Source organism: Amia ocellicauda, chromosome 1 (assembly GCF_036373705.1).
Source record: "Amia ocellicauda isolate fAmiCal2 chromosome 1, fAmiCal2.hap1, whole genome shotgun sequence".
NCBI lineage: Eukaryota > Metazoa > Chordata > Actinopteri > Amiiformes > Amiidae > Amia > Amia ocellicauda.
Genome location: NC_089850.1, coordinates 15,980,649 through 16,124,827, shown reverse-complemented (window position 1 = coordinate 16,124,827; position 144,179 = coordinate 15,980,649). Strand labels below are relative to the sequence as shown.

General features: G+C 38.9%; 4 protein-coding genes across 14 annotated transcripts; 2 read left to right on the top strand and 2 right to left on the bottom strand.

The window, feature by feature from the left end:
* Positions 1-58,797: 58,797 nt before the first annotated feature.
* preb (prolactin regulatory element binding) lies at positions 58,798-63,891 on the bottom strand. 5 transcript variants are annotated; one of them, XM_066695945.1, is made up of 10 exons: positions 63,813-63,891; positions 62,489-62,647; positions 62,105-62,288; positions 61,784-62,007; positions 61,431-61,511; positions 61,023-61,150; positions 60,524-60,697; positions 60,192-60,264; positions 59,764-59,923; positions 58,798-59,551 (listed from the first exon to the last, which is right to left on the bottom strand). In XM_066695945.1, exons 2-10 carry the CDS (start codon positions 62,621-62,623, stop codon positions 59,457-59,459), a joined length of 1,254 nt encoding a protein of 417 aa, XP_066552042.1. In that variant the 5' UTR covers positions 62,624-62,647; positions 63,813-63,891; the 3' UTR covers positions 58,798-59,456. The 5 variants fall into 5 exon arrangements, with proteins under 5 accessions (XP_066552042.1, XP_066552180.1, XP_066551892.1 ...); XM_066696083.1 differs by having other exon boundaries at positions 61,023-61,147; positions 63,758-63,851; XM_066695795.1 differs by having other exon boundaries at positions 63,758-63,850.
* A 1,411-nt stretch (positions 63,892-65,302) lies between these two features.
* Positions 65,303-95,740, top strand: adcy3a (adenylate cyclase 3a). Of its 3 annotated transcripts, XM_066695610.1 has the most exons (21): positions 65,303-66,250; positions 66,850-67,815; positions 70,707-70,856; positions 80,059-80,189; positions 80,608-80,719; positions 82,532-82,659; positions 84,110-84,268; positions 84,848-85,013; positions 85,320-85,439; positions 86,768-86,910; positions 87,286-87,447; positions 87,842-87,929; positions 88,806-88,922; positions 90,097-90,356; positions 90,679-90,760; positions 91,159-91,317; positions 91,627-91,773; positions 92,314-92,436; positions 92,749-92,875; positions 93,187-93,311; positions 93,455-95,740. In XM_066695610.1, exons 2-21 carry the CDS (start codon positions 67,081-67,083, stop codon positions 93,635-93,637), a joined length of 3,417 nt encoding a protein of 1,138 aa, XP_066551707.1. In that variant the 5' UTR covers positions 65,303-66,250; positions 66,850-67,080; the 3' UTR covers positions 93,638-95,740. The 3 variants fall into 3 exon arrangements, with proteins under 3 accessions (XP_066551707.1, XP_066551784.1, XP_066551631.1); XM_066695687.1 differs by having other exon boundaries at positions 65,303-67,815; positions 85,323-85,439; XM_066695534.1 differs by having other exon boundaries at positions 65,303-67,815.
* A 4,489-nt stretch (positions 95,741-100,229) lies between these two features.
* Positions 100,230-133,098, top strand: wdr26a (WD repeat domain 26a). Of its 5 annotated transcripts, none has more exons than XM_066695225.1 (15): positions 100,230-100,828; positions 102,485-102,584; positions 103,031-103,087; positions 113,829-113,965; positions 114,450-114,547; positions 116,327-116,483; positions 121,114-121,252; positions 121,811-121,951; positions 123,527-123,646; positions 124,690-124,835; positions 125,481-125,559; positions 127,472-127,601; positions 127,877-128,071; positions 129,126-129,164; positions 129,782-133,098. In XM_066695225.1, exons 1-15 carry the CDS (start codon positions 100,521-100,523, stop codon positions 129,805-129,807), a joined length of 1,872 nt encoding a protein of 623 aa, XP_066551322.1. In that variant the 5' UTR covers positions 100,230-100,520; the 3' UTR covers positions 129,808-133,098. The 5 variants fall into 5 exon arrangements, with proteins under 5 accessions (XP_066551322.1, XP_066551405.1, XP_066551240.1 ...); XM_066695143.1 differs by having other exon boundaries at positions 100,378-100,828; positions 116,327-116,408; XM_066695091.1 differs by having other exon boundaries at positions 100,378-100,828; positions 127,877-128,062.
* Positions 133,099-137,763: 4,665 nt separating this feature from the next.
* On the bottom strand, positions 137,764-142,214 carry cnih4 (cornichon family member 4). Its single transcript, XM_066695423.1, has 5 exons — positions 142,116-142,214; positions 141,527-141,595; positions 140,821-140,933; positions 140,072-140,212; positions 137,764-138,721 (listed from the first exon to the last, which is right to left on the bottom strand). Exons 1-5 carry the CDS (start codon positions 142,182-142,184, stop codon positions 138,694-138,696), a joined length of 420 nt encoding a protein of 139 aa, XP_066551520.1. The 5' UTR covers positions 142,185-142,214; the 3' UTR covers positions 137,764-138,693.
* Between the last annotated feature and the right edge of the window lie 1,965 nt (positions 142,215-144,179).

Here is a 144,179-nt window from a genome sequence, read left to right as displayed (position 1 = left end):
AGCATGCCCACAGTTCACCAGCACTTAACAGTGTGTTTGAGGTTTCACAAACTTTATACAAGTGATACTCATTAAGAAATGCATATGCAATACAAAAAACATGAATGAAAAGAAAAGTATTATGAGCTTATTTTTGAAGGCCATGTCTCAGGGGTTCGGAGTATTAGATGTTCAGGGAGCGTACCACCCTGTGGTAATGAGAGCCCTGCGTTAGGGCAATCAAAGCTAATTTTTCTGATGATTTCTCGCATTCCTTGGGAGTAGACTGCCCGAGAACTTGAATCCTTGAACTTGAAACCATCTGCTCTTTACTACCTCACTTGAAAGCATTTTACCCTGAAGTACCATTCTCACATTTCTTCCAAGACAGTGAGATTTAAAGTTTATGTATTGCAAATTCCATAATATGAAAATCATATGTCATCCTTTTTTTTCTTCCTCCGATAAGCATGTGAAATCATTTACAGGGAAAAACATTATCAGCTGAAAAGAAAAAAATAAGTATTTGCAAACGTTGGCGTTTTATTACATTTGTTCCACATTAACATTTATATCCATTATGGCAAGTAAATTCAAAGCTAAGAACAAGTGGCTCTTGTTTGAATTCTTACATGACATTAACACAATGTTAAGTTTTACCTAAAACAACGTCTGATAATGTACAATACGCAGTCATGTGTATCGGACAATATTAAAGAGTTAATAAATCACACAATATTTTGTAATATATATTAATATGTCAAATAATATACATATACAAAACTCTTAGTACTTATGTTTCAATATAAAACTGTCATTACTCTGAGACACTGGGAGCAATATGATTCCTAATTTAATGTGGAGTGGACACTGTTTTCGTTTTCCCTGTATCTGTTACAGCTACAGTTGGCAGTTGGCAGTTGTATACACAGGCATAGGATATCCTATACATTCCCTGTTTTTACAGAAGTGGTGGTTTAAGCTGAGCGAAAATACCCACAATTTCCTGAATTAAAAATAAAATTAAAAGGTTGGAAGTTTGTTAAATAAATCATCGTACAGTAAAGGGCTTACAATTAATTTAGGAATGGCACTGCACTATTGACAGCATTATACTTGCATGTTGTAAGGTGCTTATTTAACCGTGTTGTTCTTCAGTTTACTTGCACTTGCATATTGTATGTTCATGTTATGCTACAATTTTCCAAATGTAAGTTAATACACTTGATTGTAGATGTTTGACTGGCCATTTTTTTCAATGGAATGACAGTCACAGTCATTATCATCATTATCATTCGAGCTACATTGCGATTTTAGAGCCAGCCTTTGTACAGGGGTCACCCAGAAGCAATAGTGACAGGGCTGGGATGTCAATAATGCCTTGTGAAGTGATTCTGATAACGTCAGCTAGTCAGTCAGTGTCAGATTTAAAGAGGCATATTTTGCTTTTAATAATCCTTTAATAAAGAGTATTTAATTTCACTTCAAAGTATTTTTTCTGTATTCTTATCATTAATTAACTCTGGTCGTAACAACAATTGCAATGTCAAAGTATTTTGTGATTTTCATGTATTTTTAACACTTTTTAGTTTAGTGTTCCCGATTTATAGTTTGGTAATAAACGCTTAATGGTCATTGTGACATTAACTGCGGGAAGTGGAATCACTTCAGTGATGCATTGACCTTTCTTCCTTTAGTGCATTACAATGCAAGAGAGGTTACAATTGATAAGTGCAGTTCAGCCCACTTTCATTTCAACCTTTCTGTACAGAAGTGTCAGCTATTTTACCTGAAGGTTGAATTTGCCAAAGCATTTGCTATTTTGCTTTGTTTTTCACCTAGCTTATTCCAAAACAGTCAAATAAATGGAAGGGACTTCTTCTGGGCATTTACTATCTATCACTATCTTTCTGTTATTCCCACAGTCAATACATGAGTTTTTAGACTATAGTTAAGGAACAGCCTTGCTTCCTGCTTACATCTGAGAATGGCACCTGATGTCTTCCCAGTGCTGTTCCTCGATGCTTCGCGGCTAAGCAGGCAATCCTATTTTTTTTATATATCTCCACTGCAAGTCGTAGCCAGTTTGCCTGTGTAGTGCCAGCACTTAGGTGGCTGCAGTTAGGTGCACCATTCGGAAATGAACAGTAACACAAATTGTATCTATACCACATCGCCTTTAGGTACTCATTTTCATTTGCCCCCCCTTTTTCCAAAAGCAAACCATGTCTCTCAAGAGTGATAATAATCTCTCTTACAACACAGGTCTCAGATGGAAGGAATTTTTATCTGGAAGAGCAATATAAATTAGGTTTGGCTGCCAGTTTCCACTGATTACTAGTTTCCATGCGGAATTCCTCCAAATTCCTCAGGCATGACCCCTGGTGAAAAAAAAAATAGGCCCCTTTAAAAGGTGTTGAGGAATTCCAGATCACTTTCACAAGAGCTTTACATTTTAGAGCATTAACAGTCTTACACAGGAAGATAAACGCACAATTTTTAGTAGGCACCAGCCATTATTTCACAGTGAGATCACTGCTTTACTCATTTACTTATTTTGAATATCTTAATGATATCTTAAACTGATGGGAGTGAGCATTTAAGATGTACCGTGGAACCTCTTTTTTCTATTATTATAATAAATTTTAAAAATACACGGGTGAATTTGCTCTGACTCCACTTTTCTCGTAGTTTATTTACAAAGATTATATGCATTACTATTAACATTATTATTTTTAAAGCTTCACATGGATTTAGTTTTTTGGCAAAGCTGTTTCCCATCAAGTAACACCATATGCCTCTGGTTTGATTTGGCCATGGCTGTTTATATTATTCTAGGGTGGCCCAGTCATTTTTTTAATGGCTTCTGCAAAGCACCAAGAAAAATACTCAAGGCTTCTAATGGCCTTACTGATAACCTAACTTAAAAACACTGTTTTAAATTGAGATTTGTTTAATAAGAATTACCTCCAGAATTTGACATCATGGAATTTGTAGCCTTGCAGGAAAAAATTAATGGTGAATAAGCCTGGCACCCCATAAATGTTATAAATACACATGTTTACACTAGGAGGCAGACCCCACCACTGAAACTCACAAGTTAAAATCTATGCTTTCTTTCCAGTTGCTTGGATAATACTTTTACAGGAATCACTTTCTTGGCTCAGGATTTCACTGGTGAGCTTTAAACGCTAATAAAAATGTGAGCCAATTACCCTAGGAGTATAGAATTTTTTTTCTCATCGTAAGGCTATGCTTTAGTCCCCACTAAAAATATGTTGAATCTTGACTATCACCTTGTGACCTACCAATTTGCCTTTGTCCCCATGTGCCCTGAATATTATAACACGTGCCCATATTACAAAGTTACATATTCAGCCTTTTACAATATGGAGTAAAGTGGAAGCTGCTTAAATGCAATCAAGCTGTAAGTGACATCATTTACAAGTAAGAGAATGATGTCAAACTTTATTTCCAGCCCTTACATCCACTATTACAGTGTTGATGCCAATTCATTTCCTAAACAGCATTAATGTCAAAGCATTGGCTGCCTGAGTCACATCATACTTGACCAGACCAGTCTTTTTAGTTTTAATAATTCAATATTAATGAGCATGGCATTGATTTAATCAAATATAGAGCAAATAGTCACATTGAAGCTTCTGTACAACACAGGAGCAATAAACACTGGTTGATATTTTCAGAAATCAGTACAAAAATAAATAGAATAATAATACTGTAATACTTTTAATATACACTGAGTGGCCACTTTATTAGGTAAATGACCTAATAGGGAGCCTTAATATATCAGGACTCAACAAGGTGTTGAAAGCACACCACAGGGATGCTGGCCCATGTCAGCACCATTGCTTCTCATAGTTGTTGCAAATTGGCTGGTGGTGGATCTCTACTCTGAATAGCTCATTCCATCTCATCCCACAAATGCTGGATTGGATTGAGATCTAGTGACTGGGGGGGGCACTGCAGTAATCTGAATTCACGGGCATGTTCCCAGAAGCAATTTTAAATATCATATGCATGTTGTTTTTAACACAGTGTTAAATTGACTGCCCATGGCGTGGTAGTAATGCCTAAAAGTCAGGCGCTCTAGTGCTCACGGATTTTCATACACCTAATTTATATGACATAATCCCTAAGATCTGTGTAGAAAATATAACTACATTTTCCTTACAGGTATGATCATTGTATATTGTGATGTTTTTGTCAACATGAGATAAAAAGAAAGACCACAGATTTGGTTTGCATATGTGCACTGTATGTTTACAATAAATGTCTACAATTCCCAGTTCACAGTTTTTTTTATATATACAGTTAAAAAGCATTTTCAAACCATCACTATCATCCCTGCTTTGTAGATGAAGATCAGACCAAATCAGAACTTGACCCTCCTGCCAATGACAAATTACAACACATGATGCTGATTTTGATGTTGGACAGAGTATGCTACCTTCTACTTATGGCATCACACCATCATGTACTTGGTGTTTAATTCTAACCTGCAACAGGGTACATTTTCACACAATGAAATTTGAGTTCGGTCCCTTAGGTGCCTCCCTCCCTCTGTGCCAGATTATATCTGAGCAGGATGATATCATAGATTAAAATTATATGAGTTGCATAGTTATTTTGTAAAACCATGATCTACTTACCACCTGACACTGTCTGTTGATATTTATAAAAATCACAGCTGTTAGAATATATATTCATGCTCTTTTCATAGACACAGTAAGAGCAAACATAATATTTACTGCACCGTACAGAGGGGGAAATAAATCTAAACAAGTAACAACAACAATTACAAGAATACAAAGAAAGGTTAAAAAGGACAAAACATGTTTGAAGAGCTAGTTAAAGTATTACATCTTTGGTTTAACTGAGTGTATGTATGCTTAAAAATCCAAGTACAGTCAGAGGCTTTCACTGGTATTTTGTAGTACAGACTTAGAGAGTTAATCATATTTGAGTACTCCAATCGTAAATCTTTCAGACTTGTACAATATACAGTTAATGAATGGTGCAATAAATAAAAATAAAAAGACCTTGAAATGCTGTGAAAGAAAAAGAAAAAAAGAACTGGAGTACCATCTTGGGTTTTCTGATTAAACAATGAAATGGTTCATGAATTTTTACATCGGAACATCATGCCCTTGTGCTGGCAGTTTGGTGATTTAACTGGTTTGATATTTATGCATGAATGCTGTCAGGAATAAGCGGGGGGGGAGGGGGTATCTCTACATATGGCTCTAACCACACACAGTAGTCATAGCCATGCTATGACACAATAGGAGATTCTATTGTGTCACCCGATGAGTAAGCAATTAGGGAAGTTTCCAGTGGAAGCAAGTTTAGGTCATAGTTTGGCTAGTCTGTAAACTTCAGGCAGCAATTGTCTGTTTCTTGCATCAGTAAGATTCAAGACATGAAGACGGCTTGAATAGGCCCAGATATGATGTACTGATTCTGGTATGATTTATTGTAAGCCATCCATTAAATTGAATGGACTGAGTAATAAGATATCTTGCGTGAGTAATGTGATTGTAACTTTTTTTATTGCAACCTATGTTTAACACAGTTTTTTTGTTTTTTTTTTTGCTACGCATTCTGAAATGTAGTTCTATCAAACAAGTGTGCTGCATGTTAGGACTGCGTTGCCCTGGCTGAAATTGAACCAAAGTGGTACCGAGTCACGGGATAACTACGGATTTCAAAACAAAAGTAGTGTGTATCTTTTTGTATAAAGTTTGTGTTACAGTGTGGTGAAAACAACATTTTAAAAATGGTTGGTTATCAAAATAAAAATGTATTGTGATTTTATTTTAAGAATACATAATGTTTAAAAGGGTGGTTTAAAAAAACAATGTGCATAATTTAGAAAGGTAAACAGAGAAGTGGCATCTATTTTTAAAATGTACACCATGGGAAATAAAGATGGCTGAACAAATATTTTACTATAAAAACAAAATCTTTTCACTTTCCTTTATGAAACAGAGTGAACAAAGTAATTTATATTTCATTCATGTTACTTGAGTTCCATATTTAGTATTAAAATATATAGAAGAAATGTAGACATTGTGCTCCTAATTTGCTAATATTGTTTACACAGTAAATGAAACCAAGCAGACCTGGACACCTGGCATTTACAGGAAAAGTAAGGGAGGGATTGAATATTTGTACATCTTCACTTAACTGCCACTTGACTTCATTTAAATTTTAGGTCCAGAATATGTGAAAACAAATAAATGTTGTGTGATCATAATCCTGATATGGAAATCCTCATGACAAGTGAGGTCATAAATGAAGGCATCTACAAAAATCCCTTCTGTGCGCGACTTCTTATGTTTGTGTTTCTAAGAACTCATCATGGTATGAACTCTATGAACACCAAAAGCACTTACGCAGAAAAACAGCAATATATTTCTCTCTCTCTCTCTCTCTCTCTCTCTCTCTCTATATATATATATATATATATATATATATATAATCCTCTGAATTAATTTGATTTAATGAAACATCTAATTGCCAGAAAATATCACTGCTGTGATATTTTCAGGATCAAGAGTACAGCCAGTGGTGCAGTGAAGTGGAGGACACTGCTGTCGTACCCTTGAGCAAGGTACTTTACCGATGCCTCATTTCCACTGCCGAAGGGGCCATACCCAGCCGGCCATGTCTGGCTCCGGCCACGTTCCTGAGCTTTTTGTAAAACCTGGCCATTGTTGGAAGTTCACCTGTTGTGGGAGGAGCCAGAGTGATTGTGGGATGGTGCTGTGTTTCCTTTTTTAAAACAGACAAAGAAACAACTCTACAAGCGATGGAGCCTGATGTGGAAAGGACTTTTTTGTGGCTATTTTAATCTTTCTGCTTTACAGGATTGTAGACAGCGTAATAAAGACCCAGGTTTAAACATTACATAGAGCTAAACATGTATAGATAACATTTTATTTACATTTTATTTTATTACAGTGAGGGAAAAAAGTATTTGATCCCCTGCTGATTTTGTACATTTGCCCACTGACAAAGAAATGATCAGTCTATAATTTTAATGGTAGGTGTATTTTAACAGTGAGAGACAGAATAACAACATAAAAATCCAGAAAAATGCATTTCAAAAAAGTTATACATTGATTTGCATGTTAATGAGGGAAATAAGTATTTGATCCCCTATCAATCAGCAAGATTTCTGGCTCCCAGGTGTCTTTTATACAGGTAACTTAAACTCTCCCTTTAAGAGAGTGCTCCTAATCTCAGCTCGTTACCTGTATAAAAGACACCTGTCCACAGAAGCAATCAATCAATCAGATTCCAAACTCTCCACCATGGCCAAGACCAAGAGCTGTCCAAGGATGTCAGGGACAAGATTGTAGACCTACATAAGGCTGGAATGGGCTACAAGACCATCGCCAAGCATCTTGGTGAGAAGGTGACAACAGTTGGTGCGATTATTCGCAAATGGAAGAAACACAAAATAACTGTCAGTCTCCCTCGGTCTGGGGCTCCATGCAATATCTCACCTCGTGGAGTTTCAATGATCATGAGAACGGTGAGGAATCAGCCCAGAACTACACGGGAGGATCTTGTTAATGATCTCAAGGCAGCTGGGACCATAGTCACCAAGAAAACAATTGGTAACACACTACGCCGTGAAAGACTGAAATCCTGCAGCGCCCGCAAGGTCCCCCTGCTCAAGAAAGCACATGTACAGGCCCGTCTGAAGTTTGCCAATGAACATCTGAATGATTCAGAGGAGAACTAGGTGAAAGTGTTGTGGTCAGATGAGACCAAAATCGAGCTCTTTGGCATCAACTCAACTCGCCGTGTTTGGAGGAGGAGGAATGACCCCAAGAACACCATCCCCACCATCAAACATGGAGGTGGAAACATTATGCTTTGGGGGTGTTTTTCTGCTAAGGGGACAGGACAACTGCACCGCATCAAAGGGACGATGGACGGGGCCATGTACCATCAAATCTTGGGTGAGAACCTCCTTCCCTCAGCCAGGGCATTGAAAATGGGTCGTGGATGGGTATTCCAGCATGACAATGACCCAAAACACACAGCCAAGGCAACAAAGGAGTGGCTCAAGAAGAAGCACATTAAGGTCCTGGAGTGGCCTAGCCAGTCTCCAGACCTTAATCCCATAGAAAATCTGTGGAGGGAGCTGAAGGTTCGAGTTGCCAAACGTCAGCCTCGAAACCTTAATGACTTGAAGAGGATCTGCAAAGAGGAGTGGGACAAAATCCCTCCTGAGATGTGTGCAAACCTGGTGGCCAACTACAAGAAATGTCTGACCTCTGTGATTGCCAACAAGGGTTTTGCCACCAAGTACTAAGTCGAAGGGGTCAAATACTTATTTCCCTCATTAACATGCAAATCAATTCATAACTTTTTTGAAATGTGTTTTTCTGGATTTTTTTGTTTGTTATTCTGTCTCTCAGTATTAAAATACACCTACCATTAAAATTATAGACTGATAATTTCTTTGACAGTGGGAAAACGTACAAAATCAGCAGGGGATCAAATACTTTTTTCCCTCACTGTACATATTTGCTAAAGATTGCTTGTTTTCATGGCTGGCCCCTATGCCAGTGGAAACACTCATTTTAGCGGCCAGGACCGGCCACCAATGGAAACAGACACTAGATTGCTTCCGGACAACCCTAGCTATATAAATGGGTAATTGTACGTAAAAAAATTAAGATATATTGTAACCAATTGCAAGTTCAAGGGATCAGGAAAGCAATGAGGGAAATAGAAAGAAACATAGCTCTTGGAGCTAAAACTAATGCAAAGAGCTTTTTTCAATACTACAACAGCAAGAGATCAATAAGGAAGGAAGTGAAACAGATAAAGGGCAAAAATGGAAGTATCTTGGAAAATGTACAAGATGTGGCAAATGTTCTAAATGAGTATTTCACAGAGGTTTTTACAAAAGAAAAGACAGATAACATGCCACAGGTTAACAATCAGTCCAGTCAGACCCTAAGAGAGATCAGAATAAATGAGGAGGAGGTACTAAAGGGACTAGCAGAATTAAAAACAAACAAATCACCTGGGCCAGATGGTATATTTCCAACAGTACTTAAAAAAATTAGGGAAATTATTTATAGGCCGCTAAGTCAAATATTCCAAATGACACTTGACTGGAAGACAGCAAATGTCATACCAATCCACAAGAAAGGGGACAAAACTGAGCCAGGAAATTACAGACCAATCAGTCTCACCTGCATCACCTGTAAAATGTTGGAAAAAATGATTAGACAGAAAATAGAGGAGCATCTTAATGAAAACCATATTCTTGGAGATAGTCAACATGGGTTTAGACGATCATGTCTTACTAATTTGTTAGAATTTTTTGAACACGCAACTGCAGCTGTAGATCGTGTGAAAGCATATGATATGATATACTTAGATTTTCAAAAAGCTTTTGATAAGTTTCCACACCAAAGACTGATCCTCAAATTGGAAGCTGTAGGCATTCAGGGTAATGTAAGTAGATGGATTATGAACTGGTTGATGTATAGGAAACAGAGGGTGTCGATTAGAGGAGTCGCTTCTAACTGGAGTGAGGTTGTTAGTGGAGTTCCACAGGGATCAGTACTAGGGCCTTTGCTTTTTCTAATCTATATTAATGATCTGGACTCTGGGATAGTTAGCAAACTTGTCAAATTTGCAGATGATACTAAAATAGGTGGCTCAGCAGATACACTCTCGGCAGCACAGGCTATTCAATGGGATAATATTCAGTTGTGGGACAACACCTGGCAGATGAAATTCAATGTGGACAAGTGCAAGGTAATACACGCGGGTAACAAAAATGTCCACTATAATTACACTATGGGAGGAATAGAACTAGATGAAGTAACGCATGAGAAACACCTAGGAGTCTATGTGGACTCCTCACTTTCTCCATCCAAACAATGTGAGGATGCAATAAAAAAGGCAAACAGGATGTTAGGGTATATTGTCAAAAGTGTAGAATTGAGAACAAGGGCAGTAATGTTCAGACTGTACTGCACTAGTTAGAGCTCATCTGGATACTGTGTACAGTTCTGGGCTCCACACTTCAAGAAAGATATCGCTGCTCTAGAGGCAGTTCAGAGGAGAGCAACCAGACTTATTCCAGGTCTGAAGGGAATGTCCTACTCGGAGAGACTGAGGGACCTGAACCTTTTCACCCTGGAACAGAGGATACTACGTGGGGACTTGATCCAAGTCTTCAAAATCATGAAGGACATCAACCACATCAAACCAGAGGAGCTTTTCCAGATCAGCAGGGACACACGCACCTGGGGACACAAACAAAAATTGGGCTACAAGGCATTCAAGACGGAAAACAGGAGACTCTTCTTTACACAGAGAGTTGTCGGAATCTGGAACAAACTCCCCAGCAATGTGGTAGATGCTGAAAATTTGGGAACATTTAAAAATAGACTGGATAGGATCCTTGGATCACTTAGTTATTATTGGATACCAAACGAGCACGATGGGTCGAATGGCCTCCTCTCGTTTGTAAACTTTCTTATGTTCTTATGTTCTAAGTTACCCTGGATAAGGGTGTCTGCTAAAAAATATGTATATATACATGAAGTAAAACAAAGCACTGACTCCTAACTCAAAATGATGACTTTCTCTATGTTTGCCAGACAACCAGGACCTTACAAATTAGGAGCATTCAACAATGGACTACGTCATCGAGAAAACAGACTTCAGAACGATGTATCACAAAAGTATTTGGCAGGTCTGTTAATAAGATTTTACATTTTTTCCACATTATCCTTCAAGTTTTAGCTGGAGCTCTTTAGGTTAAATCACCAGGTGTTTTATAACAAGCTCATAACTGTAATAAATGTTGTATTCCACCCAGTGCCAAACTCAAGCCACAGCTCACATTTATATACTAAGTGTTTAATAAAAAGGCAATGGCTAAAATAACCATAGATACAAGGCCAGTCCACTTGAGTTCCTCCAAGGGGGGGAAGAGATTTCCGGTCTATGTGCAGTTATAGGGAAGAGCAAGGTGTATTATAGCTTCGATTTATTGTTGTGGGTTGGGTTGCACCATCGCACAAAGTGGCTGCTATCAAGCATCACAATAGATCTAAGACGTGGTTACAGACCAGGACTCTTAAATGTCATGTAGGGGCTGGGGAAAAGAGTCAGGTCAGGAACTCACACATACTACAGTGGTTACTGTTTAGAAAGGGAGAGATTGTTGGTAGACAAGCCACAGAGATGTAAGGACTTCTGCTCACTATGTGATTGTTTCTTGGGATTGGCAACTCTAGGATGTAGGCCAAAGGGATTTACAGTACATGTTCAGATTACTTCCATTCTTTGTGCTTTATTAGACTTGAACCCCAGGTGTTTTACTCAGACAAGATTGCCCCTTGCAAAATGCCAAGCCTGTCTTTGATTCAGAAAGTTTGATTGTTCGGTGCATTTATGTTGGAGGTTCAGCTGTTATGGCCATGTGGTGGGTCCTCTGTGCTCAGATTCTTTGTACATATCCATTTCAGGTCAAAATGTCTGGGAAAAGTGAAGCACTAGCACAGAGAGCTTCAAATGAAATATCCAGTGACACTTCGTCGCTTGAGTCTGAATGGAATTGTGCTGCCAAGAATGCACCTGATTAAATCACAACATGCCCTTAATGACCGTCCTCGGAAGAGAAATTAAAGAGTGGATTGAAAATTAACTCAATGACGAATTATGCTGATTTAGGGCAAGTTTTTTCACAGTTTATTTATTTATTTTATCTCATTATGCGACATTGCTGACAGGGCACACTGCTGGAAATGGAGTTGCTGCCAAACAGCTTCTGGAAATGGCCTAAATTAAGAGCAACATTTTTGAAAAGCAGCAGTAATAGGAGCTGATTGGCCACCCTGAAGTACAAAGGTTTTTCTAAAGCTCTTTTTAAACAGCATACAGCAATACTGGCTCTATTTGGATATGTTAAAGATCCATGACTGTAAGAGGATAAAAAATGTTCCTTGATAAAGCTCTGTTTATTGTGATTTGAGAAGGTGCAACCATTATTTTGGCTTTTCATAACATCTAAGTACTGTCAGGTTTTTTATTTTGGTCTTCCTGACAGGTACCATAACTGCTGTGAACCCAGTAGCCTATGGTAAAATTTCATTTTTATATAGACTTGAACAATTCATATTATAATCAAGATTATGAGATGCTCTTGAATAACTCATATCTGTAAGAAAGTGCAGGTGTACACTTCCTGTAGTATTTTGGGTCCATGACAATTCGTCCCCGTCATAAGGAGAATGTATGATGGGGGTGAATTGTCGTGGTGGTGAATTGTCATGGGGCAAATTGCCGTGGTGGTACATTTTCGGGGGGTGACTTTTTATAGGGGCAAATTGTAATGGGGGTGAATTATCGTGGGGTGAATTGTGGGGACCAATTGCTTTGTGGATGAATTGTCATGGGGAGAATTGACAGGGACAAATTGACTTGATCCCTAGCATTTTAATAAGTGCATCAGCTTCTAACGAGGGATATTTGCAATCTCTTTGCAAATCCTCTCCAGCTCTACAGATCTACATTGAGCTCTGGAGATTGCAATGTCTTGCCCTTAGCAAGTTGGTCCTAGATTAGGACGTGTGCTTCAGATTCTAATGGTGCTGAAAAGTCAATTTTGTGCATTAACTTCAGATTTGGAAGGGAAACGCGTAAGTGAAGAAAATATTTTCTGTTCCTTGCACAAGCAAAGCTTTCCAGTAAAAGGGAGTATGAGATTTTATCAAATTCCTACAAAACGGTGTCCTGCATGTACAGGTCTTAGGACAATCAAAGCATTTCCCAATTAGACAATCTTTGTTTCAACTAAAACAAACAAAAAAGATAACAAAACAATAATTATAAAAAAAAATTGGTTTTAACATGTGGTGCTCAGATGATTAGATCTACTGATGTTAGCCATTCAGACTTGAACACAATGATGTCAGTACTTGTGTATCAGACTTACACTGAAAGAAAGAATATGAGTCAGACACTGGAGGTGAGCCTTACTGTGGAAAACCCCTAGTCCTGTCGCTGAGAGTAGCTGGCATTGAGCGCTGTCTGTTCGATGCTGCTCTCCGCTCTGAGTCATCGCAGTGTCTGTCAGGGTCAGCCAAACCACAGATAGAGAAAAGGAAAGGGTGTTTGTGTCTCACTGGCTGTCTTCGTGAAATGCCAGTGTGCTGTGACCTACATTTAGGACCCACCTCCACAATTCCGCCCTTTTGGTGTGTCCTCCTGGCTCCTTCTCCTGTCCCGATAAACCACACGATGCAGTAAAGAACTTACAGATGCAAAATACATGGACCACTCATTTTTTCCACTGTGACCTTTAATTGATCATTGAAATACTGTTAAAAACATACACCAAGACTTTCACTTGCTTTGACTTGTATTATAGAATATACAGTATATATGATCAAAGTGAAAGACCAGTTTGATGGAACTGGTCTTTTTGTGAGAAACTAACAAACGTGGGCAACTGCCACTGGCATAAACTTATTCAATCTATTTGTTGGCCATTATGAAACAAAATATGAAATCCCATCTGTTAACCATATTCCACTTTGATTTGTAAGCTCCCAGTACAGAGGCTGACCTAAGCAGGTTTTGCAACAAATGGAATTCAACACCTTATTTAAATAAAGCGCTTCAATCCCAGCTTCTGTTAAGAATCTGAAAGGGAATGACTAAATGGCTTATGCATCTGGATTTCATCAGAGAGCCATATTGTACCTACTGTGGAGAGAGCCTTCATGGTTTTTGAAATTCAGGCAGCTGCCGAAAGTCACCCTTGGGTCCTGTTGTCATCATCAGCAAAGTGTCGGCAGAAGTAAGGATATTTTTGTAATATCATAACATTTACTTGTTAATTTTTAGGACACATTATGTTGTTTTTTGTTTTCACAAATATATGTATGTATGTGTGTACAACAATTCAGGTTCAGGTCTCTATCAGCCTTGTTTTAGTTTTAGTTTTTGGTCACCCATAGAAGTTTGTCCAATCATAGCGTATGGAGAAAAGAAGCAGGCACTACTTCAACCGAAAATAACCGGATGTCTGTGGAGCCAAATACAAATCATGTGTCCTCAACACACTCTGTAGAGCAAATATACTCAGCGAAAAAAATAAACATCCCTTTTTCAGGACACTGTATTTTAAAGATAATTTTGTAAAAATCCAAATAACTTTACAGATCTTTATTGTAAAGGGTTTAAACAATGTTTTCCATGCTTGTTCAATGAACCATAAACAATGAAAGAACATGCACCTGTGGAACGGTCGTTAAGACACTAACAGCTTACAGACGGTCGGCAATTAAGGCCACAGTTAGGACCCTAAAGAGACCTTTCTACTGACTCTGAAAAACACCAAAAGAAAGATGCCCAGGGTCCCTGCTCATCTGCGTGAACGTGCCTTATGCATAATGAAAGGAGGCATGAGGACTGCAGATGTGGCCAGGGCAATGAATTGCAATGTCCATACTGTGAGACGCCTAAGACAGCGCTACAGGAGACAGGAAGGACAGCTGATTGTCCTCACAGTGGCCAACCACGTGTAACAACACCTGCACAGGATCGGTACATCTGAATATCACACCTGCGGGACAGGTACAGGATGCAACAACAACTGCCCGAGTTACACCAGGAACACACAATCACTCCATCAGTGCTCAGACTGTCCGCAATAGAGGCTGGACTGAGGGCTTGTAGGCCTGTTGTAAGGCAGGTCCTTACCAGACATCACCGGCAACAACGTCGCCTGTGGGCACAAACCCACCTTCGCTGGACGTGATTTCCTGCAAGACAGGGATTTCAGTGTCTGCCGTGGCCAGGGAAGAGCCCGGATCTCAATCCCATTGAGCACGTCTGGGACCTGTTGGATCGGAGGGTGAGGGCTAGGGCCATTCCCCCAGAAATGTCCGGGAACTTGCAAGTGCCTTGGTGGAAGAGTGGGGTAACATCTCACAGCAAGAACTGGCAGATCTGGGTCAGTCCATGAGGAGGAGATGCACTGCAGGACTTAATGCAGCTGGTGGCCACAGCAGATACTGACTGTTACTTTTGATTTTGACCCCCCCTTTGTTCAGGGACACATTATTCCATTTCTGTTAGTCACATGTCTGTGAAACTTGTTCAGTTTATGTCTTAGTTGTTGAATGTTTTTATGTTCATACAAATATTTAGACATGTTAAATTTGCTGAAAATAAAAGCAGTTGAAAGTGAGAGGCTTGCAACCCCCTCAGAAAAATATGAGTTGACAACTTCAACTGAGAGTATATACTGTATATATTCTTTTGTGTGTGCTGTGTTATGTTGCATTGTTATTGAGATGATTTATGATATCATGAGAGAATTCTTATTAAAAATTTCTAAAAAAGTAGTGTCTCTATCATTTATTAAAAGGGGGTGTATGTTCCTTATGAGTTATTTTTTATGATGATGATGTCATTATGATACTGTCTGGTGAAATATCACTTCTGAATTTGTATAGTCCTTCTGCTGCTGTATGGCTCCAAACCAAAATGCTTCTAAATGAGCTTCTCTGACAGACACAAAACCCAGCAACTTAACTTATAAATGTTTTTCAAAAAGTCAGCCAGAATGACATCATCTCACATGGCTGTCTGAGGGTGTGCTGTTTCAGTCTGATTTCGGATGCTCCAGTTCAACTGGCCATATCTCGCAAGGAGTCTGCAATTTAATTAACACTTTCTCCAACTTCTTGAATGTAGGAACAGAATCTTCCCTCTGGTTCCAGTTTTGGCATCAAAGTAAAGGCCTTGTGAACAAAGGAAACCCTTTGACAAAACTCCACGGAGAAAGCCACAGCCAGTGGGATTGTACATTAGCCTCTGCCACCTGTCTTTCTATTGGCCAGAGTTGTGTGGCTCAAGGATGAAGGCTTGCCTTTGTAAATGGACTATCTCTATTTTAAAATTCAACAACTGGTACCAAAACAGCCCCCAGGCCAGCTGTGATGGCTCATCCACTGAAATCATGCGACTGACATCTGAAGCTCAGCGAACTATTGTGCTAAAGACTCCATAAACATCCCCACCAAATCCTGCATGATAAATTTCACTCTGATTAGAAAAACAGATATCAGAACCTGCCAGCGGAAGGAGGCCTTGTTGACACTGAACCTCTGGAGTCATTGGTATGTTTTCTTTTGGTATTTCAGTGTTCAGCAGCTGGAACATTGAGAATGACAGAAAATCAGTCAACATTATTCACTCTTGATGATTTTCTTTCACTGGTTTCCATCGCCATGCCAGAGAAAATGTTCATGTCATGCAAACGAAACCAAGTAGACTCCATTAAGCTGAAAGCATAAATACGCTTCACTCCAACCACAATAAGGCTCGGCCTGTGCTGTTTATTTATTTTTTATTATTCTAAAGATCAAGTTAGAATTTGTCTCTATTAACAACTCAAACCATAACAAAATCGTCAAATAAATTCTTTATGCTCGGAAAGATTATTTAATGTACTTCAATTAAAGGAAATTGGGTCAGCACTGCTTCCTCCTATAAGGAAACCTTATGTGATTATATTTTCTTTGCGTAGTATCACTTTTTATAGAATTTCAAATTATTCGCCATCGAATACAAAATACGAGAAATGAAAGCATTAAAAGTGGCTGCAATAAAATCTTGTCCTTTGCTGACTACATGTTCAAGCAAAAAGTGGGAAAACTGCTTGTATAAACATTTTGGTCACATGACCATTGTCTACTGTTAGCAAGTGAATCTAGCTAGTTTGAGTTTCAAATAATCAAATGACCAAATCTTTTGAATCAACTCACTAAACCAAACCGAATCCAATTTACCAAGTCAGTAAAACCCATCGAACTGTCCATCACTACTCACAGTCGTAAATATTCTATAGGCCTATTAGTAAAGCTAGAATATCTAGTAGATCCCAATACAATTAAGGCCTAGTTGATCACAGTACAGAGAGTAGTGGAGAAGGACCAGTGATTCAGAAGACGAAAATGGGAAATCACTCAAACTTTACAGTCGGAGACTTTTGGGATTGTTAAATGTTGCCAAAACCCTCAAAGACAACATTAGTTATGAATCGTCTCTTTGATGATGTCACATGCTGCTGCAGTAAACCTTGACAGTTGAATAAATCTTCCAAATTATAACTTTCGAAAAAGTCTGTATTGTGTGATATTTTTGACTTTTCTGTGGAGGTATTGATTCATGACTGATTCATCCTTTCTCTTTAAGGCTTAAACAATGAGCAAGAGTGTTAGTAATGGCGGCACTAAAGAAAGAACCTTGGAGAAAAAGTAGGGCCAGACTGGAACTCTGGTTCAGAATTCACAATGGAAAATGTTGGTGCTGGTGCTGGTGTTGACACACATACCTGAGGTGGCAGGAGCTGACCAGTGCAGTGCTATGGAAAGCTTTTAAACCTTTGGGTGACCTCTAAGGTCTGTATGATGAGCGCTGCACTTTTCAGGATCAGCATCATGCCTTTGCTTAACTCTGGCATTGGAACATGAACGAAGGGAAAAGGTACTCAAACAGTGCAGGTATGTGCAAAGCACTGGGGTTCACACTATAGGTAATCACAGACAAGGATATAATTAGTGTCAGTGAAAAATATAACGAGGCATTTCAAGGTTTTACTTTGAAGGTTCAATTTAGATTTAGCCGTTTCAAGTAAAATGTTCATTTTTTGGTAGTTCTAATCCTATTACTGGCCCCTTAAATACATGTCCACAATCCTGCCATTAGGCTTTGCCATTTTAAGGATTGTAAGAGCTGATTGTTAAATAAACGGCTTTAGTGCTTGGAAACACAGTGACATCTTGTGGTGGTGGCTGTGTTTTCAGACCAGTATGTCATCCAGGGTCATTCTGTTATTGGAATAATTGCATGTCCTGTGTTTAGATTACATCAATATTACATTTGCTGGCTGAAAGTTAAGGTACTTGAACTGAATTGGAAACAACAAGCCACAGGGTCCAGTTTATTCAATGTCTACTGCCAGTCAAACAGTTTGAGGCCTGGATTGAGGTGCTATATATATATTTTATATATATATATATATATATATATATATATATATATATATATATATATATATATATATAAGTTAATCAAAGCAAGTAGAACAATTAAGTAATTACATAATAATTGTGTTTGTAAGTCTGTTTCATAATTCTTATACATACTTATATAATAATAATATGATATAATTGTCCCTTCCTTATTTATACCTTATACTTTCACAACCTATTGTATTTTTATGGTATGGATGAAGACGACTGGTGTATTGGGTAAATGTTTGAGATTTAATTTTGTGGCATAATTTGTATAAGCTACTATATTATAGTCAAATAAAGGAAACTGTCCGTTAACAAAAGAAAACAATTATAAAACAAAAATGACATATTCCTCTTCATGGGATATGATAGTTGTCAAGTTATATCAAGAGGATGAGCCTGAACACGTTCTCTCTCAAGTTAAAATGTCACACTACCGAAAACAAGACACAAGCATGACCAACATCTGCAATAACCATTGTGTAAAGGTTCATAATGTTTTATAGTTATTCACCTCATAATAATTAGTTTTTTCCACATTTGACTAGGAGCTTACCTTACATCTGGTACTATATTCAACCATAACTGGAAAAATGCCCGAAGAAAAGAATAGGAACAGCTGGCAAAACCCCTAATTGTTTATTACCACTTTGATTTTTCACTCAAGAGCATGTAAGTTCAGGTTTTTAACCCACTATTAATTCCTTATAAAAAGAAAAAAGAAACATTCCCTTGTTTAAAGAACTGCAGCTGCAAAATCTGACAAGGCAAGAAAAGAATGTGAGACAAAAGATGCTTTTCATTAGAGAGATGTTTAAAAAAAGTGCAACTGAATGTTTGCATGTATTGTAAGAATCTAAAATAAAAACTTTCATTCTCTGGTGCCAACCTGGCAATAGCTCTTTCACGATTCAGTAGAAGACACAAAACCTAATGTTTTCCTGTCCAAGATCTGCACCCCTATTCAAACCTTTTTTTTTTATTATTCTTGTAAGGTCTGATCTGAAATATTTGCATAATACCTTCGGTACAAATAATATCTTGTTGTTAAACTCTTTACCGCAGTATTAAAACAATCATTTTTATAGCAATTGCAAAAGCTTTTAGAAAGACAGTTCTTCGAATTTAAAAGGTGTTTTAGACAACTGAAAGGATTGAGTGCACTTTATACGGACTGAAGATTAAAGTGCTTCCAAGGAAACTCATTCTCATTCCTTGTTTATAACAGTAGACAATAAGCGGACTGATACATGTTTTCAAACCAAACAAACTATTTGTTAATTGCCACAGAAGTTGTTTGTTTAAATACATTAAATGAGTTACAAGAGGTGTCCCTGTTGTAGCATGCAATATCCCAGCATACTTTTATCTCCAGGTGCATTGATTTGCAACACCACTTATTTACCTCTTTTCAATATCTTTGGTTGAAAGCAGGAGGTAGGAGGACATAAAAAAAAGAATGTGTTTTAGATAATGTATGGTTCAAAGAGGGAATATATAATTTACTTTTGTAATAAGCAGCTTGATACCCAAGGCAAGTCATCACAAGCCACAGGTGGTCACTGAGACATTTTGGCAAGGACTTCAGCAGTTACTTCCGATGGTTAAAGAGTAAAAGAAAAAACTATGAGAGTAATTCATACACTAACACTGCAGGCTATTAGTCACAATACTGTCTATCTGGTGACCTACAATATCATTATGGTAAAGTGTTACATTTTGAAAGTTTCTCACTATTTCCATACTAGACATATGATGGTTTTTTATTCCTTCCTCTGAAAAACAAGTTGTTATCCATACTGGCAGTACCGTCTGCGATAAACCACAACTGGTGAAACACACTCATCTCCCGAATTGTGGCTTTGTTGTAATGAGGGATATGACAATTCTTCATATATAGAAAAACACTCTGTTGTGCGTATGAACAAAACCTGAAATGAAAAAGAAGAAACATTTCTATATAATATATATGTTTTTAAATGAAAATTATAACATTGGAAAAGAACATGCTATAATGTATGGGTACTATGTCTACACATTACATTTTCAGTTAGTAGATAGGACTGTTTTAGCACGTTTTCCTTTCCAAAAGAGTATAAACATTTAGCTATAACTGTGGAGAACAGAAATATTCATTTTCTCCCTGAAAGTGAGTATTACACATTTTGTTCCTCGTCCTTGTCCTTTTTCCTTGCCTTCCTGCAAAATGTGGCAACTGTGGCCTTTTTATATCATTGACATTGACCAATAACTTAAATTGGACATTATTAAAAGGAAGAATTGGTGCAAATGAAAACACTTTTACTGTTCATGCAGCGGGCTCAAAGCAGCACCTGTATCAGGGCAAATGTGAAAATCCAAAGCTCTGGATTGTGGAGGAAAGAGTGAAATGAAGTAATTTGTTAGATTCCCTGTTATTTTTCTTGAATTTATGTTTTTAGTTTTGTGATTATTGTGCTCAAAATATACAGTTTCAGCCTTTTCATTCAATAATTCTTCTCCATAATGAGAGAACCCAAAACCATACATTATGCTCAGCAAATACAATTACAGCTCTGAAGTAAGACTTCCTTTGAATACTTGCTCATGTTTGTTGCTGAGAGTTTTATCTGGTTTACAAACCGATTGATCGGATTGATCTTGTGATGTTTAAAGGCACATCTCTTAAGCGAGACACACTTAAGCAGGTTGGTTGTTCCCACGCTTTCGACTGTATATTCAAATATTCACTGTGAGGGGATTTGACTCAAGCATTCAAAGTTCTCAAAGGTACTAACCAATTGAACCTGAAGCACTACTTCATGCTCAATTACAGAAACAAGGACCTGATGTCACAAGTGGAAACTCAGAGCTTTTACATTGAGGGCTGAAAACAGGAGGCACTTATTAGCAGAAAGAGGCAAGAGGGTCAGGAACGCACTGCCCAGCCAGGTTTTGCTGGAAACCTTCAAATAATGGAAAGATGAGATGGTGGGATACATTATCTCCTGGCAGCCAAACAGACATGATGGGCCAAATGGATTCTTTTAATTGATAACTTCTGTTCTGTTTTTGAGAGCCTGTGAACACAATTTTGGGTCCTGATGCAGTGCTCTGCTGGGGCCTAGGCCAGCGCACGTGCTGAGGGCTGTAGCACAGAAGCCACTGCGGCCCATGACGCTGCTGTAAACTTCCACAGCAGGGCTACCTGTGCTGAAACTTTCCTAGAGAGAGTCTCTGTATACAAGTAGAAGAAGAAAAGAGAGTTGTAATGTGGTCTGCATTTGACAGGGCAGAGGATCCATTCATATACAGCAGTGGTTCCCAAACCTGGAGGACCCCCTACCCTGCTGGTTTTTGTTCAAACTGAATAATTTAATGTACCCCTGGCATACAGGATGACCAATTTACTATTACATTTTATTTATTTATTTTCTAAATTAATTTGAAATGGCATTGCCTCTGCATCTAGAAGTAACTGGGGACTGCTAAGATACCATTATGTCAAATTTGTGGTATTTAACATCTGGATACTTGCCACAGAGAATGGAAATACTCAGATCATCAGTACCATTTAACTTTACCTCCTAGTTAGAATTGCTTTACAGTTCAATTACTCCTGAGTTTATGGGACTGATTTATGAGGAATGGTACAATATTTGTGTAAATTAGACTAATCTGGAAAATGCCGCAAATAGGCGTGTATATCGACAGTGGTTTAGCAACTCCAGAGAGTCCTCTATTGAACATTATTTTCATTAACTAATTATAAAAGAAAAGGAAGTGATGGAAAACATATATTGAGGGAGTGGCTAATGTGTACTATTACTATAATTTCAGCACCTATCCACTCCTTGAATTGGATGGACTAGTTTTATTAACAGATGTGTAATGTTAAACATAATTTTGAAAACACTTGTAATATTTGTGTTACTCTGAACTAAGTATTTCACTGTAAATGTTTAGAACATTTAGAACACATATAAGCTTTCAAGCAATTTCTTAAGATATGTTTATTTACACTACAGGTTGAACATTTTTGCTCCGGTTGAACACTGAGAATCTCTACATTAGTGTTTTGAACAAATTACCTGCTCAGGTAGTAGAAAAACTGATCATTTAATGGCTGAACTATACGAATATAAGAACATAGGAAAGTTTACAAATGAGAGGAGGCTATTCGACCCATGGTGCTCGTTTGGTGTCCATTAATAACTAAGTGATCCAAGGATCCTATGCAGCCTATTTTTTAATGTTCCCAAATTGTCGCTTCAACCACATCGCTGGGGAGTTTGTTCAGATTGTGACGCCTCTCTGTGTGAAGAAGTGTCTCCTGTTTTCTGTCTTGAATGCCTTGAGGCCCAATTTCCATTTGTGTCCCTGAGTGTGTGTGTCCCTGCTGATCTGGAAAAGCTCCTCTGGTCTGATGTGGTCATGATTAGGGTTTCCAGAACCAGGAGAAAATTCCAGGCCCGGGTTTTTGGAGTTTAAAATTCGTAAACCCAGGGTCCTCGGGGCACCCGGGCTTGAAGCCAAATTATTTCATAGGCATATAAATGGTGAAAATAAACAATATGGAAACAAAATTAAATAAATAAAACCCACTAAGCTCACCCACTAAACTTTTCCAATTGTGCCTCAAGTCCTCAAATCTTAGTTCCCCCCTTATTATTCTGCATTATTATTATTATTATTTATGAATTCATATAGTTACTATGTATTGATCATTTGAACTGAAGCGACCTTGTAGAGGCCCCAGCTGTTTGCATTACCTAGTTTACATACTTCTTGCATTTGTCTGATTGGCCGTATACGTAGGAAGCAGAACCAAACCGAGCTTGGATCGGAACATTTTTCTTGAGCTCCTCGTATTTTGCAGCAGTGCTCAATTATATTGTAGGTTTTGCCGACAGGTTACTTAATGAACATCAATCTTCTCACCGAATGAATGAATACATGAAAGTATACAAGAGTTTGCTGTTGCGATGTGCATGCAATTATGTTTGCTGTTGTTGTTGTTGTTGTTGTTGTTGTTTTCTCAACCCCGGTTTTATACCCAATGCCAAACCCCGACTTGCGGGGTTCAGAAATCGTCCGGGTTGCCGGGGTTTTCAGTGCCTCGGGTCCCCGGGCTGGAAACACTAGTCATGATTTTGAAGACTTGAATCAAGTCCCCACGTCAGGGGCAGACTGTAGTCGGGAGGGCAGGAGAAGCCCAGCGGGCCAGTCTGTTTGGAGCTGCGGGGGCCGCTGGTCTGTGTTTGATCGGTATATGTATGTGTGCTCTGCCCGTTACATGCCGGGAATTACACACTGTAACTGCACACTCGCACTCTCGCCTGGTAAGTCCAACATCGTAATTTGGGCCGGCCTAACTCATATGTGAACGGGGTCATAGATTTACTAGTCCCGCTTTTCGACCCGGCCTAAATATTTTGAGGCGGCCTAATGCGGCCTAAATGTGAGTGTGACGCGCCGGGCCTGGGCCGGTGAAAAGCGTCAGCGTGTGACGCAACTCAAGCCACGCCCCCAGAGACGCGTGTCTGAGAGACGCGGAATAAACAGAATAAACACAGAGTAAACACAAAGTAAACACAATAAACACAGAATAAACAGAATAAACACAGAGTAAACACAGAGTAAACACAATAAAAACAGAGTAAACACAATAAACACAGAGTAAACACAGAGTAAACACAATAAACACAGAGTAAAGACAATAAACACAGAATAAACACAGAGTAAACACAGAGTAAACACAATATACACAGAATAAACAGAATAAACACAGAGTAAACACAGAGTAAACACAATAAACACAGAGTAAACACAGAGTAAACACAATAAACACAGAATAAACAGAATAAACACAGAGTAAACACAGAGTAAACACAATAAACACAGAGTAAACACAGAGTAAACACAATAAACACAGAGTAAACACAATAAACACAGAATAAACACAGAGTAAACACAGAGTACACACAGAGTAAACACAGAGTAAACACAATAAACACAGAGTAAACACAGAGTAAACACAATAAACACAGAATAAACACAGAGTAAACACAGAGTAAACACAATAAACACAGAGTAAACACAGAGTAAACACAATAAACACAGAGTAAACACAATAAACAGAGTAAGCACAGAGTAAACACAATAAACACAGAATAAACACAGATTAAACACAGAGTAAACACAATAAACATAGAGTAAACACAGAGTAAACACAATAAACACAGAATAAACAGAATAAACAAAGAGTAAACACAGAGTAAACACAATAAACACAGAGTAAACACAATAAACACAGAGTAAACACAATAAACACAGAATAAACACAGAGTAAACAGAGTAAACACAATACACACAGAGTAAACACAATAAACACAGAATAAACAGAATAAACAAAGAGTTAACACAGAGTAAACACAATAAACACAGAGTAAACACAATAAACACAGAGTAAACACAATAAACACAGAGTAAACACAATAAACACAGAATAAACACAATAGACACAGAGTAAACACAGAGTAAACACAATAAACACAGAGTAAACAGAGTAAACACAGAGTACACACAGAGTAAACACAATAAACACAGAGTAAACACAGAGTAAACACAATAAACACAGAGTAAACACAGAGTAAACACAGAGTAAACACAATAAACACGGAGTAAACACAATAAACACAGATTAAACACAATAAACACAGAATAAACACAGAGTAAACACAGAGTAAACACAATAAACACAGAGTAAACACAATAAACACAGAGTAAACACAGAGTAAACACAATAAACACAGAGTAAACACAATAAACACAGAATAAACACAGAGTAAACACAATAGACACAGAGTAAACACAATAAACACAGAATAAACAGAATAAACACAGAGTAAACACAGAGTAAACACAATAAACAGAGTAAACACAGAGTAAACACAATAAACACAGAGTAAACACAGAGTAAACACAATAAACACAGAGTAAACACAATAAACACAGAATAAACACAGAGTACACACAGACTAAACACAGAGTAAACACAATAAACACAGAGTAAACACAATAAACAGAAAAAACAGAATAAACACAGAGTAAACACAGAGTAAACACAATAAACACAGAGTAAACACAGAGTAAACACAATAAACACAGAGTAAACACAATAAACACAGAATAAACACAATAGACACAGAGTAAACACAGAGTAAACACAATAAACACAGAGTAAACACAGAGAAAACACAGAGTACACACAGAGTAAACACAATAAACACAGAGTAAACACAGAGTAAACACAATAAACACAGAGTAAATAGAATAAACACAGAGTAAACACAGAGTAAACACAATAAACACAGAGTAAACACAGAGTAAACACAGAGTAAACACAATAAACACGGAGTAAACACAATAAACACAGATTAAACACAATAAACACAGAGTAAACACAGAGTAAACAATAAACACAGAGTAAACACATAGTACACACAGAGTAATCACAATAAACACAGAGTAAACACGAAGTACACACAGAGTAAACACGAAGTACACACAGAGTAAACACAGAGTAAACACAATAAACACAGAGTAAACACAATAAACACAGAGTAATCACAATAAACACAGAGTAAACACAGAGTACACACAGAGTAAACACAGAGTAAACACAATAAACACAGAATAAACACAGAGTAAACACAGAGTAAACACAATAAACACAGAGTAAACACAATAAACACAATAAACACAGAGTAAACACAGAGTAAACACAATAAACACAGAGTAAACACAATAAACACAGAATAAACACAGAGTAAACACAGAGTAATCACAATAAACACAGAGTAAACACAGAGTACACACAGAGTAAACACAGAGTAAACACAAAGTAAACACAATAAACACAGAATAAACACAATAAACACAGAATAAACACAATAAACACAGAGTAAACACAGAGTAAACACAATAAACACAGAGTAAACACAGAGTAAACACAGAGTACACACAGAGTAAACACAATAAACACAGAGTAAACACAGAGTAAACACAATAAACACAGAATAAATAGAATAAACACAGAGTAAACACAGAGTAAACACAGAGTAAACACAATAAACACGGAGTAAACACAATAAACACAGATTAAACACAATAAACACAGAATAAACACAGAGTAAACACAATAAACACAGAGTAAATAGAATAAACACAGAGTAAACACAGAGTAAACACAATAAACACAGAGTAAACACAGAGTAAACACAGAGTAAACACAATAAACACGGAGTAAACACAATAAACACAGATTAAACACAATAAACACAGAGTAAACACAGAGTAAACAATAAACACAGAGTAAACACATAGTACACACAGAGTAATCACAATAAACACAGAGTAAACACGAAGTACACACAGAGTAAACACAGAGTAAACACAATAAACACAGAGTAAACACAATAAACACAGAGTAATCACAATAAACACAGAGTAAACACAGAGTAAACACAGAGTAAACACAAAGTAAACACAATAAACACAGAATAAACACAGAGTAAACACAGAGTAAACACAATAAACACAGAGTAAATACAATAAACACAGAGTAAACACAGAGTACACACAGAGTAAACACAGAGTAAACACAAAGTAAACACAATAAACACAGAATAAACACAATAAACACAGAATAAACACAATAAACACAGAGTAAACACAGAGTAAACACAATAAACACAGAGTAAACACAGAGTAAACACAATAAACACAGAGTAAACACAGAGTAAACACAATAAACACGGAGTAAACACAATAAACACAGATTAAACACAATAAACACAGAATAAACACAGAGTAAACACAGAGTAAACAATAAACACAGAGTAAACACATAGTACACACAGAGTAAACACAGAGTAAACACAATAAACACAGAGTAAACACAGAGTAAACACAATAAACACAGAATAAACACAATAAACACAGAGTAAACACAGAGTACACACAGAGTAAACACAATAAACACAGAGTAAACACAGAGTAAACACAATAAACACAGAGTAAACACAGAGTAAACACAGAGTAAACACAATAAACACAGAGTAAACACAATAAACACAGAGTAAACACAGAGTAAACACAATAAACACAGAATAAACACAGAGTAAACACAGAGTAATCACAATAAACACAGAGTAAACACAGAGTAAACACAGAGTAAACACAAAGTAAACACAATAAACACAGAATAAACACAGAGTAAACACAGAGTAAACACAATAAACACAGAGTAAATACAATAAACACAGAGTAAACACAGAGTAAACACAATAAACACAGAGTAAACACAATAAACACAGAATAAACACAGAGTACACACAGAGTAAACACAGAGTAATCACAATAAACACAGAGTAAACACAGAGTACACACAGAGTAAACACAGAGTAAACACAATAAACACAGAGTAAACACAGAGTAAACACAGAGTACACACAGAGTAAACACAATAAACACAGAGTAAACACAGAGTAAACACAATAAACACAGAATAAATAGAATAAACACAGAGTAAACACAGAGTAAACACAATAAACACAGATTAAACACAATAAACACAGAATAAACACAGAGTAAACACAGAGTAAACAATAAACACAGAGTAAACACAGAGTAAACACAGAGTAAACACAATAAACACAGAGTAAACACAGAGTAAACACAGAATAAACACAATAAACACAGAATAAACACAGAGTAAACACAGAGTAAACACAATAAACACAGAGTAAACACAGAGTAAACACAGAGTAAACACAGAATAAACACAATAAACACAGAATAAACACAGAGTAAACACAGAGTAAACACAGAGTAAACACAATAAACACAGAGTAAACACAGAGTAAACACAATAAACACAATAAACACAGAGTAAACACGGGCACCGACACAGCTGACACACTGCAGGACACACAGTGTTGTCTCTGTATTGTTTGAATGTCATATCGATCTATAGCCTTAAATGTACTGTTACATTTCGCTAGCTCGCATATATATATTATGAAAGTCTAGGCTAAGTAATAAGTTATAATGTAAACAGTTCAAACTACTCGGTCGATTAAAATGAAAGTGTGTAGCTGGTAAACTTGCTGTTTCTTTCTTGTATTAAGTATGATTGAAGTCTGAAATTTAACAGCATGCATTTTACACGTGGAAATTGCATTGTGAAATTGTGAACGGGACCATAACTTTCTTAATTATCCGAATTTTGCATTAAAATGATATAAATTTAACAGAAGCAGGTTTCCATTCAAATCAGTGCATTTTAATACGAAACCGGTTATTTACTATGCAATCCGAAATGCGGTTATATTGAGCTGATCAGGAATGCCGGCGTTAGGGGTAAAAACTGGGCCGATGCAGAAATGAAAGCACGGTTTACAATGAGGATGAAGATACAGTTTCTACACAAACCGCAGGACTAGCGCTGCTGTCTGATGAAACTACAGACGCGTCACAGAGGCGGCTTTCCATGCACACTGATGCACACGATTTAAATAAGTCATTGTGTAAGGGTTATAATGGTGCCTGACACGTGATTTTCTACAAGTCATATATTCCTGTATTATTGTCATTATTTTATTAGCAGATTTGCAGCTGTAGCTCTCGTCTGGCTCAGCGAGTTTCTGATTCAGTCTCGATCACATTGCAAGCCCAGGTCTCTGGATCAATGTTTGATCATTACCTGTTGATCTAATTATTTTATATAGGGATCTGTAGTGTTGAAAATCGTGTTGTACAGCTGTAATACTAGACGCAGCCATTTCAAAGCGCTATTGCATAATACTATAGGCTATGTAATATTTCAGTTTCATGATAATTTTACAACTAGTTATTGGTTTCATAATTGTATGTCTACTAAGATATGTGCATACCGATTTATATAATGCATTGTGTAAAGTTTGTTGTATTATTATTGTTTTGTGTATGTATAAATGCACGTTGTGATACACAGTTGAATAATGGCAGCTGATGCAGCTCCTGTCTGCCTGTCCTGATCGGCTCAGTTTCTAACGATCCTGCAATTCAGTCATTAAACCCCAGAAAAACTGTTCATGCAAATCCAGAACTACTTAAAGTCCATTAAAGTGCGTTTCATAAACCCTTACTGTTAATATACTGTTATTGTTAATTTCCGGCTGCCAGTGTTTTGAGTAATTGTTCGATTTTTCTCAAATAAGATTATTAATCTGGAGACAAGTGTGTGAAGAAAAATAACTGCAATTGAAAACTGAACCGAATGGAAAATGTGTGAACTTGTTACACCCTATTAGTGAGCAAACATTGAAGAGCTTCGTGGCCAAACGTGATAATGAAGCCAATTCCACACACAATTCAGGTTCTTGCTGTGAATACACTCCTACAGGTGCCCTTTTCACGTAGTATACACAGTTTAATCTAAAATGAGTTGTTTTGTAATCCCAATGCTAAAGACTGCTTTTTTTCTGACACAATGCGACACTTGACATTCCTGATTTATATCAGAAATATATTTTCAAAATAGCACTGATCTCTGAAACGGTAAACGTTCACACAATCACAATCATTCAGCAATGTTGAGGAAATATCAGACAATATGACACATTACACACCTGTACTTAATAGCAATTTGCTTTTTGTAAAGAGATGTTTCTGTAAAATAAAGGGACAGACTAAAACGAATGATAAAACGGAATGCCCACTGACTATAATGGGGAAAACAGAAGGGCGGCCTATATCTCCAAATCCCACACAGGAATCCTAAAATCCTGAATACGCTTTCTTTAACATAACCTCATATAAAACACAATAGTGGGATTATGTTCCTGTTTTCCCCATTATAGTCAGTGGGCATTCCGTTTTGTCATTTGTTTTAGTCTGTCCCAAAGTGTTAGTGTTTGCTTGGAGATCATGTGACAAGGCTTTGTTAAAAGTAACTATGTAACTTGTACTCCAAGTACTTTTTAAATGAGCTACTTTTTACTTTTACTTGAGTAGTTTTTTATACCAGTACTTTTACTTCTACTTGAGTCAAATTTCATCAAAGTAACAGTACTTCTACTTGAGTAGGATTTTTCAGTACTCTTTCCACCTCTGCCTAAGTGAAATTACAATCCCTAAAAAGGAATTAGGGATCATTTGTGACGTGTAACTGCAGACAAAGAGAATATTTCAGAAAGGATATTACTGATGTAGACTTTTTTTTAGGGAAGGGTAGGATTATATAATTGTATTTCTATCTATCATTATGTATTCATTTCACAAATTTTCAACCTTCATCCCTGCATGATGAAGACAACATACCTGTGCCCCCAGAGCCATCCTTTTATTTTCGCTGTGGAAACAGCAGAGTTAAGTGTCAGATAGAGAACTGACGTGGCTCTCAAACACAGTATGTTATTGTAGGCTCCCAGACGGCTGGCAGGCAAGAGAAACCTTGGCCAACTATGAACCCTCCCAACCCCAGCGTCGCTTGTCTAGTTGTGTGTTAGCCCATATACCACTTGTGCTCTATACGTAAGATGCACAGTTGGTATTCAAAAAATATAATTTATACTTATTCCAAACACATGAAAACTGGGAACTTTAGTGGTTTCGCAGAAGAAAAACAGGAACATACCCTTGCAATATGTCTGTTTTTAAAGTGTAGACAATGTGGATTGCAGCTTTGGGTTACACTCACAGTATGAAAGCCAGAAAGTCCCATTTATGGTTTTCCAGAAATGCATCACCTTTCATGTGGTTCTGTAGTTTCTGTCGAATTGCATACAAATTTAAATTGTATCATGGGGGGGAAATGTAAAGGTCAATAGCAAAGGATTTTGTCTTGAACTGTAGGCATCTGGTGCTAATAAAGAATGTGAAAAAATAAAATCATTACGTACACATACATAGAGATGGTTGCAATTGTTTCAGACTTGGTGGTCACTTACATTTTGAATTCGTTTCCCTCATGTGGCTCAGAGAGTGGCAGTTACAGACTGTTTACTGATCAGGAGACATTTTTAAAGATTAAACTGCCATAGGACAGAGACGTATATGTAAGTTATCAAGTACGCAGAATTATATCAAACATAATATTAAATAAAAGCAGGGTGACACATTTATTCAAAATTTTGTATATCCAGCACAGTGCAGCTGGCATACTTATCAGTCAAACACTCGGCTAAGTGAGCAATGAAACATCAGAATTGTTTGGAAGGACTGGGCCGAGCACAACTGGCATCCATTATTTTTCATTTTGTTTTGTTCAGGATTTCAAGGCTCTTGCCCCAAAACTGCAAAAAAAAAATGTTTTACTGGAGTTCAAATCAAGGGAAAATGTACAAAAGGAATGAGAACCAATTGGAGCAAAATGAAACATGCCCCACATAAAACTGCAGAGTAAGGCTGTCACCAAGTGTGAGAATTTATAGGTCAGTTTAAAATCATTTTGCTGTGTTTGTGTTGTAAATATATTGAAGTAGTCAGTGGGGGTTTGTGGGGTTAACGTGTTTTTTTTTTTAATTTTTGCTAAATTAAATGTTATATGAGTTTAAGATACATCTGGAAAAGGAGTTCAGATTTATATATAGGTGTACATTATAACCCTGAGAAACCCAGTGTGACATGTATATCATAATATGATACAAAGGCATGTTAAATGGGATAATATATTTTTGTCAAGCCTGTTAAATGTTTGAGACATACACCGATCAGCCATAACATTATGACCACTGACAGGTGAAGTGAATAACACTGATAATCTCGTTATCATGGCACCTGTCAGTGGGTGGGATATATTAGGCAGCAAGTGAACATTTTGTCCTCAAAGTTGATGTGTTAGAAGCAGGAAAAATGGGCAGCGTAAGGATCTGAGTGACTTTGACAAGGGCCAAATTGTGATGGCTAGACGACTGGGTCAGAGCATCTCCAAAACTGCAGCTCTTGTGGGGTGTTCCCGGTCTGCAGTGGTCAGTACCTATCAAAAGTGGTCCAAGGAAGGAAAAGCGGTGAACCGGCAACAGGGTCATGGACGCCAAGGCTCATTGATGCACGTGGGGAGCAAAGGCTGGCCCGTGTGGTCCGATCCAACAGACGAGCTACTGTAGCTCAAATTGCTGAAACAGTGAATGCTGGTTCTGATAGAAAGGTGTCAGAACACACAGTGCATCGCAGTTTGTTGCGTATGGGGCTGCGTAGCCGCAGACCAGTCAGGGTGCCCTTGCTGACCCCTGTCCACTGCCGAAAGCACCTACAATGGGCACGTGAGCATCAGAACTGCACCACGGAGCAATGGAAGAAGGTGGCCTGGTCTGATGAATCACGAGTTCAAGGTGTTGACTTGGCCTCCAAATTCCCCAGATCTCAATCCAGTCGAGCATCTGTGGGATGTGCTGGACAAACAAGTCCGATCCATAGAGGCCCCACCTCGCAACTTACAGGACTTAAAGGATCTGCTGCTAATGTCTTGGTGCCAGATACCACAGCACACCTTCAGAGGTCTATTGGAGTCTAGTGGAGTCCATGCCTCTACACAATATTAGGCAGATGGTGATAATGTTATGGCTGATCGGTGTATACCTCACACTAAGATTTTAAGGGTTAAAAACTTCATTTTAATAGCAATTATATGCTTGTACTGACCATTTTTAAGTTCTAGATTGTAAGTTACAAAGATTTGCTTTGGTTTGTTTTTTTACACACAAACCATAAAGAATTCTGTTACGTCCAATTTGAAAAAGCATGACCTTCAAAATTAAAACACTTATATTTTAAAATTTTCAATTGTACAGTCTTGGTCCAAACCAAGACTGTACAAGTTGCGTCAGTAAATAAAGACAATTCAGAAGCTTGTGGTTGAGGATTCTCATCCCGATTGGCTAAGGCTTCATAAAAAAATAAAACGTCCAAACAGCTGTTTTTGGCTCATGTTATATACTTTTGTTTATTCATGGTTGAGTCATTGTGGTAGTGAGATACAACTGGTGCTTATTTTTTCTTTTGGTTTTCTTGTTGTTTTTTTTTCACAGATTTCAGTAAGTCAGACATATTTGTATATAGCAACACCACCCATTACCACAGCAGTTGTGAATAGTTTATATTATGAGTCATTTAGATTTATTTTCTCTGTCACATTCTTTTGTCCTAATATGAAAAATACTGTATATATTCTGCCTATCTAACTACCTAATTATCTACCCCCCTCTCTTTTTCTCAGCCCAATTCTCAAAATATATAAACAGTATGTTTTGTTTAGGATATTAGTATATTTCCACTTTCAGGCAACCAGTAAACACAACACACAGATGAAGATTGATTCATTCAAACACAGCAAGCAACAACTGGTTGTCTTTTTTCTTTAACTGAAGATAGAACCTGTGATTCCCTTTCCACTACTGAATCAGACAAAAAGAAAGGCTGTAACAGTGTATTAACAGGGCAACCTGAAAAGATTGTCTATTTATAAACACAAAGGCAGAAGAACCTGGTCTGTGACTTCATTGGTCTCTGAGGTTCATTTTTCAAAGCTGGATTATTTAACTCAGATGTCTTAATTTGTCCAAGCAATAAATGTCAGACCATTGGTCAAACAAGACCAAGGAGACATAACTCCAGCCAATAAACTAAGTGACGTTAATGCTAATTAAATATACAATAATCATAATTAATATATATATATACATATATATATATACATATATATATATATACATATATATATATATATATATATATATACATATACATGTATATATATATATATATACATATACATGTATATATATATATATATACATATATATATATATATTCTTTGAAACAGGTTAGTGTTTGGACAGTAACCTATAACCTATGTCTATGATAATAAGGCTCTTCTTTTACATGAAGTATTTACATTCTCCCTGGTGCCCAAAGCCTGGTATTAAAAATAGGATTCAATTTTCAAACTCAGACACAAAATATCCTCCACAGGAAAGCATTATAAAAACTGATCTGTCTTAATTTAATTTCCCTAGGTAACAGATACAGCACAAATGACTTATGATGTCATAGAGAAGTCACAACCCAAAGATTTGTATATTGTTTTCGGGAGTGACCAGAAGACACACCCTAGAGAATAAAGCCATAGTCTTTAGCATTTCCTTTAATCTTCAATGGATCTTTGCGATGGACTTTTTAACCTTTTAAGTGTAATCTGTAGTTTGAAATTAAACATGATGAATGAAAGGAATGATAAATCACAGATAGCAACAGCACATGGGGATGTTTAATGCTTTTTGTGAGAATTCAAAAATACAAATGAATACAATGACTAAATAATGAGAGGTTTGCAAATTTATCACAACCTGAATCTCATAATATAAATATGAGACCTCTGACTGCAGTATCCCTGAGATTAGCAACACCAATTCCCAGTTGTATTTATTGTGTAAAAGTCCTTGATCTTTTGACTGTTCCTAACTGTTTCGCTAGTTTTTTATCTGTTCTAACAGGAATATTAATACACAACGTCACAATGCCACAGTGCATTTCATTTGTCTGTAACAACACAGAAGAGCATATAGCGGAGCCAAGGGCACCGTATTGATGCCTTTTAGCTTACATACTGTGAATAAGTCTATTGCTGGCTGAATTAGGTAGATACATCCTCTTTATGTGCGTTCTTCTCATAGATGGTATTTTTTATAGAGTCTAGTTACTATGGGATTTGTTTAATTCAGGTTAAACATCCAATGTGCAATTCAAAATTTAACAATTCTCAGATGTATGCAGTGTAGAGACTTAACTGTTTCTTAATACTGCCCTTTTGGTTTAACAACAAAAAACATTTTTAAGATTAATCTATGAAATATTTTTTACCTTCCAAACATAACTTCCCAAATTTCTTTTAATGTTTTTTACCTGTCAATTTTTCATCATACAAGATTAATTTTATATATAAGGGGTATTGAAATTCAAACAGATTCAGTGTTTTATATAGGAGGTTAGTTAAAGCTACAAATACCTAGGGAACCTTTCATAGTAGAAATATCTGAGACCATTCCCTCACCCAAGACATTTCTATCATATAAAATTTGTTAATTTTTATATTGTTAAAATTTCCTAGGGGAATTTGCTTTTTGCACATCCACATCTTCCAAACAATGCATAACGTGACCTGTTACTACCCTACCAAAGATACACATTTTAAGGCAAACAGTCATGTTAGCTTTCCACAGCCATAAAAGTTAATCATGTCTTTTCTCGTCTGCTGGTTTTAATGTACAGCGTCTTAAATTCACCACGGTCAATTTGGTCTATGTCTTTGATAGTTTCTTTTGGTTCTTATGAAATTATCCACTTCGCAGATAACTAGTCCAAGCCTGCCACCATGGTAAGATATGGTATTTATCAAGTTTGATTGGCCTTGCCATTCCACAAGCCACAGTCTATTTGAGAAACCTCGACCCCACACTCTGCTACAATTGCTTTATCCTCTCTCTTTGAACTATATTTGGAGTAACGTATTCCACCCCATTACAAACAGTTGCCTCCATCATTTGGCTGTCTCCTTTGTTTACAGTGTTTGCCAGTGTTGTGTGTAAGTATGGCTCAGTGGTGGAACGACTGACTACCACATCTGTGGCAGAGTGTAAAATTTCCACTCTGTGGTCGTTCTCTGTACGTAGGCAAAGACTTTGCAAACAAACCACTTTGGCAGCCAACCAAGCTGGTACATTTTCACAAACTGATTAACGTACAAATTGTGACCAAATGACACTTGAAAAATTGAAAGCAGCTGGTGCACCATATGCCGGCACGTTGAAGCCACACACCTATTTCAAAACCAGTAAAGTGCTGCTAATACATGAAGCAGAGGATGTTGATGTTGTATCTTTGGGGCAGGCAGAATATAATACTTCAGTGTCAAAAGTGAAACATTAATAAGACAAAAACTGCATTTGCACATGCCATGGGTCCCATGCCTGATACCTCTGGGTCTCCAATCTGCTCTGAGATCCTTAGTGTCTCGTGTCTAGTGTTTTACGTTTCTTATACTTTATTTTCCATCTATGGTTATGCCCCATATGTCTAAATCATATCGAATCACTGAAATCAAATTAGGGAAACATATAGGGCTCCCATTCCATTAAAGTTTGATCTCTTTCTCAGTTTATGAACTGAAAACCGTTGTACAACTCAGATATATAAGCGTTTGTAGCTCGTAATCCTTAAATACATCAAACTAGTAAGCATAGAGTCTCGTTTTTCTGCATTATAGGAATGAACTATTCTCTGATACAGTTTTACTTAATTGAACTTGGTGGTTTCAATTACAAGACAAACAAACTAATCAAAATGGACACCAAGATACATCATTATAATATATACAATATCATTTATAACTGTCATTCATATGAAAAAGACAAAAAATGATAATAAGCAGCAGTATTGTTACTTGTATAGGTGTTTCAGTCAAAACTAATAATAACTGATGTGATATGAAGCCTGAAATAACCAAAAAAATTAAAATAAAATGGTTATATTAAAAAATATGTTGTATATTATACAGACTAAAGAAATGTATTCTGAATAATTTAATAACTTTTTCATTTTAGAAGCATCATATTTTATAGGCTGTTATTTTGTGTCTGTTATAAGATTCTGGAAAGGGGTTGTACCAATATTGAAAAATCTATATAAATCAACACAAATTGCTGTGCCTGAATTTGGATGCAAAACTGCTGAAGCAGGGAACGTTTTTAGAACAAAAAAATATATATATATTTTTTTCGGCTGAATCTATATATAAATATATGGTTCTCCTTATCACAGTTTCAAAAAGGTTTTCTTTCCTAACACTGGTTTGGCTAAGGTACCATGCAAAGGACAGTATGCGTACACTGACAGATTTCACTAAATTAAAATTAATGTCTGTAATTCATCATCCAAAACCCTCCTTTCCTAGCAGAGGCTGGTATGCTGTAGAAAAAAAAATCAAACACTAAAAAATATGCTGAAACAATAATAGTCTTCATCTGTTATGGCTCCAATAAAGTTTTACCTGGTGCCTGCCAGTCTGCCACCCTACCGCAAAGAGCGTTTGACTAAATAAAAAGAGCATGTGGACTCCAAAGAAGATTCAAGGGATAATCAAGCATAAACTGCAGGATCTCATTTAATGTTTTATTTTTTTTACTCTTCCTCATTCTTTCCCCAATGGTTAATAGGGTCTTCCAAACATAAATAATCTCCACAGTGGTGTTTCTGAGACGAAGTTCAGTTTGACAAAGCCGTGTTTGCTCTGCTTGATGCCTCTGAGAGGGTTCTGGAAGCTTTTTAATGTTGAAGACTTATTCCAATAACATAATTTCTAAATCAAATTAAAGCAGCTTTGTTTTGTTTTTTGTTTTTTTTACCATTGATAGATTTACACTCTTGCTGTTTTAGTTGTATAGATGAATTGAATAATTTGTTATTTCGATGTATTTAATATACATTAAAACACTTTCACTGAGCTACCCAATGCAAAGAATAATATTTAATGGACTTTTTTTTTTACAGGATTCTTTCTCCTACATAATGCAAAACTGCCATCAAGTACAGTAACTGTAGTTTTCCATAATACCAGTTGGTTTATGATGGGCATCTCTCATGGAACATACATATGTTACCATGTTTTGGAGCATGGCAGCAATTGCTGATACCACAGAAGATTGTAGAAAAGATCAGGATCCCCTCTAGTTTTCACATCCATATTTTATTCATCTTGTTAAATTGTTTAATAAAATTGGTACATACAGTATATAATGATGAAGAAATCATCCTCTTGAAGATGTTGTAATCCCTTTATAATATAGAAACATTAGCTACAATGTAATTACACTGTAACAAGAGCATATTCACATAGTAAGATGGGCTTTACCTTACCGATACAATTGTAGTAGTGGACATGGAATCACACCGCCGGCTTACATAAACAACACCACAACAAGAAGCTTAAAATTAACAAGGTTAAAATCAAGTACCTTCAGATTTAGGACAACAACATGGGGTGGGATATGACATTTTTATTTAAACTGGAATGGCAATGGGAAGACAACTGTAGTAGCACAATGTTAATGCAATGTTATGTAGCATGCCGGCTCTGTTTCAGTCACAGTTCAATTTTGTAAGCTGTTTCTATATTAAAATGATACTCTTGAAGAAAAACATAACAATAAGTCCAATTATGAGCCTACAAGTCATGGAATGTATTTCTGGACTTAATCGTCATTCTGAAAACATGAGCAGGCCTGCTAGTTTCAATAAATGTTATTTTTTTGTGTTTTGTTTTGCTTTGCCATTAAATACCACTTAATGGGCTGATTTAATAGAATACTTGCACTTCATAAGTCAGGGTGCTTTGTAGTGTAGCTATATGTGGTTGCATTTTATTACATGTGCTGATGGTCTCTACCTAGAGTGCAATATTCATGAATACATTGAAGGAGCATTGAAAAAAGACATATGCCAATTAGAAAATAATAATAATTTTTAAAAAATGCTGCCATTTAAGTGATCAAATTAATAATGACAAACTGAGCAAATTATTAATTTTATTATGTAATGGACAGCTTGATTAGGGTAAAAATCAGAAGACCCCATAGCAGCTGTGATACCAGGGCTGAAGACCCAAAATAGAACAGACAAGCAAATTGAAAGTATTGGAAAATTGTAAAATACCTGTGTCTTTTAAGAGGGTGCCAGCTGAATGTAATTTGAAATTATCATAACTGCTGCAGCTAACAAAAAAGCTGGGTTACCTCGTGCCAAATATCATTAAAACTGAATCATCAAAATAAACCGTTTGAAAGTCAATCAACATATGAAGGTTTTTTTCCTAAATCGAGTTTTGCATACAGTATCTATGGACACATTTGAAGCAAATTGTGTTACTCATGAATGGCAAAAAGAAAGACTAAGTAAATATCATAAGAGCATATCATTATGCTACCTTGCAAGAGTTGGTCATTGTGACCAAGCAGAATAAATAATTCAGTTATTTAGAAATCCATCTCGTTAAATACTTCTCATATCATCTCCATCAATCAATATTCCTTGGTTGCCAGAGCATTATCACATAGGAAAGCTGCCGTAATCATAGCCAATAATAAGAGGTTGGTATGGAATGTTATACTTCAAATTAATTTAGTTAAATAAGTGATATGTAATTTTTGAACAATTGACAGCTTTCGTTTAAACTAGTTATTCATGCATTTGTTAACTTTCATAAATATTGTTTTTTAATCTACAGTGAGGGAAAACAGTATTTGATCCCCTGCTGATTTTGTACGTTTGCCCACTGACAAAGAAATGATCAGTCTATAATTTTAATGGTAGGTGTATTTTAACAGTGAGAGACAAAATAACAGCAAAAAAATCCAGAAAAACGCATTTCAAAAAAGTTATACATTGATTTGCATGTTAATGAGGGAAATAAGTATTTGACCCCTTCGACTTAGTACTTGGTGGCAAAACCCTTGTTGGCAATCACAGAGGTCAGACGTTTCTTGTAGTTGGCCACCAGGTTTGCACACATCTCAGGAGGGATTTTGTCCCACTCCTCTTTGCAGATCCTCTCCAAGTCATTAAGGTTTCGAGGCCAACATTTGGCAACTCGAACCTTCAGCTCCCTCCACAGATTTTCTATGGGATTAAGGTCTGGAGACTGGATAGGCCAATCCAGGACCTTAATGTGCTTCTTCTTGAGCCACTCCTTTGTTGCCTTGGCTGTGTGTTTTGGGTCATTGTCATGCTGGAATACCATCCACGACCCATTTTCAATGCCCTGGCTGAGGGAAGGAGGTTCTCACCCAAGATTTGACGGTACATGGCCCCGTCCATCGTCCCTTTGATGCGGTGCAGTTGTCCTGTCCCCTTAGCAGAAAAACACCCCCAAAGCATAATGTTTCCACCTCCATGTTGGACGGTGGGGATGGTGTTCTTGGGGTCATTCCTCCTCCTCCAAACACGGCGAGTTGAGTTGATGCCAAAGAGCTCGATTTTGGTCTCATCTGACCACAACACTTTCACCTAGTTCTCCTCTGAATCATTCAGATTTTGGCAAACTTCAGACGGGCTTGTACATGTGCTTTCTTGAACAGGGGGGCCTTGTTGGGTGCTGCAGGATTTCAGTCCTTCACGGCATAGTGTGTTACCAATTGTTTTCTTGGTGACTATGGTCCCAGCTGCCTTGAGATCATTAACAAGATCCTCCCGTGTAGTTCTGGGCTGATTCCTCACCATTCTCATGATCATTGAAACTCCATGAGGTGAGATCTTGCATGGAGTCCCAGACCGAGGGAGACTGACAGTTATTTTGTGTTTCTTCCATTTGCGAATAATCGCACCAACTGTTGTCACCTTCTCACCAAGCTGCTTGGCGATGGTCTTGTAGCCCATTCCAGCCTTGTGTAGGTCTACAATCTTGTCCCTGACATCCTTGGACAGCTCTTTGGTCTTGGCCATGGTGGAGAGTTTGGAATCTGATTGTTTGATTGCTTCTGTGGACAGGTGTCTTTTATACAGGTAACGAGCTGAGATTAGGAGCACTCCCTTTAAGAGAGTGCTCCTAATCTCAGCTCGTTACCTGTATAAAAGACACCTGGGAGCCAGAAATCTTGCTGATTGATAGGGGATCAAATACTTATTTCCCTCATTAACATGCAAATCAATGTATAACTTTTTTGAAATGCGTTTTTCTGGATTTTTTTGCTGTTATTTTGTCTCTCACTGTTAAAATACACCTACCATTAAAATTATAGACGGATCATTTCTTTGTCAGTGGGCAAACATACAAAATCAGCAGGGGATCAAATACTTTTTTCCCCCACTGTATATCAGACTAAATGAGTCTCTGATGCATGTATCTCACATGGTGCTATTAGTCCAGCAGTTGCAGGAATAAACTTGTGAATGCATTATTCCTTAAAGGGATACTTCAGTATTTTGGCATTTTAGCCTGATTGCTTACTTATCCAGAGTCATACGAATCCATGGACTTTTGAGAGTCAGTGATTTGTGACCATTTTCTTCCCGCAATTGTTCTAAGCTAATAAAATGATAAATTCAGATTTCTTCAAACTGGATGACAGAATTAAAAAAGGTTTCCATGGATTCGTATGACTCTGGGTGAGGAAGACATCTGGCTAAAATGCCCAAATACCAAAGTATCCCTTTAAGAATATAATAAGTCAATGAATAAAGGGATATGTTTTTTTGTTGAGTGTCATAAATAAACTTTTTTATATTGAGGTATTCTCTGAAAGTGCTTTGTATGATTTAAATGGGCAGAATTTCAAAAGAAGTTCTCTGATGTTGTGATATACAATATGTGTTTTATCAATGTCTCATTTTCATATGTTAAGCACTTGTTTGGTAGTTGGGTCAAGATGTATTTTGTAAGCAGCTAACAGGGAGTAGACTCAATTGAGGTCAAAAGCAGGTCCTGTGTAAAAAATGTTAAAGTGGACAAGACCTGGAATGGGTGAGTAATAGTTTATAATTGGCTTTAAAACAAATAAGGCCACGCCAAAGGAAAAGAAAGGGGGGGAGAATTAATTTTAAAATGGCGTTTCATTTGGAAAATAAAAGCTGAATAAGAGAAATATTTTTAGACAACTGTCAATATTTTTCCTGGAAGCCTTTGTAAACAGACTTTCTTCGTGTCAACATGGGTAAGACGCTGAGTTGTCCTCTGCCACAGATCTCTTTCCTGGAGAAATACATTATACAGGAACATCTGTGGTTCTTAGTTCCTGAAAAACACTCCCAATGCTATGGCCTACATATGCACACACTCACAATAATAACAATTATAAATTAATTTTGCAAACTGTTTCACTGTTGAACAATGAATAAGCAGTCAGTAATATCTATCAAACCTTTCGGCACATGGGCAGGCTGGTATGGAAAGTACATTTAGACAAATATTTTGTCAATTAAAAATATCCAACTAAAAATAATTTTGTCATGTAATGTAATGCTTTTTTCCTGTTGCACCCCCATTCACACTGGCTTTGAATGCCGGCAAATTGCAGGATGATCCCATTCAAACAGAAAACTGAGAATGCTGACAAGAGCGCTTTAGCCTGGGGAACGAGACAATACAGAAGCATGTGGATTCGGGAGAGGAGACATGGACCGATATTCTGGACGTGTTTGTAAAAGTTTGATCACTTCCCCATTTTGACAGTTTACTTCCATTGTGTTTACTGGGCTATTGGTTCTAAGCGGGGCACCGGTTCAGTCCGTACTCACTACCAAGAACAAATAGTCAAGAGGGAAACACAAATGATACATCAATCTAGGTGTGTTTTTGCTCTATGACCAGGACATCAGGTTGTATGGTTGTGTGTTTTTGCTATATGGTCATTGGACCCAGCGGTCACAGATCATTTAAACCAGTAAACCCAGTATAAGACTCGGCTCTGAGTTCATGGTCGCATAACGAGAGGCATTGTGTGGGGTCTTATACTTCAGCAAAGTTAAATCAATTAAAATAAATGAGAATAAAGCATGACATTACATTATGTGTATATCTGTATCTACCAAAAGTCTGGGTGTGTGCAGATCTTGATTGATTGATCGCTCAAAACAACTTTTTAGTTTTCATTTTTTAAAGTTTGACATCACTGCCTTAAAATCAAATTAAATAACTCAAAACAAACTACTGTCAGTGTCAATGTAATGTAATCACATTTGCCTGTATAGAGATTATATTTTGCATGATTTATTGGTATTAACTTCTGACATTTGTGTTACAATAGTTAGCATTACATACATCCCCAACCTGCTGGTTCATCAATAACACTCTGCTGCAACTACATTATTTTCAACCGCCGCCATTTCTAAAGACCTGGTCCATTTTTCTTTATGGTGACAAGTTCTTGTTCAAAGGTGATTTAACCTCGTTGTGTTGTGGTCACAAAAATGCACCCCTATTCTGATCGGTTAAGTCAGGGTACGTGTCGACAATGCAAGGATGTGACGCGTCACTTGCCGGCATTCATTTTCCTGCTCCATTCACACAGACCCATTGCCGGAAAATTGCTGGCATTTAGACTAGGACCCTTGCCGGAAAATTGCTGGTATTGAAATTCCTGCATAAACCCATTCACACAGACCTTGACGGCAACAAAATGTCACCAAAAAAGAGAGCATTTGTTGGGGTAGTAGTATATTCTTGGGTCTCTTAGCTTTTTTGAGAGAATATTCCACTAGTGTAGTGAATGTGATCAGACCCCCCATTAGGCCTATAGCCAGACCCAAGCACACAGTTCTTCAAGATACAGTCATCCCTCCACTTGCATCGTTCCACACTTACGTCGGCAACATTGCACTGATCAGTCGGATGGGAAGGGGGCCCAGAGCTTCATTCTGCAGTCAGCAAAATAATCTCCGTGCTCTTGAATAACAGTTTTTTACAGTTAATTTCACTGTTTACTGTTTACTCCTGAATTTTCACGATGGTTTCAAATAGGGACGCTTTGGCTTCAACATCTGTTTCGACTTACGTTGCCGGTTTTGGAACCAATTACAATGTAACTTTGGGTGATGACTGTGTCACGGGCGGGGCGTGACGGGCAATTCACCACTTGATTGCTTTATTATTTCCTTGTAATTCACTTAGATGTGTGCACTTGTTTTTCTCTTAATCACAGCTGTTTGTTTCTTGTTCTATTTCCTGAAGTGTGTTTGTTTCCACTTCCTTATATTGTTGCATTTCTTTTTGTTGTATTATTGGTGTCGGGATTGTTTAATTGTTTTTCTTGCCAAGCGCATTCCGCCAGCCACATTCGCACCTGGACTCACCTGTACGTTTCTCCCGTAATTACCTCCACCTGCACCCCTGCCCTTGTGTTTAGTATTTAAGCCCAGAGACATTTAACGGCGAGCAACCTACTGAGACAGACATCTCACGCACTGAGCCCAGAGCAGATGTTCATTCTTAAAGCACAGTGCTGGAGAGAGAGAGTGGGTGATCAGAGACAGCAGGAGACGGGGAGAACAGCAAAGAACACCAGAAGAAGGATTACAAACAATTATAAAGAGGAAACATGGACGGAGATAAAAACGGAAGGACCGTTAACCGCTGGAGTCAACAGAGAAATTGTGAAGTGTTAAGTATCCTATTCTTTGTTATTGGGAAGTATTGTAGTAAAGAGAGCATATGTGGTAATAGAAGAAATTGCTTTATTGAGATAGTGAATCGTTATGTGACATTTCCATATCCTTCCTGGGGTTTACCTTGACAGAGACAGGCTCTGGGCTGGGTCTCTGAAGCCACCTGCTTTCCCTCCAACCAGCCATAAAGTGGCACGACTCCTGTGAACAAGAACCAAGAGACGTTGATTATTATTTGGGTATTGTGCAATTTGGCAAATCAATTAACAGTCATTTTTACCTGCAGCTCGTTGGGGTCCCAGTTGGCCGATGGGGTCCTGACGTTGTGCTGGAAGAGAGAGACAGTGAAATTCCAATCAGAGGAAGGGAGACATGCCAGTGAAAGATTGCTTTTATATACTCTGCAGGATATAATAGGCTCATGACTGCTGCTACATTTTCTATTTTAGGGCTTTTATTATTCTTACTCAGACAGTTATTTTATTGTATTCTTTGTTTATTCTAGTTTTATCGCCCTGTTTTATTAAATGCATGTTAGAGTAGGTTTTATATATTTAGTAATTGTTTAATATTCCCCTGTTTATTTAGTGTTCCCGCTAGTGTACAGTCTTCGTGCCCTGTCCTAGCTGTGTCCAAACTAAATACATTGTCATTTGGAACTTACCTTCTGTGTGGTGGTGTTCTGGGGTCCAGTCGAGCCTGCCCGGGGAGAGAATTGGAGTGGATACACAAGGTCCTCTCTCGTGATCAAAGGAGGTGGCGTAGTCGTGCAGCGTGTTGCCCCTAATGATCCTCTAGGTAGTGACACCAGTATTTGAAAAACTGGAGAAAACACTCAAACACTTTGTTAAGAATTCCTCTGTATAGTCATGAAATTTTTCTTCTTCAAGACAACATTTTTTGTTTTAAGCTTTGAGCGCTGACAGAATTCATTTTCATTTCAGCAAAGTACAGGACACAGGAAAGGAACGACACAATGTATAATGTATAGCGTATAATGTTTCCTCTTGAGCTGCATACTCATTCATATCTGCCTTGTCTGGAGATGTGGATTTTGCCTAATTGAACCACAAATTGTTTCTGTTTGTGTAATCTGTAACAGGGTGCATGATTGATGGAGCATGCTTATGCTTATAGAAATGATTTACAAACACATCATCTGGCTGTCAGGAAAGCAGTCTGGAGTGATTTAGTATGGTGATTTAACCAAAGAAAGATTGTGCGCTGATCCCTCGTACCAGTAGCATCAGTGTCAGTTTCCCAGTAACCCTCGGTGTCAATTCACGCTGCACTAAAACTGATTTTCAAAGCCTACATTTAGGGAAAAAAGAGCAACAAATATAAGCCAAATATAATACATTTGACAAAAATAATGACCTACTGGAATACATTTTAAATCATTGAAAGATACAGTAATTCCTAATTAGACTACAAAAGGGATAAAGTTCAAGTTCAAACTGTCTGAATTAAATACCATGACGCTCTGTGTCAGCTATGTGCTGCACTGGCTGCACCTGGTGGTCCCCCAGGAGGGTGCATGTCATGCTGGGAGTGGCCTCTCTGATCTTGTGATGAACACTGTGGACAATAGGGACAAATAGTTGGGACAATTTTATGTGTACGTACTATCCTGTGTTCCCAGACCCACCTGAGTGAACTTTTAAAAGCCTTTCACTATCTCTCTTACTCTCCCCTCTCTGTCTCTGTTTTCAGCCTTATAAGGATAGTGGAAGTGCTTGTCACTGAATAAAGAGCAGAATTCTGTTCTCCGTACTTCAAAAACCCTTCAAAACTGTTACAATACTAATTCTAGCAGAGTGGCACAGGCAACAGTGCTACTGTTGGAGAGACAGGTTCCACTGAGAACAGGGAGAACATTCTTAATGTACCCTTAAAGATTAAACACAATGCTGCCTGTGTACCCTACACCTCCTCTGTACAAATCAATCAGTCAAATCTTTGTTCAATCACTTGCAATCGTTGCAATTTCCTTTGGTCTCAATCAACATTCAATAGACTCTGAAAAGTTATAAATATAGTTTCATGAACATTGTCAATTATCAATGTATCACATACATAACTGAAATAACCAGACCAACAGAAGCATAGGGCGTGTACAAAAAATGTGTATATTATAATCTCCCTGTATTTGGAGGTTGCACTGCAGCTGCACTTACAGGCACACCTCTGAGCAACTGAGCTGCACAGTTCCAAAGAGTGACGCCCCTACTGTGGCCAAAGTCTGGTCAACCATTGATGATGAAAATGTTTCTTGTAAAGAGCATCACATACGCACTAGGAGTCTCCAACACTTGGCCACTGGTCTCCTCGTCATTCTAGCCTAGCTCCAAATTACCTCATTCATCTTGTCAGTGGCTTAATGAATGAAGATGAACATGTTCTTTAGCTACTGACTGCTGAGACCTTTGAAACCTGTCATATAAGGCTTCTCCAGGTCCAGGTTTGAAGAACTGGGACTGTGTTTATCCTCCTTTCTGGGTGATCATGCTAATGGGGTGTGGAGCTTGTCATTGCAGTTGCTGGTTCATTTCTGGGATGTGGAACCCAGGAAGAGGTTATGAATGAGAGAGGGGCATATGGTACCATCTTGAAGGGACCCAGAGAAATCCCAGAGAGAAGTGAAGTTCCATGTAGGCAGAGAATGGTTCGGGTTTTTTTTTTTATAGGAAGCTTAACATGGAGGAGGCACCAGAAGGTCATTTGGATTGGTTCAAAGGTCCCAGAGAAACCAGCATTTTGTTTTCTTAGGATATTATCCTTAATGTCTTTCCAAGACAGATGATCCCATGCTTAGCACCAGTCCAAGTGAGCTCAGGCAGGTCGGAGGTCATGTTGTGTTTAATGCTGTCACAGGAATCTGCACGCCTGGCAATCTTTAAACCAGCACTAGAAAAACAACCCCAACTTTCAATTTGATGTTATAAACTAGCAGTTAGACACTTAATTAAATTAGGTTGTTGATAAGAATGTATTTAGCGTGGCCTTTTTCTCATGAGATTGTTTATTGTAGTTTAAGTGACATGACTTTCAATTTGCCAGACACATCTAACCCTCCTAGTGTACATCTGTAGGCAAACAGTAACACAGACCACAGTGGAAAGTGCATTTTAAAGGCCTGGAAATGATTATCTTAGTTGCAGTTGCTTGTTTTTAATGGATTGATGTAGGTCTGCGGTCATAGGAGGACTGTCAAAAGCAGCTTATCTGTAATTAATAGCAATCAAATCCAGACCTTCTTCGCCTAATGGTGCAATGCCTCATTACGTTGACTGACATTTAGATATGTTACCTACATGTATCTTCAAATGTTTTTTTCAGTGATACTTTATATCTTATATTATATAAGATATAAAGTATCACTAGCTCTGGGGAAGAGGTAGAGATTCCAAATAGATGGTGTTTCAAAATCATAATTTAAAATTAAAAGCTGAATTATTACAAAATGTTCTTGTCAAAATAAACACCATAGTAGTACATCAAAAGCTTTTGCATGCCTAAAGTAGTAAAACATTGTGCTTATTTGTTGTAAGTGTTAATTACTGTTATTCTATGTCTTGGAAGTGTTTGAAATACATCAGGGTGGTAGCACTTGCAAGGCCCGCCGTAATTAAGTTTTGTGTGTAGCAAATGCAGCCACGGTCTGTGCACTACCCAGAGTTATTTTTAAATACCATAAAGTGGGACTTCAGATTTCTAAATTATTGCTGTTACTTTTTGAATATTCAGCTTCTTAGCATTCTACCTGGTAGCTGACAGCTTAAAATTAGCAGTAAATACCTACCAAGGAGACTAAATTACTCACAAAACACAGAGCATTAAAAAGTAGCCATCCTTGTGTGTTACGTTTTGGAAAGTTAACAGTATACAATTGACATTTCAATTACTGGAACATTTAGAATAACTGGAGATTTAGAATAAATAATGGAACCTTCCTACAACGTGCAGCTCTTAAAATGAATTGTGTTATGTTCGGCCTTGCAGTTATATTTTGACCTTTGTTACCAAAATCATGAAATACATAGTTTATTTATTTATGTCATGTGCTTATCTTTTTGGCCTTGTGTAGTTGTTTCATGTAGAGTTAATTCAAGGGTAGGCCTATAACTGCCATCTCAATAGCTGTGAGGTCTCAGATTTACTGTCCTGGTGTTTAACCTGTAGTGTGGGGAAGAATCTGTCTGCTCTGCCTGAGATTGTGGCACTTTACTGGGATCAATGGAGCATCAAAGAACAGGTACAAAATGCAGATGCAGACAGATCAATTACCAGACCTGTTTGTCACCAACATGCCATTACACTTTTTTATCAAGGCTTTTATCTACTTGAGCACTTCCGGGTCCTATAAATAATGAACCCACAACACATGCTGCATCCCTGAGAAAACAGCAGCGCTGCATCTCTGAAAAACTGTATGCTGGAAATCACATGTTGTGCCAGAAATGATGTACACTGCAGGGACAGTGTCAATCAGAAAGCTAGTCCTCACCAAGCAGCATCGGAACTAGATAAAGGAAAAGTCATACAGTTTTTCAAAGGGCAGACAGGTGGCAATCTGGAGTTTTAAAGTGGCATATAGACACAAAATACAAAATAGAAAAATAATATTCACACATTGTATAAAGATAACAGGCATGTTCACGTGTAGAAGCAAAGACAATAATCCTGTATGGTAAAGAAGGAGATCATAAATCTGTTTTTTATGTCCTAAATGGCTGGTTTTCTGACCATATTTATGTTGTTTCCAATGAAATAAGGAACCTTCAGATGTAAAAACATGGGTTGTAAATAATTACGAATGTGCCTCTAAAAATAACTCTGAGTCTCTGGCATGAATCACTGGCTTTGGTGGCACAGTGTGCTGAAGTTCAGTGTTAGTTTGTAACTGCAGGCCTGTGTGTCATGTTCTAATCTAACATTGCTTTTTAATATTTGTATATTAAACAAGGGGGATCATGTTTGCTTAAATGTAACCTGTTATTTTCTTTGGTGCCACCCCCATGGAAAATGTCTTTCAGTGTGCTTTTAAGATGGAATAAAGTAGTGTGGAGTGGGTGGCACAGAGTTTGGCTTTAGTGAAGGAAAATTCAGACGTTTGCTCATTAAGTATGAGTTTCTTAAGTCGTTAACTATAAAAACCCATTTTTGGGGACAGGCAGGTTTTAGGTGGTGCTTACAATGACATATTATTTATTTCCCACTTGAAGAACGTATTTAACATGAAGCATAAGTGTGAAAGGCGGAGTTTCTCTTAAGAAAATAATCAAAGTTGTTAAGAAAGCAGCATCTGTGACATTTCTGAAATCTTTACATATGGACCGAGACATGTCATGCAAAGCTGTGTTTTTTCAGTCCTCCTTTGATAGTTGTGCACTATGTGTACGATCAAAAATCAAGAAAATAATCAACTGATGATAAAAATAACTTCACCTTTTCCTTTATATGCGCAATTTTACATTCTGCTGCAAACAATTCCAAGTTTCTGTTAGTTTATATAGAGCGAAGTACTTTGATGGTGTAAACGAATTCTTCATTTCAGAGATCAATAATACAGGGCACTTCTTGGGAAACTACCTCAGTGCTGTTGACTGAAGGAGCTGATTCAATGAGAGATTAACTCATGAAAATCTAGACAGGTATCCAAACTGGGGATTTTTCCAAGTAAAAACACAAACATACTCATTAGGGAACATGTGAATTCTTTAGCATGTTGCAGGAAACTACAATATCCCACAAAATACACAACATACCTTCATATTAGGACAGTATGTGAGATTACAAGAGGTAAAATGAATGGTGGATGAAACACATCAGCAATGAAAAGTGCCATAGACGTTTATCTTTCTATAGAGAAATGTCACATTGTCCTTCATCTCAGTTCCTTCTCAGCTTATCTTTACATGAGGAGAAAACATGACTCACAAGACCCCTGCCCAGAAAGCACGACAATAATGAATGAAAAATTAACAAATATTTAAAAAAGTGAATATTCACCCGGACGCAAATATTTGCTGTCCTTCAGCTATAATGCAACTGACTCTGCTTCAGAGGTTTGCATAAGAAGTTATGAAAGGAGTTAAAATGAACCGCATTCATTTCCTATCAGTTAAATGACTCTCGAAGGAAACCACATTTACTAATGGGTAAGTCTGCGAGTGTGTTAAACACTTGGGTTCCATCATAGTTTTCCACACTGATAATGTGGTATTCTCCTAGGAAAAATAAACTCATAGAAAATAGTCTATTATTAAATGAAATGTAATCCATGTGGGGATTGTTTAGCCGTTCCAATTATCCATTAGGACAACACAATAAATGTAATTATTTTACAATTGCAGTGCCAACACAGTGCAGTCTCCACTATTTGACAACCTAGTTTACATCAACAATAGCAACAACATTAGTAACATTCAATTTGTTTTTAAAAACACTCAAGACTCAAGGTACCAAATGTGTTGAGACAAGACATTCAATATGATTTATATTCAATAACAAGTGAGTATAACAAGTGAACAATCAGTGTAAAATGAACTCAGGGAAATAAAGCAATGGACGATTTATAAGGTACAACAAAGTTTTTCACATAGTAGATATATATGTGAAACCAGGATTCTTAAATGGAGTCAATATTTGTTTTTGTCCTCAATGTTCTAGTATAATGTATTATCTATCCATAATATACTCTGTTCCCTAGCTCTGATGCTGCCCTGTACATCTTCTCCACACCCAGTTGCAGCTGCTTTTACCTGAGTCCAACTCTAATGCCACAACCATCAGAGCAAATTATCAAAATATCGTCCTTCACTGACATTGCTTGACTTTAAATACTCTTTGATAACATTTATTTAATCAAAGAGATGAGAATATTGAAATTTAGTTTTAAAGCTCTAATGTCTTATGAGTCTTATAGAGTCCAGCTCTATTCCAGCTCCAGTTACTTCCAGCTAGTTACACCATGGCTCTGAGTGGACTATTGTGAGTGGATTGTGTCTGATAAATGGGTTTAGTTCAACACATTTATCAACATAATTGAATCACCAACTTTTAAAATTGTTTTAGAAAAAGGATGCCAATACTTTTTACTACATCTGTATGTATATAGGTCCTACTGTGTGTGTGCGTGTCGGACTACATGGGCGTACGTGAGTGCGTGTGGTAAAGAGAAAATGGAATGGAGGAAATGCCAGAATTCAGTAAATGGAAATTGGCCTTGTTCTTATGCAAAGGCTTGTTATCATCTGGAAAAGGCATCTAGAAAAGGGAAACCTTTTGTCGTCTCCCTTTGGTACATAGCTGGGATCCCAAATCTGTCTATCAGATTCTGCAAGGATCTGTTGCCAACTTCATGAAAACATTTGAGGACAAAGACCAAGGTAAGCGATGACAGCTTTATGATATTTTGGGAGAGATTTTTCCATTCTCCTGGAAATGACTATGAGAGCATCTGTGTTGTTCTTAGCAGGGAAGCACAGCAGAACCTGGACAATAAATGCCATTAAATGAATTAATTAATTTCCATGAAGAGAAACAAAATGAATGCTCTAGTTTCTGGAATAAAAATTAGGTACAACATCTTGTTTATCTGGAAATATATTTTTCTTTCATTCACTTTTATTGAATAACTTGAAAATGAACATTCTTACCTTGCTTTTACGCTTCAGCAGTCATTAAAAGACATTACATAACTGTTATAAATAATAATACATTTAAACATTTGTTTCAGAAAGGACTCCGCTAATCGCATAGTGCCTGGATCAGAAAGGTAAATGTATTCCCTTACAACTGATAATGGGTGAATAGATTTAAATTGGTGTAATTACAACTAGGATGTCAGGACGAGGAACTACACTTAAATGCTGACATGGATTGTTGGGATCAGAGGAAAAGGAAGCTGATAGTACAGACAGCAGGGATAAGAAGGTGGTCATAGAAGGAGAGAGGCAGACAATTAATCCCCCTCAAACATCACCATCAGAGAGACACTGCAGAAGTATGAATCTGTGGAGGTTTATAACAATATTGTTAGTGGAGGTACATTACGTGATTATCAGATATTTCTATAAGTCGCAGAAGATGGTCAAAAAGATAAAAAAACATGAAACGTTATTGCAAGAGCCAGCTGCATATGCAAAAAACGGAAGAACGCACAATGGCCTAACAATTCTGAAAAGAATGGGCCTAAAAAAGGACAATAGTATGATCACAAGGATCTTTAATGTTGTGTAGCGTTAGTGAAGTAATATACTGCATGAAATGTCTCGATACAAGATATTTGCCCATATGGAGATCATTTAAACGATAAAAGCGATAAAATATTTACTAAATGTCACTGTTTACTGTCACTGGGGGACAAAGGCAAATAAAAGAAATAAAGCATTCAAAAAATTGTAAAACACGGCCACATGGTCACGCAAGCAAATTAATAAGATAGGCCAGATAGTCTCCTCTTGCTTGTAAACCCTAAAATGCTCTTATACTCTTTTGTGTTGTGTTTAATTTCGATTAATCTGTTCCAGAGACGGAGGTGCAGAAGGTCTTCACGTTTTTTAGCACTCCATGAAAGGTACAGTGTTTTTATGTTCTTTCGGAGAGCTTGAGTTATCTTGGCAGTTTGTGAAAAGGCCCAGGTGTGACACAGATGGCTGACAATGTAAAGAAACTGTAACTCCAGAAGGGTGTCTCAAAATGTAAAAATGTCTCACAGATTTTAACAGTTATGGCTCCAGGATTAAGTGCAGTAAATCAGCGGCCATTTCTGTGGAGGAGCCCTAAACCTGTACATGCACAGGGGATAAAACTGTGCAGGGAACAGCTGTCCTTTTGGCGTCGTAGCATCTGAAGTTTAAATTGTTTGTACCACCGTAGGGCCGAAAATTGAGGTCTGTTTTGCATTAGGGTTCATGATGACTAAACTGTTCTACTTTTAAGAGGGCATTTTATGTGAAATTGACTCTTTGAAACCATGTAATCTTGCAGAGTTATTATTATTATTATTATTATTATTATTATTATTATTATTATTATTATTAATATCATGTGCCATGCTTGATCTTGTTTGATTGTTGTTGAGCAATCAGAGACCCATATTGACAATATCAATTGCCATGTTCTTTCATTTTGTCTTAGAACAATACATTATTTTCAGGCTCACTTAGTGAAGGCCTGCCTCCTGCTATTATAAGAAGAATGTATCCACAATGGGCATGCACAATTATTAGAAATTGCTCAGAAATGGGTAGTTTAGATACCTTTTAGGAAATTAATTGAAGTTTAATGTAACTAAACAGAAGGTATTACAATGTGCTACCAAAAATGGACGTCATCAGAGGCCACTTGAGTTGCTCATCACTTCTAAAGCTCTAAAGCCCAGACATCACTGGTTGGATGCCATTCTTTACATCAACATTGTAATTCAGACAACTTTTCTTACAAACGAAACAAACGAGCAGTGGACTCCCTCTTAGTAACCTGTCGCCTCCAACTCCTCCACAACACGGCTGTGGCACTATTCTCTCCTCTGTCTTGACTTTAACACGAATCCTATCCGCTCAGTTTGTCTTATTTCTTTTTACTCCCGAGTGGGGCCTGTATTTCTCTCACCCACCTCTTTAGTGATAAACTAATGGGAAAGGATGAGCAAACTGCTTAGTTGGTATTATCTTATTCTGCATTGTCCATCTTTTTCTAATTCTTACGGGCAGTCTCTTCCAAGCACAGAAGAAGAAGAAGAAGAAGAAGAAGAAGAAGAAGAAGAAGAAGAAGAAGAAGAAGAAGAAGAAGAAGAAGAATCTTATTGCCTTCCTCAAACAGCTTTTCCAATTTTAGCAATTTAAATTCTCGGTTCCACCTTGCCCATATTGCCACCTACTGGCCAAAACGTGAACAAGCTGTTTACATTGCAAATGGCTCAGCTCTGAATCAATAGGAATTGGCCTGTGAAGCAAGCCATGTCAAACATTTCAGTCCCTGTGTAGCTTTCTGCTTTTGGAATACTCATTTGGCAGCCGCCATCAAACAGAGCTTTCTCTTTCAATTTAAGCCGGGTACATAGTCCTTTTCATAGGGATCAAAGCTTGAAGGTTTTTAAGAGACGAGGGGATTGGCAAGTAAAACTTTATAATGGGAAAAAACAACAGGATTTTTTGAAATGGTCCTCTGTTGGTTGCTGGTATCAACCAGTGTCTAATTAGTGCCAGCTGAAACGCACTGTGCCAGAACTGTAATTCTGCAAGGATAAAAACATTTGTACCGTGCTCCCGGAATTGAGCAGAGAAAGTGGAGTTTTTATAGCTAGGGGCCATAGTTCCAAATCTGCCTGGAAAGAAGGTGCTTCTGTCTTATTGTGGGGTTTAAAATTCAAAGAATGCAGCACATTATGGATTCTTCGTTTGAAGAATATACAGACTCTGCAATATTCTTAGCCCAGTCCTTGCAGGCTTCCATGCAGCAGTACATACTTATCCATAACAGTCTAAGCACCATATTCATAAAACGTTTACCATAACACCTGTTTTTCTTAATTAGGTCGAGGGGAAGTGACACATAAAATTTGCACAGTGCTAATTTAAGTTTAAAAAAGTTAATCAAATGCTTCATTTTTATGAGATATCACAGGGTGTTTAGTTGGGTGTATTTCATGTTTTAAAAAAAGGTGGTTAAGTGCAGGGGACATTAAATGTTTACGAATACTGGCTTTTAAAAAGCAGCAGCTCTCCAGCATGTAGCTTGACCTGCAATAGCAAACCAAACTAGATTTGCAGCTTAAGAAAGGGGACAAAACTGAACCAGGAAATTACAGACCAATCAGTCTCACCTGCATTACTTGTAAAATGTTGGAAAAAAAGATTAGACAGAAAATAGAGGAGCATCTTAATGAAAACCATATTCTTGAAGATTGTCAACACGGGTTAGACGAGGCAGATCATGTCTTACTAATTTATTCGAATTTTTGGACATGCAACAGCAGCTGTAGATCATGTGAAAGCATATGATATGATATACTTAGATTTTCAAAAAGCTTTTGATAAGTTTCCACACCAAAGACTGATCCTCAAATTGGAAGCTGTAGGCATTCAGTGTAATGAAAGTAGATGGATTATGAACTGGTTGATGTATAGAAACAGAGGGTGTCGAGCAACCAGACTTATTCCAGGTCTGAAGGGAATGTCCTACTGAGAGACTGAGGAACTGAACCTTTTCACCCTGGAACAGAGGAGACTACATGGGGACTTGATTCAAGTCTTCAAAATCATGAAAGGCATCGACCACATCAAACCAGAGGAGCTTTTCCAGATCAGCAGGGACACACGCACCTGGGGACACAAATGGAAATTGGGCTTCAAGGCATTCAAGATGGAAAACAGGAGACACTTCTTCACACAGAGAGGCGTCACAATCTGGAACAAACTCCCCAGCGATGTGGCTGAAGCTGAAAATTTGGGAACATTTAAAAATAGACTGGATAGGATCCTTGGATTACTTAGATATTAATGGACACCAAACAAGCATGATGGGGCGAATGGCCTCCTCTCGTTTGTAAACTTTCTTATGTTCTTATGAAAGAACCAGTTATTATCTGCTTGTTTTGTGAAATGAACAAACCACATTCTTATGTATTTCATTGCCATAATCAATAATGTTTTGTAAAGCCACCACATTCCCTTTGGTATATAGATTTTGTTATAAATGATGTATCTTTTTTAATAAATACATCATGCAGTTTATTTATTCCTGTGAAAAGTTATTGTATATTGTAAATTCCTTTTTTATTCATGACACAAACAATATCTCTTTCCACTAACCCACACCATGTCTTTGCATGTCTTCTCTTAGGTGATGAATTCAACTAATCCTAACTGAGATCCATCTAGTGCCAGAGTAAGGCTCGTGTTTTGAATCGCTGCATTCATCAACTACAATAAAACGCATCTGTAGCATAAGATGCACATTAACACACGGGCATGAGCTTCTGCTGAATATGCAAAATGCATGGTAATGTATTCTATTTATGTGGAAAGACAACACTAATGATAGTAACGATATGCAGACGGTATTGACTTAACCATGCTAACCATAAGGCGCGACTTAAATCCTGTGTTATTCAGCTCTGGTGGAAAGCAGGATATACCAGCCGAGATCCTTCTGATAAAAGGCTTTCTGGCTAGATCTGAGAAAAATAATCTTTCGTCTGCAGGCTTCTCTGCCTGCTTTCAGCTGATGAAGACGATAGATTCTGAGATTTCTGAGTTTTTTATTAAAAAAAAAAAGATGCTTCCAAAAGTTCTCTCCTAAACATCACCCCTCTTTCCTGGTCTCTTTTGGGCTGATGTTGATGAAGGGTCTCTGTTAAACATGATTACAGTATTATCTGCTGGTAAGTAAGAATATATTTGCCACTGGGCTAATAACAGAAATACCTCTATATTATGACTATATCTAGACAATGTAATAATCGGGCAAAGCCATCGTACACTTTTTCCTGGTGTAAATATATTATATACCCCCTGGAGGAAATTAAAACTAAGTAAAAGGTGTAGTTTTTTAGGTGTAGACTTCTTGTTAGAGCCCCCGTTCATTTTATTCTACTTCCATGATTTCATAATTACAAAGACCTTTTCTGTTGTTAAGCAGCAGTCACTCATTTAAAAAACATATAACAAACATAGCTCCATGTCAACTCAAAAGTGGCCTATAGGGTTTCCCACATGCCTTTTACCTATAGATATATATTACAATATAATCACCACCTGCATCTGTGCATCATTAGATGATAATTATAACGACTGCAAGAAATGGCAGGCATTCTGGGGACACGGGTTTCAGATTTTCATTCAACCTCAAGATTTTGTTACTTTATTGAGTTCAAATCACCTGTTTTTTTGTCCCCACGTCTTAATCAGTTGCTGATTAGAAGGTACCTTCAAAACATACAGAAAGCTGGTGCTTAAAATTCTGACTTCCTGTAGTTTGGCTACCGATGGCAAAATGCAATACTAGGACTTCTTTCACAAGGATGTTGAAAACAATCTGTGTATGAAGCCACTTCCTACAATCAGTTTTGTGTTCCAAAGAATACATTTTGTATCAACTGCCTGAAGGGACTAACTATATAGTACATTTGAGTGTCTGAGTTTTGCTTCTTGAACCAAAAGGCCAATACAAGCCATTAGGTACTTCATTTATATTCTGCTAGTTGCACTCGGAAAGCTGTGGCCGGTCAAAAGCAAGCTTAATGTTGGCATTAAATTGTACATTTAAATTGTAAATTCGCAATAAATAAACTAATAAATTGAGGTCTACTTCATACAAACAAATGTTTTTGCTAGTTTAAAAAGGAGAACTTTTTTATTCTATGCCTAATGGTTTTCTTTTCTCTCAAAGGACTTATTGAGAGAGGGTCATTGAGAGACTGTATCGTAGGTCTCTTTTTAAAGCCTGCCAGTTGTTACTTTTTTTTTAACCCCACCCAGGGAGTTTAACATGAGCACCAGCAATGAGAGCCATTCAAAGGATTAATAGCCCACTTGGCTTGCAAAAACCTCAATGCGCTTTCATTATACTCCTTTAAACCCGTTATGCAGTTGAGCGCAAGTAAGGCCAGCGAACACAAAGGAACCACCAACCGTTATTAGGAATGTATTCTGTGTGCTGTGGGAATGTATGGGGAGGAACATTTTTCATCAAGGATGCACAGCTCGGCCTCTGTTACTTTTTTAAGGTTATTAGAGTGTAAATATTCAAATAAATGGTCAGAAAAAAGGACTTCATTATGTAAAGCTGAGGTGGGGGGGGGGCAAATGGCCTCTGGTTGGAGCACAGGTTGAGCCCTGCAGTCCAGACCCCTCTTGTATGTCTCCAGGCTGCGTTATTAGTCAAGGCTTCTTCTGCCCCCTAGTGGAAGATCATTTTATCACCCATTTTATGAATCCATCAACACAGAAAATCCACATTCGCAAAGCACTGATAGACTCAAAAAGCAAACTATCTTCCTGATGGCCTGCACTCACTGAAATACAAGTTTGTGTCACAAGGGATTGTTTTCAAAACACAAGCTTTACTTTTTTTTTTTTTTTTATCTGCATTCCTAGTCATTGAATGTGATAGTCATGTTCACATTAACTAAAATGTGAACTCCTTTTCTTTTCCATCACAGAATAGCTTATAAGATCAAAGGTAATATGATCATAATATTTCAGGTCCCGTAAAGAGTAACATTTTCATAGCAGTAATCGAGTTAAAGTGCTAGAAAAAATGCATTTTCTTTTAAAATTGATGATGCAAAGCAATGGTTAATGTGTGTTTCTTTTCTTGGTAGACTTTCAGTGCGATTTCTAGGTGGTCTACAATCTTTGTTGTAAAGGGTTATGACTGGTAAACAAGTTCTCATGATGTATTACCACTCTTCTGTGACCTGCACCTTATTGAAAATGAAGAATAGAGAGCAGTCTTCTTTCATTTGCACTCTGAATGCTGTCAATGAATGTCCAGTTTATGCCACAGAACAGCAATGAGGGTCCAGGCTCCATACATTTAAAATTATTTTAATGCCACCTCCCACCAGCCCAAAACAGGTGTACTTGTCCCCGACCGGCAATGCAAATCTCCACCATCCTGCCCCACAGAAGGGCAGTGTCTAAAGTTTTGACAGCACCACTTCATTAAGACTGTATATATAACATCAGGTCAGTAATTGGATTAAAACAGGTTTAAAATACACATTCAAAATGGAATAAAAATTACCTTTTAAGTTTTTATTCATCTTCCTTCACCATTAAAGGTCCAGATCACAATACACAGGTTTTCTTGCTTTTGCTTTTCCGTTGCTGCATCTCGATCTCAAACGTATATAAATTCATGTGACTATCTCAAGTCCCTTCTCCCTTTTCTTCCCCCCAAAAAATAGATAAAATGTAAATAATGTTTTTATAAAAGCCTGGAACGGTTCACAATATTGGCGACAAACGCAAGATCCTTCCGGTTAATATGTTTTAATTCACTAAGCTATCGCGTGTTTGGTCGGAACAGGTGTCCTTCAGAATCAAGTGTCATTAAGTCTCTTCTCTTTGGACAGATTGGTTGCGGTCAATCCATTCTAGGAGCGAAGGTCCCTGAGCAGAAGTGGGGAGGGGGGCGTGTCCGAGACCCCGCCCCCTTCCTGAGCAGCCCTAGGAGACACTGTCCTGCCTAGATGAACCCGGGGAAAGCTTGCTGCAGGAGGAAGATCACACCAACGACCATAAGAGCACAGAGGAGGAGAACCAGCCAGACTGGGAAAGATTCTGCAGGGAGAAACAACAAAAAAGATCCATATCAGCCAGCTGAAAAAGCAAACAAATTTCCAGATATTCACTTAATTCCAAAGACATACCAGGTTCCCAATTTCTTTTAGGTGTAAGCCTCCTTACATACAACTAATACACAGAGAAAAAGAAAATCAGGGACAGAAGAGGCCATTCAGATCCTCCCAAGTCCCCTTGCCGAAGACACTCACTTCGATTTGGAAGAACGTGCATTTTACATCTGCTATCCACCGCCACGCTCAGCATAGCCATCTCATTGTCTCCGAGCACAGTCCTGCCCTGCGGCGTGTCTGGCAGGAAAGCCAAGTCTGTGACCACAATGCCGTGCGCTTCCTGGACATAGTAGAGTTTCTGAGAAGAGAAAACAGGCTCGTTAGTGGACTGAATGACTGGGGGCAGGGACACTGGTCTTTTAACAGTTTTTTTAATATACAATATTACAATATAGATACGTTCACATCAAAACAACAACAGTAGTGTACCTCCACTGGGGGATCATTTTATTTTCCTGAGATACTAACATTACAGGAGATGAGTATCATGATAAACCATGACATAACGTGGAATCTGCACTTTTCACTGTAGAGTTTAATGAGTATATGATGTGTAGATGTCTTACTTGCAGGGAGAAGGAGATGTAAATGGCCACTGATCCTGTCACAGTCCCTAGGCCCAGAAACGTCCCCGAATCACTGAAATACAAAGCAGCAAACAGCTAGAACCACTTGGTCTGGAACACAGCACTATTCACATTATTGCAGAAACTGTGCAAAACAATGAACACACACAATAAAGGCCAACATCACGTTGCTAAATGAAAGAAACAGCACAATAAACTGAAAACTCGTGGGTAATTCTATGACGTAGCTTGCATTGCAGGCAGAGGCAATATCTAGTCTTTCTAACACTGTAGTGATTCTGTGCACCATTGAACAAAAGTGCCCTTCTCACCTGACAGCCAGACAAGATATGACTTCGTTGCCACAGGGCTGTGTGAGGAGAGGCAGGAAGTTGCGCCCATCCCACTTGGTGAGGTAGCAGGGCGGGGGCCGGCGGTCCCGCTTGTGAGGGATCTGGACTGTGTAAAGGCGCAGAGCTTCTGCCTTGTCTTCCACCTTGGCAAACCTATCAGGGGCACAGTGCTGGTTAGACCAAACCTCTAACAGACAGCAGGATCTAACAATGCTCTATCTACATGCTCTGAAGGGTGAAAAAAACAAAAAAACAATGGCCCAACATTCTTGTTTCTATTCAATGTTTGTCTGTCTGTTATTGTTTTGGTTTCCCCCCAAAGAAAATGTCACATGAAGTCACCGTTGACATGAAAATACCCTGAATAAGGAACACAAACAGATCCAAAGCTACATTATGCTCAGCTAAACCTGCCGGAGAAAGTCACAGAAATGTAGAAGTATCATGTGATGTGATATGTAAGAATGCAAGCTCTTGCCTGCAGGCCTGGTAGCGATACATCTTCTCTGGGATGTTGGGGATGTTCTCATGCCAACGCAGTCCTGTGGCCAGTTGGTCATTCCGCCAAACGCAGCAGGTGAAGTCTCGACCTACTGTCACCAGCTGCTATGAGGCAAAATATTGTCACATTTAAGAAACAACCATATATACACATCTTGAACTGAGTTTGCCAGAGAGTTTGCAAATTCTTGTTATGCATTCTATTACAAATTGTTAAAAGGGTCTTATCTTTTCCATCTGAACAAACTATGTGATGAATAAACATAGAAACAAAGGTCTTAGGGCATAGCTAGAAACGTGCATTTAAATTTCAGTTAAGCTGAATTCGTTGAATGAATGATCCAGTACAGTATAATTTTGTTTTTAAATCGAATAGGGTCATTACCTTGTTATCAGGGCTGATATCTAAATCTTCTATTTCACCTTCATGCGCTTTGAAATCAAACTTCTTTTTCATGGCGGGGTACTGTGGGAAAGAAAAGACAACTGATATGAGCCATACAAACCAATCTGCAGCCATAAAGAAACCATAACCAACCTGACTTTCTCCTCATAGCTCCACTACGCAGAGGTCGGTGTGCTTTGACCACGTTTGAAGGGGCGTTTAATTTATATGCATCATAAAGTGGTGACATTCTTGTCTTATAAATGAGCTACTCCAGCAAAGTGCTGTGCTTTAAGTCCTCACACTTCGGCCTAATCAGCCATCTCTTGGTTTGCTACTCAAGCGTTACTCACCTCCCACACTCGGACATGTCCATCGGCGCCTCCGGTAATCAGCAAGTTCAGGTCGGCACTGAAACGCACGCACTTCTGCAGGGCGTCGGTGCTGAAGTCCGTCTGCACCTCGCCCACACTCTCCACGGTGATCTGAGTCGTGTCATTGTGCGTCTCTGGGCTTGCGTCGCCCGCCGCCTGACTACGGCCCCCTTTCCTCCTCTGGACTCCCTGATCCCCACCTCCTGAGAATGACAAACAGACCAGGCTTGAGACACACTCACCACGCTATTGTTTTAACTGGATTTTTTAAGCTGTGAGTTTGCCTCACATGTAGCTCACCTCCTTTCCCTGGAGGTTTGCCTGACCGCTCCTTGAAGCGCAGGAGATGGCAGCTGGCATCCTGTCCCGCTGCGATGACATCACCTCCTAACGCCAGACTCATGGTGGCTCGAGGGTCCGTATCAAAGGAGTGGGCCAGTGAGGCAGTGAGCTGACCATCCACCCTCTCCATGCGCAGGAAATGCTGGAGACACAAAGGGTTTTTGACACATTTTTATGAACAGATGAACTGATTTGACAGATACAGGTGTATATGTGGTATGTGCACCTCTTGCCGATTAATAATGTTACTACTATATCAAATAATACTTTCACTATGTCACACTGTGTCAGTAACATTGTGCAGGTATTTCCCACTGTGTGTTAGTCAGCTGCCATACATACCAGCCCATTCTTAATGCCAGTCTTGGATGCTCCACCTCCCCCCGCAGTGATGACCAATCCAGTCTCTCGGTGCACACCCACAGTGTACAGAGGAAAGGGCGCACGATACAAGTCTGGCACCCTTCGCTTGCCCATGATTCTCCCAGTCCACCACACAGGCTGTGGGGAAAAACAAAACGCCTGAATGAGACCAACCACCAATGTGATCTGATTCTTTCCAGAAGAAACTGAATCATGGCATTGATATCTCCAGTCCCCCTACAGAGGTTTTCCATTGTTCTAGAGCATGTAAGCGCTCAGTTGTAAAATATGTACTTCACATGTTGGCCTCTTCAATCCTGTGACTGGAGTTTGAAGCTCTTGCACTAAGATATCTCAGATATGACTATCTGTGCCACCTGCCCTTTACACTGCCTCACATTTCAGCAGTATTCTCTTTGCACCAATAGTCACAGCTCTCTGCTACTGCCTTTATAATGCCAGTGGTGATTAATGACAATTTCAATGCATTGGCTAAACTTGGTGGTATAATCGGGGACAAGACATTTGCATCATATGCAGGTTTTCAGTCATCTGTAAGGACAGGGGTGGTTGTTCTGTGGCCATGACACTGATTGCAGACTGCCTTAACTTAAGAAAAACTGCCTGAAATTAAGAACAGGTACATTTTCAAACAAACAGGTTGAATAATTATTCTAATTAAGGTGCATGCGTTGTATCACATGCAAACTACTGCCACATAAGGTACAGTTGAAGTTAACCATTCAAGCCACGGCTTGATTTTAGGCAAATTACCTCTTGCTGTCAGTGGGGTGCTTCTAAGACACCTGTCCTTTTGTTAAAACTATAGAAACGCGTCTGTTGTGCAGGAGGTTGAATTCAACGTGCATCTGACCAGTCCGGGATACAGAGAGCGGTTCAGGCTACCGTCGACTGGATATCCATAATAATCAAATACAAATCCCCACGTCAGGTGGTTAACTTTTAGAGACTGGCGACCCGAAATTGCACGATCTTATGCCAGGTAATCGAGTTGCACATCGTCAGCAGTACTGTGGTATAAGCATATGTAGCATTTTGCAAAGATGCTGTAAGATTAAGCTCATTATTTACATTGAGCTCCCTATGTCACACGCTAGACTGTACGCTAGTGGCGCAGCGGCCCCTGCTCTGTGCCCGTCTGCTGCACCGGGAGTCCGGCTCAGCTCGGTTCTGACTTGTGTTGTCCCCAACCCCACACCCTCACATCTCCCCGCTGCGGGCTGTCACCTGCCGAAAACAGCGCAGATCCCCTCTCCCTCTCCCGGCGAAAGCACTTCCTTACCTACACGTCAGCAGCGCTGCTCCTGCGTGCCAACGTCACAGGAAGGAACACCCGTACCGGAAGAGGCAGCGCGTTACCGTATTACTGGGAAAAAGCACCATTGGTCAGAGCATTACCGTATTACTTAGAAAGCAAGCGCCCTCTGGCAAGTACAACAAACACACAAATTGAGCTGTGTCTCCCTGGTCTAGGCACATTTTATTATTGTTGTATATACATGAATACTCTGTTTAGAATAAACGTGAATACACATAGATATATTAACTTGATTTTCTCAGGAAAAACACACTGTTCTTATACAGCCATACATTCTTATACAATTAGGGTATGAGATTGAATCTGGTGAAAAAGGCTGTTCCACAGACTTGATTAATTCAGTAGGTGATTGCATTCAGGACATCATTAAAAACAATTGCAGTTGTTGGTGTGTCGTTATAAAGCAGGGTAGATATAGGTACGGGTCAGTGGTGGCTACTCCAGAACCAGGGTTGAAAATGCACCATAACCTCTAGATGGCGCCGTAGGTTTTGAAAATCCCCTGCGTTTCTTTCTCTTTTATTCCTCGTCTCTAACGTATAATAAATAAATTCAAATTGATTACCATATACTATTGTTTTAAATAGAGGGCGTCGATACTTTCAACTACAACTGTAGGAGAGTGCAATTACGCATGCGCACATGGGTGTGCTATTCTATTGTCAGCTTTATGGACCATCTATTGGAAAACTACTGGAGAGGCTTGGAAATCAAATCTGCTGTGTTTGAAGTCAAACATATAAGAGAGGCTACATGCGAGAGGACTGATACTCAATCAGTCTTGCTTGTTTTCTGTTTGTGGTATAATCCACCCCTGAATTTCATCCAGGCCATTCATTAAGGGACCCAGAGTACGCACGTCATGCCCTCTTCATCACCACTGTTCAGGACTAAAGATGTTCGGTTCTCTTAATGTGTCTAAGTGTAAAACAGTATTTTAAGTACTTTAATCACTCCTTTTCACTTTTTCCAAGGCAGCTATGTCTCTTTGGTGACCGAAATGGCACACATAACACATATAACAGCCCTACATTTCCTAGGCACACACCCTGTGAGAAGTCCTGTTCCTCTCTATGGACACAAATCATACCATTTTCAATCCAGTGCCTACAGAACATAATTAAAGGCTTATTTTGATACTTGGAAAAATATGTCCAGTGTCCTCCATAGCAACTAAATATATAACAACATATAATCATTCAGTAAATGCAGAAACACTTCAATAAATGAATGCATCGACGGGGTTGGTGTTGTTGGCTTCCGATCTGTTTTTAAACTGGGGGTATAAACAGATATCTAACCGCGGGGACGAAGCAGCTGGCTGTGGTGACTGAAGGGGTTAAAAGAGCAGGGAGGGCTCAAACCGGGAAACACGCGTGGGGACGCACTCCGGATCCGAACCGAATCGGCAAACCGGAGTCGCCGCGAAGGGGCGGAGCCTGAACCTGGATCCGCATCCTGACATGGAAATACATTTGCAAAAGAACAATATTATGAATTGAACAGACAGAAGAGGGGGAGCAAGCTTTGGCTGTGTGGGTAATAGAATCACATATATCTGAGGAGAGAGAGAGAGAGAGAGACGCCTGACGTTGTTTCTTTCTTTGGCTGTTGCTGGTGCATTTGCCTGGAGTATGATAAGGGGATCCTTATATCTCCGTGTGGCGAGGTCTCGTCTGGACCGGGAGAAAGTAGAGATTGACGTCTTTTCCGAGGAAGAAGAAGGAAAGGAAGACGCATAAATAACTGCCAAACATGTATCTCACGTCTGGGGTTGACAACAACACGACCACGCTTTTGTAATTTAAACGTTGTTTTGTATGCATTCATCTAGCACTGTGTAAAAGCTAGATAAGTGCGCAACACAGGGAGGGAGAAGTGGGAGGTGGGGGTTGTTTCCCACGGTCTGGGAAGAGGATACAGATCGCATCCTTGTTGGGGAGGAGAAATCACTTTCTCAAAGTCTGTATTGCGGGTTATTGTGTGCGATGTGATGTCTGTTTTAGGTCATGCTCGTTTTATACAGGAAAGCGGTGGTGCGGGATTGTCATTTTAACACCAAAAATACAAATGCAAGCGGCGAGCGGGGTGTTTTGAAGTGCGGGACGCGTCTCCGGCCGGGCAGCGCCGTGTGTCTGTCTGTGCACTGAGGACGTTAAAAGTGTGTGTCGTGCGGTGCTGATGGGGCGGAGGTAGCAGCTGGACAGACGGACTATGGTGATGTTCTGCAGGGAGAAACTGGGGCCAGGTAGTCCTTTCCGCCTGGGGATGTTTGTGCAGAAACCAAACTGAATGCAACATGAAGATGAAGCCTTATCTTTCCGTGTCCTCCAGATGGAAGTGCTCGTTGAACTGAGGAGTGAACCGCTTACTGTCCGTGGTGGCTGTATGTGCCGGACAAGGTACGGATGCATTGCTTCAATGTTGCTGTATTGCCAGGCTTTGCCATGGAAACCCATGCAACCTCGGCGGCTTTAGTACACGTCTTGGCTGTGGGAGAGAGATGTCAAAATCCTTAATATTTTAAAGATTCATCACAGGCCAGGGAGGTACTGCACAGAAACCAGCAGCATTTGATAAGGAAGGATATAAGATTTCTCATTAAAAAAACCAACACTAAAGCAGACCTCTTATAAATAGTATGATGAGTGCTGTGCTGGATTTGGGCGGCTGTTTCTGCGACTGAAGCATAGGGATAAACAATAAACAAAGTAACATTATATAAAGGTCTCCAGCCATTACAGGCACCCACCATCTGACTGTTGGAATTTCATGTTTGAATACATATTATTTTATTAGAATGAATATAGCCTACATAAAAGTAGGCTATGTGTTTCTAAAAATATATATATATATTTTTTATATTTTATTAAATGTACAGGCATAGCTTATTTTAAATATAGATAATGGAGATTGTGTGTGTTCTCAAAGATCTGATTTTGAACAGCCACATTTAAATGCTGTATAAGATACGTCATGTGAAAATGTAATTCGATTACAGAATCTGTTGAGGAGCCGTTGTCTGAAAAACAAAATCAAAACCAAAAAAACAAAGGATACAAGTCGAAGTGTGTTAAACTGAAGCTGATCCTAACCTGAGAGGAAGTAACCTTGTTTTGCAAAGAAGGCCGCAAAAACAAACCACCACATACAAAATGTCATCTGTGAGTATACCTTGTGGAAAAGATAATGGATGTTTTAAAAATCATTGAACTTTGGTAGGAATTGCCATATGAGAGAGCACCAGAGCCACGTTCAGTTGGGTTTAGAAAAATCACGCACGCACACAAAAATGCCACGCAACCGGGCCTTCTCGGAACCTGAGTATTCTGCGGAATACTCTGCGGAGTACTCTGTGAGCCTGCCCTCTGACCCGGAGCATGGAGTAGGCCGGACACACGAGGTGACTGTCCGCAACTCTGGCAGCTGCTTATGTCTGCCCCGGTTCATGAGACTCACCTTTGCCCCTGAGTCCCTGGAGAACCTCTACCAGACCTACTTCCGGCGGCAGCGGCACGAAACCCTGCTGGTGCTGGTGGTGTTCGCGGCCCTGTTCGACTGCTACGTCATTGTGATGTGCACGGTGGTCTACACCAGTGACAAGCTGGCCTCCACTTTGGTGGCCTCCATCGGACTGCTTGCACACATCTTGCTGTACGTCCTCTGCAGGTTTGGGCTGCTCCCTGACCGCATCTCCCGCAAGGTTGTGCCCTACGCACTCTGGGTCCTCATCGCCGCACAGATATTCTCCTACCTGGGGCTCAACTTCGCCCACTACCACCAGGCCAGTGACACAGTGGGCTGGCAGGCCTTCTTCATCTTCTCCTTCTTCCTCACGCTGCCCCTGCGCCTCATGCCCATCGTGCTGATCACTGCAGTGTCCTGTGGCATCCACACCCTGGTTCTGGGGGTGACCATCGCTCAGCAAGAGCAGGAGGCAATTCAAGGGGTGGCCCTTGTTCGACAGGTAGGTGACTTCAAATCTTACATGTTTTATTGCTTGTTTGTTACGTTTCTGCTATTGCTTTTGATGTTGTTATTGTTTCTGTTACATGTTGCCATGGCTCATTACAGTGCTACACTGTTGGAGCCTTTTTATTAACAAAGTGAAGAAAATCCATGACATGTACCTTGGCAGGCTCTGTTTCTGCACTTTCAGGATAGTAGTTTCATGTTTTTGTCTTAATTTGCAGCTATGTCATAAGTCCTCAGCTCTGGGCCTCAAAAGTCAAAATGTCTTCTGGATTTCACACCATGTTGAAAGAGAGGATTTGCTCAGTTGGACCATTGTAAGACCAAGGTCTTCAACATTTGCTCAAAAAACTTTACTGGCCAACCATTTAGGATCTTTCCATCACTCTTGAGTCCAACCCAAACCACCCTTAACTGTCCAATCAGTCAAGGCCCTACCACTCAAAGGCGTGTCAGGGAGTCTGGGGATCACTGTTAGGTCAGGCAGTCCAACTGGCCAACCAGCTCCCAAGTCCACTGATGCATTCTCTGCAGCAACAGGCTAACTGGGGCCCAACGCAAGCACACAGCTGCTACAGTATATTCCCAAAATTACCTCTGGTTTCTTGAGTCATCTCATTCCTATGTCAAACCTAAGCTTGTACGTGTTTCAATGGAGGATGAATACCATGCAGAAAGTTTCAGCTTTAAACAAGGGGTGGTAAATGTTAAAACCGTTCTGGTAGGCTTGTTTTATATTCTGTTTATGTTTCCTCCTGGCCTGTGTAACACTACTATAAAGAACAACAATGTCCATAAGCAGCAGGCGACTCATTGTTTTTAAATCCAAAACGCCAAAGTAAATGCTCATGTTCTCAAAGCACAGCACAGAAGATCTGTTGTTAGTCTTAAAAATTCAAGTTAATGCAAAAAACTAAAACACTGAGTTGATGGGAAATTTTCTCAGGAATACTCATGATTAATGGTTCTTTCCTGTTGTCCAGCTAGTGGTCTGTAGTGCAATTAATGTAAGTGAGGGATGCAACTTGGCTATCTGTGTAAGAGGACTTTAAGATAGGCTTTCTCATGTCTGAGAGGTGCTCTGGTGTTTTGACGACACAAGCGATCTCCTGTTGAAGGAGGCTTCAGTAGCTATTGGAGATCTTGTGCCGAGATCTACAACAGAAAATATACTAGTTAGCTCACCCGACACAGCCACATGTGAACAGTATTTTAAGCACCTAGGGCCTTTGGGAAGCCATTTCTTAGCAACATCAAGCACAAACCCTACCTTTAAAGATTTACCCAAACCTGCAGTGAGACTCCATGCACACCCCGATCAGACACAAACTACTCTAGGCTATCTGACTGTTTAAACCCATTAAACCCTTGCTTTGTTTTCTTTTTGGTAATTTGTCATGTATGATGGATAGAACCTGGATTTTCAGGTTTGTCTGTATAGTGAACATGTCAAATAAAATCTTTATCATCCATTTAGTCGGATCTTTATCGCCTCAGAATCAAAAGGGTGGGATTCACAAACTGAGTAATAAAATGTGTTTTAGATACCTTTATAGAAAATGCAAAGTCAGTGGATGTAATTGTTTCCCTTTTAACTAGTGTGCAACAGAAAGACTTAAAAGACATCTCTCTCCCAACTGTGTGACGTATAACAATGCCAGGATGTTGTGGTTTGGGCCTGAATGTAGTCATAGAGCTGTACTCACATTTTGTCTGCTGTCTAAGATATTTAATAGGTTCTCGTATATTTTCAGCCAAATTGTGTGACAAATATAGATATTAATCATGCTTTTTAGACTATATGTTCATATTATAAAACCGTCCCTTATTTTGAACTTGGCATCACTTAACCAAAAGAATTACAACACTTTCACTATGAGTAAGTATGCAGGCCAGATCAACAAGGCAGCATACATTTGTGTTTATGAAATCTTTGGCCAAAGTTTATGTTTAGTTTGGGAGTTATTTATATAAAGGACAGGGTTCAGATGCAGTATTGTTGTACTTCCTTAACAGGGATGAATATGAAACTGCCACATTAGTTTTATGAGCAACAGACTCTGTGAAAATGACTGTTAGTTTTTTAGTTTTTTATTCAAAACCTTGACTCTCTAACATAAACCCCTTGAAATGTAACATCTAATTTTCATAAGAGTCCCGAGGGAGCAGCATGCAATACATAAAAGACAATAAAACAGCAATCACAAAGCTTACACACATCACATTAATCTAGAAGGAAACCGCTTGTTATTAACTATTAATCAAGGACTTTTTAAAAGCATTAAACGTTTCCAGTCTAAAGGAATAATAACTATTTGATTAGATTAAAACATCTTCAAATAAATGTGAGCATATAAATAAATGCACTTATAACTTAACTACTACCAGTGCTGTTTATGCAATGAAGTATAATGTATGACTGCCACATCGTCTGTCTTTGTAGATTTACTCAAAATAAGACCCTAAACATGAATTACACAGCATGTTATTATGATGTTGTGGTTATTATATATTTTTCACTAATGTACAATTACCCAGATATCTACAACATCACTATAAAAATGAATCTACACATCAGAGTGAATAAAATTCACTTTACATACAATGTTGGCTCATACTGTAGACCCTGCAGCTTGTGAAAAGTGAACTAGCTTGTACATCTTGTGCAGCAGCACACTAGTTTCCATCCCTGCTTAAGCAATTTAACGAAGCCACTGTCTTGATCTGCTTCCCAAGCCACACTTGCAGGATCCGGTGTTGTTCTCCGTGGTTCTCGAAGGCAAACAAGGCCGTCAGTCCAGCTCCGTCTGTGTGCGGAGAGCTGGACGAGCGCTTTCTCTGTAAACAACGTCTTTATTGGGGCCTCCTGTTGTATGTGTGTTCCAGCTGCTGGCAAACATTGCTATCTACCTGTGTGCCATCACGGTGGGGATCATGTCCTATTACATGGCAGACCGGAAGCACCGCAAGGCCTTTCTGGAAGCGCGCCAGTCCCTGGAGGTGAAGCTGAACTTGGAGGAGCAGAGCCAGCAGCAGGTAGGGCTCCTATCTCCCATTGTTTCAGGATGTCACTTTACTTTACACACTCTGGTCCTTTTTTGGAAATAATTGATTCAGGTCCTTTTTTAAAAACAACTTGTCTGCTCAAAACGGCTTCAGGCTGTGTGTCAAAGGCCAGTGGTGCTTTATGAAAGATCCTAGTCCAAGTGGCAAGCCATTGGATTGGGGAGACTGTGCCAAGGCTACTGTAAAATTAAGGGACTGTAACGGTTGCATTAAAAACTACCTGTGTTTGGTGGCGTGAAATTGATATAGATTCTATAGAGTCTGAGATGTTGAAGAAGACAGGTTAAATATTAAGGTGTTAAAGTATTCGGTGTCCCCATCTCTTTTGATTAAATGTTTTGTCATAATTCAGTTGTAAATAGATGGATGTTGCAGGTAGGTCATATTATGAATGCAATAACAATTCAGTCTAGTCACAAAAGTGATTAATTCATAAAATTAGTTACCAAGTTTGATATTATAAAAAGTAGTGTATTTTGCTTACTCCTTTTTTAGACATGAGTATATGCACTACATTAAAATGGCAAGATCACACTTGCGTATATTTGGGTATATATATTTTATATAGTATATATAAGTAAATACACATCCACTGTCACCAGATTTTTTTCTCTTCATACGCCCTCCCAGTTTGTATCAAAAGTTTTGCATTTGTATTCCTGTCCAGTACTGTGGCGGGTTGGAACTGCAGATTTGATAGGAAAAGCCTTGTTTCTAGGCCTCCTATTACCTGTTCTCTCTGCCAACCAAGCTTGATCCAATTGGCACCACATTGTCTCAAATTGAAAGAGAAAAGAGTAAAAAGAGAAAATGTATAAGAGCCAACTTGAAGTCAACATTTTCTAATGAGCAACTGCAGGCTGAACAATCCTGTGTTAAATTACATGTTGATAGACGTCCGTGATAATGAAGATTGAGATACCATAGATGACCAATCCCATGCAGCCTGGAACAGGGGCTCCAATCTCCATCTCACACCATGGTGGACGTTGCAATTGAACAAAGAGCATCAGTAAATCAGTCTTTAGTGAGCCATGGTCTTTTAGATTATAATTAAACGCATCATAAAGGACATCTCAGCCTTTATTTGAGAGTTAGGTCCACAGAATGAAGCTCTCTTGTGATCCCCCCCCCTCCCCCCCTGCCAGCATCATGGCTGATTATCTGCTGTTCCAGTGTGCAAATTGATTCTGGCGACTGTCTGCATGTGCACATTAAAATACTTTTTGGTTTTGAACGGTTGTTTGACTTTCTTTGCCACACAAGGTCATCTCTGTAATAGGACATATGACTTAATTTCACGTTGTGGCCTCTGAGCAGTACCATATACACAAATAGATGTTACTTTGTAGATTTTATTTTATTGTCCAACAGATCATAGTTTACAGTCAGCTCTAAATGTTTTTCATTTACTGTAATCTGCACGATGAAACTCTCCCAAAACCATATTAAATATTAATAAAAAAACATTAAAACACATTAGTGTACAGTAAAATGTGTGAGAGCTTGCACTTTTTTCTATTCCGATTTCACATTGGTGTGTATTCCTCAGGATGTTTATCTGATGCTTGCTGAGGATATGTGCCTCAAGAGCTATTTCCTGTCAGTGTTTGTTGTTTCACTTCGACTTTCTGTCAACAAATCTGAACCATTTTGTGAAAATTTTGTTCGATTTCTCTCTACCTCTGATTTTTATTACTGGACTTGAACTCCTTTATTTTGAGGGAGTTAGAACAGTGGATTCTTTTTGGCAAAGATTTACTGGGTCCTCTAAATTTGTATGGTTAGATGTTGTAAAAGCCTTGTGATAACAGACTGTATAAACTGGATCTTTGTGGAATGCAAAGAATGCTTGGATCTTATTGTGTGGTTTGAATGTTTTTGCAATATTACATCAATGTTGATGAGCAGACAGAGTATTGAGCATTCCTGGATGTTGGAACATGCTAGACAAGAACTAGAGAAAAAATTAAACTTACTGGAGTAACAAAATTGAACTTTGGTGTCATGAACTGTGAAAGAGCAATGTGTACAGAAGGTGTTGGAAACAGAAGTACATTGGAAGCAGGCTAGTTTGTACAGGATTTCCTGCCATGATCTATTGTATACCAAATTTAGTCTCTCTCGTATTACTCCCAGGAACTTTTCTCAACATTTAAGTTAGGAGTCAGGAGGGTCAGACTCTGGTTCTTGCATGGTTTTTGTTCCGACCCTGCTGTGAGTCCCTTCGGTCTAATTAAATTATTAACTGGCTGAATTCAGCACTTCTCTCCAGACTGCACAATGTGTTATGGGTACAATAATTTGAGTTAACCAATATATGTAAAGACCTCATCTGTAACTAAACGGGCCTAATACTAAGAACATAATTAAGTAAATGAGAGCTCTTGTTGGTAAAACAAACGGAAGACACTGTGGCTCCGCAGGACTGAAGTCTGACACCCCTGGCCTAAGACAGATATATTGAGAAAAAAGGAAGCACTGCCACCGCCAGCTCCAGAATGATGCACTACAAACTGCAACCAGCTGTTCAAAAGCAAAGAGTGAATAGCAGGACTCCACGCTCCACAAGATTTACCCCACTGTTCTGGTTCCCATGGTCAGGGCTTGTGGGTGAGCTACTCCAACATAAAATCCTTGTTGATGCAATTTTCAAGTCCAGTGGATACCCCAGTGGGTCTTCAAAAATACAGTTTGTCTTATTCCCACATTTCACTGTTCCTTTAAATAGTTTCTGAGCTGTCTGCTGTGGAAATGTCCCACAGTCTTCTAGGGCTGTACAGTATTCCCCACAGAAGACTTCAGTAACTGGTCATATGTACACTACATCAATCTACTACTTTTCCACATTGAAACACTGTCAACTTTGATCCAAGTCACATAGTGGCAGTGATATGTTGTAGACTGGATTTACACTCTGCTAGACTACATATCCTATCCTTTGCTGTCTTCATGATCTTGAATAAAATCTGAAGCCCAACAATTTTGGTCATATACATATACTATATACTTGCATATGTACATAATTGATGCGATTGATCAAAATAAGTCAAATGCAAGAATCCACGGTGGTTGAAACATTTTATTTCGCTTGGTCAAACTATACACATTCTGTTTACATACATGCATACATACATACATGCTTTAGGCATACACATAAACACTTGTTTTGAAGTTATACAAGAAAGAATAGCTGAGTAATGTGCCATCTGTTTATTTTTGTAAGTAAGAAGGAAATGCATACAGAAATAAGAAATATTACCGTTAAAAATATAAGAATGGGAAACATAGAAATGGCACATGACAGACTCTTAAAAACCCTCACTGCTGTTCTACTGTGCAGACCTCCCAGTAGGCCTAATCCTGAACAAATGTATTTCAGTGGCAAAGCTGAGGTTTTGGCAGTGCTTGCTGGTTTCTTCTCTGTTGGTTTACACTGCATGGTTGCTAGGCATATGTAAAGTGGGGGGGGGGGGTGTGGGGGGGTGTAGAATAGAGATTGTGTGTGAGTGTTGTTCATTGTGAGCCTGTGTGGGTGTTTGGTGTCAGGTGCTCAGTCTAGTCGGAGCATTTGCATGTGGAAGTTGATGAAAAGACCTGCGGTGAGTGTTCTGACTAGAGCAACATCTGAGATGGCTGTCTGAGGTTTGCTCTGCACATGCTGGGCACAGAGTGCAGAGCCACGGGACCCGGGCAGCTGAGGAACTGCTTGTTGTTTATTTACAGCAAATAACAAGGCATTGGACCACTTTAACACATCAAATGTTTATCTGGGAGACTCTGCGGCTTTCCCTAATCCAGCAAACAAACAGTTAGAACTGACTGTTTTCACAAACTCTTCTTTATAACAGTACTGAGGTGCATTTACCAGTGTTTTTGTTATCCAATAAGAACTGACACCACTTTCAAGAGTTTGTTCCCAAGAGAGCTGAACTTGGATCACTAGAAGTGGACAATATGTGATAAGGTCCAAAGGCAAGCTTAACATTGTGTTATTAATTATGTGATATTAATTATAAATACATGATATGCCATTGTGCTGATTAATCTACATTTGAGATTATATCAGATTTTATGGAAAGCTGAGGACCACTGAGGCATTGAAACCCTCCATTGTGTTTCAAAGAGCAGCTGATGGTGGTGTTATGTTGTGAGCAGTGTGCATGCACAGTCATTGTGTGATCTGCTCGATAAATAACGGTTTGTTCATCCAGCGGCAGCCTCGGGCTGTTTGTCGCTGTGTCAGAACTTTTTGTTCCATCAATGATCTAAAGTTGGTCATCTGGGCTTTTATTTTTTACTTTATTTTCCGTTGTGTTGTTGTCATGTTTTATGGAGTCAAACCATCTGTTTGCAGTGCACAAATACTTGAAAATAAGAGCTTTTGACCTGAACAGTGGTAAACATGTATTCCAGTGTGCAACATGGGATGGTGTGTCCCAGTCTCAGGAGCAGACTTTGTTGTTGTGACCAAGAAGACCAAGAAGATCTTCACTTAATCCCAATAAATCTGGGGCACAGGGATGAGCCCATGTTTAAACCAGCAGGAAAACAACACTGCAGGCAAGGCAATACAGAAGCCAAACCGTATGAACAGTTTGTAGGTATGTAGGTCCATAGGTGATTACCAGGGCCCTGTTACCTGTATTTAGGTCCCTAATTGTGCAGTGGGTGCATAACCCGGCAGTTTAGCAGGGTTTTTAGGTGTCCTTCAATAAAACTCCTGAACTGGCAAGAGTTGTTACGTTCAATCAAGTCAATAATTAGTTGAAATGGGCAGTCAAGAACTTAGGTGGAATAAAATAACATGTACAACTTTCAGTACCACGGTTTTGCACCACTGGTAAAGAGTGTGTGTGTGTGTGTGAGAGAGAGGGAGAGAGAGGCAGAGAAAGAGATACTCCCTTCAAAAAAGGCTTATAGAGTGTTTGGGATGTCTGGTATGTGACTGAGTAAGGCAGCTGTAAGGAAACCTGTGAAAGAGAACTGCGAAGACACCGCGTTCACTCACTCAGGTCTGCTCTCTCCCCTGACTCGCTACTTAGAACAGTTCCACTGCACTGGGCATAATTTGCAACTTGTGATGTGCCAATTAACTCTGCCGCCTTCCAGCAAATAGAGTGTGATTCTCCTTTTTTAAACTGGATAATGCGCTCCTCAGGGAGAGGGGAGAGCAGAGAGCTACTGCTCATGGTATCTCGAAAGAGTTTAGTAGCGTTGATGGCCAGGGACTCAATGTATTTCCACTGTTAACTAGATTAAATCCTGTACATGAATAGTTGAAAACCCACCTGTGTTGACACCAGGTGACATAAAATCCAATGGAACCAATGTCAGACCACAATCTGAATAGCATTGTGTGGAATGCAATGGCAAGGGGTTGTTTTAAATTATTTAAATTTTTAATGAACTTTTATTAAAACAACCAAGCAAATATGTTTTCTAGTGATCCTCTTTGATGCATAATGTCGGCAGTAAACTTACACATGACTTGAACAAATTACTCTATTCCTGTATCCTGCTGTTGGTCAGACTGGGAATAATTTACAGCTGAAGAGATCGGTTTGGGTTTGAACTGATGCTGTAAAACCTCCGTAACATGTAAAAGTTGAGGTATAGCAGACAAAACAGATGTTACAAATTCCATTGGTTTATGAATACATCTGGTGTTCAGTTCACTTTCTGGTGCTGTTTTTATGGTTGGATTGTTTTGTGTGTTCTTGCTTTTTCTGAACATGTTTCCAACCATTTGTTAAACTGAGCACAATTATCATTAGTAGCCAGAACAACTGAAAATGTTTGTAATTTGCTAGTTAATCAATATCCAATAATCTATGACTTGAATTACATTTCAGTAAAATTAAGTCTGAGCCCTTTAATTCAGAAAGCCCTGGTTCAAATCTGGAGCTGGGCAACACCCCATTGGCGCAAGTGCTTCTGGGGTTCGCTGGGCTTGAGTTGGCCCTGGTCTCCTCAGCCTGTGCCACAATCGCTATCGCTATAGCTTGTCGGGGCAACCTGTGATTTGGCAGTGTTATCAGTGAGAGCTCCATTGGTCATTCGCTCTGTGGACTCTGTGGATGGCTTGCCCGTGAGCTCTTCAGAGGAGCACTGTTAGTTGCCTACTTGCCTCCTGCATTCAGCACAGGGCTTCTTGTTCATTCATATTAAACATTAGGGGATTTCAAATGGGCAAGATATAAAAGGAAAAAGAATCACAGCTTGAAAAGGATAGAATGACAATTGTGCCATTGGAGACTAATTTCCCAACTTAACAGCTAATTAGACAACCAAGTAATTAAAGTCTGGAGTGTCTTAACCTACCCTGCAATGGGACTGTGTTGTGTCAAGTTGAAAACTAATGAATCTCCCAGAAAGTAATGCATTTGTAATGACACTGTGAGCTGTTAAGGAATAATCGGGCTTCCAGTAAGAGACGCCGCACACAGGCAGGCAGACACTGGTTGTGTTTTATTTTCTTCAGTGTATCGTTTTCCCACTGCTGTGACTGTGCTCACTGCCTCTCTCTCTCTCTCTCTCTCTCTCTCTCTCTCTCTCTCTCACTCTCTCTTGCTTCAGCTGATACTGTCAGGGATCCCTACTTGCTGCTATTTTTGGAACAGCAGGTTTCTGTTAGACAGACAGAGAGAGAGAGAGAGGCAGAGAGGCCCTTAGCAGACAAGCTAAGGAGAAACTCCCAGAATACTAATAGACAACTAAAGGCTGCTGGGAGGAGAGCTGCGGCCAATCGAAGTGCAACCGGCTGCTGCAGGTTTCTATGGCAACTGCCCTCCCGAGATGTGTCAGCTGTAATCAAACTCAGGAGTCACTGACTTGCTTTGCGTATTATTATTTTTTTCTCTTTTACTTGCCCCCCGCTACTCTTACTCTCTCTCCCCCTCCCCTGTGTGTTCAAAAGCATAACGCATGTCCCCCTCTGCAGGTGTACATTGTTTTAAGAACGACGTTTGGATTTTGCCTTTTATCTATGCTTACTGAAACAAATCAATAATGTTTACTTTTACACTATTAAAAGTTAGGTGTTTTGGTGCTGTTTATTTTACACATGACATGACATTATGGCAAATTGTGTAGTATAGGGAGCTTCAAACTTGATTCTGCAGAGCAATGTGGTCTTCTGGTTCTCATTCCAGCCATTATCTCAATTACATAATTATTGTCCTAATTAGTCAGGATTAACACAATCTTTAGCTATTGACTGATACCTATAATAACTATTGATTGCTAGATACCTATAAAACCTATTGACTGAGGCTCTCCTGGACTGGGGTTGAAGACCTCTGCTGTAGAACAATACAATACACTTCAAATTTAGGAAATGCCACGTTGGTATATTGCTAACATTATTATTTTTGTATTATTTATTGACACTGGCATATACCTCTTCTGAATTCTGGTAACTTACGTGTCACCAGGTTCACTGTCACTGACAGTGATTGAGATGGTTTTGAAATGTGTAGTTTACACAGCAACTTCAATGTCAACAAATTAGCTTTGGTTATGGGACGAGGCTTTAAAATGAAGAATCCAACCTGTCGTTTACATTACAGACTGATCAGTTACTGTGTTAAGTTTGGTTTTGACTAGTTTGACAGCTTGTTTTTTTCTGCGGCTTTATTTCAATTTGAAATAATTATTCTGTGCAAGGTATTTGAAAAAAAAAAAATGTACATACTTCCAAAAAATGTTTTTTTGGGAGGTGACCTACATTAATGTTTTTTTACGGCTCTGGCAGTCCATGTCAGACAGTGTTCCTGTGTGGTAGCTGAATTATTATATAACACCGCTTTCCAATACGTCTTACTGTGGCTCCAAGTTAGACTAACATTATTGCAACTCTTGGGGATGGGCTAAGAGCATATTGATGTAACCAGGTGAGGTGCTGTTGGGATTATTTTGTTTGCAATCATGTAATATGGCTGTTAATGACCTGAGGGACAGGCCCAGTCTGTTGCCCATGACTGCAGTATCTGAGCAGCAAAGAGAAGAGGCCTCCAATGGGTCAGAAACAGTGGGTCGCAGCTCAGCACAAACCTACTTCCTGTCCAGCAACTCTGCAGAACAGAGTCCACGAATCAGTGCAGCACAAAACCATTATTCAGCCGTTTGAATTGTGTTTTTTCTGGGAGGGTTTTAGAATGACTCTGACTGAGGTGATTGACAGAACAGCTGCAAGAGTTTTTGTATTGATTAATCAGCACTGTGGGGGAGGAAATGAGGAAAGCTGATTCATCTGGTAGGAGAGGTGAGGAATTCTTCACTGTGGTTTTAGGGTTTATATGGCTCAGATCTGGGGAGTTTCCACAAGTGTCAGCTGACTTTTTACTGGGAAGTTTGACAAGGGAAAATAAATCCAGGTCTTATAGCATTAGGACAAGACTGGGTAGTCAAAGTTCAATTTTGAACAGTAATACTTGGTCTTTCTCCATTGTTAAGGGTTTTGTGGATTTCTTGGGGGGTGAAAAAGGGCAAAATCTATTTTTATTTGTTGTATATATTCATACTACCACAACACGTCAAAAACAGTTTGGGCAATGAATAAACAACTGTACAGTTTACGTGTCAGTGGTGGGAATTCACGTGGTCATTTAAACCGCCTCAGAGAAGGATAAGCAAAATTTCATTTACATTCGAGAAGAGTGTAAAACACAAGAAAAACTTTCCCATTTGCACATGAAATTGCGTGAAGTGTGTTTTTTGAGGTTCAGTTCCCCAGACAAATACGAAACATTTACCATTCCCAAAACAGGCAAGCTTAGAGCGTGTGTGGAAAGATGATCTGTATTGAATATATCTTCTGTAAATGCTCTCTGCACAGGGAAACCAAATTTTCTAGACTTTTCTGTGAAAATGGCAGAGAACGTGACACATGGCTAATTTGCATATCAACACCCCCTCTTTCCCCTTTGTTTCCATGGCAATGGGTGGACAACAGATCTTCTTACATTAAATAAACTGCATCCATAGGTGTATAAATTAAAGTAAAGGGGCATTTCTGATGTGGCACAAGCATATTTTCAAGCCCACCCCAGTTTTGAGGGTATGTAATTTATAATATTATTGGGGACCTCTCACTTAAACAAAAATTATTATTGTTATTAAATTGTTTTGTCCGGTTTTTGATAACTTTGCTCTTTTGTTCACCCTGTAGGAGCGTCTGCTGCTGTCCATTCTACCAAAGCACATTGCCGATGAGATGCTGAAGGGCATGAAGAAGGAAGAAAGCCAAAAAGAGATGCAGCAGTTTAACACTATGTACATGTATCGTCACGAGAATGTCAGGTAATGGCATTGTTGCAAAAACATTTTCAGCACAAACTAGTTTTCACTGGGTAAGTGCACACAGTTGACAACTCTCAGATACAGTCAGAGGGTATTTAAACATTTGTTTTTGGTGCAGCTCTACCGTTCGAGCCCAACCCTTTGTTTGTCTTGTGCTTGTATGTGAAGATATATCTATACTTTTGTTTCATAATCCCTTCATTTGCAATTCCCATGTCCAGTTTGTTCTCTTACATAAACCAAAACTTGACATATTAGCAGATACAAGATGTTTCATGTTCTGAAAGTTAGGGTACCAAGTTTCAGTGTAAATTCTTTACCCACTAACACAACCACGTTGATAACACCATGATAAATCGAACTAAGCAACATATAGTGACTCTTCCCTGTCTCTCGGTCTCTCTCCTTCTCGCTGCAGTATCCTGTTTGCTGATATTGTGGGCTTCACACAGCTGTCTTCATCCTGCAGTGCCCAAGAGCTGGTTAAACTTCTGAACGAGCTCTTTGCGCGTTTTGACAAACTGGCCGCTGTAAGTCTACCTTCCAAAAGCTTCACACACTGGTACCAACATACTTATTTTTTCTCAACAGTGTGAGTGGCAACATCAGTGACCCTTTAGGCTTGGAATGTTTGAAAAGTCACGCAAATATAAATAAGCATAAACTTCTTGTTAAATTAAATTATTTGAAGATCAAGTCAAATTGATTAATCTAACACCTGAATAATAATCAGAATTCTATATTTTGAGAATTCTTATTAGAACTTAGAACTCTTATTTTGTCGGAAGGAAAGACTTGACTTGTATTGACTTGTATTAACATCAGCAGGTTACTTGCCATATTTTAAGCCCTAATAGTTGCCTGAACCCCATCTTTAGCCTACACCAAAATTTCAAGCTAGGCCAATACACATTTACACCTGATTCAGTTAAGTCAAATGAAAAGCAACCGGAACCTCAAAAAAAGCCTGGATTTACTGGAGACTCTAACCCTAGCACAGCCAAAACATAACCCTTTTTTTAACACTTTTAATTCCATTGAAATGCTAAATTATTAGAAACAATGCCCTATTAACAACTAAAATGTAACTGTTAGACCATTCCTACTTTCACCTGTATTCCTAATCAATACCTAGCATTGTGAAAGTTCATAGCATTCAGATTTTCTTAATTTTTTATTTTATTGGCAGTTAATTGCACCTAAATAATACTCAGAATCCTCATTTTCAAATGCATCGCAGTGTTGAAAGGAGAGACACTGTACACAACTCTATTAAATCATAGGTTTCCTACACTTATTTTAAATTTTGAGTGTGGAAAAGACACACATGTCCAAATAAAATATTAATTAAATAATTCCTGCTCCACTGTATATCAGGACAAACTCTGGTTTCTCACTGAAGGTCCATTTTTTTTATGTTTATGATGGGCTGAGTGGACAGAAGGGGTTGGTGTGCCAGACAAAAGTACTATGTTAAGTAGGTGTGTACATTTATTAGATTATTTAATGAAAGCCTTGAAAGTGTTATGAGAATAAGGTCAGAGCTCTGAGCAGGCCAAACCACTGTGTTACTTTCCCAACAAGTACTATCATGATATTGCTAGATATACCTGTTGCTCTTAATGTCTCAAGTAAATACTATTGGTCATGGTGACCTTCATAACAAAAAAATCACGCCTACATTACCACACTACCACCTCCACACCGAACAGTCAGAACAATGCACTGCAGATACAGTGCAGTACATTCTTCCTCGCTGTGACCATGGGACTTCATTTTAATACTATTTTAATGACTAACTTTCAACCCTGATAGTGAAATATTTCAGTGGGAATGTACTAAATGAAATTAAATAGGCATGGGCCCAATAATCATAAGTATGGAATGATATGGGGATTAAATCTAGCAGCTTTTCCCTTAACTAGCTATTGGCTTCAGTCTGCAACACCCCAGAATTAGAAGTGCACTTTAGGCAAGAACTAAGGGGCATTGTCAGTAGTTTTATGCAACAGGCCACTGACCCTGGGTTCAGAACATTGTTTGAATTCTTTGGAATAGATTTGGAAGAAATGTCTAGACCATTCCTGATGCCTTCTAACTGGGCTCTCTTGATGTGGTGCTGTATTCATTCTACTATGATAAATTTTCATTTCAGCCAAGCTCTCAAACATTCAGTTGAACTTCCTTTTTATTAGTCAACATTAAAGTTATCAACAGTCACAACAGAAACCTATAAAATATCTATAAAACCTGAAGACCTCATTGCAATATACTCATTGTCTCACCCAATAAATTGCCACTCATTACTTTTCCTCAACTTAGATTTTGTATTTATCTTTCAGAAATACCACCAGCTGCGAATTAAGATCCTAGGGGACTGCTATTATTGCATCTGTGGACTGCCAGACTATAGAGACGACCATGCCGCCTGCTCTATAATGATGGGATTAGCCATGGTGGAGGCTATATCGTAAGTCCTGGACACGCTATATTTGTGGCAAAAACAGGGACTTTGTGATATGGATTGATTTCCTTTGTTTTTTTAGAACACTGACAATGGAGGCAGTCAAAATAGTTGATCCAAAATTGCTCTGAAACAATAAAATAAACAAGTGAACCCTTCCACCCTTCTTTTAATGTGAACTTGTATGTCTTTGAAGGCCCCATGAAATTCATGGGTGGTCAAGAGCACAATTTCAGATCATTATAAAGGTTAAGAATTATCCTCCCCCTAGTTTTTTCACTCTAACCAGGTCATTTTTAAAGATCAGAAATGTTTAATATTTTCTACAGGGTAATCACCACATGGAAAGATTTGGTTTCTGATTGTTTACTGTTGTTCTCCTTCTCTAAAGGCCATAGTGTGAGTTTGGAATAAGTGCTTCTAGAGAAGGTCACAGTATTAAGTATAAAGTTTGCCATATTAATGCATTTATCCAATAATACAACTGGACAGACATTTCACACAGCCGAGCTAGGTGGATTGCAGTAGTACTTTATCTCTGCATTCAGTTAATTTGGGACATACACTGCCAGGTAGTTTCATCACATAGATAAAAGGATTGTACTTGAACTGAATAGTCTAAAGTTATTCCTAAAATATTTTGTAGAAGGCAAAATTAAAGTGTAACCATTATAGTTTTACCGCATTATTGTTTGTAATTATAATTTGAGTGAATCTCAGGGCAGCTGGGGTGCAGCCTCCCTCCAGCGATGTCATTTGGCTTTTGTTAATGTCCTTGAGAGCTCCTATTGATCTTCCCCCAGAGGGACACATATCCACTGCATAGGATCCGACTCTGCAGGGCAGTGGACCCGCAATGGGCAGTTGTGTTTTTTAAAAAGGACATTGAACTGCATTTTGCTATCCTCCATATAGACACATATCATTTGAAGCTGAAAATATGAATTCCCTTCATTTGGAACATTATTATTATATCATTCATGAAACTATACTTTTTTTTACCCAAATTATATCCAAACATCTTTGGGCATTATTAAAAAAACTATACAGATTTCAATTGATTGAACTCGGTTAAACTGGGAAGTGTGTAAGCTTTTAAATACCACACCATAGAAATCAGGGCAATGCCAATCACATGTTTAAACCCCTTGTTGACTAAGCTCAGTCAGCTGGAATCTGTACAGTTTTCTGTTGGCTGACTTAGTGTTCAACAAGCTCTGAAAAGACTTTTATCATCTGTCATACCCAACGGTGACCATGCTTTTTCATGGAAGGCATGAAATAGGGTTCTTCAAATTATAGGTCCTGTGGTCACCCTCCTCCCACAGACTATACTTCGTTTTTAGTCTGTATTTGGTTTCTATTCTAAGAAGTCAAAATTAGATGTTTTTATGTGATGGATCCTTAATCTCGGATGAAGGGACAGTGTAGTGATCAGTGCTTGTGTGATTGTCAGGTATGTGAGAGAGAAAACCAAGACTGACGTGGACATGCGTGTTGGCGTGCATACGGGCACCGTGCTGGGAGGGGTTCTCGGACAGAAGCGCTGGCAGTACGATGTCTGGTCTACTGATGTCACGGTGGCCAACAAGATGGAGGCAGGGGGCATTCCAGGGTAATGTGGCCTTCCAGTTTTGGCTAGGACCAGTTGTACAAAACACCTCAAGTACTAAATTACTCATTTGTTCAATATAGCAGCTTTCCCTTAGCTAGCACATTGACATCAATGCGTTAATGTACTTTGTGAAATAACCCTTAAAATGAAATGAAGATTTAAGATGAAGCTAACTGGAGCCTTAAGATATGTTTTATTTTTTAATGTAACAAGCACTTGAAAGTGGCCTTCAATCTTTGGGGCATATCAAATATATTCTTTACTGATAGGGTTACTAAAAACAAAGACATGCATGATCGTTAAGAATGTGGGTGATAAACAGTAAACCTTTAGCTTTACTAAATTAGTAGAACGTCTAAATTAGGTGAGTGTCACTGATAATTACATATCTCCTCCCTTTATTACACTGAACATGACAAATTTGGATTAGAAAAGCCTGCTCTTACTAAATCAGAACTGCATAGCAATGGTACAGCCAAAGCATGATGAGATGAGAAGTAAATGAGGCTAGTGAAGGATAGGTTAAAGGGCTCCTAAAAGGGACGAACCTCAACGCAGTCTTTCTCGTGTCTTCTCCAGCCGAGTTCACATTTCTCAGAGCACTCTGGAGTGTCTGCATGGAGAGTTTGAAGTAGAGCCGGGGAGTGGGGGTGAACGCAACGAGTACCTGAAGGAAAAGGGCATCGAGACCTATCTGGTCCTGGTACCCAAGGTGCCTGAAGGCAAAAATGGAATCAATGGGGTTGTGAGTATCACTTTGAACCCGCAGGAAATGTTTGTCCATGTGCACTTCTGTACAATCTCCATTCACAAACCCTTATTCGTCCAAGACGATAGCTTCACAAGCTTGGATTCCCAATACTGTGTTCAGTATGTTGGGACCAATATGCAGTATTATATTTTGTTGCATTTTCTAGAATTTCCCAAATGGTTGGTGAATGTGTAGTACAGTGAACCATGTTTAGAAATGTTTAAATCTGAAAATAAAAAACGACATCTGTGTATCTGGCTTCCCTCTGATCTCCCTCTCTCTCTCTCTGCTCTGCTCCAGAAGCTGTCGCTCACATCGTCCAATGGCAACTCCCCGCTGCTCATCAACACAAAGGAGTGCAATGGCAGCATCAACACTACCTGCACCACCCCCGAGGAGCCAGAGGAGCTGGACACACGGGTACGGAGCAGGCCAGGACAGGGGGGGTAGGGCAAGAATGTGGAGCGGGGCAGGATATGATGGCCTTCAGACCGGATAACTCTGTTTCCATGAAAATCTGAGACTTCCTGTCAGTTTCAGTAGAAGTCCCTGCAAAACTCACTGATGAATTCGAGAGAACCCACAGTTGTTTTAGTATTTCATGGGCAGAGAAATGGTTAATCACACTAAATAGCTGCTTCCTTTAGTTTCCAGATGTAAAGTTTGGGGAAGAGTTACAACAAAGTTGTTCTTGTTTGAAGGACTGCTAAAAATATAGATATATATTTATTTATTTTGACACTATTTTAATTCTGTATATGTATTAGGTGGGAGGTCTGGTAGCTCTCTTGCTTTCTAGAGATCAGTTTTTAATTATAAATAAGTGTTTCTTTCAGTTGCTAGTACTGTTGTCCGCACATGTGATGTTATTCTCAGGAGTACCATTTCTAATCAAGGGATCATACTACAGCATATGTGCTCTCCCTCAGAAGAAAACCATCTCTGCTTTGATTGGAGCCAAAACCTGTAGTTTTAAAACTTCTAGCTTTATAAGCTACCATTTAGCCAAAAGCTGACGACCCTCTACCAAGGCATTAGCTGTGGGCTCTGTGCTTCTAGGACCTGATCCAAAGCTTTCAATTCAACTTTTATTTAGTGTAGTGTAGTGTATTCCAAATGTTTTATATTTAATTTTAAATTAATTCGTTTTTATATTACTCTGTCATTTTGTTTGTTTGATCTGTAAAGCACTTTGGCTCAATTTTTGTTGTTTTTAAATGTGCTCTATAAATAAAGGTTGACTTGACTTGACTATATAACTTAAACAGATTATTTTATGTGAAGATCAGAAAATCTTTTTTTTGTTGGACTTTTTGTTGGCACAGATTAATAAACATGCTTATAGTTGTTCTACACTACACCTTCTTTATCTGGACAGTAACTAGATGACAGCTTGCAGTAAGTCAACAGACCAGTGTTTCCCAACCTTTTTCCAATCTAAAACACAATTTTGTGCGTCACACTACTCCGCTCACAACCATTATAAACATTCAAACAAAACAATGGCACACAGGTTGGGAAATGCTGCCAAAGAATATAGCTCTGTCCAATTTGACCCACAACAATGGCTAACTAGGGATCTTCCCCAAATTGTAACTGTTTAAAAATATTTTCATCAAAAACATGCAGGGAATGTTTTTCTGGGGGTAGGCAGTCACCCAACTCCATAGGTTTGGTTTCTTAGCTTAAAAAAATGTACTTCATTGATGTTGTGACCCTCAGCAGACTGACTACTTCCTTTCCCCCAGGTTGTTAACCCCTCATTCCCCAACCCTCGGCGAAGGCTGCGCCTGCGTGACCTGGCGGAGCGCGTGATCGACGCCCAGGAGAACGAACAGGAGCTCAACAAGCTTCTGAATGAGGCGCTGCTGGAGAGAGAGACGGTCCAGGCGTAAGGATGAGGGCCCAGGGCTGGGGGACGGTGTGACAGAGGGGTTGGGGAAGGGGAGGGGAAGGAAATGGGGAATTCGTAATTAAAGGAGATGAGACTAAGTGAGTACACATGGAGTGATTAACATATGTCTTGGTGACTTTGCAGAATGACTCTTAATGAGAAAATAAGTAATTTTGTTTTATTTTTTTATTTGACATTTATAGCTCACTTTTCACTATATTGATCGGTTGTACTGTACAGACTTTGGGGGTTAGTGAAATGAAATCTACGGCCCATCCAATTGGTGGGAAATGAAAACATGGTGTTGTGTCTGAAGGTGTGATTCTGAGCCCAGCAGCGCAGTTGAGATCCAGTGCTCTTGTTCGCCCGCAGGCTGAAGGAGAAGCACACAAACCGCCTGTCCATGCGCTTCCTGGACCCTGAGAAGGAGACGCGCTTCTCCGTGGAGAAAGAGAAGCAGAGCGGCGCCGCCTTCAGCTGCTCCTGCGTGGTGCTGTTCTTCACCGCCATCGTGGAGGCCCTGATCGACTCCGAGTGAGTGCATGTCTGCCTCATTTGAGTTGCTCGTCATATCCCATGAACCACTGAACATTGTGAGATGCCCACATGACCAGCATACATCCTATATACAATATCTACTTAAAATAATGCTTATTTTGTCTGATTTCCTAAAATTATTACTTTTGGTGTGTTTTAACTATTCCTATATTATTGACAGGGAAATTGTCCTTTTTCAAAAATAATTCGGTAGTGCAGTCTATTATTGGCCCCTCAGCTGGTGCAGTGTGAGAGCCACAGTTATAATGTACCATACCAAGTGCAGGCTTTCATTTTGTTTTGAGTCAGTGTGCGACTGTGTGCACAATTCTGTGTGTTGCAGCTAGTCTTCGTTCATAAAGGGCATTTCCATTTCTGGGTCTGTTTACAGACTCATCGCCAACTATGTGACCTTCGTGATCGGAGAGATTCTGCTCCTCATCCTCACCATTTGCTCTGTGGCAGCCATCTTTCCTCGGGTATGTACACTTCCCTTTAATCAAAACACATCACCAGGTTTAGACCAGACCTAAGGGAAATGTTGAAATTAAAGGATTTTAGGGGGCCCAACTGGAAATAACTTGGTAAGCTGTAATGAGAAGGTTTGAGAAGTTATGGACAACTCAGCTCAAAAAAATAAGTCTTTACTTTGAAAATGCTAATTGCAATATTATTTTTCTTTTGACTATATCACAGCATTCGAAAATATGAAATATACAAATTATTAGTTCACTTTTACGTAAGACTTGGCTGTGTGTTTTGGTCAACCCTTTAGGGTTCAAACATTGATGTCTGGGGAAACTTTTTTGCTGTAATTATTTGTTGATTGCAGTGATACTCTGTGGTTTGGAAGAGAAAAATGAATTTACTTCTTTGTTTTGTTTGAGTTTTTACAGTCAGCTTTGTTATATTATCAGTTAGGTCTATATTGACTGTAGGGTAAATTGACTGCTGTATATACACTTGCAAACCCTGCAGGGCACAAACTCATGTTTGTTCCCTGCTGATGAATACAGTGATATTTGTATTGTCTAACAGTGAGACCCGCCATGAGCAGTGGATGTCCTTGAATTATTAACAAGGACAAGTTGCTTACAACAGTTGTTATACAAAAGTGATATCTTGTCAGGGCCCACAGAAATCATTTTCCTTTTTTATTGTGTAATCAGATTGCAGTTAGATATAGTTCATATTCATGTATTTCCACATTTCATGTAAATCACAGTAAAATAACATTGGGAAGTCTAAGATTGGGGCTAATCTTGACTGAAACCAAACATCCAGTGCTCTGAGAAGCATGTCTCCTGGGAGCAGCAGAGATAACTCCATCTTTCTCCCTGTGTTTTTCTTGGTAGGTATTTCCTAAGAAGCTGGTGTCCTTCTCTACCTGGATAGACCGCACGCGCTGGGCCAGAAACACATGGGCCATGTCTGCCATCTTCATCCTCACCATGGCCGATATTGTGGATATGGTGAGTGGCTCGGTTTGTTTTCGTCAGTGTGCTAGTCCTTGTTGTCATCAGTGCCAGGGCTCAAGCAGGTTAAACTTGGTACCAGAGTGCCTGAGCCAATGTATTTAAAGAGCAGGTGTGTATGTAGAGATGTTAATTTGGGAGTTGTCTTAAACCAGTCATGTAAGTAATCTACCCCCGCTTACTTCACATTGAAGCATTTCCAACTCAAAATTACTTGGATGTATTTGCCATGGCTGTGTGGCAGCCTTAATCTAAATAAAATAGAATTATTGAAACTGAGAAATATTCTCAAGAATGAGTGGGTTTGTGATGCAAGAAATGGTGCAAAATACATTCTGTTGTGAGGAAATGTTTGTTAATAAGGCCTTATTTCTGCATGTTTCCTCTAAGCCTTGGTTTTGTCATGGTCCCTGTGGGAGACTTGCCTGTAGTTTGTGTTGGACTCGTGAACATCCCAGTAGAGTAAAGCATGAGATGAAGGCTGAGCTGTTTGGACAGGCGTGACGCGATGTTATTAAACAGTGGGTCCTTGTGGGAAGTCACAACACTGCTTCCTTAAACAGTCCTGTGCTGCTGGCATCAGGTGTGTAATAAAGGCCCCTGAGAACTCTGTTACCCTTGCTTAGCTGTGTGTCACCGTGCCTGTTGATAGGATTTACCAAGTATAGCTCCAAAGGGAACATCTTCTTTTTTTACATGATTGCTTCATTGAGTAGGTTTAGCCTGTTTTAAAATCTTGTTTTCAGGAATTATTCCATGTCTCTTTTATGAAGAGCATATCACGGATTATGAAGTGGTGTGTTGCAGACTGACAATTATTACATTAAGATGAGGATTTTGGAGGTCTGGAAGCTAGCAATATAGTTTTGATTTAAACTAGACATGTTTAGGTAAGAGACCCTCAGCATACTACAGCATACTCTTTTGCTGTTAGCTGTTTTATTAGACCGATACAGAATGTGGAGGTTCATTCCTGGGTTTGTGAGACCTTTGCACAAGTATTGTGCTTTGTGAACAGTCCAAAGTAGATGTAAAAACAGCAACACAAATTACACAAAGATGGCATTGACTGATTTTGATGGCTGGGATGGGTTGTGTATTTGTGAAAATCCTACAGAACTGGAACCTAAAGTGTTGAATTAAATGCGAAGTCCTGTGTTTTGTCTCACAGCTGAGCTGTCTGCAGCCCCCTCACTTCTCCCAGAACAGCACCCTGGGAGTGGTGACAGCAGGCGGCTGTGTGGAGAACCCCAAGTACTACAGCTTCATTGCAGTGTTGGCGCTGCTGGCCACAACCATGCTGGTACAAGTCAGCCACATGGTGAAACTCACTCTCATGCTGCTCATCACCGGGGCAACCGGGGTGGTCAATATTTACAGCTGGAGGGACATCTTTGACCAGTATGACAAGGCACGCTTCAAAGAGTACACGTGAGTACAGGTTTCCTACTCCTTCCAAACCACTGTAAATATGTACTGATATTCCCAAGTTGGTGAAAGATTTCATTTTTGTAAGAGCTATAGTTCTAATACAATTTCTTTGATGTTGAAGTTTTTTATATTAAGATAACTGATGGGACATTTCTCCAGCCATTGTTGTTGGAAGTTCTGCTTGGAGGAGTGGCAGAATATCCCTCCTGAGTGTTGATGTTGATAAACCTCAAAAAGGCTACAGCCAAAGTACAATCTACAAGATACTGTTTGCTAAACAAATGTATCAAAATAAATAAATGATCTACTAATTCAATTTCAGGTCTTATCTTGTTCCCTCCAAATATTCCATGACCGTGATGATTTTCATCATGATGCTCAGTTTCTACTACTTTGCCCGTCATGTAAGTATTTATTTTTTTAATCCTACTTTTAATTTCCAAACAAGGATAGCTCCTCTGTAGAGAATGTATCTACCTCTCCATCTCGTCACTCTGAGCTCAACATTGGGAGGCGTCAGCAGAGTAAAGACATTGACTCAGAAGACACCAGTACATATGACTCATCACTTTTGACTAATCAAGATTAAGTGGAGAAGAATAGGGGCCTAACAACATGTTTGGATATGTAGGACCATATTAATAAATATTTAATGTCATGTTAAGTTTACAAGCCCTTTTTGGTACACACCCAGTGGTACACAAATAACATTTGCTTTGGTTAATGCAGATTTTGGAATAGACCAATTACCTGTACATATTGGGTTGTCAATGGGGCCTCTACCTCCCTCTGCTCTCCCCAGGTGGAGAAACTGGCTCGCACGTTGTTTCTGTGGAAGATCGAGGTTCACGACCAGAAGGAGAAGGTGTACGAGATGCGACGCTGGAATGAAGCCCTGGTCACCAACATGCTGCCTGAACACGTGGCTCGGCACTTTCTGGGCTCTAAGAAACGGGATGAGGTGAGAGAGGAGGTAGCAGATGAGTAAAACCTGGTATTGGGTGGAGGGGCTTAAAATAGAAACAAGATAGAAGAGCGGAGTTATGGAAACTAGAAAGACCAATAAAGAGAAAGAGATGATGCTGGATTAGGAGAAAGGAAGTAGGGGCTGAGGAAGGGGTGCAGGTGACAGGGAGAAAAAGGGGAAGAGGGCAAAAGGACACTTCTGCAAAGAGGTGAAAGATGGGAGGAGGTCTGCAACACAGGGCAATAGTGTCAGTAATTAAACCATTAATTAATCTCTGCCCCACTATCTCCGTTCCTCTTGCAGGAGCTTTACAGCCAATCGTATGATGAGATCGGTGTCATGTTTGCTTCCATCCCTAATTTCTCTGACTTCTACACTGAAGAAAGCATCAACAATGGAGGTATTGAGTGTCTGCGGTTCCTCAACGAGATTATCTCTGATTTCGACAGTGTGAGTAATCCCTTCAATTTGTGGTCAGCTTTTGCTTTCCTTGTTGGCCTGATATTTGTTTTTAATGTTAAAGAGAAACTAGTTTTCATTTTATTTGAACCAATGAAACTGATGAAAAATATGTATAAGTATATGGGTCTCTCAAAGTGTTTTAACCTGTGATCGGAGTGCAGGTTGAGCCCTATGATTCAAACAATGCTGCTTCAAAGCTGGACTGTCACAGGGCACTGTGACTGCAATGCCCTATGCAGTGGGCTTCAGTCAACCAGGACTTCCTCAACGCCCCCCAACAGCGACCATTGTGACTTACCTTTGCAATTATAACAAGAAAACAGCAAAATAATTAATGCAGAATGTTTCAGAAGATTGTCACAACAAACAATTTCAGCTACAAATTATTGTAAAATCAGATAAACCACTTGTTTTTTTTATCGACTACCACCACTTCTGTAAAACAAACATCTTTAAGATCCCAGCAAGCAAATGGCCATGCACACATATGTTGTTGTGAAAGCTGTGGATTGTCCTGTTGCTTTGCAGCTGCTGGACGAGCCCCAGTTTCGATGCATAACCAAAATCAAAACCATAGGCAGCACGTACATGGCGGCGTCTGGCGTCACTCCTGATGTCAACACCAACAATGGCTTCAACAGCAGCCTAAAGGTAAGTTCTTTTGTGGAGTGAGATCACTTAAAAAAAAGAATGGCATAAATACAGCTCTGGAAAAAATTAAGAGACCACTCCAAGTTCAGAAATCAATGTTAAGTGGTCACTTATTTTTTTCCAGAGCTGTATATTTGGTGTACCTTCCTCTTCTGACTGGATTTGATCAATGTATAATAATCAATTCCAAGTCAATGTTTAAAGTCTCTGAAAGGTACAAAATACATTTTTAGAGTACTGGCATCAGTGAATGTGACTGTATCACTGAGCTAGTGAAGGCTGAGATGTGGTTCCCTCTGTTTCTGTCCACAGAAGGAGGAGTTGTCTGATAAAGAGCGATGGCAGCACCTGGCCGACCTGGCGGACTTTGCCCTGGCGATGAAAGTCACTCTCATGAACATCAACTACCAGTCCTTCAACAACTTCATGCTGCGCATTGGTTAGTCTCTTGTCATTTTGATATGGAAGGACCTGGGGACAGGGTGCAAAATACTGGTACAAGAAAAGAAAAATGCACTATACAGAGTAACATACCGCAGGATACTAATAAAACATTCTCTAAAGAAGAACAAAATACAGTAAAATAATCTTCAGACTTCAACTCTCATGGAATTTGATCATTCATTGGGACATAAAATAAATTACAGTGTAACAGTGAACTGAGAAGTGTCAAGGGTTAAATATTTTGCTTAGGGTTAATAAAAGATGTCTCCAATAAACATAATTTACTCGTGTGTTGCCATGTTCTAGGTCTGAACAAGGGCGCTGTGCTGGCAGGGGTGATTGGCGCACGCAAACCTCACTACGATATCTGGGGAAACACTGTCAACGTGGCCAGTCGAATGGAATCTACTGGAGTGATGGGCAACATTCAGGTACGGAGGGGAGACCTGGAGATCAGAAAGGACTTAGGCTGGAGGTTATCAAATTGTAGCCGCCTTCAGGTAGTCCAGGAAAAGGATTAATTGTGTTATTCAGTTTTGAGGGGGTATGCTGACCGCTCTTCCTCCCTCTCCAGGTTGTGGAGGACTCTTATGTGATCCTGAAGGAGTACGGCTTCCGGTTTGTGCGCCGTGGCCCCATCTTCGTGAAGGGCAAAGGCGAGCTCCTGACGTTCTTCCTCAAAGGCAGAGAGAAGCAGGGCTCTTTCATCAACAGTTCCTCGGTCACCCTGCCACACCAGGTCGTGGACAGCTCCTGACAGGGTCACTGAGACTCACAAGGGCTTCACACTTCAGGAACCCTGTCTCTGACGACCCTCTTTTTGTCTTTCTGTTGTCTTTTTTTTTTTTTTTTTTTTTTTTTTAATGACAAAACTGGCTGAATTGATGTGTTTTCAAGTTTCCATCTCAATGCCAGTGACCCAGCTCCTATTCATGAATGCAAGCACCCTGAGGTAAGATGCGGTAGATGAACTCCAGATCTTCTAACTTCATCCTTCAGGAGTGGAGCGGAAAGACAGAACTGATCTCGTTGGAGTCCCGCTTGCTGTAGTGGAATTCTAGTGTTTGAAATGGATGCTGGAGGAATGTTGCTTCTTCTGCCCACTTACAAGTCATGACTGATGGTCAAAAGCCTATAATAATAATAAAAACCTTTTTAAATGAGACACTGCATAGGCCTAAGACTGATATATCCCAGAGACCTTTATCAGCTGTCTCAAAGCATTGCTGTGGCCGTTTAATCTCCTCCTCTCTCTAGTTCCAGTTGAATGACACTTACTATGACACCAAACTTCTTCGTTCCACACAAGAATCACAGATCCAAATACTTTCAGCTGAAGACATCGATGGCAAAGTATAACTCAGATGTATTTGGCTGTACTGTTTTCTTTCATTTATAATACTTGTCACTTCATATTCCTGAAAACAGTGTTAGTTTTGTCTAGGCTGTTTTTTCTTTCCAGGTTATGTTTGGATCCCGGGAGAAAGGATCGACCTTCCTATTGCTCGAATTGACAAAAACTCTCCCTAGAATAAATATCTTTCCCAGTCTGGCTACCTATCTCCCTCTTCTTCCCTGGGTCTAATTCACTTACAACTGACTTATTAGTATAGCCATTCAAACCCCAGTCCTATGTTGTCTTTATTGTAATGAATCTCCTGCAGTTTATTATTCTAGATCATTGAATGAAAGTACAATATTTTGTTCTCCTACACACACACACACACACACACACATACACACAAACACTAAGTATCATGTTTCCTTTTAAGCTACATTTTAATATACCATATATCCTTTTACGCAAGTAGTAATTCCATGAGAAATAAGAGGGATGCAGGACCTACATATAAACCGTTGTAGTCAAAAGTATTCACACCCATCATTTGTTATTGTGTGATTAATTTAGTTAAATACATGTTTTTCATGAAACTGTACTTATTTTTCTAAGATATATTTTCAGCCTACAGAAAACTTTTAAGATTCCCGTTGACTGAACTGAGATAGAGTGGTGTCAACTTTCAGGTGTGTAAACTGTGTGAATTAAAACTATATATGTATATATATATAAACATATGTGTATATATAATAATATATACATATATATATATATATAGTTTACGAAGACTATATTAATTTAAACCAGTCTTTCTTTAGTGGATTGTGTCTGATTTTGACTGAAAGGTTCAGCAGTGTAAGAGTTCAGGGTAAGATGAAAAAGTTAAAAAAATCTGTTGCAACCACTCTCAAATAAAACAAAATACTGAACCATTCTGTTACAAAGAATGTAATTATTCTGTCACTATCTGTGGTTACATAGTCATGAAAGAACAATGGGCCAAGTATTTGAGGATTTGTGCAGATATATTTTATTCCCTGCGACTCACCCTAATTGCTCTGGAGAATTAAATGTTAAATGGAAATTACAAATATCTGTAATCTTTGGGGGGGTGGGGTCTTAAGTTTTTAGGGAAAGAAGATCATTATAAACATGAAAACATGCCTAGAAGGTCTCCCTAGTCACTCATTCAGTGAAAGCCTCTGCTGGGAGCTCAAGCCCCATAGTTCAGACAGTGCTGGTTTGAATGTAGATTGCCTTATGTGACTTAAGTAGTATTCCCAATGGGTTGGTGGACAGCTGCCTAAAATAGTACCTGGGTTGGGCTTGATTTAGGCCAGGATTTCCCCTGCTTGTCCTGCAACTGTGACCCCTGTAGTTCTCCAGGTGTCTTTGTGCCCCACAGTGTTATCAGAGGGAGCCACAGTGGTCCTCTCTATGATGCTGTAGCTGTTCTGTTTCAAATAAATACATTATTCCTGATTTTTTTTAATGTAATGAAATAAAAATGCATAACTGCAAGATTCCAGTGTTTTCTGTACATTTGGCCCATAGACTCTGAAATGGGTTTTGAACGAGTTTCAGATTTGTTTGTTTATATTGTGTCATTGTGATCGATATTGCCTTGTATTTTATGTAGAATGTTTAATCCCAAAAGATCCCAAAGCACTTTACAGGTAGGAGGGAAACACTTTATCCCCCACTCAACCTGGCTGCTATTTGCACAAGCAGCTAGCTGCACTACACATAAGGTGGAGTGATGAGGAACAATTTATGGGTGCAGATGGGATTTAGGGAGGCCATGAGGAGGAAGCAGGAAAACTACCATCAGATAGTGCCGTGGGATCCTAACAAGAAGTACGTAGGACTTTGGTGATGCATCTTCTATAAGAAATAACACTTCCTTTAGTATGTTGTCCTCTTTCACCATATTTATGTTTTAGTTTGGGATACCTGCCCCCCAGTGAAGATGCCTCTTACTGATCAAGTAAAACCACTTGTAGAAGGAACCTTGTTTTCCATAGAAGTCTCCATCAAAGTATTGGCTGGGCCCAGCCTTAATTAGCTTCTGAGACCTGATTGAGTTAATCTAGTAAAGCAGTCTAGTAAAGTAGTATAGTTGGCCAGTTTGAGCAGTTTTCCTGTTTTCCCCTTCATAGGTGTGCAGGATGCTAAGCCAAGTCGCTCACGTTTGCAGTCTTTTTCAGATTTCTGTCCCAAGGTTTCCAATGGCCAATAATCAAATTCTGCTCACACTTCGTAGTGTAAAATAGGCTTTTTAATACTGACAACTTCAGTAGCATTTGTTGATCATGTTTTACATACACAGATGGCACCAGGGCTTTCTGTGCTGAATATTTATCACTCAATTGTGATGTCAGGTGCATGCTATGAATAGAGGGTAAAGATAATAATCTCATCTAAAAACAAAACAAATTGGTAGAACTATTCAATTTTGAATTTCATTCATGTTTGAATTTGATTCAACCATCCAGATGCCAGGGTACTTCAGGTTTTCACATTTCAAGCTGGTTCTGAATCCCTTCTTTTGTTTAAACAGGTTTAAAGTAAATGATTGAACATGCTGCCATTCTGGGCTGGTCTGTGTGCTGATTCCTGACACTATTTCTGCTCTTATATATACGAGCAGAAATAGTGTCAGGAATCAGCACACAGACCAGCCCAGAATGGCAGCATGTTCAATCATTTACTTTCAAACGAGAAAAGTTTTATTAAAGACTAAGATTTAACACTTGTGTTTTTCTTTCCATGTTTACCTTTCACACATTTTCTTCACCAGCACTGTAATTTTTAAAAGATCCTTTCTCAGACACCCACACAGAAATGCAAAATGTCATGCATAATGTAAAGGCTTATGTTTTTTAATTACGGTAGTTTACAGCATCACAATCTGCACAATTGGAACAAGAACTGATACGCCGTGTACCAAGAATATTTTACATTAAGTGTTACACACAATGCTAAATGAAATGGACCAAATTAAATGGTATTCTTTCTAAAGGTAAGTCTAATTAGTCTCAACTGAAAGCATTGCACTTTGTTTTATGGGGAATATATGCTTGTGTACTGGTTGTGTTAGTAGTCATATATTGATGTATGACACCACTGACCTGGAAAGCAATTCACATTAAACGTAAAGGGTACATATTGTTCAATACTCTAAATGCCCACTAGATGACAGTGGTGTAACAGAAATCAGTTTCTTTTCACTTTTAGATGTCAAGTTTAGGGAGGAAATTTCCAACATGTTCTGTCCTGCAGTGATTCACAGGGTGTGCATGAGAACATTTGAGGGGACACACTTGAGAAATAGTGATGGGGTGAGTCCAGCTGTTTAGCCCTCCTTGCTTGTATGGTGGATACTTAATCCAATAATACTCATCTGTGTGGATTTGAGAATAAACCTCAGTAAGTCAGCAGTGTGTTTCATATCAGCAACATCCTCTGAGACTTCTTGGTCCTGTGTAATATTAATTTGTGTTGAGGGAAGTTAGGCTGCAACTTTGCTTGCTCTTACTGGAATGGCTTGCCTCCAGCTTCACAACCACAAACGGCACATATACAGATGAGCATTGTTAAGTTTGAATGGCCAAATGGCTTGAACATGCATCATTTTAAATCTGCTTTTCTTCAACTCAGGGTTAGCCTTGTCATACTCTGCAACTTTTGTAATATTATTTTTTGGGAAATAGTCTTCAGTATAATCAAATACAATGGACATTTATGGTATTACTTTGGTGCATTATTCATTACAATATTTCCCTTTGTATCCCAAATAGATTACAAGTATTTAAAGGAAAAATAAATCATCAAACTGTTTACATAATTTGGGTCCACAACATTTTGGGGCTTCTATTTGTTTATGTCTGCCCTGTGGTAATAGATAGATCCAGCCATTACTGCTGCAAGCTTAAAGACATAACGTTGAGAACCTGAGTCTGTTACAGGGATGTCACCATCCTATACATTAAAAACACACACACCCCTGCTTAGACTTAATCTATTGTAATGTATATGCAGTTTTTAATGCTTATACTGGCAGTCAGAATTATAGGGCCATGTACAGAATTTTTATGAAATACATTAGACTACTATTAAAAATGTTCAACTTATTGTGTGAATTCTGAAGGGAATTGGTAATACCTGAGCTAATTTAGAAATGTCATAACAAAGGGGGTGAATACTTATTTCATGAAGACTTTTCAGGGTTTTTCCTGACATTCAACCCTTTTTTCCACCCATTTGTAAAGGGGAAAGAAATCCCATTTAAAAACATCAACATATCTCAGAAAGAAATCCCATTTAAAAGCATCAACATTTCACAGTGTAAGATAAGGATTTTGATATACAATGTTCAATCATGATAAGTCCAATACAATTACTATAGTACTTGATTTGTCCAACTATGCCCCCTTGTGGTAAATAAATAAAAAGTTACATTTCTGAGAAGTGTTAAATGACAAATACAAAATGAACACCTTGTTATTAGGGGATTTTATAATTAAGAAGTAGTTTCATTCATGTAGATTTAGATTTTTAGATTTTTCTCATGGGTTTTGCAATATATTGTTTATCTATTAGTGTACAGTAAGAAATTGTAATGTACAGTTCTATAACAGAGGAATTATAACATTGTATGATCATAATAATGTGGCAAACTTATATGTATTCTAATTAATGGAAATACAGTTGGAAAAGACTGGAAGCTTAACTTAACGTGATTCCAACTAAACTTGTATATCCAACATGTTTTGAAAATGTTATATTATATTGTAATCTAGGTTGTAAGACTTGTATATTGTTTACTGTATATTTCCTATACAATTGTGTAAATTGGAATTTGTAAATTGCATTATGCCTTGGACTGTACTGCACTTTGTATTGCTCTTGTATATTGTAAGTCACCCTGGATAAGGGCATCTGCTAAGAAATATATAATAATAATAATAATAATAATAATAATAATAATAATAATAATAATAATAATAATAATATTGTATATTAGTTATAGTGTAGTTAAAGTATAGTACTGTACATTATATTCAGGTCATATACTCCCAGTACAAAATTGTTTGATTGATAGATCCAGGCAGGTTACAGTACATGCTATCAGGCACTTATGTCATTTTTGGATATAATTTAACTGTATTATGGAGACTCACACCCAACAACAAATGGCAGAATTACAAATTGTATAGTTTAAAACTACAATAACAAGAAGACATTTCAAAGAGTTATACAGTAACTTAACTATTGGCCCAGTGAACCAGAGGTGTCTAACATTAGTTAGAATCATGTGAATGGAGTCGCACCAATGGTAGGCTATATTGACTTTGCCTACATTTCTGTATTATTTTAATATTTCTTAGCAAACACCCTTGTCCAGTGCGACTTACAATTTTAAAACAGTTGTATAGCTAGGTTTTTACTGGAGCAATCTAAAGCGTACACCAGCAGTGTTTCCCACCTTCCACTCAGGATCCAGAGCCCCAAGCAGTCATTCACAGTCCTGCCCTAGTATGTGGTAGCATTTGCACAGACCATTCTGGATCAATCTGCCTTTAAATTGAGAATGATATTTTGTAATATATTTGGTTTAGATGAGTTTATTACAAAGACATCCAAAGCTGATTAATTATATCACCTTCAATTGCAATTTCATATATCTGGGGAAGAAAGTCGTCACTCTAGATCAAAGAAATGCACCGCAAAATAAATGATTAAGTTTACAATCAGTCTCATTGTTTGGGATCCACAGTTTGCTGCTTCAATCAATATGCAAATGATGTTTACATGCGCCACCTATGGATTATATAATTATGCCCCCGGAAGTGGGGTAGTATAGGAATTTCCGGTGACGTCAGTGCGTCTGGACTCCATTAGGAGGCTGCAGCTGTTTTGAGAGAAACAACAACAAAAAACGGAGAGACAGCCGAGAGAAACAGAGCGTCTCCCGCCGGGTTAAGAGCTCTAAATCCCGGGAAACTGACTCCTCCTTTCCCATCCCCGGGTCCACCGGCTTCTAACCACGGCCGCTCTCGGCGAGGAAACTCTGGCCTCCGCTTCCTCCTCCTCCGACTCGGACACCGGCGGAGCGTCGCCGCCCCCGCGGAAGAAACACCGAGCCTCGGCGGCGGAGGGAGCAGGAGAGCCCGGGGCTTCAACAGGGACAGCGGGCCTCTCTGCGGTGGTGTTGGGACTAGCAACTTCTCCACATCCTCCTGCTACGCCTGCTATCCACATTAACAGAAACCTCGTCAATAACAGTAACAATAATAACATGCAGGCCAACGGGGCAGGACAGGGACAAGACCAGGAGCTCTCCTGCCTGACTGCCGCACAGAACGGGGAGTCCTCCTCCGCCGGGGGAGCGCATTCAAACGGACTGATAGCCAATAATAACGGGAATAATGTCAGTACTAATAACGGGGCTGCGACGGGGGCTCCCTCCGGGGCCCCTGCCTCCTCCAGCGCCGCCGCCTGCGGCTCGGAGGTTGGGGTCACCATGAAGAAGAAGAAGCGGCTCTCGCAGTCTGAGGAAGATGTCATCAGACTGATAGGGCAGCATCTGCACGGGTTAGGGCTTAAGTAAGTAACCTCCATTCCCGGAGAGAAATGTGCAAAATAAATGAATAAAAAAATGACAGTGCGTGAGAGACGAACACGGGGGGGAAGGGGGGCTGGGGGGGTCCATCTTGCACAATGCAGCACCGGGATATTGTGATCGTTTTACAAATGGCATCGACATCACACGCACGGTTTGAGTAGACGGCCCCTATAAAGTAACGGCGAAACGATCAGAGCGAAAATAAACGAAACGGCGATGTCTTCCCCGTCAGGTCTGGTGCTGTAAGTCGCATTACATCACCTGGGAAGATGCAGAAGAGCCCCGGAGTACAAAGAGCATAAATCATAAACCCACTGACACCGGCAGTTGCCCACACAGCCCCGTCCTCTCCCACAGCGCCGTACACATTGGAAACTGTGTTTATCTTGGGCTGATTGAGAAAAACAATAGCGGATGTCGGCGTCTGTAATCGTGTCCGACGCCGTTTGTGTGTCTACCGCAGTTTTGCACCAGATCACTTTAGTTATTGCTCAGTTTGAAGGGAAGTGAAGGAAAAACATCGAAACAGCTTTTGCAGGCGACTGGGGGAGAGAAAAAAAGCTTTGTCTGCAGTGCCCCCCCCCTCCATGCCGAATGAAGATGTCATAACAAACCCGGCTTTATGGCTTCAATCGTAATGCATTATAGAGAACAATCAAGGTGTTGATGGTACATTACTGGTCTTCATTTCATTGACTACTTGTTACCACCTCGATCTTTTTCTTCTTCTTTGTAATGTTTTACTTTAGCGGAGTGCAAGAGGTTGTTGACGTTTTTATTTGAGATCATTTCATTGTGGACAGCTTTGTCGTCAGCAGTAGGGAAAGCAGAATCGTCCCACTGCTCTCTGGTTTCATGACAGCCCCGGAATGCGCCTTTAAACAGCTGTTTTAGATTAGAAACGTTGGCGAATCTAATTATAGCCTGCTCTCTATCTTTGTTTGCAATTGCAAAACGATATAAAGCATTGCAGTCATTCTCTTTTGCTAAATGCTGCTTGACATTGAGGGAGCTTGGTTTGTAAACAAGCTTTACACGGAATCGTAATTACAGGATTAAACGGCATGTTGTACTGTTGCAAGTATTAGTGTATGTTTTTGTTGTTTTTAAGAGCAGAACTCCTTTAGCACAGAGCTGATTTTTGTCATCTTCATAGAGAGAGTGCACTGTAGGTGTTGTTCAACCCATTTGTTTTATGTGGCTTCCAAAAGGCTGAAAACTGCACAGTGCATTTTGCAGTTCAGTTCAAATGATTTCTGTGTGCTGGGATTTAATGTAAATCCCACAAAACAGGAATATTGTTTTAAAGTAAAATGCTTTCTGTTGTTCAACAAGTATGTATTCAGAAGTTTAGCGGTTAGCATAATCATTCACAAAGTTACCACAGAATGTTCTGATATTAAAAAAGTTTTTGTTGTTTTTCTTCCTATTATCATCAAAACCCTGTAAATGCAAGTAAGGATTCAATAGATGAGCCACCTGTCCTGTTCAGAGATGTAGAATAACTAAAGGCACAATTCTGCTGCAAGAGTTATACTGGAGGAATTTAAGTCAAGTCTGTTGAAAGTCTCTGTGGATTATTTTTGTAATGCTCAAAGTACTTCTGTTTTGATTAAAACCCCAATTGTTTTTCACAGCCAAACAGTTGATCTGTTAATGCAAGAGTCTGGATGTCGTTTGGAGCACCCAGCTGCCACCAAATTCCGAAACCACGTCATGGAGGGGGAGTGGGACAAGGTGATTTATGTTTCAGGATTGATTCTTATTCTTAGTTGACTCTGTGAGGTTGTCAGGCCTAGCAGTAAAGGTCTTGAAATGTCCAATAACAAAAAGAACATCCTTGGAAAACAAAATCTGTGTTAAAGTGTAAAAATATCAAGAGAATATGATTGCAACTAAAAGCACAGGGCGCAGGACTTGGATCTCCAGTGGTCCCTTGGTTTTGTTTTTTCTACCTATATTTTGGCCAGTCAGACAGCGTCTTGTTTTAGTCTGAGTCATGTACCCATACCTAAACACTTTAATCTGGAACCTGAAAGAATAAAAACACTAGTCTTCATCAATGTACACAAGTACATTTAATGGTATGATTCTTCATTTGTTACTGTTTTGATTAGCCAATTTGCAGAAAGGCATTATTTCAGAATGAAAATGCTGAACTATCTTTTTTTCTCGTTTCACAGGCTGAAAATGACCTCAATGAGCTGAAGGCATTGATGCATTCTCCCAATGCTATTGTGGTAAGCCAAAAACAACAAATGTTTTCAGTGAAGGCAAAGTGAAAATCAAGAGTGTTCTGGACTGTACCTTTCTATTCTGAGCTGGAAACTGCATGAGCTGTTGCTGTTAAATAGGTCCTGTACTCCGTTCTGGATGTTATTGTATGTTGAATCCTGTATATAGATGGTGTGTTGCTTTGTGAGTTAATTCTTAGTAAGGTTTAAAGTATTTAAAAGTACACTTGTCCTCACATTTCTGTATTTGTATTTAGTTTGTATAGTTTTGAAAAGTCCTTTATTTGAATTGATATTCAATTTTTGTCTTTCAACAATTAGTAACTCTTCGTAAACCGCCTTTTAAAATGATGGAGATGGGTGTTTCATGGGGACCGTCTGTCGCTAATACTGGGTTCTGTACATAATTCCCATCTGCTTCTGTGGTTATGAGTTAAAGCCCTAATTAATTCCTTGGACACTGACATCATGGACTTGATGGTGCAAATGTTTGATCGATGTATTATATTTTGCAACTGTATTTTGGCAGATCTAGTGAGAAATTGTTCAGCCAATTTCAGAATTTGACTATGTAGGCTTCTCCAGTCTACCATTTTACAGTGTTGTTTCTGATTCTTATCACTCCAGTCAAAATGCAGGTTGAAGGCCTACACAGTGCTTAATAACTGACCGATTATATTTTATTCAAGCTTCTCTTGTGTTTAAGGCTAGTAAGGAAACCAGAACAAAAGTAACTAAACAAGAAACTAAAATGTATGGTTCTGACTGAGGGAAAATATTACAAATATGCAGTTGAATTAGAAATTATGAATTGTGTGGATAAAAGCAATCAAGCTGTACAACTTGTAGATTTTAGAGAGCAGATGTAGAGTTTGAACATTTTAAGGTCTTCCTGTTTTTCTGTTTTGGAAATATTCAGTCTCATTGGTAGTGCTGCAATCATTATTCAAATTAATTGATTAATCACGATCATTTCAGGCCTGGACTAATATTTGTGTCCTAGATTCATTGACCTCCATACTACTTCCATCACAGGTATTGTCTCTCTGTCGTGATCACACAGCTACAGTGCATGTGAATCTGTGCATCCTGCTGTCAATCACAGGACTAAACTAGAAGGACATGTATGTATGTATGTAAGGTAGATATTTTCCGTAACATGCAGAATAAGCATATATGCAGTCTATCCACTATAGTGGATAGGGTAACCCCCCCCACCTCCCCTCTCCATGTAGGCCAACTGGCTATTTCCACTTTTTCCAATCAACCACCAACCGTCAAGTTATTTTCTCCCACACTCCCCATTCAGAATAGCATAAGAAATTAGATTAATTTGAAACCATTTAATTTGTTGATTATTTTAGTCCTATTTATTAACTTCATGAATCCCTATATCAGTTTTCAGATTGAGTATTTCAGATTTTTGGTGTTGCAAGCTTTCCACTACAACTGTGTGTAATACAGTGCACTTTCAAAAATGACAATAAACACTTTAAGTTGCCATTGAGTGATGTCTGTTAATCTGAATAATCAATCGATTATGTATTTGTTTGCAGCAGTGCTCAATGGACATTGATTTGAACATACAAAATACTGGACAACCTTGATTGTTTTGCCTGTGAACAATCCTCTCATACCATTAGTGTTTTTTTTGTTTTGTTTTAATCTGTGTCTGTAGAGCGCTTCTAGAGTTCTCATGACATTCTTCACAAAAACGCATAAATGATAATGCAGGCCCCCAGTGGCTTCCATTGAGAATGTCACCCCATACTCCGATGGCTCTCTTTACACATGCCCTTTGTTTTCTGTGGATTAAGCAGTTGATAATCCACATGCTATCTAGGATTTCTATTTTTGTTGGGTTGTTTGTCCAGTTACCAGTTAATTACTGATCAGTACTTTTCTTTCAGAATCCCAGTGTTTGAGACAATCTAGCTTGGTAGAATGCATGCATGAAATGTCCTGAAATGAAATGTCCTTCGTCTTTTTTATTTTTGCTTAATTTAAATTGGATGCACTAGTCCTTGTAAAATGATTTTCGTGGATTTCCTCAGCGCTTCTTAGGATATTGAGAGCTTAGTTGCATCTCCTCACAGCCACCATTGTTCTTATCCCAGTTTTCCATATGAAAAGTCCTCTAGGAATCAGTCTATTAACACACGGTCTACCCACTTAGGCATTGCAGAGGTTGCCTTCTCGGTGAAGTGTTGTAATGTAAAATGGTTTACCACAGAGACAGGTTTTTGTGGTAAACCATTTCAGAAAAGGCTGTTTTAACCTTTGGTCTTATTTTTTGGTTTATTTTAACATTCCATTAAATGAAATGTAATTGATTTTAGTCCCTAATTGAACAGGTTTTTCCTCTCACTTCCCACATAAGGGGATTTGCTTTTTGTAATAAGTCACTGAGCTGCTAAAATTTGCTTTTTTTAACTGCTAGTGCTACTTCAATGGGGGGCTACATGTACTGGTAGTGGTCTCTTTATACTGTTAGTATCAGAACAGTTGTTTTGTTCTCGTTCCTTCTGCATGTCTGGTGGATCTTTTCACCTGCTCTTTGTCCTGACATTGACATCCTTACCTTTTGACATAATTCAATAATATTTAGACTTAAAAACGAAGGTAGGGTCCTCTATATAATGCTACAATAAAAAAGAAATGCCAATTAAAAATCTAAATTAAGACACTGAAATGTTTTACTGGATATCAAAATAAAATGGCTGGCCTAAGTTTCAAAGGAGTTTCACGTTGTCCACCATTTTTAAGTATATACACACACAATATATTATTGAATTATTGAAAATTTGAAATTTTTGACAAGGATGGATTTCAGTTGATGCCATCAAATGGGTTTTATTTTATTGACCTGCTGTACATACATATTTCATATACCAATGATTTCTGTATGAAATATCTATTTTTAATATGTTAATAATAAGCACTCTTTATTTAGATCAATACAATTTTTACAAATGGGAGTAGGTGTCTATTTAAGTCTGTAAAGTTTTGTTATGTATCCTGAACACACTAAGGTGAAGTACCTCCATCCTTAATGGCCTAGTAGTGCCATTAAAACAAATTATAATAAATATTTTTATCTATTTACTTTAAATTCTTCTTTAAAGCGGAGGATATTATACTTCCATTTGCAAATTAGCACTACTGAAGGTTTGAATCTTTATTCCTTTAAATGTTCAGAACCTTCATAGGTAAAAATGTACATTTCATGGTAGTCCTAGTAATTACAACAAAAACAGTTCTTTACAATATACACTACTGGTCAAAAGTTTTAGAACACCCCCATTTTTCCAGTTTCTATTGAAATTTAAGCACTTAATTGTTCTATCAAACACAGAAGTTCAGATCCAATTATCTAAAGTCGTTGTGTATTAGTACACTGTAAAGTTTTCCATCTTGTCATTTTGAGCTCTCTACGGATGTGCGTTACTTTTACCAAAACGTGACTGGTCTTGTTTTGATCAGTAGACTGTCTGAATCCAGAATGTCATACTTGTCAATATTTTCTGAGATCTTGTATTCATTCCTTCTCAGACTAAATATCCCCACACCTCCCCAATTCAGAATACAGGTATAAAAACCAAATTTTTCACATCGTTAGAAAGCTGAGTCTCAGCTTTCATGGGATACCAAACTCTGGGCAAACAACACAACAGTGAAGAGTACACATGGGATTAAAGAAGCATTTTAAGGGTACCACAGGGGTTTGTCAGTTTAAGGGGTTACATTGTGTTAAACAAAAAAATTATATGATTTATGTTTAATCTCCAATTGTTTATTTGTTCTATGCTTTAATTTCAGAGTATATTGAGACATTAAACTGTAAATTTAAATAACTAGAAAAATGCAGGTGTTCTAAAACTTTTGACTGGTAGTGTGTAGTTAATATCCTCTTAAGTCATTTAGCAAATCCCTGTATCCGAGGCAATGTTTGTTTATTTTCCAACGGCTTATGAACAATGTACTGCAGATGCACAGAATTTTGAATGTAACAAAATTTAAAATGTATAGAATGGAAACGTTACGTTACGTTGCATTGAATAACATTAAGTTGAAAGAGCAGATCGTAAACATCTGACACTAACAATAAGCTTTCCAGCTGAGAAGCACATGCAGGAGAAATTGGTGAAAGCATGAGAAATAAGATACGGTTATTTAATAGGACAAGGGCAGGCTCATAGCTTTGACCCAAGTTTCTAAGTCTATTCAAAGCAGTTCCTTTTCTTGGAAGAGTCCAGTTAAATTATCTTCGGCGAGCACGTTACCCAGGTGGAATAGCATGTAGCAGTCAAAAAACAGATGAACAATGCAGCTATACTTTAGTTAATTCTGACTGAAAGGAACCTGTAGAATCAAGGTCAATTAATAGCTGGTAGATTAATCTGACATGAGTAATACGTGAGCCAGCCCTCAGTCTGTTAGTTTGGCAGTCCTGTGAAAGCAAGTGCATCGAATAATAATACAGGCAACGCAAACAGTGTTAGTCAACTTTTCTTCTTAATGATTTCCTTTTGACACTTGACCTGTACATGCATAATCAAGGTGCATAAGTAAACAAACGTGTTAATGAGTCACTCTATAAATATCATTAAAAACAGGAAATTCGCACGAAGTTGATAAAATATCTGCAATATTGAAGGTGTGTGGTCTCAACTCTCAAATCTCAATCTTTGGCAAACCTGGTCCACATATTGAGTGCGTAATGAGTGCATGGTGGTTTGGGTGTCTGTTTCTGGATCAAATCTGCCTGTGCTTGGGAGTCTCCAGTGGCAGCGAGATCAGTTGGATTGGGATGCTCTTACTGTACGTGTGGACTCAGCTCACACCTGGTAGCACGAGGTGTCGCAAGCTTCATCTGTCACTTGGCTGGCTTAAGCTTCATGATTTGATTTGTTTGTGATTAGTATTTGAGCAGCTTGAAAGAAAATGCTTTAAAACAAATATTTTGGTCTTTTGTTCCTTCTTAAGTGGGAGGTCTTGTGTCCAAAGCGAGACCCGTTTTCCCTGGTGTGCTGCCGACCCTGCAGCTGTTTTCTGGGCTCCTGATTATCCATCATGCCTCCATGTTTTCACTCTATCAGGTCATGGTGTGGGTTTCAACTTCCTTGCTGATTTATCATCATTTCTGCAGACTTTGTCTTCTGCAGAAACATCTTCTGTTCTTCCACCGTTTCTGAAGGAAGTTAACTTATGGATGTGCATGATTTTTTTTTTTTTTTTAACCTAGTTGTGATTAGATGCCTATAGATTGTCCTTAATAGTTGCAAAACGGTGCCAGTTTTACTTTTGGAGATTGGAGCTGGATATGAGGTTATACATCGTAGTATCGTGCTTTATCCAAGGTTCAAATTTTGGTGCACATCCTTGTGTTTAAACAGTCTGATGTAGGTTTCTCAATCTCTGATGCAGAGAAGCCTGTCCATGCCTCTGTAAGCCACTGTAATAAATGGCTGTAATGCTTTATTTGCTGGTGATTCTGTGCTACAGTGTATACAAAATGTGTTTATTAGGGTCTTTTAGATAAAATCTTAATGCTTGGATTAAATAACCGCTGCCTAGGTGTACTTGCATTGCTTAGCTTCCCTCATAGTTTTCAGATTGATTTGAACAATTTTGTAAATCCTTAATTGGTATTGCTACATCCTAATTTAGGAGTCAGTGTTACATTCTGCAAATGCAATTTTGTTCCCCAAACTCATGCCTCATTGAGTGGGTAAAAAGGCATTTGGCTGCAAAGAATCTAGTCTAGGGAACACCCTTCTGACGGTTGAGAGTTCAGGGTGTCTATTTTTAAATATTTTTTCATGATGTGTTTTGAACTCGGTCAGTTTTGCATCACCTCTTGAAACCCACCAATTAGAGTCGTCCAGTGGCATAGCTTGCATATGAGCAGGCAACCTCACTTCCTGTGCTTAAGGGAGAGTGTAGGCTTTTACCAGAAAAGCCACCGGTCAGTTAAATTTTTCCACTTTTGCATTAGGTATACAAAATGTCACCTAAATTTTAGGTAATTGAATTGTATTTTCTTCTGGTAAAGTTTGTTGGGAGGGGGAAGAAATGCATTAATGTTCATATACTTCTGCCGCTTAAGGACACATTGTAGATTAGACATTAAAATGATGTACCACAGTATTAACGACAACATTATATTGCATTGACGCCCTTCCTTGCTGTCTTGGCAGTGATAAGCTATTATCAGGGAGACATTTCGGTTTTTTTTGTTTTTTTTTCTGCATTTCTATATATTACATATTGCTATATTTTATATTCTATAAAAATGCCGGAATGCCAAAAAAGATATTCGGATTACATTATTTTATTTTACTTCACAATGACACCCTTTATTTTAGCATCATCGACACCGATCCGTCAGTTTAAACACAGGCATGTTTCTGCTACTCCAGAGATGCAGAATTTGAGCATTTGTCCACTTTGAATGTCGTCATCTTTTCTCAGAGAAATCAACTATATAAACCGTAGAGTGCACAAAAATGGTGCAGAACTTGCAACATCTGTGCCCTAGCTGCAATGCCAACATTTCAATTTCCTGGAGCCTATCACTTGGTTCTTCCCACATATCTTGAGACATGCCTTCAATTCCTCTCTACTGTAGTATCAGAACCATGAATTATTGTTTCATCTTCTGCAGTGTTTTAACTGAACCCTGTCTACACTATATCTTTCCACACTTACAAAGTTAATTCTACTTTATTGTGTGGTTTCTTCAAATAAGTGATTCTCATGCATACAAACTAGGATGCCTTCACCACTGCACACTACTGTTGCTGAATGTCTACAAAAAAGCAAACCAGTTTGTTACAGGTAATCTGTGCTTTTTTGATTGGTGGCACTGAAGCGATGGCTTCATATGTTCTCTGTCAAGCAACTCTGTTGTGGTGCCGTCCAGTCACAAGTCTTTTTCCATAAAACCGTATGTCGTGTCAGGCTCTGAATTGTCTTGAATGCAACCTGTTCTTTATCCAACTGTAGCTTTTTTTTTTTTTTTTTTTTTTTTCAGTAGTTGAGAATTAGAATCCCTTCTGATCGGGAGGCACAATGCATTAATCTCCCCAACACTGCCACTCATCTGTTTTCATGAAGTTCACCAGCATCGTTCACTACGATTGTGGCCAAAACCATAATGTTCAGTAATGCACTATTGGCACAAGGTGCTGTTTCTTTGACTCCTCGTTTGGCGATATAAACATAATGACCAGATCCTGTCTGTTCAGATTTACTCACTGTCCCTGTTTATATATTTCTCTTTTTTTGGGGGGCTATATTGACTTTTTGCAGAAAGGGCTTTCTAGCTTTTCTCCTCCCCAAAGGCTACATTTGTACTAACAGTGCTTTGTCTTATTATTTTCCTCAAACTGAGTCCAGCATCATGTAAAAATTGGAAAATTATTTGAAATCAGCACTCCTGTAGGACTACCTAGTGTTTAAAGATGGTTTTACACTTGGCAGTCATTCCTAGCAATAATTAGTGTTTTTTTGCCCCCCATAATGCTGTTTTCAAATTTATTTTACTACAGATATTACACTTGGAATATATGAATCCCAGGTTAACAAGCATTTTAGGGTAATTTTAAGTTCAAGCATTCACAGGTATCCTATAATTTCACCATATTAAATGTATCGGCCTTTGTTTACAGAAATCGGCACAATTCAGTGAGATGTGAAGGGAAAGTGAGAGCCAACAGAAGTGTTCAGTTTAGATTTGAAAAGTGGAGGGTAGAGGCCTGCAGAATAGCTGAGATCTACAGTGAGGGGTAACTACTAAAGCATCATCCCCAAGTGTAATATGTTTTTTTTTTTTTTTTTTGTACCAGTTGGGGCCTGTTGATGGTCCAGTAAGTTACATTGCAGTAGTCCAGATGGGGAAAAGATGAATGCAGAGAGAGGGGCATACCTTTGCAAGGTTTTGGAGATGGTAGCAGGAAGAATAGGTGAGAGGCACGTGTCACAGGTAAGGCTTTCCTACTGTCATGGCCCACGGCAGCTGACTCTTTCCAAACTGGCAAGAGACCTGTTTGTCTAGCTGCTAGAGTTCACCTGTAAAAGCTTAGTCTTAAATGTGAACTGCAGAATACAGTGGGCTCTGGCTATTTTCATATGAGTATATCTTTTGTTTTCTGACTAAATCCTTGCCTTGCATGCAAGTTGTTGTACAAGAACGGGCAAGACATCAGCAAGTGCGCATTTTCCACAGAGTGAACGAGACGTTTGAGACGAGGCGTGTCTGTAACTGCTCACAGAAGATAAAGCGTCCAAGATTGTGTAGTTATGCTCACCGTATTACAATGGAGGACATTCATAGAAGCCTGACCAAGTTAATTTGTGTGGTCTTAAAGGATAATCCCAAACAGAAGGAACAAGGAAATGGTAGAATTGAAATAGAATCCTGAAAAGCCAGAACAGCCTGAACCATCATTTACTACTGGTGTTGTACAAGGGAGGTATTAATCAGTCCAGTGCTCCTGCACACAGCAGACCGCACGTTCAATGATGAATATTAAAAGCTCCTTTTATTATGTGGTTATTAGTGAAGGCAGTAAAGCTGCAACTAAAGGTAACGATCTTTGCAAATTTATACATGTATTAACTTCTTAAATGTAAGACTGTCTGTACTGGCCTATGATGCTTTGTTGTTGTAGCAACAATTATCCAACACTGAAGCTACCAAACTGCAGTGGAACAAAAGCCAATTTGAAGTTCAAAAAAGTATGTTTACATTCAAGACAAATGCATACCTTAAGGTTTGAATGCTTTACATACATAACCCCGCCCACCACTACCACCACCATGAAAAGCATCTGATTTATTAAGAACAATTATATATATTTATATATTTTTATATATTTATTGACATAATATTGTTTTTCATGTCTTAATACTGACTTTGATGTAGATGGACTGAGCAATATCTTGAATTGGTAAAGAAAAACAAAAAAACACTTATTTATTGCATAGCAACCTTTTCACCATAACAAGCTGATTTCTGGAGGTTGGGAGATAGGGGAAGGATCTGCTGTTTTTCTGGTGGACTTTTACAAATAAAACCATTTGATTTTATCCATTTAAAACATTCAAAGTTTGAAGTTTCTGATTGTGTCATGTCCGTGTTAAACTAGTGCACATAACCTTGTCGATGAGTGAACTGTTAACAAAGGCAGACAAACTGAACTGTATTTTCCTTTTACTGTCAGCTGATTCATTTTGTTGTCAGTCTGGTGGCTTCCTGTGCAGTGGGGGAAGGGGGTGAGGGAGCAGGAAGTGACATCACTCAGCTTGAGCTTTCTACTGTATCCCCCTCCTTGCAGGGAAAGGAGCTTTTTTTCCTTGAATTTACACAGGCTATTGGCTAAATGTGTACAAGCTGGCAGCAGACTGCCGTGTTGGTTAAGGCCTGTGAATTGGATGTCTGTGTAGGTGCTTGACAAGAACATGTGAATCTAAATTTGAAAGCCAACATGCTGACAGATGTTAGGTTTTTAAACTTTTTTGTTTTGCTATTTTATACATCCCCCTTGTTTACATTTTTACATCGGCTGACATGAGACATCTTGACTGTATATTTTTTCAGGCTTTGTTTGTGTTCAGTTTCCTTGTGGGGGGGGAATGGTTTGCATACGTACATGACTGTTTTCAGTAATTGTTTAGGCATAATTTAGTTTTTCCCTTTTGCATACTTCGGGAAAATCAAATTGAAATGTCGGCTACTTTGTTCCAGGCAAGGAGATTTTAGAAATCTTAATAAGAAACGCATCTGGGGCTAACCTTAACCTGTTCCTTTCAGGCCTCATATCATCAGTATTTAGTGATCCTTACTGTATCTGTATTTTCATATGATTCAGCACTTCATAACATTGGACAAGTATTGTTGTTTCTTCCCTTGTTTTTATTTTTTATTTTTTTATGAGAATTGTGTCCTCATAGGTCCTGTATAAGGATTTTGGTGAGTCAACATCAAAATATCCCATTTCATAGTTTACTTGTTCTCATCCTGGTGTTTACTGAAGGCTTAAATATGCCACACAGTTGTTGTTTTTTTTTTTTTAAAGAACACACCTCCACATGCATGTAACTTTTAACAATGTTTGGTGTTGCTTGTCTTCTCACAATATATGTAAACATTCGTATTTTGATCCACAAATGCTGTTCCTCAGACCGTTGTAAGGGTGACTCATATTGTGTTTTGAAAAGACTCCAGGAGAGAGGAGCAGTGACACAGCTGGAGGAGGAGCAATGTGGGAGTTCAACTTATTGGCATCTGTGTTACATGTCAGTGTTTAGGTCCCCCCCCTCAATGATTACTGAAATAGTCTTCCATTGTAATATTTGCTTTTATTGCAGATCTTTTTGGCGGAAGAAACTAGTGCACAGTGTACCATGTTTAGTCAAATATTGTGCCTCTCGCTTCGGTGATGCAGATATAATTTGTCCGATCCAGTGTGCTGTGTTGTTGTATGACCAGCGCCATAGTAATTCAGTTAGACTAATCAAACTGTTAAGCTGGTTATGCCAAACTATTGCACTGTGTTGGATTTTAAGGTCTGTTGACTAAGTATGCCTTTTGTAACTAAGCACTCCAATCCAACTCCCAACTCTAATGATACGTGAATGTATGTGTATGCTTTAGACTTAAACCAAGAGCTGAGAACCTGTTTTGGTGGTTGTTGAAGTATTTTGATAGTATTTATATTTCTCCTGTTTTTTTCCCTTGTAGAGAATGAAGTTCTTGCTGCTGCAGCAGAAGTATCTGGAGTATTTAGAGGATGGGAAGGTACTGGAAGCGCTTCAGGTCCTGCGAGGTGAACTGACACCACTGAAATACAACACAGATCGCATTCACGTCCTCAGCGGGTACCTGCTTTAATTCACTTTTAAAACTTTGTCTGTCCTGATGCAGATCCTGCTAGAATCCCCTGCCCTTCCGTTTACTCTGTGTTAATGTGTGCTGGCGGTTCACTGCAGTGTCCCATGAAACTCGCTAGGCATGAAGCTTCACTCTGAGGCCTCCAGTCAAAGGGCTGTGTTCGGAAAGCCTGCTCTGTACACAGGTTCACATTGCAGTAACAACACACACTCTCCACAGGGACAAAGGCAGTTTATTAGTCCTCACAGCACACCACAGGGCTATTAAGTGATTCAGAGTTAACTAATGTATGCTTTCAACTTTATATGTTAATTTGCTGCTTCACAATGCTGGTAAATCAGAAACCATATTACAAAAATATCTAAATGTTTATATGTTCTCCCCCTTCTCCTACAAGATTTGTATTTTATATTTTATTCCTTTTTACTTTTTTGATTAACCTTTTCCTGCAATTATCCTTATTGTCTACAGGTATCTCATGTGTAGCCACGCTGAGGATCTCCGTGCAAAGGCTGAGTGGGAAGGAAAAGGAATCGCTTCACGGTCTAAGCTTCTCGACAAACTACAAAGTGAGTTGAGATTTTGTATTCTTCAGGCCCACACACTGGCTCACACAGTTAACACACTAGGTCACAGAACATGGGATTTGACAGAGTGTTTCATAGAGAATAGTACCTTGCCTCAATCCCATAGGTCACCTTTTGAGTGACCTGGAAGGGCAAATCAGGCAGCAGGCCTCAGGTACAAAGTCTTCTCGCTGCAGTGACAGCTGTAGTAAAATGGCAATGTGTTCTACCAGCCGTCTGCATGGACTTTTCCACAATTCATTGTTACAACATGAAATCAGAATGGATTTGATTGAATGCATAAGTAATCACCCCCTTTGCTATGACACACCTGATTGAGCTGTGTTGAAACCAGTTGTCTTTAGAAGTCACGTAATTAGCTGAATGGAGTCCACCACCACCACCTGTGCAATTAAGGTGTGTCACATGATTTCAGGTTAAATATACCTGTCTCACAGTTGATTAGTACAATTCCTTACAAAAACTACATAATGAAGATGAAGGATCATTCAAATCAAATCTGGAATAAGGTTCTTCAAAAGCACCAATCAGGGGTAGGAGATAAGAACATTTCCAAGACATTCAATATCCCCCGGAGCACAGTAAAGTCCATTATTAAGAAACTGTGAAAATATGGCACTACTGTGAGTCTGCCTAGATCAGGCCATCCTCAAAAACTGAGTATCCGGGGGAGAAGGGCATTAGTCAGGGAGGCCACCAAGAGGCCTATGGCAACTGTAAAGGAGTTAGTCTTCCACGGCTGAGCGAGGAGACACTGTGCAAACTGCAAAAATAGCCCGGGTGCTTCACAAAAGTGGCCTTTATGGGAGAGGGGCAAAAAAAAAAGCCATTGTTGAAAGAAACTCGCATCAAATCTGTGGGAGACTCTGAGACCAAATGGAGGAAGATTCTATGGTCAGATGAGACCAAAAATTAGCTTTTTGGCCTCAACGCTAAGTGCTATGTTTGTCGCAAGCCTAACACCTGAGAACACCATCACTACCATGAAGCATGGTGGTGTAGCTTCATGCTATTGGGATGCTTCTCTGTGTCAGGGCCTGGAAACCTTGTCAAGCTAGAGGGCAATATAGATGCAGCAAAGTACAGTGAAAACCTGCTCAAATCTGCAAGAGACCTGGGACTTGGGAGAAGATTAATCTTCCAGCAGGACAATGAACCCAAACATACAGCCAAAGCCACACTGCAGTGGCTTAAAAACAAAAAGGTCAGTATCCTGGAGTGGCCCAGTCAAAGCCCGGACTTCAATCCAATTGAGAATATGTGGAAAGAGTTTAAAGTTGCTGTTCACCAAAGGTCCCCATTCAACTTGGTGGAGCTTGAGCAATTTTGCAAAGAAGAATAGGCAAAAACTGCTGTGCCCAGATGTGCAAAGCTGGTAGAGACTTATCCACATAGATTCATGGCTGCAATTGCTGCCAAAGATGCCCCTACCAAATAACTTATGTATTCAAGTATTTTTTGTTTTGTATTTGGAATTAATTTAGAACAATATGCAGATTCTATTTAGCACTTTGACATTATGGACATTTTCTGTGTTGAACAGTGGCAAAAACTCCTGATTAAATCCATTCTGACTTCATGTTGTAATACAATGAAATGTGGAAAAGTCCAAGGCGGTTGAATAATTTTGAGAGCCATTGTAGCACAAGTTGTCCATGTCATTTCTTCCTCCCCCCCCCCCCCTTGCCATCCCTGTTTGAACTGTACGTTCCCATGATTCAGATTTGTTAACTGTCTCTGGATGTATTTCTCCTCCCGTAGCGTACCTGCCCCCCTCCGTGATGCTGCCCCCGCGCCGGTTACAGACGTTGCTGAGACAGGCGGTGGAGCTGCAGAGAGACAGGTGCCTCTACCACAATACCAAACTCGACGGGAGCCTGGACTCCGTCTCCCTGCTCATAGACCATGTCTGCAGCAGGTGGGTCTCCAGGTTCTGAATACAGTCTCCCAGCTCTTCCTTGAAGGAGATAGATAGATTGCTGCTTCTGTTGTACGTTGTTAAATTAAAAAAATAAACGTCAACAACTAGGCCCCAATCTATATCATTGATACCAATCAGAAAGAACAGAGGAACGTATGCTTCCTGTGGGATTCTGTTAATTACTGATTTCATCTAGAGGATTTTCCCCCTTATCAGTAGTATTCTTTGTCTTTGGCACATGTACCATTTTCAATTCATATGCATTGCCTGGGATTCCTGATTTTTTTTTTTTAGTTTTTAGAATTGCTTTAATACAGGAAATTGATTTGACAATGACATACATTGATTAGATTGATAATATACAGTGACTATAGGAAGTCTACACCCCCTTGAATGTTTTCACATTTTGTTGTGCGTGCCTTGTAGGTTTTGTGCATTTAAATTAGGAGTTTTTCTGCTTACCTACACACCATAGGCCCTACTCCATACTGTTAATATGCATTACAAATACAAAACTGAAATGATACAATTGAATATGTCTTCACCCCCCTGAGTTAATACATGGTAGAAGCTTCTTTGGAATCAATTACAGGGGTGAGTCTGTTTGGACAGGTCTGTACAGACTTTGTACACCTAGATTTGGCAACAGTTGACCATTATTTACAAAACATCTTTGGGGAACATTGATGGACAGCAATCCATTCATGCCACACATTTTCGATTGGATTTATGTGGGGTACTTACTGAACCACTCTAGTACCCCATTCACACTAAAACAATTGCTGTCAATTTGCTGGCATTTTGTCGCCAGGCAAGTCTATGTGAATGGGTTATTTTGGCATTTCGTTGCCGGCAAGGGTCCTAGTCTAATTGCCAGCAATTTTCCGGCAATGGGTCTGTGTGAATGGAGCAGGAAAATGATTTCAGGCAGATGACGCATCACATCCTTGCGTTGTCGACACGTCAGTTAGTGCGTCAGCTAACTGATGTAACCGATCAGAATAGGGGCGCATTTTTGTGACCACAACGAGGTTAAGCCGCCTTTGAACAAAAACTTCTGACCGTAACGAAAAACGGACCGGGTCGTTAGGAATGGCGGAGGTGGAAAATTCTGAGTGTTATTGATGAACCAACAGGATTTTGACTTATGTAATGCTATTGTCACACGTCAGAAGTTAATAAATATAATGCATAAATCATGCAAAATATTATATCTCTATACAGGCAAATGTGTTAGACTTCATTACAGTGACACTGATGGTAGTTTGTATCGAGTTATTTAATTTGATTTTAAGGCAGTAATGTCAAACTTTGAAAAATAAAAAGTTGTTTTGGGTAATCAATCACAGATCTGCACACACACAGACTTTTGGTAGATATAACATTAGATTGTGTATGTGTCAGTTTTTTTTAGGGATGCACTGATTAATCAACCAACAATCGGTATTGGCCAATTATAGGCAAAAAATGTAATAATCAGATAAAAAAGCGACCGATTGTGGTGTCTGAAAAGGCATCATGCTTACCTAATTTTTATAATAGGCTAATGTTTTTTTTCTCCAGTTACGTGTCAGTGACAGATAATATAGTGCCAGGCTGCTTTGTTATATACAAGGTGAGAGCTTTCACACTTATGCCCCGTTTCCACTGGCTTATGCGTCCGGACGCGTCCAGGTTTTGTGGCCAGTTAATTATCTGCTGCCAGACGTGGCCGTAAGCGTTCGTCACCCCACTGAGGAAATGCTTCTCTTTGAGAAGTGAGATGTGAGCTGGACTTGCAGACAGACAGGGAAGAGATCAGCTACATGATGTCAGAAGATATAATCTCAAATGCCATGTGCGATCACAAAGAAATTACAGTTTTATTAGCAGCATGGAGTGAAATCCACATACAGAAACGATTAAATGTTTACTGCTTACAGATAATATCCGAGTGTATTAAAAACTTGGATTTCACAGCACCCCATTACAGTCCCGTGACTAGTTATAAATAAACTGAAGGTAGCAGCCGATTTTATTTTTGTGAATGATGTGCAGGTCTGTTGTGTAACAGCCCCGCAGAGACAATCAGTATGAAGGTGAACAAGATTTAGTTAACATGTGTCCATTTACAAGTTAAATGAATGAATGAATGAATAAATAAATAAATAAATACAGCAGATCTGGGTTTCTCTCTAAAACATTAAGAACTGGTTTAATAAATGCGTCCATAAGTCCATAAACGCCATAGACTGAGACGTACACACTTTAGTTAACTAGTTACAATAATAATAATAAATAGCAAATATTTATTGTATTGTTGCACATGGAAACGTTTTTTTATTGTAATGCAATGCTTGTTTGAATATAATGTTGTCTATGCACATTTAGCTGTTCTTAATATCTCTTAACAGAAAAGTGTATTTATTACACTGTCTCCAATCATGTAAAGCATAAAGAAAAATATAGACACAAAAGTCCTCCCACATCAGGCTCTATTGCTCGTAGTGTTGTTTTCGGTCTTTGTTTTTAAAATGAAATGCAGTTCTTCCATTGACGTTTTCTAATCTTTAAAATACAGACGGTGTTAATAAATGGATATTTAAAAGTAAATGTTTTAAAATTCATTCTTTTGGCAACTTACTGTAATAAACTGTTCTGAACTCGTCTGTCTGAAATATATGTTCCTTCCCCGCTCATTTCAGATAACATGCATAATACATGAGACCTGCTACTATAGTAGTGAATAATAATCTTCAGAAGAATTTGAATAAAATGTGCACTTACGTGCATATTTAATTAGCCTACTGCGTTAGCCTATATTGTAGGTTATTAAATACACTAATCTGTAAAGAAAATACACATAATGTGTTCTTATTGAAACAATTGCCACATTATTAATTACAAATGCCACCAACGCTTGTACCCCATTCATACAAATCCGAGGTAAAATAGACTAGCTCCATTGCAGGAAAGAAATGTATCGGCTTTGTAGACGGGTTTCCCCTTGTGTACCTTTCATTTCTAAAAACACATCGTATGTCAAATTGGTGGCCTTTTATCCTATGTCTGAATGGGAGTCTTTTCTTATTAAAATATATGGAAAAATAACTTGTATGATTTAAAATGAGCTGAAATTAGAAGCCTCAACCGAATTTAATTTATGACAGGGTAGAAAGTTACAGAAATGTCAAAACGCCGGTATCGGCATTGGTCGATTTATGTTATATGAACATCAGCTATCGGTATCGGCCAATAATTTTCTTATCGGTGCATCCCTAGTTTTTTTTTTATCATTTTATTTTAGTTGATTTAACTCTGCTGCAGTATATGTCAAGACCCACACAATGCCTCTTGTTGCGCGACCATCAACCCAGAGCCAAGTCTCATACTGGGTTCACTGGTTCAAATGATCTGTGACTGCTGGGTCCATTGACCACATAGCAAAAACAAACTATACAGCTTGATGACTTGGTCATAGAGCAAAAACACCCTAGATTGACGTATCCGAACAGGCTCCCTGCTTAGAACCAATAGCCCAGTAAACACAATAGAAAGGAAACTGTCAAAACGGGGAAATGATCAAACTTTTACAAACCTTGTCCAGAATATCGGTCCGTGTCTCCTCTCTCAAATCCACTTGCTTCTGTAATGTCTCGTTCCCATGGCTACAGCACTCTTGAGTGCAGTCTCTGTTTTGTGTGAATGGGAACATCCTGCGATTTCCAGCACCCAGTGTGAATGAGGGTGCAGCAGGAAAAATGCAGGCAAACGTTGCCTGAAAAAAACATTTTCTGAAAAAGTTGTATCAGGCAAAAATTTTCATGCTCCAGCTCTGGGCAACAACCTGCTGCTCCGCTTTGCTCTCCAAAGTCCTGCTTTTGTCCCAGTTTTAGTTTTATTTTAGAGGGCAGATGTTTTACCTCAAGGACTTTCCTATATTTTGCTCCATTTGTTTTCCCTTCCACCCTGACAAGTGCCCCAGTCCCTGCCGATGAGAAACATCCCCATAACATAATGCTGCCCCACCATGCATCACAGAATGAATGGTGTTCTATGGGTGATGCGCTGTTGGGTTTGCCCCACACATAGCACATCTCATTTAGGCAAAACTGTTCCATTTTAGTTTCGTCGGACAAAACTTCTGCCACTTGTTTTCAGAATCTCCTTGAGTGAGTTTTTTGGCAGACTTCAACTGGGATTCATGTTTTGAAAAGTTCTTGGGATATTGCTGTCGCATGCACATTTTTACCAGTCTTGGCCAAATTTGGCATTGGCCTCTTGGTAGGCTCTCTGATCAGTCTCCTTCTTGCTCTGTCATCCAGTTCAGAGGGTCGACCTGATCTAGGCAGGGTCTTAGTTGTGCCGCACACCTGCCACTTGTTAATAATCATCTTGACTGTGTTCCAATGGATATTCAAGGCCTTAGATATATATTTTTTTAAACTACTTTCTATAGGCACTGTATATATCATATCATATATATCACATGTAAGCTGTACTGGAATCCATTTCCTGTTCAAAGAGATCCATCAGGTTAGTTGAATCTTTTCTAGACCCGTGCTGTGCAGGAGTTGCTTTGTTTTGTTCTTGGATGATACCAGCACTGCAGCTCCACGTCTGACTTCCTTTTCTCTCCCTTTTCCAGGAAACAGTTCCCTTGTTACACCCAGCAGATCTTAACTGAACACTGCAATGAAGTCTGGTTCTGCAAATTCTCCAATGATGGCACTAAACTGGCCACAGGATCAAAAGACACCACTGTTATTATATGGCAGGTAGACACAGTAAGTGGATTTTTCCTTTTAATTCCACTCATGCTTTGTGACAGTAAAGAGAGCATTCCTTTCCAAGTTCAGGTAGCCTGAAATGAAAGGATAGACTCCGCGGCAAGATCCTCAGGGAACACAGGGCCCTGTGTGGAATAGAAATTAAAATGTGATGCGTGTTTGTGCTAAGCCTGATTTATGAGTCAATCTTCCCTTCTTTCCAGCCATTTGAAACAATATTTCAGATGGTCCGCTAATACAGGCTCCCCCCCACCTCAGTGTTGATTCACTTTAGTGGGCAACCCTGTCACTGAACATTTAGAACGGATCCCTTGTTGATTGGTGCTGGAAACTGTTTATCTTGTGGCTCTGCTCGTCATCTTAAAACCTAAAAGCTTTGCATGTGATTTGCTATTAGTTAAAGGCTTATACAGTCAATCTGTAACTGCTCTGTTTTTTGAACGCATTCAGTGTAAATATTACCAGGTCTCTAACCACTACTCTACAGTGTTGCCCTAGTATGGTGTTATTGTGTGGAACAATATTTATTTTTATTTTATTTTTTTTTTTTTTAAGGATACACATCAATTAAAGCTGCTAAAGACATTAGAAGGGCATGCTTACGGTGTTTCCTACCTGGCCTGGAGTCCAGATGACAATTACCTTATAGCCTGCGGCCCTGATGACTGTTCAGAACTGTGGCTCTGGAATGTACAGGTAATGCTTTTCTCCTAGTGTGACCAAGGCTGTGCTGCCTGGTACTGGAAACCCCATTGCATTAGAACTTGTGCTGGGTTTTAGAGACTTCTATGATCCATTCTTTGTATGTATTGTAATACATTGAGAGCATTAATGTGATGAATATACACTCACCTAAAGGATTATTAGGAACACCTGTTCAATTTCTCATTAATGCAATTATCTAACCAACCAATCACATGGCAGTTGCTTCAATGCATTTAGGGGTGTGGTCCTGGTCAAGACAATCTCCTGAACTCCAAACTGAATGTCTGAATGGGAAAGAAAGGTGATTTAAGCAATTTTGAGCGTGGCATGGTTGTTGGTGCCAGACGGGCCGGTCTGAGTATTTCACAATCTGCTCAGTTACTGGGATTTTCACGCACAACCATTTCTAGGGTTTACAAAGAATGGTGTGAAAAGGGAAAAACATCCAGTATGCGGCAGTCCTGTGGGCGAAAATGCCTTGTTGATGCTAGAGGTCAGAGGAGAATGGGCCGACTGATTCAAGCTGATAGAAGAGCAACTTTGACTGAAATAACCACTCGTTACAACCGAGGTATGCAGCAAAGCATTTGTGAAGCCACAACACGTACAACCTTGAGGCGGATGGGCTACAACAGCAGAAGACCCCACCGGGTACCACTCATCTCCACTACAAATAGGAAAAAGAGGCTACAATTTGCACAAGCTCACCAAAATTGGACAGTTGAAGACTGGAAAAATGTTGCCTGGTCTGATGAGTCTCGATTTCTGTTGAGACATTCAGATGGTAGAGTCAGAATTTGGCGTAAACAGAATGAGAACATGGATCCATCATGCCTTGTTACCACTGTGCAGGCTGGTGGTGGTGGTGGTGTAATGGTGTGGGGGATGTTTTCTTGGCACACTTTAGGCCCCTTAGTGCCAATTGGGCATCGCTTAAATGCCACGGCCTACCTGAGCATTGTTTCTGACCATGTCCATCCCTTTATGACCACCATGTACCCATCCTCTGATGGCTACTTCCAGCAGGATAATGCACCATGTCACAAAGGTCGAATCATTTCAAATTGGTTTCTTGAACATGACAATGAGTTCACTGTACTAAACTGGCCCCCACAGTCACCAGATCTCAACCCAATAGAGCATCTTTGGGATGTGGTGGAACGGGAGCTTTGTGCCCTGGATGTGCATCCCACAAATCTCCATCAACTGCAAGATGCTATCCTATCAATATGGGCCAACATTTCTAAAGAATGCTTTCAGCACCTTGTTGAATCAATGCCACGTAGAATTAAGGCAGTTCTGAAGGCGAAAGGGGGTCAAACACAGTATTAGTATGGTGTTCCTAATAATCCTTTAGGTGAGTGTATAGTATTTCCTATTGCATATGCTTTGTGGGGGTAGAAATCACCTAACATTTATATGAAGATCAAAACACTCCTGGTTACACAACAACAACAACAACAGAAAAACTATTTTAGAAATGTGTTGGACATTTATTACACTATATGATGTTATGGAGACAGTGGCTCAAGGAAATTTTATCTTTTGGTATATATTTTTTTTTAGACTGGGGAACTGAGGACGAAAATGAGTCAGTCTCATGAAGACAGCTTAACAAGTGTGGCCTGGAACCCAGATGGAAAACGTTTTGTCACAGGAGGACAGAGAGGACAGTTTTATCAGTGTGTAAGTCTTCTGGTACCTTTTTAGAGCTGGCTGATTGAAGCATTAACTCTGAATCCCATCACAGGTAGGGGAAATTTTCCACCCCACTGAACATTTTTAATGCCCGAGAGACACTGAATATTAAAAGGTGTTGTGCATTCCATACACATGTTCTGTAGCAGAACTGAGGATCTGTATAGCAATTTCTTCTCAATTTTATTTTCAACTTCTTTATCATCTAATTATGTCAATGTTCTAATTTGTATTCATTGGCCTGTATCTCCTGAACTGTGATGTAGCCTAGCATTGCAGGGCTGAACAAAGACTTGATACTGTACACCATTGTACCACATCAACAGATTACCTTCACCATTTTAATCCCTTAAAACCACCCTGAATCCCAACACTAACAGTTGAAGTTAGGCCCACACAAATCTACACACATTTGAGAGAACTTAATAGAAACACTATCCTAATCATAGTGAATGTATGGGTTTACTGGGGAGTGTAGCCCAGCCAAAATGTGGATCAAAATGTAACCCTAATTAGAAACCTAATTTTACAGTACAGATTTGCTCAATTGCACCAAACAATACCTCTAAATGTAAGCGTAAGACTAGTTCTGGCTTCATCTGTATCCCTAATTAAAACGTAGCATTGCCCAAGTTTGTCTGTAATCCATTTTTATTTCTTACTTATAATAAAAGGTGTTTATCCAAATCATCATGGGCCTCTGTCCCCACAGTCCATTAAACTAGAAGTATTACATTAGGAAATAAGTGACAACACTTTTGTGCATCTTATAATTTTCACAGGTCCTCAAATTACACTCTTCAGAGCAGTGAATTTTTTTTTTTGCAAAACATCAATGTGGATCATATTTACACAACATTGTGTTTGCAATTTGCGAAGAGAGAGCATCTATTTGTGTAATTTTGTGTACTGCTAGAAGTTACGTTTTTATTATTATTAAACTAAGATTCTGGCTGCCATTGTTACTTTGCTCTGAACGTAGGTAAGAGGATTAAGGAGTAAAGCACTGTTGCCTGTACTTTGCCATGCAGGATTTAGACGGCAACCTGCTGGACTCCTGGGAGGGTGTGAGAGTGCAGTGTCTGTGGTGTCTGAGTGACGGGAAGACTGTTCTGGCCTCAGACACACACCAGAGAATACGGGGCTACAATTTTGAGGACCTTACCGATAGGAACATGTAAGTTCCCCTCACAGATTTGTAAAATTTGGATGCGTCATTGTATCGACGTTCCCCCCCCCCCTCCCCCACAAAAGGGATGGCTTCACGTTGTTCAGATCCTTACAAAAAGCTCAGTGCCATGTATGTCAGAAAAAACGTCTTTTAGTGTGTGTTTTGGAAAATGCCAAGTGCAATGTCTGATATTATCAGTCTTTAAATTAACCCATAGACAACTTGTCTCTGCAAATCTGGATTGTCTATTATGCCAAATTTCAATGTCTTCACTGATTTATGTGTAAGGAATGTGCATTTGAGATTTACTCTGCACTTCAGTCAATTGTTGTCTGATATAACTTGGTATGGGTGCAATTCTCTTGTCATTGGATATAGGCCTGTTTTCAACTGCTCCTGCAAGCGGAGGCATGCTTTAGATCCTTTTATGCTTATGTGTAGCATGTGTGGTCTTGTTGACTTAAATTTTATCTAGTGTCTCAAATATGAAGACATTTGTTTGTCCTGTTTGTGATCAGTCCGAAAATTGTAATAGTGAAACTTTTGTTTTTCCCTTGCAGTTTTCATTATAAGAAACGAATCATCCTTATTCCTCTGTATCGGGTTTGCATATCATTGTTTTAATTTGACCTGTGCAATGGTTTCTTTCAGAGTACAAGAGGATCATCCAATAATGTCTTTCACAGTTTCAAAGAATGGAAGATTAGCTTTGTTAAATGTAGCAACTCAGGTAAGATGTTACATTTGTAACCATTATATACACACCTACTCAACCTTAGCAGATTATAACCAGGCTAAGGGATTTAAATGGGTTTAAAGTAAAATAATTTTGCATCCACACTAGGGGTGTAACTATGAGATTTTCACAGTACGATAACCATCAAAAAAAATAATACGGTATTATGGTGTATTGCTAATATTATTAGCAATTTAATTTTTAATGTATTAAATGTTTGATAAACACACATACATGTATTAAAGGTGGGATATCATTTTTTTCAGAATCCACTTTTAAAGTACAGCTGGTAGGTCAAAACAACTGTCTGGGAATTTTTTTGTGTAGGTTTTAATGCTCAGTCTAAAAAAATACATCTGAAGGTTGACCCCTCTGAAAAGTCCAGCTCACTCGAATCTGCGGCTAATGCGTGATGTCGCACCAGGTATTGCTCGCCGTCTCTCAGGCTGTTTTACTTTATTAGTGCTAACAAAAACCCGTTACCAAACATCATAACGCACCTGGGGGACAGATATCATGGTAAATAGGTGCATCATATATGGTTGCATCCAGGAACACAGCAGCGTCTCTGGATTCTTAAAGCCTTAAAAAAAAAAAAAATGTAGTGAAGAAACGAGAGGAGCTATTTTGTGCAGAATCCTGAGCTGGGAGATGCATCTTCTGTGATGCAATGCTCTGTGCTGCCACCTGGCCCTGCAATCTTGGGACATTGAGACAGGACAGGGTTCTAAATTAGCTGCTAAATTTTAAATAAATGAACATGTTAATTATCCCTACACTTTCGCTAAAATTAATCCGGTTTGCTGTATGACTGACTTTTCAACAAACAAGTCATTCTGATGATCAGTTCAACATCCAGCCTCTGAACAGCCGAGCAATGTTACTGTTGCACGTTATGGCAATTTTTATTACAGTTTAACAAACAGAAACTAAACTACTTTAATTTATTAGTGCATATGAGCAAATTAAATGTTATTATGATAATAATGAAATCCATAAAAAGTATATTGTAAATATTATATACATTATTATAATTATACCATTATTTGCCATGCATGATAATTAAGCACTATTATTAATTTGAGCGAAGGTGTAGGAGCTCATTATCAGGTTAATTTTTCTCAGTTAAGGAGTCTGTCTCAAAAGTGCACCAGGATTACAACAGCGCTCCACTGCATATTAATCAAATACGATTAAGTATATGAATCATCCTGCTCTTCTGTATCTGATGTCGGGGACTGTGAGGGTGAATTGTCATCCACAACACTTTCACGTGAAAAATCCGACCCACGGACCCAGTAACGGCGCTTTCACAGTCATCCACATTGATCGCCAGTGGTTTCAATCAGTGAAATACCTGGTGTGACGTCACGCACTCTCGCTCTTCCGGGTACAGCAGTCTTTTTTTTATTTTTATTTTTTAACTTTTTTCATATCTTATAATCAACCGATGTTAATTAAACTTTCAGTGCATATTTAGAAAATATAGCTACAACTTGTAGCTAAAATTACAACTGTCTGCTTTTCCAACCAAGGTGTTCCTTGAAACAGTTACATTCCTAATCCACACTAAACTTGATAGATAAGCAAGTTAATCAGTGAAATTTGAACCTCACTCAGGAGACAGTCTTGTACTGAAGCTTGTTAAGTATAATCTGATTGTTATATTGGTGTGCTTTGTAACTTTCATTGCCAGGCTGCAGATAAACCTTGGCTTAAAGCAGCCAGATCTCAACCATTTTCTAGTCTTCAGAGGATATATTTGGGTTATGTGTAACTGCAGTTGATGCTTCTGCTCAGCTATGTGTACTGTACTTTGACCAATAAAACAAGGGGGAAAAAATGTAAAATGTGCTTTATTACATGGTACTGAAATAATAAATACACCTCCATTTCACCCCTCTAGGGAGTTCATTTATGGGACTTGCAGGACCGAGTTTTAGTGAGGAAGTATCAAGGGGTCACACAAGGATTTTACACAATCCACTCATGTTTTGGAGGCCACAATGAAGACTTCATCGCTAGTGGTAGCGAAGGTAAGATTTATTTGATGTGTATGTTTACTTTTAATGTTGACCCTGAGGAAGGAAGGGGTGTCTGGATGACAATATGATTTGTATTATATTTTATTATTTTATGGGATTTGACATTGATTTTTGATTCTGTCATTGCAGAAGTTTGGGAAGTGATTCGGGTTAAATGGGGGGGGGGGAAAAAAAAAAAGTTGGGTGTTATACCAAACTATTTGTATTAAAGAAACAATGGTGTTTTATATAAATGTAAACCGATATTCCTTGCTGTTTTTCGATAGACCATAAAGTTTATATCTGGCACAAACGTAGTGAGCTGCCAATAGCAGAGCTGATGGGACACACACGCACAGTGAACTGTGTCAGCTGGAACCCGCAGGTCCCTGGCATGATGGCCAGCGCATCGGACGACGGCACCGTTAGGATATGGGGACCAGCACCTTTTGTAGACACCCAGGATTTTGAAGGTATCCATGGTAAATTAACCTTTTCAATCTTTCTTCTTCTTTGTCAGTTACATTTTTACTCGCCCTCAAAAAGACAGGTTTAGTCTCTATCATTTTGAAGCTCTAAACCTTTTGTGTGGTTTTGTACTTTATATTACTCTCCAGGCACACATTTCAGCCCAGTTCCCCAGGAATGTAACCTGTTACCACCCTGTGCTAAAATGTCCACTGTTGGTGTTGCTGGATCTTTTGTGTTTGGTACCCTGTGCAATTTGCATTTGATTTGTGTTAGACTAAAACAGTTGTGATTTGTTAGGGGTGTAGCTACTACTTTGAGAGGGTAAACTAATGAGGAGGCGCTTGCAATAGGCTTTCCTCATTCCATGCTCATTGGAAGACTAAACCAAATAGATGCATATAATACACTTCTGATTTCCTCTCAGTCTTATTTTCAATGGGATTATGTGTAAATTTACATTAGATTAATTTTGCCTGCTGTAGCTTCACTCTGTCACTCAACATGGGAGTCATTATAACAGATTCCGTTTAATCAACAGATTGGTCACTTTCTTATTTGTGAAAGTAAAGATGCAGGATCTCATAGACTGTAGACTAGGCAGCAGGGACTTGCCTTTAGAAGAATTATGTACCCAGTGTCAGTCTTTCACCTTTGCTCACCACAGTAGCTCTGTACATAGTCAAGTTCTCAGTGGTTAATCTGATAAGAGAATATGACTATTACAGCAATGACTCAAATAAGATTTCTATATCTCATATTTCACAAACCAAAGGGCTTTTTTATACTTTTATTGTCTAAGGACATTTATGGAATGCCGTTTTAAAATGGCATTTATACTTGTTTTTATTCAATTAAACACTGCTGGTCAAAGCAGTATTAACTAATACTAAGCTGTAGAGATGCTCACATTGCTGGTAATATTACACACAATTAAATACCTGACTTCCCCTTGTGTCATTTACATATTCACTTGGAAGATACCATTTGCCAATCATATTGGCTGATGCTGTTCCCGTTGTCATGTCACTCAATTCAAATGGTTTCTGTCCCACCTTTTCTTTGAAGATGCCTCCAGAATTTATCAGATTTCTTTGGATGGAGTCGGTTAGTATTTTAACCTTTCAGCAATTTCTGACACTGATCGTTTTACACGAAAGTTTGTATTTCTTCTTAGGTTTTCACTCCTCTTCTAATGGGTTTAACTTTTGGTTTCAGAAGAATACTTGCTATCATGCTGTCGTCTTACTTGTCTCTTGGAGGTGGTAGGGTCTGTTGGTTATTATGCAAAGTTTTTTTGTGCAAAATAACAGATTTTTCAAACCATAAATGCCGATGTGATAATACAGGTCATATTTACTTTGGATTAAAAAAAAAAGCTTCCTGGGTAAACAATCACTGTTCTGTATAACACAATTTTCTATTTTCTTCATCATCAGTTATGATTTTAAAAGACTGTCAGTTGGGCTAAGGCAGTTAGTGACTCTTGGTAGGTGAACACAGAATATAATTTTACTTTTAGAAGCACAGCTAAATGTGCAGGGGCTTGTTAAATTGATTCCATGAGTGAAAATTAAAATGTAAAAAAGCTAATTCAGATTAAGGTAATGAGCAGATTCTACAGCACAGCCTGACACCCAACTGACAGTCTCCTTTTAAACAGACATTGTGAGAGGGGTGAGCTTCCATATTCCTAACCTGTTTCGTTGTCTTTTCCCTCACAGAGGATTGCAGTAGCATGGATAGTTGATGGTGACTTTGGAGTGGACGACTTCTCTAAAAAATAAAAATACAAAAAAATTATAAAAAAGAAGAAGGAAAGAGAAAAAAATAAAACCTAAAAAATAAATTAGTTGCATTTTAAATGGCTCTGGAGTTGGTGTAACAAATTCTCGATCGATTACTGGACAGAAATGATCTTCATTTAAAGAAACCAGAGAAAAAAAACAACTGAACAATCTATGGCACTCGAATAAGGAGCCAATAATCCTACCATCTTGCTTCATAGTTACAAAGAAGAAGCACGTCGTTAGAGCAGTCGGACGCCTTGTTGAAATATCCCCATTGGTTTGTGAAGAACTGTGATACATTGAGACTATCCGTTGGACTCACCTTTTTTCTTTTTTTTTTTTCCTTGCCAATTTTGGTCTGGCAACTTTCTCTTTCTTGTCGTTCTTCTACGTAATGGAGTTTAAATGCTTGTTTGGATTTATATATTTTTTTTTATTTAACAGTTTAGAGGGCTTGATTAGTGAAATTGGAGTGCTTTAGTCTGGAAAAAAAAAATATATACACTTAATAGGAGATCTCTTTTATCCTTTTTTGTTTTCATTTTATAAGTCCCCTGAGACTCCTAGCCCCATTTGGTTTAGTATCTCTACAGCACGGTTCATGGTTTTCCTGCAGATCTTAAAGGTCAATATCCTGGGAAATAAATATCTGCTGAGAGTATGCTTAGTATCATCCTTAATTACCCAGAGACACCAATAATACTTTTTGCATGGAGTAACGTGAGCGGATCCAAAGGAATGTGGCTGTACTGTAGTCAATGTGATCGTCGCCACAGTTCTGTAAAAACAAATCTGCATCATCTCTCACATCTGACCTTTCTCATTAACACTTCACTATCAATAGTGCTTTAAATACATGGAGTCTACAACAGGATAGGTTTTGCAGGGAAAATTTGAATATCTTCAACAGTGCTGAGTTGTTGCTTCAAACTTTGGACAAGGCTGCTTTGCTGCTGCAGTCTCTGGGAGAGTTAGTGTGGTCTATTGGAAATAGCGATCGGCTCCGAGATGCCTCACACTATTCGACAGTAGTTCACATGTCGTTTTCTTATGGCATCCTGCAGCTTTTTGTGTAGTCAAAGGGTACAATATTAGCAGTTCAAGACTGTTTAAAACCCAAGAATTCAAAGGAAGTCTATAGTTCTGCCATCTCAAACTACAGGCATTTTAGTTCCCTATTCTTTTATGTATTGCCCCCCCGACCTGCCCTCTTAAACTCACTATTACACTAACCGCACTTTGGTTGATTGTTTGTACAAACCATTCCCGATGACACTTTCACATTTGTTTGTGGTGACGATGCACGCTAGGCTGCATCTCCCATCAGTAGATTATGAAACCTGCATCCCTTATTTCTGTCTATGAAACCTTGATTCCAGCTTTACTCCAGTCCTCACTGGTCTCTGTACTCAACCCTTATTTAGTCGCCGATGCTTTTGAGAATAGTCCTGCCTATGGAAATGCAAGACTGTGCATTTTAACAACTGTAAGTTCTTCACACCGAGTAATTCTAAAGCCCTTGACCAGTGTAAACTCTGGGGTAAAAGATACATAAAGCTTACATTTTTGTAGAGAATTATTTTAAATAATTGTTTGTTTGTTTTCTTTCTTTCCACTTTGTATTTGGAACAATTTACATGTTAAAATACAGAATTTGCCCAAATATCAACAGGTATGTTTCTTTTTTAGTAGAAAATGTCTTCTGTTTTTTAAAAAAAGGTTTCTTTGAAATAATTGGCTTGTTTCAATATTAATACAGATGCATCTCCAGTGCAGAATGATGGGTACAATCTCACAGCTCAGAGATCGTTGTCTATTTTAAGTCTAAATGCCATACCATCAAGGCTATGTTTGTTTATATCAGTTTTATTACCATATTTTAACATGGAACTATACATAAATATTTTCCCAAATTAGTCAAGAAAATATGTTTTCATGATTAGCCAAACTGCTGCATTATTACAAAATATGGACAATATTTGGCACTTCTGGTAGCAGCACATGGAGCCATGAACTTTAGGTGAGGAATAATTTGTTCATGATTTTGTCTTGTCCTGTCATTAGTGGGTTATAAATTGCTGATCGGGGTTCTTCCCATACATGCTGTTGCTTCATTTTCAAGGTCTGAGGCATTTATAAAGACAGGTGAATGCTTTCTGACTTCCATGTATTGTTTATTGTAGGTGTTCTTCAGTTTTGGGGGAAGGGGAGGAAACAAAATGCACTTGCACTACATCCAAAATAACAAGGTGCTGGAAGTTGGAAAAGGAACATTCAGATTATTTTATTAGTGCCTACAAGCCCAGACTTGAATCTTGAATATGCCTGGGAAGTACCCGATCCACAGCTTCGGATATGGCGTCTGCATCCCAACAGTGGATCAGATGTGAAAGATAGACTTGCAGAGCTCATTCGCAATCTGGGCCATTTAAAATGTCGTAATGCATAAAGTACATTTCATCGGTATATGCTGCAACTCTAAAGCTTGAAAGCAACAGATTATGCACCTGCTGACTCGGGGGGAAGTTAAGAATTGTTGGTGGTTGTTTTCTCAATCACCATGATTTGCAAATATATTTTTGTGGCTGAACAGATAAGCGGGTAAGTTTACGGTAGAGACGGCTGAACCAGTCATCTCAGAAGTGTAACGGTTGCCCAGTGTCGTCCTTTTACTGGGAAAGATGGATAGATTTAAAATGTCCTGGGCAGAGGAGTCGTCAGTTATTTTTTTGGGGCACAAAAGTACTGTATTGGCGATCCTGGGAGTGGAGGAATGAACAAGCAATTCCTTCCTCTTCCCCAGTCAGCATGTACACATACATTTCAGTTCCCAAAACTCTTGATACGTAGTGTATATGTTTTAACTCTGGCAAGTGAGACCTGTCTTTGCATATAGTGGGGTTCCCTTTGTCTGTTACTGTACACACGTAAGCGTGTGGCTAAACGCACATACAGCACCCGCGTCATTTGTAGGCGCTTCATCAACTTTTGGATTCTGAGTAATGTGGAAATGGACATTTTTTACATATTTTTATTGAAAATAAAAACAAACTTCAATATTTTGGATTACTTCCATCCTTTTGAATCAACATAAGTCCTTTAAGGGCACGATGCCCACAAAATACATGGTGCTTGCACTTCTAGTGTTCTTCTATTGTTCAGTTTTGCTTGTATTTCTGTGTTTAAAGAATACACATGTTTACAAACACTGTTAACTGTAAAACAATAATAAAAATGCCTATACAAATTCAGTTGCTAGATCAGTAGACTTGGCATGTTTAGACTTTATTTAAATTGTTTTGGACTAGCATGTTATGTATGGAACAGGATGTGAGGTGTGAACTTAATTTGGTGATTGAAATAATAGGTGAAAGTAATCCCTGTCTAGGTAAAGTATTGATATTTCAATCAGCAATCGATTAAAAAAAAAAAAAAAAAAACCTTAGCTAACATGTCCTGGGGAACCAGACATATCTTAATTGGCAGTAAGTATGTTCCTCATAAGAAAACTCTCCGTGCTGAAGACATTCCCATACTGCTTCACATGTCCTGACTGAATACCCCACTGTGACTACACACTATCCCTGCAGTAGTCAGACCTAGGACCTGGGTATTTGAAAGGATTTGAGACCTTACATTGTTTTTAAAGCATTCATAGGATTAATATGCAATTATTCCAGCAGGCCTTTGCATCGAATCACCTCATAATATCTGGACAATGTAGATCTGTATCTGTAGCATATCACCATCTGAGTGTACCTGATAAAGCTGTGTACCTTGATTTGGCAATATGCCTAGACTTCAGCATTCACAGTGTTGGGACAATAAGGGCTTGAAACTACAGCTATTCTAACCATGGGTGTGGAGACTCGATCCCTGTGGGTCACCGCAGCGATGAGAGCAGATGGAAGTCCTACAAAAGTCTTGTTTTTGTTTTCAATTGATACATCTCTTACAGCGCTTCCATTTAAATGCATCAAAATTAGAATCCACACTTCAAAATTAAACTGAAAATGACCTATACTGACCTTTTGATAGAAAAGATCCAGCTGTAACACTGAAAATGTTTAAAGCTTTTGCAGAGATGGGTAAGGGTCTCTATTCAAATTGAATATATATTTTTAGTCTATTATCTATTTTGAGCCAACCCAGTGCCAGTACCAGTACACGCATGTGTTGTGTATGTGTGCGCGCACGTGTGTGTATATTTAACACACACACACTTTTTGAAATGTGGTTTTAAATTGTGATCCTAGTTATTTGGGGTATTTTTACCTACATCTTGTACTTTATTGAAGTCTGATATTGACAATTTTTTTAGTCCTGTTTAGTGAGAACACAGCCTTTAAAGTATGATTGTGTGTGTTTGTGTTTTCTGTTTTACTGTTTTTGCATCCAAAGGTATTTTGCCATTGGTCATTTTCCACTCTTCTCAGTGTCTCCTTCAGACTTGGGCGGTAGTCCTCTTCAGCCAAACGATACTTTGTGGAAGAGTCCTGTGCATGTGTCTGTAGTCATTCTGCCAGTGAAGTTTCTTAAAAAAAAATATATATATATATATATATATATATATATATATATATATATATATATATATATATATAATTTTAATTATAAACAAAGGTACATCAAGAGTAGAGCTTGTGACCCTGCCGAGTGGCTTGTTTTTTAAACTGTCAGGCGGTGTTGTTACTGTAAGAGCTGCTTGCAGTGCCGTCACGGTGCTGCTTTGGTAGATTTAACACCATTTCATTTTGCTTATAATTTCTTAAAGTGCAACTCCTTCCTTAATTTTCTGAGGCAGCAATGTAAGGCTATTAACCTCCAATTATCAGCAATTCCCAGTTTAGTAACCAGTTGATATTGTGATGCTGTTTTAGGACCATAGGACTTGACTAGGCCAGTTTTTTTTTTTTTTTTTTTTTTTTTTTTTTTTCTTCAGCCTTGCATGGCCGCTGGGGGGCAGGGGTCCGTCCTTAGCATTTCACAGATGTTTGACAGTCTTGTACTTCAGTTAATAAAATACCGGTCAGTGTGTTAGTTTAGTTGCAAAATTGGGGATTACCGGTTTTATTTTATAACCAGCCACAATGACTGAATGTTGTGTACCTTGCTGTCTGTTGTGCCTGAGTAAAATGGGTTGGCTCACAATAGCAGTTTTAGGATTTTCTTTTTATTATATAAATAAAGGTTGACAATAGACCACCACTGGACAAGGTGCTCCTTTGATTTTTTTTTTTTTTTTTTTTTTTTTTTTTTTTTTCCTCCTCTTTACAAGGGTTTGGTCTTGGTCACCATTTTTTTTATATATATATAATTTTAATATGCTTGGTCTAGTCACAAAGAAAGCAGGAAAATGTACTACATTAATTACTGGCATTTCTCAAGATGTCAAATCAAATGATTGGAAATGTCTGAGAGCACAAAATCACGTTTAACGATGGCTTAAGCAGTACATGCGTTTATTTAAAGCTGCTTGTTCTTAAGGGGAAAAACTATTCTGCAGGATTTCAACTGCATCCTGTGACTGGGGGGTGGTTACGTTTAAAATCCAGCGTTGCCTTCGCACACTTTGACCCACTTGTTGTCTGTGTTGGGAAGATAGGGCCGACACTTCATAGCTGCAAACTCTGGTTGAAAAACATGGTTCCCTGCTTTGCCAAATTAAATTCTTCTTATTCGCCATATTGTAGTTTAGTAGTGATGCAGTTCCTTTAGCTTAGGCTTCAATTTCACGTTTAACAGAATGGAAGAAAATAGTGGTTTTATTCCATCATGAACCGAGCTGCAGAGAGAGACAAAATACCATCTATACTCACACATCTAAGATTACTAAACTGTCAAGATTTCTATGACGTTGTGGTGGATCTAGTTACATTTAGAGCTTTTTTTGGTATGTAATAACTATTTGCTATGGACTGATATTAAATGTTTCAAAAGACTTTTTGTCTATCTGTTTTTATGGAACTTTTGTTACTTATTTACTTTTAACATTATATTGGGTTATTTTGTTTTATTTCCCATTTATTTTATTTTTCTGTATTATCACATTAAAATATAACCTGCCACTGGGCCTCTTATTCTCAGTATTTATTATAAACTACTAGTACTACAGTTAGTTTTTATTATTATTACTATACCCACTATAATTGATTCACCGAACAAGCATCAACTGTAAACATTGTGAAACGGGTGCATTATCATCACCTCATTTAACAATTTGATTCTTTGTCTTTTGCCCAAGTAACAATTGTAAAAGGAGTAAGGCTCATTATCAAGCCCAATTAAATGGGGTGTACTTTTGATTTAAACACAATTACTTGACTGGGGAGGGGAAAGAAAGGAAGTCTATTCATTTTATTCTGTTTGGATGTAACATACCAGGAATGCCTCAGGGTGGTAAAGTGTGCATCTCAAAACCATTTCAAGAGGGGGCTCAGTGGGCTCCTCATGCGATTTGTCTCAAGTGGTTTCACGCCACTTGATGCTGGGAATGACCAGCGATGACGCGTATGTTGGAGTCTGTTCCTCGATCCAATTCAAGAGCGGTGAACATCAGAACTAGTCGGACCGTTTCCAAGCAAAACCAAGACAACCAAATTCTTCAAATGTACCGCTGTTGTGGAACAGCTGGTCTAAACCCTTAATGCAACTTGTTTTAATTGGTATAGTTTCCTTAAAATCAACCCCCCCCTGTAAAGCCTTTAACATGCACAATTATTTTCTTTGCCAGGTTTTAACAGTTTTCAATGTTGGTGTTCTTTAGCTGCCCAATCTCAGTTGTGTGTCTTCTGGACATTTCTGTGGGACGTCAGCAGGGCTCTACTTTGCATTTAAATGTGTTATTATGAAAGTGGTTGTACTGTTTTGTAATGTTGTGTAGGAGAAGTGTTATGTATGCATATTTTAAATAAAGAAAAAAATCAGGGTTTTAAAAGCAAACAAAAAACAAACATGGATAGTCAAATGGGGAAGACGAACAGTGTCCTGAATAGGGTTCTATTTACAACACAGCTGGCATATCAGGGGTTAACTGGTGTTTGCAGCTGTTTGCCGTTACCAGTTTGAATTAAAAAAATAAAACAACTTTTTAATACAAAGATATATTCTCTATCTTTTTTTTTTTTTACTTTGGTTTATTTACTCAAAGGGTGGTAACGTTTGCAGATATATATAGAAAGAGAATGAAGAACAATAATCCTGAGTGATGTTCGCATCCCAATAACTCATTGATTAAATCCAGATTGTCAGTATTTACATACAATAGAGAAGAATTTGTGTAGATTGCAACTGTTACAAGCAGAATGGTGATGTGAACAAACACTGGTTTGTTTAGTTACACTTCATCTACCGAGCCATCGATCCCTTAGTTTCCGTGGATGATGCCAAAGCCTGTTAATTTATTGACTTTTAATACACCTGCCTGGAGATCATTATTCCTGATTAAAGCTTTATAGTTGCTACAGTCCAATCAACCTAGAAGGACTATAAAGCTTTAGAATGTAGTGCAGATAACTTAAACTACACTCCGGCAGAAATAATCTTGAAATATTTCTTTTAAGAATATGGTGTAAAAGTACAGCTAAGAATCTGACAAGTTTAGTTTTAGAATTATTTTTAATACATTATTTTTGAAGGATCCCAGTGAACCCTCACAGTGGGATTTGATAGTTTTTTCCCCCCCATCAGCCAGCACTGCCTCCTACTGCTATTGTAAATACACTTGCAATTTAACTTCCAGGTGGGCCCATATGTCCTCTTTTTTGTTGAGCTACATCAAATATTTAGTCTTACGATGCATACGTTTCCTTCATACTCTTCGTGATAATAAACCCACCTTTCTGTTTAACAAAGAACTTAGAAAAATTGTGTGGCTACATTGTAAAGCACTAAACCACTAATAAGGAAAAAAGGCATTTGGAGAAAGTAAATTTATTTAAGAAACTGCACATTTCAAAAGCTTTTAAAAAAAATAAGTTTAACTCTACAAAGTCTGAATACTTCTTAAACCTCTGTACAATGAACAGTGACTTGAAACTGACTGAACTTTTTTGAATTCATACAATGCATGATACATAAAAGTTTTGTTTTGTTTTTTATCCCAATTAATCTTGCGTAAAGGGCTGGTTTCACAGACCAGATTAGCACTAGTTTTGGGCTACCCAGGAGTGTGAGAACACTGCTAACCACACCATGAAAGTAGCAGAAAGACTTCATTAAGTAAGAGTGGCTTCTTCGTGGAATATGATTTGTCTGTTGAGAAGAGGGAAACCTGATTTTACACTGTGAACACTGTCGTCAATGGCTAAAGGACTTGGCAATTACAATGAAAGTTAAGCAGCTATTGCTTCCCAGTGCCTAAATGGTTATGGTTATTTACAGCAGCAAATGGAGAAGAACCGTCACTCATCTTGGTTGTAGTTATACAGGCATTTGATTGGTCATCGCTGGAGTGAGTTTGGGAATAAGCTAATTCTTCTAAAATAGGACCAGAGTATCATGGATGCCACAATGAATGAATCTGGGTTGTAAAAGTGTCCTGGCAGAACAAAATATCACCCCTTATAGATAACGTAGCACAGAACACCAGAAACACAAGTCAAGTGTTTAAATTACAGGTTGATCCAGGTTTTGCTTAAGCTGTGTAACACACACACACACAAAGTGGTGTCTCCCACAGATTAAGTGTCGAAGCCTGATGTATCATTTTCCATTGTCACATGTGATGCTGGGGTGTTGATTTGATTCCTGCTGGCAGATTACATATCGAGAACAAATGAGAACAAATGCTCAGTTAAAGGAGACGTTCATGATTTGGCAGCTTCAGTCCAAAGGTGCTGTAGACGTCAGTCGTTGATTAACGCCAGGATCATGCTGTGAGGAAAAGGAGTCTGAGGTAAGCAACTGCAGGATTGACTGCTAGTCAGGAGAGATACTTACATCATAATCATCTGTGGATCAATGTCAGTCCTAGCATGCGTTGCAGATTCTCATCTCAGATTTTTATCAGAATTGCCAGAAAACTAGTGTGTGTGAGTATGGGTTTACAAATGGCATAAAAACTCACAATGTGAATAATGTAATATATATTATCACAAAGCACACTTCTGGTTGGTTTGCATTTTTAAAACCCTGGTATTTACATGGACTGTTTTTTACATCCAAATTTGCTCCAGAGGTGTCTCACTATCACGTATGCTCTAGAACCGATTCAAGCTTAATTGTTGCCAAATTCCATATCCCGATAATTGCCTGTATTCCAGGTTTGTTTCTTGGAATCCTGTCTCTCTTGACGGTATAATTTCCTTTTTTGATGGGACAGGAATACCTCAAAGGCCAATGACAGGAGTTGTGTAAATTAAACTACTTCAGTCCACTTTTTAAAGTTATAAATGGTTCAATTCACCTTCAATTAAATTATTTTAATTTGTTCTTTGCATGTATTATTGAGTATGACCTGCACATTTACAGCCCCTTTAACCTGTGCTGTAATGGTTTAGAAAGCCGCCAGTACCAGCAGCTTCAATCCTCTTTTGACTTTAGTGTAATTACATTACTTTCATTTACGGACACTTGACATAAATGCCTAAACAAATCATTCTTTTAAATGGTTTTTCATTATAGCACTGAGAGTTCTAATGGCTATCTTATGGGAGTGGATAAACACACTAACTATTAACAATTCCCACAACATATATAAATTAATTTCCACAGCATTGATGATAGTTGCATAGCTGATTGAAATGTTTGCACAAGAACAATGTATTGCTCTTTGTAGTAGTTTGTTGGCTGATGTTGGACTAATTGCTTTCAACAAAATAAAATGTGTATATAGGCATAATTTGAATGCTATGTATCCACTGATTATTACTTTTAACATTTTTCACCATTTGGACTTCCTTATTTGGATTACTTATTAATGGCTAAGTGAACTCCTACCAAAATCATTCCTAAATTAGATATGGTTTAAGAAATACACTTTTAATTGTATGGTTACCATGAAATGTAGCACATAAAAACCTGGACAGCTTGGCAATTAATACCAGCCCTGTATCAAGTGCTGCACAGATTTATGTATATTGTTGCAGCGACCAGACACCCATGCACAAGACCTGTGCTGGTTGTGTTGTTTAAGTGCCGTGGGGGAGCAACAATTAATTTAACAAGCTCAGGATGAACAATACTGGAATGAAACTGCATCAAAAATGAATAGAACTCACTCACCTGTACAAGTAAATAAAGAAACACAGAAGGTGGAAGCCCAGTTTGATCATCGCCTCCTTCATGTGGGATTTCAGCTGCCCTCGATTGTGAATCTCTGTTGGGTCAAAAACTCCCATATTCCCCAGAGGAACCTTTATAAGTCTTCATAACAAAATAAAAATAAAACCTGTGTATTAGTCACTCCCGTTTATCAATTAGCAAACGATTTTGCCTCCCCCATTACAGTGCCCACAATAACATTTTGCACATTATATTACATATAAGGAAAATAATGCACTGATGACTAAAGCAATTTCATTTCATTAGGATTAATATAAAAGCTTGACAGAATTCTGCAATCCTACAGAGAACGACTTATAAAAATCCCCTCCTTTCACTGTCCAATTTGCAATGCAAATAAGCTCAGATTGAAGATAAGAAAAGCCAACAATGACAGGATGCCACATGACCCTTTTGGCTCATTGGTTAAAAGTAGCTGATCAACAGGAGGGTGCCAGCACATGGCTGGGTATTTTGTTCCACACCCTTACATCTCATTGTGTAAAGACGTACTTCCTATTTTCAATTCTTAACATACAATTTTAAATTCTTCTTCAAGTGTGAACCCCAAGTTTTTGCACACCATGCAGGAAGCTCAATACCTGAATCAAACCCCCTCCTGATTACCACTGTTTACAACTGGTAAGTGTTTGGCTCATTCAAGACACAAAGGGCAGTGTGGTGAGAGTAATACATCTCCGCAAACTTACCTGTACATGTTCCACGCTGCAACAGGCAGATTGAGAAGGAAGACAAACCAGTGCAATGAAACCAGCATCAGAGTTGTGGCTATTCCCTGACCTACCAATTCTGGAACAACCCACTGTGAAGTTACAGCAATAAAAAAGAAAGATGATACAAAAATGTTACTATTAACTTCTTCAAACATGTATGGTTACAAAACAAAAACAACATCATCCAATTACCGAGAGCACCCCACAGCAATTGTTACAGCATCATCTTAGTTGCACACAAAAATATAAATGGTTAAACTGGTAACAGAGGGGTGTGTATGAGCAGTGAACACAGCAATGCTATTTCTGTATCAATGGTCCTGGTCTTTGATAGTGTATGGACACATACCCAATTTGAGGGGGGCATCACCCAAATATTTGCAGCATTACAAAGTAAAATGAATAAAGGGAAAGTTATAAATATAGCTTTTAGGAAACTATAGGATACAGTTAATAAAGTTCAATGTGTGTTTGTGTACAGGACAATTAATCATTGTGGCTTCAATTAGAAAGTGGAATTCCTACCAGACTGCATTTCTTTTTTTTAATACTTTAAACAAATAACTAGTTGTAAACAATTAACTAGGTTGTTAAGAGGATCTATTGGGTTCAAAGTGCAAAACCAATACATTTGCAGACATCTCATTTTTAAAGATTTATACAACAAAACCCAAACACTCACTTTGTTTAATTTGGAACAGCAAGATCTTGAGTTAATGTAATCACACTCTAGATCTGAGAGAGTAATTATCTGTAACAGGAGTTAAAGAAATATGTCTGTTTTAATCTACTGTATCTGTATAACGCTTGTAAAGCATCATCATGAATAGCCTAAACCCTTTGATCGACACACTGAATACTCATTTTAATCTACAGGTTTGCTTCACTCATACAGATACACACATAAACATGCGTACAAGCCTCCAACATTAAGACAGAGCCACCACTCCCTCAAACTATCATTTCAAATAGTACCCACATGAGCTATTCACGTTTACGCAGTTTCCACAGTAATAATTGAAGCAGTTAATCATGCAAAGCTACTTTTACTAAAAATAAATACAACTTTTATCAAGCTTGCTTTGGCTAAACTGTGATCAATGTCTTACTGAGTTCAATCTCAGTACTGTGTCCACATACTGACCTACTCGTCCCCACTTTGAAGTTCATAATCAGATACACATGCATTCACACACATTTAGCATTCGCACGATTAACTGTTTATCCCGCTTTGGGAAACGCAGCCATGTCCGTCCCATGTGAAAGGATACAAAGTACACTGACAGGAAAATTAAAGCACAGCAGTCGATCAGAGAGAGGATGAACACCGCCGCCTCCATCTTCTACTTCCGTCTTCTGAGCCACTTCCGCCAAAAGCAACAACTACATCCGCCCGCGTTTTTTGAAAAGCGAAAGGAGGCTCTTCAGTTGTGTTGTCGCCACCTTGTGCCGATTTCAAGAGCGCATCCAAAAACAGACAATTTCAATACTCTTTAATGAGGACGTACACTCACCTAAAGGATTATTAGGAACACCATACTAATACTGTGTTTGACCCCCTTTCGCCTTCAGAACTGCCTTAATTCTACGTGGCATTGATTCAACAAGGTGCTGAAAGCATTCTTTAGAAATGTTGGCCCATATTGATAGGATAGCATCTTGCAGTTGATGGAGATTTGTGGGATGCACATCCAGGGCACGAAGCTCCCGTTCCACCACATCCCAAAGATGCTCTATTGGGTTGAGATCTGGTGACTGTGGGGGCCAGTTTAGTACAGTGAACTCATTGTCATGTTCAAGAAACCAATTTGAAATGATTCGACCTTTGTGACATGGTGCATTATCCTGCTGGAAGTAGCCATCAGAGGATGGGTACATGGTGGTCATAAAGGGATGGACATGGTCAGAAACAATGCTCAGGTAGGCCGTGGCATTTAAACGATGCCCAATTGGCACTAAGGGGCCTAAAGTGTGCCAAGAAAACATCCCCCACACCATTACACCACCACCACCACCAGCCTGCACAGTGGTAACAAGGCATGATGGATCCATGTTCTCATTCTGTTTACGCCAAATTCTGACTCTACCATCTGAATGTCTCAACAGAAATCGAGACTCATCAGACCAGGCAACATTTTTCCAGTCTTCAACTGTCCAATTTTGGTGAGCTTGTGCAAATTGTAGCCTCTTTTTCCTATTTGTAGTGGAGATGAGTGGTACCCGGTGGGGTCTTCTGCTGTTGTAGCCCATCCGCCTCAAGGTTGTACGTGTTGTGGCTTCACAAATGCTTTGCTGCATACCTCGGTTGTAACGAGTGGTTATTTCAGTCAAAGTTGCTCTTCTATCAGCTTGAATCAGTCGGCCCATTCTCCTGTGACCTCTAGAATCAACAAGGCATTTTATTAAGTTGGAAAAGTTAGGTTTAAAGTTTAAAATTATAAAGAAAATTGAATGGCAAAATAAATACATAAATAAAGAGACATCCTCTTTTACTCCCCGACCTTCTCTGAACATGTAGCCCATGTGCGTCAGGTCCTCCATCGTCTCCTGCAAAATGGGCTGTTTGTGAAAGCCGAGAAGTGTGACTTCCATTGTCAGCACATTGGCTTTTTGGGTTACGTCATCGATGCCAAGGGAATACAGATGGATCAGGTCAAGGTGAAGGCAATGACAGAGTGGCCACTCTCAAGGAGCTCCAGAGGTTTCCTGGCTTTGCAAACTTATATCGCTGGTTCATTAGACACTTCCGTAGCTGCTTCTCTCACCTCCCTGCTCAAAAGTGCTGCTTGCGCTCTCATGGACGAATGCTGCCGCCACCGCTTTTGAATGGCTGAAGAAATTGTTCACCACGGCCCCCATCCTGAGATAACTGGAGCTCTCTCTCCCTTTCATAGTCGAGGTAGACGCCTCTGAGGGCAGTGTTGGAGCAATGCTCTCGCAAAGAAATGGACTCCTGGCCAAGCTCTATCCTTGCAACTTTTTTCAAAGAAACTTACACTGGCAGAATGCAATTATGAAATTGGCAACAGGGAACTCTTGGCAGTCAAACTGGTGTTTGAGGAGTGGAGACATTGGCTAAAGGGAGCCAAACACCCGTTCGGGGTCCTCAAAGACCACCGAAACCTGGAATACAGAAGATCAGCCAAAAGACTCAATCCATGCCAGGCTCGATGAGCCCCAGACGCTTTGTCCTGAATGTTTAATGCCAACATCACACAGCTTCATACGGCACCCATTCTGTCACCCACCTGTGTCGTGGCATCCATCCGATGTGACATCATGGAGCATCTCCGGCAAGCCAGTACCACTGATTCAGCCCCTCCAGAGTGCCCTAC

Bases quoted from the DNA above. Each gene is read 5' to 3' on its own strand.
- preb (XM_066695945.1), bottom strand. From the start codon at position 62,623: ATGGGCAAGCGAAGGGTGCCAGACTTGTATCGTGCGCCCTTTCCTCTG. The intron at 61,151-61,430 runs GTAATGACCCTA...TTTGCCTCATAG, and splicing joins ATATCAGCCCTGATAACAAG to CAGCTGGTGACAGTAGGTCG. The intron at 60,698-61,022 runs GCAAGAGCTTGC...TGCCCCTGATAG, and splicing joins TATCGCTACCAGGCCTGCAG to GTTTGCCAAGGTGGAAGACA.
- adcy3a (XM_066695610.1), top strand. From the start codon at position 67,081: ATGAGAGAGCACCAGAGCCACGTTCAGTTGGGTTTAGAAAAATCACGC. The intron at 70,857-80,058 runs GTAGGGCTCCTA...TTCACCCTGTAG, and splicing joins AGGAGCAGAGCCAGCAGCAG to GAGCGTCTGCTGCTGTCCAT. The intron at 87,448-87,841 runs GTGAGTGCATGT...GTCTGTTTACAG, and splicing joins GAGGCCCTGATCGACTCCGA to ACTCATCGCCAACTATGTGA.
- wdr26a (XM_066695225.1), top strand. From the start codon at position 100,521: ATGCAGGCCAACGGGGCAGGACAGGGACAAGACCAGGAGCTCTCCTGC. The intron at 121,253-121,810 runs GTAAGTGGATTT...TTTTTTTTTAAG, and splicing joins TTATATGGCAGGTAGACACA to GATACACATCAATTAAAGCT. The intron at 129,165-129,781 runs GTTAGTATTTTA...TTTCCCTCACAG, and splicing joins GATTTCTTTGGATGGAGTCG to AGGATTGCAGTAGCATGGAT.
- cnih4 (XM_066695423.1), bottom strand. From the start codon at position 142,184: ATGGAGGCGGCGGTGTTCATCCTCTCTCTGATCGACTGCTGTGCTTTA. The intron at 141,596-142,115 runs GTATCCTTTCAC...CTCCTGTTACAG, and splicing joins TTTTCCTGTCAGTGTACTTT to ATAATTACTCTCTCAGATCT. The intron at 140,934-141,526 runs GTGAGTGTTTGG...GTAACTTCACAG, and splicing joins GCTGTTCCAAATTAAACAAA to TGGGTTGTTCCAGAATTGGT.